The sequence below is a fragment of the Salmo salar genome, chromosome ssa12 (assembly GCF_905237065.1).
Source record: "Salmo salar chromosome ssa12, Ssal_v3.1, whole genome shotgun sequence".
Taxonomy (NCBI): Eukaryota; Metazoa; Chordata; class Actinopteri; order Salmoniformes; family Salmonidae; genus Salmo; species Salmo salar.
In genome coordinates this window covers 3659078-3803256 of record NC_059453.1, presented here as the reverse complement: position 1 = coordinate 3803256, position 144179 = coordinate 3659078, and the positions used below count along the sequence as shown (strand labels likewise).

The following is a 144179-nucleotide window of genomic DNA, read 5'->3' as shown; positions in this document are numbered from 1 at the left end:
TTGGGTTCTTGGTCACCTCCCTGACAAAGGCCCTTCTCCGATTTGTCAGTTTGGCCGGGCGGCCAGCTCTAGGAAGAATCTTGGTGGTTCCAAACTAATTCCATTTATGAATGATGGAGGCCACTGTGGTCTTGGATACCTTCAATGCTGCCGAAATGCTTTGGTACCCTTCCCCAGATCTATGCCTCGACACAATCGTGTCTCAGAGCTCTATGGACAATTCATTCAACCTCATGGCTTGGTTTTTGCACTGTCAACTGTGGGGCCTTGTATAGACAATCAAGTTGTAGAAACATCTCAAGGATGATCAGTGAAAGCAGGATGCATCAAAACTCAATTTTGAGTCTCATAGCAAAGTGTCGGAATACTTACAGTACCAGTCAAAAGTTTGAACACACCTACTCGTTGCAGGGTTTTTCTTTATTTTTACTATTTCCTACATTGTAGAATATTAGTGAAGACATCAAAACTATGAAATAACACATATGGAATCATGTAGTAACCAAAAAACTAAACTAATCAAAATATATTTTCTATTTGAGCTTCTTCAAAGTAGCCACCTTTTGCCATGATAACAGCTTTGCACACTCTTGACATTGTTAGTAGAGAGGTAGTTCTGTAGTTGTATAGAGCCAGACTGGAAGGGTTCATGCAGGTTGTTGGTAGAGAGGTAGTTCTGTAGTATCTAGCCAGATTGGAAGGGTTCATGCAGGTTGTTGGTAGAGAGGTAGTTCTGTAGTATCTAGCCAGATTGGAAGGGTTCGTGCAGGTTGTTGCTAGAGAGGTATTTTTTTCCTTTTTTTCTGACTAGTTCTGTAGTATCTAGTCAGACTGGAAGGGTTCATGCAGATTGTTGGTAGAGAGGCAGTTCTGTAGCTGAGCTGAGACCACGACTTCAAGGACCTTTTGCCAGATCATCATCGTCAATAGTAAAGTCATTGTTGTAAAGTTTATGTAGTCAACATGTAGGCGCAAGTCGGACACTTTCTATCCCCAAAATGCATCACACTTTGAAAGGTGGTGACTTGACAACAGTGATCCATCCGCTCATACGAGCCCATTGCCATAACATGTGCAAATACCTGTCCAGGCATTGTAAGTTCTGTCAGCAGCGTCTGAGCAGAGGAACACGTCTAAAGACTGCAGGTGGGGGCATTTAAAGAGCTAGCCCCACCCCTTTCAGGTGAATGAAGTGTTTATTTTTTTACATTTTATTTCACCTTTATTTAACCAGGTAGGCTAGTTGAGAACAAGTTCTCATTTACAATTGCGACCTGGCCAAGATAAAGCAAAGCAGTTCGACAACATACAACAACACAGAGTTACACATGGAGTAAAACAAATATACAGTCAATAATACAGTAGAAAAATAAGTCTATGTACGATGTGAGCAAATGAGGTGAGATAAGGGAGGTAAAGGCAAAAAAGTCCATGGTGGCAAAGTAAATACAATATAGCAAGTAAAACACTGGAATTGTAGATTTGTAGTAGAGGAAAGTGCAAAGTAGAAATAGAGATAATGGGGTGCAAAGGAGCAAAAGAAAAATAGAAGAAAAAAAAAATACAGTAGGGGAAGAGGTAGTTGTTTGGGCTAAATTATAGATGGGCTATGTACAGGTGCAGTGATCAGTGAGCTGCTCTGACAGCTGGTGCTTAAAGCTAGTGAGGGAGATAAGTGTTTCCAGTTTCAGAGATTTTTGTAGTTCGTTCCAGTCATTGGCAGCAGAGAACTGGAAAGAGAGATGGCCAAAGGAAGAATTGGCTTTGGGGGTGACCAGAGAGATATACCTGCTGGAGCGCATGCTACAGGTGGGTGCTGCTATGGTGACCAGTGAGCGGAGATAAGGGGGGACTTTACCTAGCAGGGTCTTGTAGATGACCTGGAGCCAGTGGGTTTGGCGACGATTATGAAGCGAAGGCCAGCCAACGAGAGCGTACAGGTCGCAGTGGTGGGTAGTATATGGGGCTTTGGTGACAAAACGGATGGCACTGTGATAGACTGCATCCAGTTTGTTGAGTAGGGTATTGGAGGCTATTTTGTAAATGACATCGCCAAAGTCGAGGATCGGTAGGATGGTCAGTTTTACTAGGGTATATTTGGCAGCATGAGTGAAGGATGCTTTGTTGCGAAATAGGAAGCCAATTCTAGATTTAACTTTGGATTGGAGATGTTTGATGTGAGTCTGGAAGAAGAGTACAGTCTAACCAGACACCTAGGTATTTGTAGTTGTCCACATATTCTAAGTCATAACCGTCCAGAGTAGTGATGCAGGACAGGCGGGCAGGTGCAGGCAGCGATCGGTTGAAGAGCATGAATTTAGTTTTACTTGTATTTAGGAGCAGTTGGAGGCCACGGAAGGAGAGTTGTATGGCATTGAAGCTCGTCTGGAGGGTTGTTAACACAGTGTCCAAAGAAGGGCCAGAAGTATACAGAATGGTGTCGTCTGCGTAGAGATGGATCAGAGACTCACCAGCAGCAAGAGCGACATCATTGATGTATACAGAGAAAAGAGTTGGCCCAAGAATTGAACCCTGTGGCACCCCCATAGAGACTGCCAGAGGTCCGGACAACAGGCCATCCGATTTGACACACTGAACTCTATCAGAGAAGTAGTTGGTGAACCAGGTGATGCAATCATTAGAGAAACCAAGGCTATTGAGTCTGCTGATGAGGATGTGGTGATTGACAGAGTCGGAAGCTTTGGCCAGGTCAATGAAAACGGCAGCACAGTATTGTTACTTGTCGATGGCGGTTATGATATCGTTTAGGACCTTGAGCGTGGCTGAGGTTCACCCATGACGCTGTGTTTGTAAATGTAACAGTATAGCTTCCGTCCCTCCCCTCGCCCCAACCTGGGCTTGAACCAGGGACCCTCTGCTCACATCAATAACTGACACTCCATGAAGCATCGTTACCCATCGCGCCACAAAAGCCGCGGCCCTTGCAACAGAAGGGGAACAACCACTTCAGGTCTCAGAGCGACTGACGTCCCTGATTGAAACGCTATTAGCGCGCACCACCGCCATTTCACATCGGTTACATAAATACCAGTTGGATGGCCGTTCAAGTGGATTTTTCCCAGTCGTATGTGGTAAATCCCACGTGGTTATTAATGCAGCGTATTGATAACTAACCCCAGATGTATCACTGGCGTTGTTTTCAATGGAAGCAAAGTTGTATCGTGCCTCACATTCATCACACATGACATAGCTACCATCTTGCTCTTTCAGCACTTCAGCAAATCTTTCCCAAACATTACTTTTGTGACCCTCCCTTCTCTTTATTTTCAACTCTCCATTTCGCAGCTTTTCTTAATAAATTAAACAAACAATTATCTGTTCGTTTCACTGAATGACAAAATAGTAGGATAGTATGTTTTAAATTGTCATGAAGTCTAATCAATCAACACCTGCTTGCTTCTCTTTATTCATGTCAATATAAAATTAGTATTTAATAAAATAGATGGGGAAAAAGTTCTGAAAATGAAATAAACGTACGACACCAGTCAGCAGATGAAGATGTGCTTCTTTGAGGCGACGCTACCAGCGTGACGTGTAATCTAGAAGACGGGACGCTTCTTCAACAACAGCAGCTAGTCAGCCACCTCCGTAGCTTGCAACTGACATTAAATTGTCAAGATTGGAGTTCACTCCTTAACTAGGTCTTAATTTTGTTAAACATTTTATTTATTAATTAAGCAGACGCAGATCCACTTACATTAGTGTGTGCATACATTTTCGTACTGGTCCCCCGCGGGTATCAAACCAACAACCCTCGCGTTGCATGCGCCATGCTTTACCAACTGAGCTACACAGAACTATTCTAACAGTATGTATTCATAATGTTCATATTCACATGTAGCTACAGGTCTGCATTAAACTATTCTAACAGTATGTACTCATAATGTTCATATTCACATGTAGCAACAGGTCTGCATAGACGAAAGTTTTGGCTGTAAGAAGTCAGACAAAACATATTTCCTTTCCTCATCTTTAAATTCTTTAAATTAATAAACAATGTAGTGAATATTTTTCTAAACTGCGTTAACCATTCCAATCAGCTGACGGCGATATGCGTCTTCAGATGGTGACGTCATATCTAGTGGACTAATCGACACCGGATGCTGTTTCAACAACACGGATACTGACTCATTCAACCACCTCCGTAGCCTGATAGCCAACATACAACCGAAAAACAAGTTCTTTGGACCATTTTTGTGTGTATTGATCTCGGTGTTTTTAACACAATCCTCTTTACGTATCTACTATTTAACTTAAAGTAATTTGCTTGTTAAATGTACAAATGTGATTATACTAAGTCTAGCACTAAGCTTATCGCTAATGCTAGCTAGCCCGACCATGAGGTCGCTAAGCTACTCTCCAGATGAAGAAGAGGTCTGCTGCACGGAGAAATAAGCTATGGGGCTGAACATTGTCATGAAAGAATATGAGGAGGATATTACAGTAAAAGGAGAGGAAGAAGCTTTCAGAATGAAAGAGGAGGAAGAAGAGGCTATCAGTATCACATTGAAAGAGGATGTTAAAGTGAAAGAAGAGGAGGGGATAGAGGCTGTCACAGTGGAAGAAGAGGAGGAGGAGGATATTGCATTGAAAGGAGAGGAAGAAGCTTTCAGAATGGAAGAGGAGGATGTTATAGTGAAAGAAGAGGAGGGGATAGAGGCTGTCACAGTGGAAGAAGAGGAGGAGGAGGAGGATATTACAGTGAAAGGAGAGGAAGAAGCTTTCAGAATGAAAAAGGAGGAAGAGGAGGATGTTATAGTGAAAGAAGAGGAAGAACCTTTTAGAGTGAAAGAGGAAGAGAGGATAGAGGCTGTCACAGTGGAAGAAGAGGAGGTAGAATCTTTCAGGATGAAAAAGGAGGAAGAGGAGGCCATCACATTGATAGAAGAAGAGGAGAATGTTTTGGGAGATGAAGGAGAGGAAGAGGAGACTGGAGATCTGATTAACACCAGTGAGTGCTGTCTTAAAAACACAGCCAGAAACTCTGCAGTTGTTGAACTAATGTGTGGTTTGAAAGCCAAAGGGTCATTGCACTGAAATGTGCTCCTCACCAGAACCCCAAATATAAGCTTGTAAAACTCCCGTTGTGTGTAAACAATGCAAATGTAAACAAACACTGTATTTGACTCAAAACGTGGTTAAAACAATCATTTTGATCTCATGGTCGGTCCTTGCATCACAGCTCTGTCTATGATTTAGAGTTGTTCCATTTCTTCACATCCTCAGCTACTCTCCCCTATCTGTTTATTAGGACAGTGGAGATATAAAACGTTTAAGTACCAATAAGGTGTATGATATTTATGGCTCTACCTTTCTCACTCATTATTATTCATGATCCATTCATGATTATCCCCCCCAAAAAAATATTTGTATTTTATTTAACCAGGCAAGTCAGTTAAGAACAGATTGTTATTTACAATGACGGCCTACCGGGGAACAGTGGGTTGTTCAAGGGCAGAAGGGCGGGCAGAACGACAGATTTTTAACTTGTCAACTCGGGGATTCGACCCAGCAACATTTCGGTTACTGGCCCAACGCTCTAACCACTAGGCTACCTACCGAACCCATCATGTTAGCATCCACAAAGTGTTAAGAAACATATTCTATTCTTGTGTGACTCGTATGACACAATACATTATTTTACCGTTGTTAGGTTCTAATTCTCAGAGTGAAAACCCAAAGGAAAAAGCTGAACCAGTTTATTCTTCCCAGAGGGTCAATCCAGTTGGATTAGACAAAAAACCTTAGATTAGACCCCCCCCCCCCTCATCACTAATCCGTGGCTCTCTCCCCTTATCAATGCCTGCCACATGTGATCGCTTCCCTGCACTCAGTCTTTCAATAGGATCCCTGATATAATGTAAACATTATACATTACCCTCTCGCCCTCATGTTCATGAATAAGTATATTTCATATTCTCAGAACCCAACACCATTCATTTCTATCATAACATCATCTGAAACACAACCAAAACAAACTGCAAATGTATCCAACAAGTTTGTAGAGTCACAAGCTTGATGTAGTCATTGCGTTCTAGGAATATGGGACCAAATACTTTAATTCACATAAAAGTGAATTTATCCAAATACTTATGACGCATTCAAATGGGGGGACTAGATACATGAAGTGATTTAATTTCTAAATGGTAAAACAGATGCCCTGAAAATACCCTCAAATAAAAGGTGATGTTCTGTACTGTCTCATATGAAACATTTGATCTAAAATGCTTGAGTACAGAGCCACATTAAACGGTTTATCTTCCCTGTCCAGATAAATACGTAGGGGAGTACAGAGCCACATTAAACGGTTTATCTTCCCTGTCCAGATAAATACGTAGAGGAGTACAGAGCCACATTAAACGGTTTATCTTCCCTGTCCAGATAAATACGTAGGGGAGTACAGAGCCACATTAAACGGTTTATCTTCCCTGTCCAGATAAATACGTAGAGGAGTATAAATAGTTTAAGCAATAAGGCCCGTATAGCACAGGTATGACAACCTGATCTACATGAATGCAGCTTCCACTTCATTAAAGCCGTTAGATGCAGTTTATCATAGCGCTCTTCGTTTCATCACGGGTGACAGGTTTTGCACTCCACTGCTTGCTCTATCAGAAAGTAGGATGACCCTCTTTGACCTCACGTAGGTTGAAACACTGCATTTTATTCATTTATAAAGCCCAACACTTGCAACGAGATTGGTAAAGTATAACTTGTGTGCAGTGTTCAGTGCCTCTTTGTATGTAGTCTGATGATATACCAGGGACTGGGGATGCAGTTAGGTTTGTATGCAGTCTGGTGATATACCAGGGACTGGGGATGTAGTTAGGTTTGTACAGTCTGGTGATATACCAGGGACTGGGGATGTAGTTAGGTTTGTACAGTCTGGTGATATACCAGGGCCTGGGGATGCAGTTAGGTTTGTATACAGTCTGGTGATATACCAGGGACTGGGGATGCAGTTAGGTTTGTACAGTCTGGTGATATACCAGGGCCTGGGGATGCAGTTAGGTTTGTACAGTCTGGTGATATACCAGGGCCTGGGGATGCAGTTAGGTTTGTATACAGTCTGGTGATATACCAGGGCCTGGGGATGCAGTTAGGTTTGTACAGTCTGGTGATATACCAGGGACTGGGGATGTAGTTAGGTTTGTATGCAGTCTGATGATATACCAGGGCCTGGGGATGCAGTTAGGTTTGTACAGTCTGGTGATATACCAGGGCCTGGGGATGTAGTTAGGTTTGTATACAGTGTGATGATATACCTGGGCCTGGGGATGCAGTTAGGTTTGTACAGTCTGGTGATATACCAGGGCCTGGGGATATAGTTAGGTTTGTATACAGTGTGATGATATACCTGGGCCTGGGGATGCAGTTAGGTTTGTACAGTCTGGTGATATACCAGGGACTGGGGATGCAGTTAGGTTTGTATGCAGTCTGGTGATATACCAGGGACTGGGGATGCAGTTAGGTTTGTATGCAGTCTGATGATATACCTGGGCCTGGGGATGCAGTTAGGTTTGTATGCAGTCTGATGATATACCAGGGACTGGGGATGCAGTTAGGTTTGTATGCAGTCTGATGATATACCTGGGCCTGGGGATGTAGTTAGGTTTGTTTTCCTCTAGCTATTCTCCAGTTTGCTCCCAGCAGCGTTCATAGAACATAGATCCCTGTTAAACTAGGCTGCAGAGTTCCTAGTTTGACAGATAATTCAACCAGTGTGTGGCCAGTGGGTTTCTTTAAATGAATGAATATCAAACTGCCTTAAATACAGATGTGAAGGATAGTTTGTTTTAAATTCTCACTTAAAATATGCGCTGCTCTATTTGAACGTCTCAATATAATATTATTATTTCATGAAAGGAATTAAAAAATACATTTATCTGCAAATGAAAAAAAAAATATATCTTAACTGCGTTTCCCTCCAGTCAGCAGACGGCGATGTGCGTCTTTCAGGCGATGCTGCAGCGTGACGTATAATCTAGTGGACGGTTCTTCATAAACAGCTCGTCAACCACCTCGGGAGCTTGCTAGCCAACATAGCCGAAAGATTCAAGCTATTTATACGCCTTCGGTCTATATTAGCTACTGTGTTTTAGACACACTTCTGTCGTATCTACATGTTAACCTATTTAATATAACGTTATTTTTTATTAGTCAGCTATAGTAGCTGGCTGGTTAAGTTAGCATTAGCCTAGTCGCTTATGATAGCTAGCTAGCTAACATCCCCGAACATGAGCTCCCTAAACTACTCCCCTCCTGTTAAAGAAGAGGAGGTCTGCTGGACGGAGAAAGAAGCTCTGGGGCTGAACATTGTCGTGAAAGAGGAGAAGGAAGAGGAGGATGTTACAGTAAAACAAGAAGTAGAGGGTGAGGCTGTTACAGTGAAAGAAGAAGAGAAAGACGTTTCAGTTAAACAAGAGGAAGAAGAGGATGATGCTATTTTTGGAGTGAAGAAGGAAGGAGAGATTATTGTCACATTGAAAGAGGAGGATGTAGTGTTTGGAGTGAAGAAGGAAGGGGAGATTACTGTCACATTGAAAGATGAAGAGGAGGAGATAGGAGATCTGATTAACACGAGTAAGTACCGCCTTCAATTATTTTTGAACTTTGGATATTCGGAGTTGGTTCGTCAATACCTCTTCAACGGAGGGCCCTGGGATGATGACTGGTATGTCTAGAATCAGACGGCGTAGAGAACAAGCTACCCCTTGTTTTCTCCGTTCCGTTTCCAAAAAGTGACTTAACATATATATTTGAGAAGGGTCGATCTGCTGACCGCAGACTGGGGGCCACGGCATGTAGTGATGAATATGCATAGCGATCTGGAGACAACTCCTATAGTGTTTTTATCAAAGTTTTCGGTATGTCAAGTGTCCACATAACAACTTAAGAATTATGAAACTTCTGTTGGATCAAGTAAACCTCACTTAGCAAATAAGCCATTCATTTTGTTGTTGACCAAATTCAACACTTTCCACATTGGGTTGATAATTGTTTCCACTTGGATACAACCTACTGTAACCTACTGGCATGACCTAGAGAGATACAACCTACTGTAGTCTACTGGCATGACCTAGAGAGTTACAACCTACTGTAGCCTACTGGCATGACCTAGAGAGATACAACCTACTGTAACCTACTGGCATGACCTAGAGAGTTACAACCTACTGTAGCCTACTGGCATGACCTAGAGAGATACAACCTACTGTAACCTACTGGCATGACCTAGAGAGATACAACCTACTGTAACCTACTGGCATTACCTAGAGAGTTACAACCTACTGTAACCTACTGGCATGACCTAGAGAGATACAACCTACTGTAACCTACTGGCATGACCTAGAGAGATACAACCTACTGTAACCTACTGGCATGACCTAGAGAGTTACAACCTACTGTAGCCTACTGGCATGACCTAGAGAGATACAACCTACTGTAACCTACTGGCATGACCTACAGAGATACAACCTACTGTAACCTACTGGCATGACCTAGAGAGATACAACCTACTGTAGCCTACTGGCATGACCTAGAGTTACAACCTACTGTATTCTACTGGCATGACCTAGAGATTTACAACCTACTGGTAATTCTAAACTTTCTCTCACTTTTATGGGGTATTGTGAAGTCCTTATGAGGTATTGTCTGAAGATTGATAATTAAAAAAAAAAAGTTTCCATTTTAGAATAAGGTCGTAACGTAATGTAACAAAATGCTTAACCTGTTGGGGGTAGGGGGCAGTATTGACACGGCCGGATAAAAAAACGTACCCGATTTAATCTGGTTACTACTCCTGCCCAGTAACTAGAATATGCATATAATTATTGGCTTTGGATAGAAAACACCCTAAAGTTTCTAAAACTGTTTGAATGGTGTCTGTGAGTATAACAGAACTCATATGGCAGGCAAAAACCTGAGAGGATTCTATATGGGAAGTGGCCTGTCTGACAAGTTGTTGTTCATCTGGGCTCTTTTTATTGAAGACTGAGGATCTTTGCTCTAACGTGACACTTCCTACGGCTCCCATAGGCTCTCAGAGCCCGGGAAAAAGCTGAACGATATTGAGGCAGCCTCTGGCTGAAACACATTATCGCTTTTGGCAAGTGGCCAATCAGAGTACTATGGGCTTAGGCGCGTGCCCGAGTCGACCCCATGCTTTATTTTCTTTCGTCTGTTTACCTAAATGCAGATTCCCGGTCGGAATATTATCGCTTTTTTACGAGAAAAATGGCATAAAAATTGATTTTAAACAGCGGTTGACATGCTTCGAAGTACGGTAATGGAATATTTAGAATTTTTTTGTCACGAAATGCGCCATGCTCGTAACCCTTATTTACCCTTTCGGATAGTGTCTTGAACGCACGAACAAAACACCGCTATTTGGATATAACTATGGATTATTTTGAACCAAACCAACATTTGTTATTGAAGTAGAAGTCCTGGGAGTGCATTCTGATGAAGAACACCAAAGGTAATAACATTTTTCTTATAGTAAATCTGACTTTGGTGAGTGCTAAACTTGCTGGGTGTCTAAATAGCTAGCCTTGTGATGCCGGGCTATCTACTGAGAATATTGCAAAATGTGCTTTCACCGAAAAGCTATTTTAAAATCGGACATATCGAGTGCATAGAGGAGTTCTGTATCTATAATTCTTAAAATAATTGTTATGCTTTTTGTGAACGTTTATCGTGAGTAATTTAGTAAATTCACCGGAAGTATGCTAGTTCTGAACGTCACATGCTAATGTAAAAAGCTGTTTTTTGATATAAATATGAACTTGATTGAACAAAACATGCATGTATTGTATAACATAATGTCCTAGGTGTGTCATCTGATGAAGATCATCAAAGGTTAGTGCTGCATTTAGCTGTCTTCTGGGTTTTTGTGACATTATATGCTAGCTTGAAAAATGGGTGTCTGATTATTTCTGGCTGGGTACTCTGCTGACAATCTAATGTTTTGCTTTCGTTGTAAAGCCTTTTTGAAATCGGACAGTGTGGTTAGATTAACGAGAGTCTTGTCTTTAAAATGGTGTAAAATAGTAATATGTTTGAGAAATTGAAGTAATAGCATTTCTAAGGTATTTGAATAATGCGCCACAGGATTCCACTGGCTGTTACGTAGGTGGGACGATTTCGTCCCGCCGGCCCTAGAGAAGTTAAAAGGGGTCTGAATGAGAGCATGTTGTATGTTCTAGGGCAGATAAAAAAAAATGTGTTTTCTTTCTACCGATTGATTGGTTGAAATGTTATGATGTGTATTTGTTCATATAGACACACCCCATGTGTTTAATAAAATCAACTGTATGTGCAGAACTTGAACTGTACTGATGCTTCAAGTGTTAGTCCGTGTTAGTCCGTTAGGACACAGAGATACTTAGCTCATAATGTGTAGAGAACTGTTCCTTGGTGGATAGGCTATTGGACATTTAGAATGACAACACATTACAGAGTAGCCTAGTGGGATTATTCACAAAATTATCTGGTGATGAAATGTAATGAAGACAAAGACATTTTAGTTTCCATGTTTCACCCTAAATATTAAATGATATATAGTCCATGGTCTGTGTTGTTGTTAGGTGAAGTTATGGGTCCTACAGTAGGTCTATGTTGTTGTTAGGTGAAGTTATGGGTCCTACAGTAGGTCTATGTTATTGTTAGGTGAAGTTATGGGCCAATTGGTTAAACACTTAGTGTACAAACCCTTATTGTCAGGCTGATGGCAAAGCTAGCCAAAGAGCATTTACTGGTTGAAGTATTTTTTAAGTATAAAGCAGTTGATTTGCGACAATAACACAAACATATTAAGCAGGTGATTCAAGCGAGCCTTACAATTATAATCTTAAATTAGTGGGAAATACACTCATAATCAACCTGTAAATGGAGGCTGTTTTTGCTGTCAGCCTATGAGAACTCCCCTGAGTTTTCCCCCACGGTGGTGAATTAGTGAATAGACACAGAGCTTAATGTGAGTTTCCTTGAGTAGCACTCCTGATCTTGTGCTGTAATATTCAGAATACATTGTGAAAATCTAAAATCTTTGCTCACTATTTTTGCTCCAGGCAGATATACTACATCCATAACTAGTGGTTTCCTCATTACCAGATATACTACATCCATAACTAGTGGTTTCCTCATTACCAGATATACTACATCCATAACTAGTGGTTTCCTCATTACCAGATATACTACATCCATAACTAGTGGTTTCCTCATTACCAGATATACTACATCCATAACTAGTGGTTTCCTCATGACCAGATATACTACATCCATAACTAGTGGTTTCCTCATGACCAGATATACTACATCCATAACTAGTGGTTTCCTCATGACCAGTGTTACGCACGCCTCTAGAAAGAGGGAACGCAACACCCTGCTACAACTCAACTCTCCTTGTTGTGAATAAGGTAGGGAAGTGTAGGTGTGAACAAGTATGACGAATAGGCAGAGAATACCGTTAACAGGGAATTTATTCCTTCACGTGGTAAGGTTTGGGAAAAAGGGGCTGGACGGAACCAAAGCAAAGAAAGTAAATATCAAAGCCCCCTCTCCTACCTTACCTGACTACCCACTACTTACCTATCTAGCACCACCTGGTGCACTAACCAAAATACAGGGGATGGTCCGCCCAGGTCTTTCCTAGTGTGCATAGACAGCAAACTACTACGGGTATATGTATGCCCGCGGGCCTCTTGCCTAAACACTCCCTAGGTGCCTTCCCCTTCCCCCCCTGGGAACAAATGAAACAGAATTACACAAATGTAAGTCAATAATCAAAACACTGCATCCTATTGACACACACAACCAATCAGCTCCCTCAGCAACAACGGACACAGTACATACCAAAATTCTTGGAAACAACCAACATGCTATAACCCTCAGCCATTAGCCTTGTCTCTCAGCAATCATCTCCCTTCTGAGCAACAGAACTGGGGCTTATATAGCTTCAGAAGAAGTTAGTAATTGGAGACAGCTGTGTCCTGATGAGGGGGCGGGGTCAGCTCTCCAAACAATCAATGTTGATTGCCCAATCAGCTGCTCGTTGAGAACTTCAGGAATCCATCTCCTGAAATACATACATGATAATACACAAACCACAACAGAAACTGGGGAACGTAACACGCCCAACACAAAAAATGCAAACATACAGTTTGCAATAACAAAAATCAACGCTTCCCCAGTTACTAAACCCGTGATAGAGCGTCGGCAACCACATTTGCCGAGCCCTTCACATAGGCTATCTGTACATTATATCCTTGTACAATCAGAGCCCACCGCATAAGGCGGCGGTTCTGATTGTACATTTGCTTTAAGAACACCAAAGGATTATGGTCCGTGAAGACCATTACAGGCAAGGCACTGGAACCCACATATACCTCAAAGAACTGTAATGCTAGCAATAAAGCCAGCGTTTCCTGTTCAATTGTGGAGTACCTTGACTGACACGAGTTGAACTTACGGGAGAAGAAACTGACGGGTCGATCCACTCCATCTTCATCTTCCTGCAAGAGAACCGCACCCACCCCCACTATACTAGCGTCTACCTCCAACTTAAAAGGTTTGTCAAAGTTGGGGGCGGCAAGCACTGGGGCACTACAAAGTAGCGCTTTAGCGGACTCAAAAGCATAGTTACAGTCCTGGGACCACTTAAATGGTACCTTCGGACTAAGCAGAGATGAAAGGGGAGCTACTACCGTCGAGAAATTCTTACAGAAAGTACGATAGTAACCTACCATCCCCAGGAATCTGCGCAACTGGCGGCGAGTCGTGGGAGCAGGAAAAGCAACAATTGCTTCCACTTTGCCAGTTACTGGGCGCACTTGACCTCGTCCCACTTGTTTCCCTAAGTAAGTCACTGTAGCCTTCCCAAACTCACACTTGGCCAAATTGAGGGTTAAAGAAGCATTCGCCAACCGCTGAAACACACTTTTCAAGGTGGCGAAATGATCAGACCAAGTAGACGAATGTATTACCACATCGTCAAGATAAGCAGTACAATTTGGTATATCGGCAAAAACAATGTTAACTAACCGCTGAAAAGTAGCAGGTGCATTACACATTCCAAAGGGCATCACAGAATATTGTACGGGTTATCTGGCGAACGAAAGCCGAGATGTCAGAAGCTCGAGAGGTCAAAGGCACCTGCCAATAACCTTTTAGCAAATCTAATTTACTAACGTAAGCAGCAGAGCCAATTCTATCAATGCAGTCATCTAAGCGAGGTAGAGGAAAAGAATCAGACTTTGTAACGGCATTTACTCGACGATAGTCCGTACATAAGCGAGACGTACCGTCAGGCTTAGGAACAAGAATACACGGGGAACTCCAGGAGCTGTTACTGGGTTTTGCCATGTCATTCTGTAATAAATAAGCTACCTCACTTTTCATTACCTCCCTTTTCTTTGCATTAACCCGGTACGGATGCTGACTTATAGGAACAGCGTCCCCCACATCCACGTCATGTTCCAAGATGGACGTGCGACTTGGAACATCCTGAAACACAGTGAGAAAACTGTTTATCAATAAGATAAGATCCTTAGTTTGGTCTTTATCCAAATGTTCCATTTGAGACGGTAACTTTTTCAGCATCTCTGAATTACATAAGCGTTCACACTGCTGTAACGTATGGCGTAACTCCAACCCATCCTCCTTATCCTCCTCTAGATACCAGCCAGGCTTCAGCACCACCGCAGCCACACTGGAAACTGCGGGCTGGACAGGCTTTCTTGAGGAGCTGTTGGGAGAATCACGCATATAATATGCTTTCAGCATGTTAACATGACACATTCGGGAAGAACGCCTCCGATCTGGGGTCTTTATCACATAATTGGTGTCACTGAGTTTCTTTTCCACAAGATATAGTCCAGAAAAACGTGCTGACAGAGATGAGCCAGGGATTGGCAACAAAACTAAAACTTGATCACCTGGTGCAAAAGAACGGCCAACAGCCTTTTTGTCAGAATGCAACTTCATGCGTTTTTGAGTAGAGGAGAGAGACTTTTGGGCTAATGCACCTGCAGCGTGCAGTCTCTCCCGCATCTTACTGACATAATCCATCACATTTTTAGGGGCGCTACTGGGTGTAGGAGATAAGATATGCTCCTTCAAAACCTTTAGCGGACCCCGTGGGGTGTGTCCAAACACAAGGTCAGCAGGGCTGAACCCTAAGGACTCTTGTATTGTTTCCCTAATAGCAAATAAGACAAAGGGCACCCCCTCATCCCAATCAGTACTGGTATCCATGCAATACTTGCGTAGCATTGCCTTCAGCGTCTGATGCCAGCGTTCGAGAGCCCCTTGACTCTCTGGATGATACGGACTGGAGACCTGATGGGAAATACACAGCGTCTTTAACACACTAGAGAACAGCTTTGACATAAAGTTGGATCCCTGGTCAGTTTGGATTACTTTAGGGAGTCCAAACGTAGAGAAGAACTTCACTAATGCCTTCACCACAGTCTTAGCCGTTATTGTCCGTAGAGGAATAGCCTCTGGGTATCGAGTAGCACTGCACATTATTGTTAGTAAGAACTGGTTACCTGACCTGGTTTTCGGGCAATGGACCTACACAATCAATTATCACTTTTTCAAACGGTTCCCCCACCACAGGAATCGGGCAGAGCGGCGCACGTGGAACTGTTTGATTCGCTTTCCCAGTGAGTTGACATACGTGGCATGTCTTACAGAATTGGACAACGTCAGACTTCAAACCTGGCCAAAAAAAATGTCGAAGGACTCGGTTATAAGTCTTCGTGATCCCTAAGTGTCCGGACCACGCCTGGTCATGGGCGAGTGACAGCACCTGCTGTCGGAATGGTGTAGGAACAACCACTTGACACACTTCACTCCAGTCACTAACGGTGTCATGAGCTGCCCATTTACGCATCAAAACTCCTGCTTCCATAAAGTAGGCAGTCTCTTTAGTTTTAGCTTCCTCAATGGAAGTTACCGAAGCAAAACACTTGCGAAGACTGATGTCTCCCTTTTGACATTCAATCACCTTCTCGGGGTGACAGTCAAAAGAATGTCATGTAATTGGGGCGCGATTTTACTTCCCCTGGGCTGTTTGTCAGAGGTGATCAGCTTCTTAGAGGTAGTACACAACCCATCCTCTTGATCAACTTCTTTAAACAAAACAGTTTTTGACAAATCTATCACGTCACCCATTTGTCTTGCCTGAGCACGAGTGACAGCACAAGCGGGGAACACATGGGGATAACTCTGTGCCAACTCATTGGAGAGAGAGTGGTCACTTTTATCCAACACTTCCAATACGGGTACTACCTTTCCTCCAGCAATATCGTTACCCATTATAAAGGTCACACCTTTTACTGGCAACTTAGGACGTACCCCTACTCTGAATATTCCACTGATTAACTCAGAGTGTACATTCACAAAGTGCAACGGCACTGGGACAAAACCCATTTCAATACCCTGAACTAACACACTGGAACCACAGTATGTATTGTCGGATAAGGGCAACACATCAACCAATATAAATGACTGCGCCGCCCCTGTATCTCTAAGGATTTTAACAGGACGCTGAGATGCTTCGTCATTCGCTATGGACACAAACCCCTCAAAAATGAACGGTTCGTAACTGCGGTCGGGTACTGAGACTTTCAAACTACATTTACTCTGAGGCACCTGTTTTGTTTCAGACCTCACAACAGTACGAATTAGCCCAACACCTGTTGGCGGCTTGGCACGAAAAGGCATCCCTTGTTTGCGTTTTAGTAGGAAGCAATCATTAATCACATGTCCCACTTTATGACAATAGAAACAGGGACGCTCATTTTTCTGGCGTGCTTGATATACTGTGGGCCGACTGGGACTAAAAGTAAGCAACTCAGTAGCTCTACTCTCAGTATGAGCCGAAAACACACTCTTGTGCGTCAACACAAACTCGTCTGCCAACACAGACGCTTCTGACAGGGAGGATACTTTCTGTTCATTTAGGTATACTACAATGCGTTCGGGTAAGCAATTTTTAAACTCTTCCAACAAAATTAACTCCCGGAGAGAGTTGAAATCAGTTACCTTACTAGCAGCATGCCATTTATCAAACAGATTTCCCTTGTCTCTAGCAAATTCCACATAAGTCTTACTAGGAGACTTTCTATGAGACCTAAATCTCTGTCGGTATGCCTCAGGCACAAGCTCATAAGCACGAAGAACGGTAGCTTTGACCACTTCATAGTTCAAACTATCTTCCAAAGGTAGCGCTGATAAAACCTCTTGGGCTTTTCCAGTTAATTTACACTGAAGTAATAAGCACCATACTTCTTCAGGCCATTTCAAGGCTACGGCTATACGTTCAAACACACAAAAATAGGAGTCAACCTCTGATTCTCTAAACAAAGGTACTAAGGCAATCTGCCTACTAATGTCAAACGTGTTGGAAACTCCAGCTGGTGAGGACGACTCACTAACAGGCACAGTAGGAACAAAGGCTAGCCTCGCTGTCTCTGCCTCCAATTCCATTTGGCGCATTTTGAAATCCATCTGCCGCTGTTCTCTTTCTTTTTCAGCCTCTATTTTACAGATTTCCAACTGCCGCTGTTCTCTTTCTTTTTCAGCTTCTATTTTACAGATTTCTAACTGGAGATTTTCTCGCCTAATTTGGGCTCTCTCTTCCGCTTCCAGTTGAAACTGTATAGAACGGACATCCCTTCTGGCATCACCAGTTGACAGTGGGGAGAGCGGATCAAAACGGGGCAATGTGGCTGGAGCTTTAGCCTCGCCTTCGGTCTCAGAAACCGACGGGCTTACAGGAGCAGCAACATCCCCTACAGGGGTAGTAGGTTCAGGCAGCGGTAACACAAGCACCTCCTCTTCTAACAATACAGTTAACACTAGTTTCTTAACCTCCGCCTTAACTAAATTGTGCGAAATAGACAATGAATAATGGTCAGCCAAGGTCATTAAATCACTTTTACGACACTTATTAAACACCTCCCACGACGGGTTATCCAAAAAGGATTGTACATCAAAAGTAGCCATTGTAAACTACTACACCAAACACAAGAGCCAACAAATAGCTAATGCTATGACGCTCAACACTGAACTAACCACAAACTAAACTAGTCACCCTTTACTCACAAATCACAGAAAGCTCAGTGCAGCAGGGTCCGGGGGGTTTTAATGGGATCCCGGATGAGCCCCCATTATGTTACGCACGCCTCTAGAAAGAGGGAACGCAACACCCTGCTACAACTCAACTCTCCTTGTTGTGAATAAGGTAGGGAAGTGTAGGTGTGAACAAGTATGACGAATAGGCAGAGAATACCGTTAACAGGGAATTTATTCCTTCACGTGGTAAGGTTTGGGAAAAAGGGGCTGGACGGAACCAAAGCAAAGAAAGTAAATATCAAAGCCCCCTCTCCTACCTTACCTGACTACCCACTACTTACCTATCTAGCACCACCTGGTGCACTAACCAAAATACAGGGGATGGTCCGCCCAGGTCTTTCCTAGTGTGCATAGACAGCAAACTACTACGGGTATATGTATGCCCGCGGGCCTCTTGCCTAAACACTCCCTAGGTGCCTTCCCCTTCCCCCCTGGGAACAAATGAAACAGAATTACACAAATGTAAGTCAATAATCAAAACACTGCATCCTATTGACACACACAACCAATCAGCTCCCTCAGCAACAACGGACACAGTACATACCAAAATTCTTGGAAACAACCAACATGCTATAACCCTCAGCCATTAGCCTTGTCTCTCAGCAATCATCTCCCTTCTGAGCAACAGAACTGGGGCTTATATAGCTTCAGAAGAAGTTAGTAATTGGAGACAGCTGCGTCCTGATGAGGGGGCGGGGTCAGCTCTCCAAACAATCAATGTTGATTGCCCAATCAGCTGCTCGTTGAGAACTTCAGGAATCCATCTCCTGAAATACATACATGATAATACACAAACCACAACAGAAACTGGGGAACGTAACACCAGATATACTACATCCATAACTAGTGGTTTCCTCATGACCAGATATACTACATCCATAACTAGTGGTTTCCTCATGACCAGATATACTACATCCATAACTAGTGGTTTCCTCATTACCAGATATAGTACATCCATAACTAGTGGTTTCTGTATTAGCAGATATACTACATCCATAACTAGTGGTTTCCTCATGACCAGATATACTACATCCATAACTAGTGGTTTCCTCATTACCAGATATACTACATCCATAACTAGTGGTTTCCTCATTACCAGATATACTACATCCATAACTAGTGGTTTCCTCATGACCAGATATACTACATCCATAACTAGTGGTTTCCTCATTACCAGATATACTACATCCATAACTAGTGGTTTCCTCATTACCAGATATACTACATCCATAACTATCGGTTTCCTCATTAGCAGGAAAGGAGTTTCTGCAACCATATTGTGTGTGCATTGCCCTCGTGCTGCAATTTTAGCAAACACAGAAAAAGGCCTTTATTGGAGACCAAAAGTCGTCTGGCACACTGCTGAGGATTACTTATTTCTAGCCTACATTCATCGATGTTACTTCTGTGAAAACAAGACTAAATCTGACTATTGTTGCTATTTTGACTGTCTTAATTTTCAAATTTAACAGATGTCAATTGTTGTACAGTTTCATGGGTACGCTCTGGGCATCACCCTTTACCTCAAATAAATAGTGGATTTCTGCTGTTGTGGGCCTTTAACCATCTGTCTGACTTTGTTGTTCACACAGGAGAGAGACGGGACAATCGTGGATCCTCTGGGGAGCCTCAACAACATCATGATGCTGAAGAGGCAGAGAAGAGTCTCTCCAGATCAGAACTACTCAAGAAACACCAACAGGGAAGAAATCTCACTGCTGCTCTGACTGTGGGAAAAGATTCAACTCTTCATCAAACCTTAAAATACATCAAAGAATTCACACAGGAGAGAAATCTTACGGCTGTGATCAATGTGGGAAGAGTTTTACTACCTCTAGCTATCTAACAATACACCAGAGAACACACACAGGAGAGAAATCTTACGGCTGTGATCAATGTGGGAAGAGATTTATTGGCCTACAAACCCTGAAATCATACCAGAGAATACACACTGGAGAGAAACCTTTTAGCTGTGATCAATGTGGGAAGAGTTTTATTGGCCTACAAACCCTGAAATCACACCAGAGAACACACACTGGAGAGAAATCTTATAGCTGTGATCAATGTGGGAAGAGTTTATCTCACCCAAGCAGCCTGATAGTACACCAGCGGACACACACAAGAGAGAAATCTTATAGCTGTGATCAATGTGGGAAGAGTTTTTCTACATCTTGCTATCTAACTATTCACCAGAGAACACACACAGGAGAGAAACCTCATGGCTGTGATCAATGTGGGAAGAGATACTCTTATAAAAGATCTCTGATTAAACATCAGAAAATACATGAAGGAGTTGTTTCATGATATCGATGAAATAATGTCAGAATGTAGAATGTTTTAACATTGTAGTAGGAGTATTTTAATGATGTCACAATGTAGAGTGTTTTAACATTGTAGTAGGAGTATTTTAATGATGTCACAATGTAGAATGTTTAAACATTGTAGTAGGAGTATTTTAATGATGTCACAATGTAGAACCCTAAACGTTTGTCCCCTGTTCTATTGATTTCAGCATGATATGGATATTAGCCTCAGGGGGAAAATCCAGGCTCTGAAATGGAAGAGTTACTATTTATGAGATTTAACAAAGAGTGACAAAAAAAATGTGTTACACTTACCATGTTGGTGACCCACTTGAATCAAAATGCAACACTTCAAAATGTTTAGGTTTTCAATTTATCACAAACTGTTTCTACATATTGGTTATTGATTTGGACACGTTAAAACTGTGTTTTGACATTGCACTATTCTCATTTAGCAAAATGTCATTGAAAAGACGTTGAAAATAAGACTATGCCCGAGGTCCAATATATGTTCGGTTGTTGTTGAAAGTTGAAAAGATGTCTTTTCGGGTCGTTTTTTCAATGACTTGAAAACAGCTTAATTTCAACGTACTTGCAGCCTATACACATGGACGCAGTATAATAAATTGGTCTATAATCTATTTTATTAACAATCCTACATCACTCCAGTATTTCTTTACAACATTCAAGTGCTAATTGTCTTTATTCCACTACTGAAGAAGCATGACTCAAATCACCTCATATTAAAAAATATAAAAAATTATCTATGAAATGTATGTATTCACTAATGTAAGTCGCTCTGGATAAGAGCGTCTGCTAAATGACTAAAATGTAAAAAATTTCAAACATTCAGCCTGACAAAATCCATTTTTTTAATTATTTCATGCCTCACCATTAGGTTCATTATTGTCAATATGTATTAACAAAGGGGTGTACATTTGGTTTTGATATTTCATATTTACAATTCATGTAATACTTATTCATGCAACCAACTGACAATTTTTGGGTACAATTATATTGACATTGTTATCCTGCTTTTAGAATATCAGGAATCCTTCTCAGAAGTGCCAACCCATATGTACTAGAGCATGACATTGGGGACTGGGCCCCGTTCCAACAACATACCTATCTATCACAGTGCCATCCGTTTTGTCACCAAAGCCCAATATACTACCCACCACTGCGACCTGTATGCTCTCGTTGGCTGGCTCTCGCTTCATATTCGTCGGCAAACCCACTGACTCCAGGTCATCTATAAGTCTTTGCTAGGTAAAGCCCCGCCTTATCTCAGCTCACTGGTCACCATAACAGCACCAACCTGTAGCACGAGCTCCAGCAGGTATATCTCACTGGTCATCCCCAAAGCCAACTCCTCCTTTGGCTGCCTTTCCTTCCAGTTCTCTGCTGCCAATGACTGGAACGAATTGCAAAAATCACTGAAGCTGGAGACTTATATCTCCCTCACTAACTTTAACAATCAGCTGTCAGAGCAGCTTACCGATCAATGCACCACTACACAGCCCATCTGTAAATAGCCCACCCAACTACCTCATCCCCATACTGTATTTATTTTTTGCTCCTTTCCTCCCCAGTATCTCTACTTGCACATCTTCTGCACATCTATCACTCCAGTGATAATTGTAAATTGTTATTATTTCGCTATTTATTGCCTTACCTCCCTAATCTTACTACATTTGCACACACTGTATATAGATTTTTCTATTGTGTTTTTGACTGTACGTTTGTTTATCCCATGTGTAACTGTTGTTTGTGTCGCACTGCTTTTCTTTATCTTGGCCAGGTCGCAGTTGTAAATGAGAAGTTGTTCTCAACTGGCCTACCTGGTTAAATAAAGGTGAAAAAAACATTCTGACATCATTTAAAGGTGAAATAAAGATGTGTCACTAGCTTCTAGAACTCTCGTCCCCTTGGAACGAGCCCAAACAAAACTCATCTCCAATACGGAAAAACATGCAATAATGTAGCTGGTCAGCCCTACACTCTGAGGTGGAAGGCCGAGAGCTCGATGACACAAGGAGTTCAGAAGCCTTATATAGTCAAACTATCTTGTGCATATAGAAAACACGTGATCTTGGTATATGTACGTGTGTGGAGAACGAGACACAGACTTAAGTGTGAATTGGTCGTCTCGTTCTGTAGCAACAGCTAGTTATTCTAGTCTTCTAGTGAGGTGTCAAAACAACAGGAAATCACCCTAGACATAGTTCCTCTGAAGTAGATCAACGGTTCCCCCGAATTGGGACAAGCAAGCGAGTGTCTAGAGATAAATCAGACCCAGCCTGAACTGTGTGATGTAGTAGGGAGTTGTAGTTTCTCTAGAGATAAATCAGACCCAGACTGAACTGTGTGATGTAGTAGAGAGTTGTAGTTTCTCTAGAGATAAATCAGACCCATACTGAACTGTGTGATGTAGTTGTAGTTTCTCTAGAGATAAATCAGACCCAGACTGAACTGTGTGATGTAGTAGGGAGTTGTAGTTTCCAACAGGCCAATATTCTACATAGTTTAGCGCATAAAACGTAATTAACTACAGTGACCATAATCCATTGCTTGCCTACTTGTCTTGTCTGTGTTTCTTTTACACCGGCTATGTAAAAGAGACAGAAGAATGCACGATGGTCAATGCAATCAGGGATCCTTGGGACATCCCTACCCTAAACCCTAACCTTAACCCCTACCTTAACCTTTTTAAATGTCAACTTCAATGGGCTAGGGACGTCCCAAGGATGTATCTCTACCTGAAAATACATGATCTAAGTGATTGATAGTTGGTATTCAGCAGTCATAAAGCCTTATTTACTTTAATGAACTACTAAAATAGTGATTTTGTCAGACAGCAGCTCTACACTTTATTGACTGACTGATCCTTCCATCCCTCCTCAGCCTTCCTCTCCTCTGAAGACCCAGTGGGGGTGGAGCTCAGTCAGAGAGCTGTTGAGGGACTGGTTAGGAAGAACACTTCTACAGCCAGAGAGGTGAGAGGTCACACATGGTTTAGATGGTAAATATTTATGTCCCCTTAGCGGTTCATCACGTCAGCAAAAGGTAATATGTTCCATCCTCCATGTTTATTTACATTAGTGCAAATTGTCCACTGATGTTGGTGTAATTTCTCACCCCTTTTGGCTGTATGAAAGTTAATTTCCCCTCAGACACACACATTTGTTCTTTGATATTATGAAGGTCATTTGTTTATAATGTACTTTTCCCCACTCATTCACCCCATCTCTTTACATTGCTGATGCATATTCGGTGGCCTGACTGCATCCAGACTGTCAAAGGCCCATCCTGGTAGATCTGAACCTAATGCAGCTTGGAGTGATCGGATGACAGAAGTCACATTTAGGTGCCAGGTGTAACTGAGGCCATAGATGCTCCATATCCATTACTTTGAGTGTTTTATATAATATGACTAAATGTGTTTCTGTGTTGCAGGGACAGTCAAGAAATGGAACAGCAAGGCCACAGAACATGACATAAGCAGAGCTGTGGGAGACCACCTCAAGCCCCTGGTAGAGCCGGGGGTGGTGTTTACCACTCCACCACGCCTTCAGCAGGCTGGAAAAGTGGGATTGATCTGTTTGATCCATTTGTTTGTTTCAGTTTTCAGTAGTTGAATCCTTTAACATATTGTTGATTTAAACATTTTTCATTTTCAACAAATGGACTGGTTGGTTGAAAAGTGATACTCAATGTACATACCAGCACTATTTTGACATAGTGGAAGATACACTTTTTCATAGTAAGATGGACCAAGATACATGTTGCTTTTGTTCATTGGTTTTGCAAGAGTCTGTTGATTGGTCAGTCATTGGGTTCATTTGTTTTACAATATGTTCAAATCAAGCTTTATTTATACAGCATATTTCAGACATGGATGCAACACAATGGCTTCACAGGAAAAAACTACTAAACAAATATTTAGTACACAACAAACAGAATAATAACAAAGACTAATGAGCATTATGATGAAATGCCATCGATTAAAAAACTAAGAATTGGATGCAATATCCAACCCAAAATATAAGCTTGTTTTAATCCATTGTTTGTTGCTAAGTTCCCCAGCAAATATCTCTAAAATAGAAGAGGGGATCAAATGAAGAGTCACTGACAACAACCACAACTAAACAGGTGGGGTTTTAGGAGGGGTTCTGATAAACAGGTGGGGTTTTAGGAGGTGTAACACATACTGACTAACGAGGTGACACCAATCAGTGCGTCCTACGTGCTAACGAGCTAGACGTGCTAACGAGCTAGACGTGCTAAAGTCCAACCTCAAAACATAAATGGAAAAACCAAAGCCTGTAACACCTTCCCCCAACAAATATATCCTATATTTTTGTTGGACAAGTTTGCTCACCACCAACAGAAAACAACTTCCATTTCTCATTATAATCAACTACAATGCTTCACCTTCTACAATATAAACATGGTGTCTACTGGCTGTAAACTATTAAAAAAATGTTTAATTTTTCAAAAATTCTAAATACATTTTCTACAATGTAATTTTTTGCTTCTAGAACTCCCGTCCCCTTGAAACGAGCCCAAACAAAACTAATCTCCAAAACGGAAAAATGTGCAGTCAAAATAAATTGTGATCCATGGTAACTCACTGGCAAAACACAAAACGTTTTGACTGCCCACCCTTGAGACAATCAGCAACCAAGTTGTCCTTACCTCAGACATGTCTGATTTCAAGAGGAAACTCCTGCAATATCCGTAGTAACTTTCCACCTCACTGCAGAGCTTCTCTCTCTTTTCAGGGTTCACTAGATAGGCTGGTTGTTGGATCGGGGCCCAGTCCCCAATGTCATGCTCTAGTACATTTGGGTTGGCACATCTGAGAATGAATCCTGATATTCTAAAAGCAGGGCAACAATGCCAATATAATTGTACAAAACAATTGTCAGTTGGTTTCATAAATAATTATCATTACTAAATGTTACATGAATATTAAACATGAAATATTTGGTTACATCGTCTTATTTTCAACGGGTCTTCAATGACATTTTGCTAGGTGGGATAGCCCCAATGTCAAAACACAGTTTAAACATGTCTAAATCAATAACCAATATGCAGAAACAGTTTGGGATAAATTGAAAACCTAAACATAAAATGTGCTATATACACAAACATCTGCCACAATAATCATATTACTTGTAATTTTTTTAACAAACAACTTTTAAAATGCACAAGCACCAGAAACGCTGTTGTTTTGACAAGTAGCAATAAATCAATGATATCGATTAGGGGGGGGGTATCAGGTTGTACGTGCTGTTGAAACTAACACAACTAAAAAAAGACATGGAAATGGGAGATATATTTTACCTCACTGGTTAGAGGACAACCTGCAGTAGACAGTCAGCTACATTTTGGAGTGATACATTTAAATGTGGGGGTCGCGAAACAAAGGAACAACACTTATGTCATAACTCATTGATATGCTAAAATCATTTGTGTGACAGAAGGGAGATGAGGTTGCACGTCCTGTTAAAACTAACAGCTCAAAAACCACACGGAATCTGGGAATAATGTGTACATCACTGGTTAGAGGACAATTTGTAGAAAACAGCTAGATACATTTTGAAGTGTTGCATTTTGATTCCAGTGCGTCACCAACATGGTAAGTGTAACAGAAGTCTTTTTTTGTTTGTCACTTTTTGTTAAATCTCATAAATAGTAACTCTTCCATTTCAGAGCCTGGATTTTCCCCCTGAGGCTAATATCCATATCATGCTGAAATCAATAGAACAGGGGACAAACGTTTAGGGTTCTACATACCATTATTTCATTGATATCATGAAACAACTCCTTCATGTATGTATTTTCTGATATTTGATCAGAAGTCTTTTATCAGATTATCTCTGGTCACAGCTATAAGATTTCTCTCCTGTGTGTGTTCTCTTGTGTACTGTCAGACCGCTAGATGAAACAAAACTCTTCCCACATTGACCACGACTATACGGTTTCTCTCCTGTGTGTACTCTCCTGTGTACAGTCAGCTTCCCAGATTGACCAAAACTCTTCCCACAATGATCACAGCTAAAAGACTTCTCTCCTGTGTGTGTTCTCTCGTGTTGAGTCAGAGTGCTAGATGCAGCAAAACTCTTCCCACATTGAGCACAGCTATAAGGTTTCTCTCCTGTATGTATTTTCTCATGTTTTTTAAGGTCTGCTGACTGGGTGCATCTCTTCCCACATTGAGCACAGCTATAAGGTTTCTCTCCTGTGTGTGGTCTCTGGTGTAATGTCAGCTGGCCAGATTGAACAAAAGTCTTCCCGCATTGACCACAGCTATAAGATTTCTCTCCTGTGTGTGTTCTCTGGTGTGAGGTCAACTGGCAAGATTGACCAAAACTCTTCCCACATTGATCACAGCTATAAGATTTCTCTCCTGTGTGTATTCTCTGGTGTTTAGTCAGACTGCTAGATGCAGCAAAACTCTTCCCACATTGATCACAGCTATAAGGTTTCTCTCCCGTGTGTATTCTCTGGTGTGACTTTAAATGTCCTGAAGAAACAAAACTCTTCCCACAGTCAGAGCAGCGGTGAGTTCTCTTCCCAATGGACCTCTGCGGGTGTTTCTTGAGGTGTTCTAATGGGGAGAGACTCTTCTCTGCCTCGTCAGCATCATGAGGTTGTTGAGGCTCCCCAGAGAATCCACGGTAGTCCCGTATCTCTCCTGTGTGAACAACAAAGTCAGACAAATGATTACAGGCCCACAACAGCGGTAATCCACTGTAAAAGTAATGCCAACAGCGTAGCCATGATGTTGTACAACAATTGACATCTGTAATGAATGTTATAATTATTTGACAATTGTCTTAAAATTAGCAAGAATAGTCATATTTTAGTAGTAACATCGATGATTGTAGGCTAGAAGAAAGTTAAAGTTGCTGAAATCCTAAGCAGTGTGCCAGACGACTTTTGGTCTCCAATATAGGCCCTTTTCTGTGTTTAATAAAATTGCGGCACGAGGGCGATGCGCACACAATTTGATTGCAGAAACACCTCCCTGCTAATGAGGAAACCAATAGTTTTTCACAATGTATTCTGAATGTGAATGGGGGAAAACTCAGGGGAGTAACCTCCATTTCCAGGTTGCTTATGAGTGCATTTCACACTACTTTGGATTATAATTGTAAGGCTAGTTTGAATGTCCTGCTTAATATAATGTTTGTGTCATCCTCGCAAATCAACTGCTTTATAATTAAACATTTCAACCAGTAAAATGCTCTTTGGCTAGCTTTTCCATCAGCCTGACAATGAGGGTTTGTAAACTAAGTGTTTGCCAAATTGGCCAATAACTTCACCTAACAATAACATAGACCTACTGTAGGACCCATAACGTCACCTAACAACAAATATACCTATGTCGTGATGTTTGTCATTCAATTGGAATTCAGAAAATGATTTCCTGGATCAGCTGATGATAGTTGAACATGTGACTGTAACTAAACAGCTACAGTATTAAGTATTATGTGTAATTATTTAAGAACCACATTAATGACAGTATCCATTTGGGTGTTGTCAATCAACTTAAATGACTCAGTTAAAACCATTGGATTTTGCATACTCTGAAATGATTTAGGATATCTGTGCCCATGAAAACTGTTTTCCCACCGTAACATAAGGAGACACTAAATGTTACATAGTTAGAGTGCATTGCAGAGATCTGAATACAACAAACTGTCCGACAGCAAGATCCAGTATTTAAGTTGAAGTTCATCATATGACAAGCTTAATGTTATGACTATAACTACTGTTCCCTGAAGGAGGGAAACTAGGTACAACATACTATTAAATCCACGCCTCGATGGAAGCCCCGCCTTCTACAGGTGATGAGTGTGAGGCTTAGATTTATTCCTTAAATTTAATACCGCTCTTCACCGACCCAGGAAGGGGTGGGGCCAAACAGGTGTTGTACCTCGTTTCCCTCCTTCAGAGTAGAACACCTCTTTAGGAGAGGTGCTGGCTAGCAGAGAAGAACACCTGTTTAGGAGAGGTGCTGGCTAGCAGAGTAGAACACCTGTTTAGGAGAGGTTTTCATTTCATAGGTTTCATTTTAGTATACTGTAACAACATACTTAATGAGTATATACGACATACTATTAGTTAATTGTAGTATACTGTAACTTCATACTTAATGAGTATATACTACATACAATTAGTTAATTGTAGTATACTGTAACTACATACTTAATGAGTATATACTACATACTATTAGTTAATTGTAGTAAACTGTAACCGAACCGTTCCCTTTCAGTTGAGCGCTCTTCTCCTGTCTACCGGAAGTTTATGCTGTTGCTATGCAACCTCTTGTTAGCTAGTTAGCATAACACATTACAAGTTAGCCTCTTGGGGCTAGGGGGCAGTATTGAGAATAAAAAAAAAAATATGTGCCCATTTTTAACTGCCTCCTACACCAACTCAGAAGCTAGGATATGCATATTATTAACAGATTTGGATAGAAAACACTCTGAATTTTCTAAAACTGTTTGAATGGTGTCTAAGTATAACAGAACTCATATGGCAGTCAAAACCCTGAGACAAATTCTAACAGGAAGTGGATATCTGATGTGTTGAATTACTTTTAAGCCTATGCCATTGAAACACACAGGGACTTATTAATCATTGAGCACTTCCTACGCCATCCACTAGATGTCAACAGTCTTTACAAAGTGGTTTGAGTCTTCTCCGGTGAAAACTGACCCAAAGAGAGGCTTGGAAAGTTGGTCATAAGCGGATGGCCTATACTACTCCGGCGCTAGCGTCCCACCTAGCCCATAGAAGTTAGACATTTTACGACTTCAGGTGTGTTTTTAAATTAGATCTTGAATACCAGAGTGCTTCATAAATTCAGACCGTTGTCAGGTTGTCTGTTTGTAAATTCAGCCCGTTTCGCTCTCGGAGCCACTGGCTGCTCCGGCCGAGGAGTTGGGTTGATTTGACCGTTCTGACCTTAGCTTGCTAGCTACTTCCAGACACAAATGAGACTCTGACCATTTTACTCGCCCTAGCAGAGCTGGTTAGGCAGTTTTCATGTTATCCAGGGTGACTGTAATTGTGCTGCTGGAAAACATTTAAATTACGTTTTTTTTTGCCAACGTTTACTGACACCTGGACATATTCAACAGGTGTTGAGCGCAAGTAAATTCATTATTCTGCTCTCTGGTACTCAGACGAGAGTGCTCTGAAATCAGAGTAGACAGCCAGAGTGAATTTATGAAAGTACCCGAATGTCCATTGAGAAAACACAACGACTATACCATTTAGCTAAGCTAAGAATGACGGGAATAATCAAGTCAATAAACGTTGGGTAGTTAGTTAGATAGAATATAGTTCATATACTGGCAAGTTTGATGTACGTGAGGAACCTGGTTAACATATGCTAACAAATTGTCAACCAAAATAACGTGTAAAGTAACTTATTTGAAAAGTAATTACTTTATTACATTTTATTAACATTTGTCATAATTAGTTAAAACAATGAATTTGTATCGGCTCTCGATGGACTTCGGCTGCATATTTTCCGCCATTTTCTTCCAATCTGAAAACAATGTGAAGCCACGCCCATTTCCTGAAGAATTGCATTATGGGCCCTAACGTACTGCGTGTTTACGTCATATTTTGGTGAATTTAGTACGACATCCGGGAACTTTTGGCATACTAACTACATCATACTATGACCAATAAGCACACTATATACTCAATTAACATCACAAATAGTACGGTTAGTATGAGTATTCTAACACCGCTAATGACTTATCAACAGCTCTAACAATTTGACCCCCACAGGAAATCTACACTGGCAGTTATAGAAAGACCCATTTACAATATAACCATTGATTCTTGAAGAATATAACTTATAAATGCCTCAAATGTTTCAACTTTATTACCCCACCAGAAACCAAAACATAAGCTTGTATAACGCCACTATTTGTAAACAAGCACTGTATAGCCTTGAAATCTGGTTAAACTATCATTTTGACCTTATGGACAGCCAGTCCGTGTATTTATAGTGTAGTCAATTCAGGGGGTAGTCCTGAGCTGAACTCAAACCTGTGTCCAGCAACTGTCAAGCCAACACCTTATAACTGTTACGCCAAGATGTCTGAACTTCTTAACGAGGTCGCTAGTTGTGTTGGGTTACGGTTTCTACAATAGCTTTCTCTATGAATTTGAGAGTGGTTACATTTCTCCAGCCACATCCCTCAGCTGTTTACCAAACCAAGTCTCAGGGCTGACAATGTTTTGCTATTTAAATCCTAGGTTACCCCTATAAAATAGCCGCACATCTATCAACCAATCTGCAGTTCATACAATAACAAAGCTGTCATTCCACCACTAGTTTGGTTATAAGATGATGATGGGGCTGGAGAAATGTAATTACTCTCAAATTCATAGACAGACCTACGGATGCAAGGACTGACCATCCATGATATCAACATAGTTTTAACCATGTTGAGTGTTTACAGTGTTTGTTTATCATTTAAATTGTTTCTAAACATTGGAGTAAAAAAAGCTTATTTGGGGTTCTGATGGGGTACAACAGTTGAACTAAGCTCATGAGGCATGTGTAATATTTTTCAAGAATCAATGGCTATAAATAAATTATTTTAAAAGTCTATATATGGATGTAGCTATTGCATATTTCCCCTTTAACACCAAACATCAGATCAACAACTGCAGAGTTTGTGCCTCTGTATTTAAGACAGTACTTACTAGTGTTAATCAGGGCCTGTTCACCGTTAGAACCATTGGATGCCTTAACATGCGTTTGGGAAACCGAGGCCAGATATCCAGTTTCCTCCTCTTCATCCTCGTCTTCTTCCAATGTGACAGTCATCTCCCCCTCCTCCTCTTCTTTTACTTTACTCTTTCACTGTGAACGCGTCTTCCTCTTCTACTTGTTTTTGTATTGTGACATCCTCTTCCTCCTCTTTCAGGACAACGTTCAGCCACAGACCATCTTTCTCCGTCCAGCAGACCTCCTCTTCTTTAACAGGAGGAGAGTAGCTTAGTGAACTCATGGTCGGGGATGTTAGCTAGCTAGGCTAATGCTAACTTAACCAGCCCGCTAGCTGACTAATAACAACAACACCGTAAATATGGAATAAAATCTGATAACTAACTAACTAGACGACAGAAGTGGGTTTAAAACAAAGTGGCTAATATACACTAAAGCATCTAAAGAGCTTTATTGGTTCGGCTATTTTGTCTAGCAAGCTACCGAGGTGGCTGAATAACTGTTGTTGCTGTTGAAAGAAGCGTTCCGTCCACTACATTATACGTCACACCAACAGCATCGCCTTAAAGCCCCACATGATGTATTGTTACACCATATAGGAGCAGTATAGACCTAGTCTGTTCATTATATACATCTACATGATGTATTGTTACACCATGTAGTAGCAGTATAGACCTAGTCTGTTCATTATATACATCTACATGATGTATTGTTACACCATGTAGGAGCAGTATAGACCTAGTCTGTTCATTATATACATCTACATGATGTATTGTTACACCATGTAGTAGCAGTATAGACCTAGTCTGTTCATTATATACATCTACATGATGTATTGTTACACCATGTAGGAGCAGTATAGACCTTGTCTGTTCATTATATACATCTACATGATGTATTGTTACACCATGTAGGAGCAGTGTAGACCTAGTCTGTTCATTATATACATCTACATGATGTATTGTTACACCGTGTAGGAGCAGTGTAGACCTAGTCTGTTCATTATATACATCAACCTGATGTATTGTTACACCATGAAAGGAGCAGTATAGAACTAGTCTGTTCATTATATACATCTACATGATGTAGTGTTACACACAAAAAAGGGAAATGATATCATTTTATACTAATACAATTGCTCAGAGAAAGAGATTTAGTTTAACATGTAATTCTCAAATGGTAGGTGTCTGAATTATTGCCACCCATGTTTTCAGTACTCCAGCACTCTCCCCTTGGGAGGATAACGACACTGAAATGTTTTATGAGATTAGAGAACACATTGGGTGGGACCTTAGACCCTTCCTCCATACAGAATTTCTCCATGTCCTTGATTGATTTAGTCTGTCTTACGGACTGCCCTGTTCAATTCAAACCACAGGTTTTCAATGGAGTTCAAGTTCCGAAGACTGAGATGGCCATAGAAAATGTTGATTTTGTGCCCAATTGACCATTTCTTTGTGGATGTTGATGTGTCTTGCTGGAAGATCCACTTATGGCCAAGTTTCAGCCTCCTAGCAGAGAGGTAACCAGGTTTTGGGCTAAAATATCCCGGTAGTGGGTAAAGTTTATTTATTTATTTCATACAGTAATTTTTTGCTCATCTTTATCAATGGTATCAATAACTAGGTGCTTATTCGGATATCTAGTTATTTGACTGAATCAGAAATACAGATGTGGAGTAGATGTAGAGTTTGTTTTAAATTCTCATAAAAATCTGAACTAATCAAACAACACTTGTTGCTCTTTATACGTGTTGATATAATATTAATATTTAATGGAGAGAAAAAACGTTTCCATAAACTGCTTTATAATATTATAATTCAATGAACAATAAAAAAAGTTTTCCTCCTCAACTGCATTTCCTCCCCCCAGACAGCAGATGGCGATATGTGTCTTTCAGTCGATGTTTCTAGTGTGACGTATAATCTAGTGGACGGAACGCTTCTTCAACAACTGCAGCCACCTCGGTAGCTCGCTAGCCAACAAAGTCGGAACATTCAAGCTGTTTGGACAATTTCGTGGTTTAATTGCCACTGTGATTTAAACATAGTACTACATTTTATGTAATATTTACGTTGTAAGTCAGCTAGCTGGCTGGTTAAGTTACCACTAGTCTAGTCGCTAATGCTAACTAGCTATTATCCCCGACCATGAGTTCACTAAGCTATTCTCCTCCTGCTAAAGAAGCGGAGGTCTGCTGGACGGAGAAAGAAGGACTGTGGCTGAACGTTGTCGTGAAAGAGGAAGAAGAGGATGTCACACTACAAAGACAAGTAGAGGGTGAAGCTGTTACCGTGAAAGAAGAAGAGAAAGACGTTACAGTTAAAGAAGAGAAAGACGCCTTCAGAGAGGAGGATGTTACTGTGAAAGAAGAGGAGGAAGATGCCGTTTTTGGAATGAAGGATGAAGAGGGGGAGATTACTGTCACATTAGAGGAGGACGAAGAAGAGAAGACTGGAGATCTGATTAACACCAGTAAATACAGTGAGTACTATCTAATAAAACAGGGACATTGATCTGATTAACACCAGTAAATACAGTGAGTACTATCTAATAAAACAGGGTCATTGATCTGATTAACACCAGTAAATACAGTGAGTACTATCTAATAAAACAAGGACATTGATCTTTTATTTAATTTTTTATTTATTTCACCTTTGTTTAACCAGGTAGGCAAGTTGAGAACAAGTTGTCATTTACAATTGCGACCTGGCCAAGATAAAGCAAAGCAGTTCGACAACATACAACAACACAGAGTTACACATGGAGTAAAACAAACATACAGTCAATAATACAGTAGAAAAATAAGTCTATATACAATGTGAGCAAATGAGGTGAGATAAGGGAGGTAAAGACAAAAAGGCTGTGGTGGCAAATTAAATACAATATAGCAAGTGGAACACTGGAATGGTAGATTTGAAGTAGACGAAAGTGCAAAGTAGAAATATAAATAATGGGGTGCAAAGGAGCAAAATAAATAAATACAGTAGGGGAAGAGGTAGTTGTTTGGGCTAAATTATAGATGGGCTATGTACAGGTGCAGTGATCTGTGAGCTGCTCTGACAGCTGGTGCTTAAAGCTAGTGAGGGAGATAAGTGTTTCCAGTTTCAGAGATTTTTGTAGTTCGTTCCAGTCATTGGCAGCAGAGAACTGGAAGGAGAGGCGGCCGAAGGCGGAATTGGCTTTGGGGGTGACCAGAGATATACCTGCTGGAGCGCGTGCTACAGATGGGTGCTGCTATGGTGACCAGCGAGCTGAGATAAGGGGGAACTTTACCTAGCAGGGTCTTGTAGATGACCTGGAGCCAGTGGGTTTGGCGACGAGTATGAAGCGAGGGCCAGCCAACGAGAGCGTACAGGTCGCAGTGGTGGGTAGTATATGGGGCTTTGGTGACAAAACGGATGGCACTGTGATAGACTGCATCCAATTTATTGAGTAGGGTATTGGAGGCTATTTTGTAAATGACATCGCCGAAGTCGAGGATCGGTAGGATGGTCAGTTTTATGAGGGTATGTTTGGCAGCATGAGTGAAAAATGCTTTGTTGCGAAATAGGAAGCCAATTATAGATTTAACTTTGGATTGGAGATGTTTGACAGTCTAACCAGACACCTAGGTATTTGTAGTTGTCCACATATTCTAAGTCAGAACCGTCCAGAGTAGTGATGCTGGACGGGCGGGCAGGTGCAGGCAGCGATCGGTGAAGAGCATGCATTTAGTTTTACTTGTATTTAAGAGCAGTTGGAGGCCACGGAAGGAGAGTTGTATGGCATTGAAGCTCGTCTGGAGGGTTGTTAACCTCTCTGGGCTAGGTGGGACGTTTGCATCCCACCCTAGTCAACAGCCAGTGTAATCGCGTGGCGCGAAATACAAATACCTCAAAAATGCTATAACTTCAATTTCTCAAACATATGACTATTTTACACCATTTTAAAGACAAGACTCTCGTTAATCTAACCACACTGTCCGATTTCAAAAAGGCTTTACAACGAAAGCAAAACATTAGATTATGTCAGCAGAGTACCCAGCCAGAAATAATCAGACATCTATTTTTCAAGCTAGCATATAATGTCACATAAACCCAAACCACAGCTAAATGCAGCACTAACCTTTGATGATCTTCATCAGATGACAACCCTAGGACATTATGTTATACAATACATGCATGTTTTGTTCAATCAAGTTCATATTTATATCAAAAAACAGCTTTTTACATTAGCATGTGACGTTCAGAACTAGCATACCCCCCGCAAACTTCCGGGGAATTTACTAACAATTTACTAAATTACTCACGATAAACGTTCACAAAAAGCATAACAATTATTTTAAGAATTATTGATACAGAACTCCTCTATGCACTCGATATGTCCGATTTTAAAATAGCTTTTTGGTGAAAGCACATTTTGCAATATTCTAAGTTCATAGCCCAGGCATCACGGGCTAGCTATTTAGACACCCGGCAAGTTTAGCCTTCACCAAAATCAGATTTACTATAACAAAAATGTTATTACCTTTGTTGTCTTCGTCAGAATGCACTCCCAGGACTTCTACTTCAATAACAAATTTTGGTTTGGTCCCAAATAATCCACGGTTATATCCAAATAGCGGCGTTTTGTTCGTGCGTTCCAGACACTATCCGAAAGGGTAAATCAGGGTTACGAGCATGGCGCAATTCGTGACAAAAAAATTCTAAATATTCCATTACCGTACTTCGAAGCATGTCAACCGCTGTTTAAAATCAATTTTTATGCAATTTATCTCGTAAAAAAGCGATAATATTCCGACCGGGAATCTCCTTTTCGGTAAACAGAGGAAAAAACAGAAAGACGGGGGCGGCCAGTGCACGCGCCTAAGCCCACTGTCCCTTGATCGGCCACTTGAGAAAGGCGATAATGTGTTTCAGCCTGGGGCTGGAATGACGACATTCAGGTTTTTCCCGGGCTCTAGGAGCCTATTGGAGCCGTGGGAAGTGTCACGTTACCGCAGAGATCCTAAGTTTTGGAAAGAGATGTCAAAGAAAGACAATAAATGGTCAGACAGGCCACTTCCTGTAAAGGAATCTCTCAGGTTTTGACCTGCCATTTGAGTTCTGTTATACTCACAGACACCATTCAAACAGTTTTAGAAACTTTGGAGTGTTTTCTATCCAAAGCCAATAATTATATGCATATTCTAGTTACTGGGCAGGAGTAGTAACCAGATTAAATCGGGTACGTTTTTTATCCAGCCGTGTCAATACTGCCCCCTAGCCCTAACAGGTTAACAAACCTCCAAACGAGCTTCAATGCCATGAAACAAATAAATTACTAATCACACATGCAATACACCAAATTAAAGCTACACTTGTTGTGAATCCAACCAACGTGTCAGATTTTAAAAAGGCTTTATGGTGAAAGCAAACGATGCTATTATCTGAGGATAGCACCCCAGCAAACAATCAGACAATCATATTTCAACCCTCCAGGCGCGACACAAAACACAGAAATAAAGATATAATTCATGCCTTACCTTTGACGAGCTTCTTCTGTTGGCACTCCAATATGTCCCATAAACATCATAAATGGTCCTTTTGTTCGATTAATTCCGTCGTTATATCTCCAAAATGTCCATTTATTTGGCGCGTTTGATCCAGAAAAACACTGGTTCCAAGTCGCGCAACATGACTACAAAATATCTAATAAGTTACCTGTAATCTTTGTCCAAACATTTCAAACTTATTTCCTAATACAACTTTAGGTATTTAACGTAAATAATCGTAAAAATTTAAGATGAGATTATCTGTGTTCAATTCCTGAGGAAAACAAAGTGGAGCGTGCTTTTCAGGTCACGCGCCTCTATCAAAGAGTACACTTCTCTCTACCCTCATTCTGAACAGTGCTACTTCTTCATTTCTCAAAGGAAAAACCTCAACCAATTTCTAAATAGTGTTGACATCCAGTGGAAGCGATAGGAACTGGAAGAAAGCCCCTTCGAAATCTGGATTTCCAATGAAAACCATTGAAAAGAGAGTGACCTCAACAACAAAAAAATTGAATGGTTTGTCCTCGGGGTTTCGCCTGCCAAATAAGTTCTGTTATACTCAGACATGATTCAAATGGTTTTAGAAACTTCAGAGTGTTTTCTATCCAAATCTACTAATAATATGCATATCTTAGCTTCTGGGCCTGAGTAGCAGGCAGGTTACTTTGGACACGCTTTCATCCGGACGTGAAAATACTGCCACCTATCCCAGAGAGGTTAAACGCTAGTAAAAGTAAATGCATGCTCTTCAACCGTTCGCTGCCCGCACCTGACCGCCCGACTAGAATTACTACTCTGGACGGTTCTGACTTAGAATATGTGGACAACTACAAAATACCTAGGTATCTGGTTAGACTGTAAACTCTCCTTCCAGACTCATATTAAGCATCTTCAATCCAAAATTAAATCTAGAATCGGCTTCCTATTTCACAACAAAGCCTCCTTCACTCACGCTGCCAAACATACCCTCGTAAAACTGACTATCCTACCAGTCCTCGACTTCGGCGATATCATTTACAAAATAGCCTCCAACACTCTACTCAGCAAACTGGATGCAATCTATCACAGTGCCATCCATCTTGTCACCAAAGCCCCATATACCACCCACCACTGCGACCTGTATGCTCTCGTCGGCTGGCCCTCGCTACATATTCGTTGCCAAACCCACTGGCTCCAGGTCATCTATAAGTCTTTGCTAGGTAAAGCTCCTCCTTCACTCAGCTCACTGGTCACTATAGCAACACCCACACATAGCACGCGCTCCAGGAGGTATATCTCACTGGTCATCCCCAAAGCCAACACCTCTTTGGCCGCCTTTCCTTCCTGTTCTCTGCTGCCAATCACTGGAACAAATTGCAAAAATTGCTGACTTTGGAGACTTATATCTCCCTCACTAACTTCAAGCATCAGCTATCTGAGCAGCTTACCGATCGCTGCAGCTGTACACAGCCCATCTGTAAATAGCCCATCCAACTACCTACCTCATCCCCATGTTTTTATTAACTTAACTTAACTCTTTTGCACACCAGTATTTCTACTTGCACATCATCATCTGCACATCTATCACTCCAGTGTTAATTTGCTAAATTGTAATTACTTCGCTACTATGGCCTATTTATTGCCTTACCTCCGTACTCCATTTGCACACACTGTATATAGATTTATCTATTGTGTTATTGACTGTACGTTTGTTTATCCCAAAAATCTCAAATGTGTAACTCTGTTGTTTTTTTGTCGCACTGCTTTTTTTTATCTTGGCCAGGTCACAGTTGTAAATGAGAACTTGTTCTCAACTGGCCTACCTGGTTAAATAAAGGTTATTTTTTAATTTTTTAAAATAATTTAAAAAAATAAATTTAAAATAAATTTAAAAAATTTTAACTTTATTGACAACACCCAAATGGATACTGTTATTAACACGGTTCTTAATACTGTAGCAAACATATTAAGCAGGACATTCAAACAAGCCTTACAATTACAATCCAAAGTAGTGTGCAATGCACTCATAAGCAACCTGGAAATGGAGGTTACTCCCCTGAGTTTTCCCCCATTCACATTCAGAATACATTGTGAAAACTAAAATCTTTGCTCACCATTTTTGCTCCAGGCAGATATACTACATCCATAACTATCGGTTTCCTCATTAGTGGGGAGGAGTTTCTGCAACCAAATTGCCCTCGTGCCGCAATTTTAGCAAACACAGAAAGGGGCCTATATTGGAGACCAAAAGTCCTCTGGCACACTGCTTAGGATTTCAACAACATGAATAACTAGCCTACAATCATCGATGTTACTACTAATGTGAAAACAAGACAAAATATGACTATTCTTGCTCATTTTAAGACAATTGTCAAATAATTTTAACATTCATTACAGACGTCAATTGTTGTCCAACATCATGGCTCCGCTGTTGGCATCACCTTTTACAGTGGATTACCGCTGTTGTGGGCCTTTAATCATCTGTCTGACTTTGTTGTTCACACAGGAGAGAGACGGGACTATCGTGGATCCTCTGGGGAGCCTCGACAACCTCATGATGCTGAAGAGGCAGAGAAGAGTCTCTCCACATTAGAACACCTCAAGAAACAGAGATCCACAGGGAAGAGAACTCACTGCTGCTCTGACTGTGGGAAGAGATTCACCTCATCAGGCATTAAAATTCATCAGAGAACACACACAGGAGAGAAACCTTATAGCTGTGATCAATGTGGGAAGCGTTTTACAGACTCTAGCGGTCTGACTAAACACCAGAGAATACACACAGGAGAGAAACCTTATAGCTGTGATCAATGTGGGAAGAGTTTTCGTGGATCTGGCCACCTGGTATCACACCAGAGAACACACACAGGAGAGAAACCTTATCGCTGTGGTCAATGTGGGAAGAGTTTTGGTCAATCTGGAGAGCTGACAGTGCACCGGAGAACACACACAGGAGAGAAACCTTACAGCTGTGATCAATGTGGGAAGAGTTTTGGTCAATCTGGAGACCTGACAGTGCACCAGAGAATACACACAGGAGAGAAACCTTATAGCTGTGATCAATGTGGGAAGAGTTTTGATCGGTCTGGAGCGCTAACAGTGCACCAGCGAACACACACAGGAGAGAAACCTTACAGCTGTGATCAATGTGGGAAGAGTTTTCCTACATCTGGCTCTCTGACTCTACACCAGAGAACACACACAGGAGAGAAACCTTATAGTTGTGATCAATGTGGGAAGAGTTTTGGTCAATCTGGCCATCTGGTATCACACCAGAGAACACACACAGGAGAGAAATCTTATAGCTGTGGTCAATGTGGGAAGAGTTTTGCTGCATCTAGAACTCTGACTCAACACCAGAGAACACACACAGGAGAGAAACCTTATAGTTGTGATCAATGTGGGAAGAGTTTTGGTCAATCTGGCCATCTGGTATCACACCAGAGAACACACACAGGAGAGAAATCTTATAGCTGTGATCAGTGTGACAAGAGATACTTTGATAAAAGATCTCTGACCAAACATCAAGAAATACATACATGAAGGAGTTGTTTCATGGCATCAATGAAAAAATGTCACAATGTTTTTAACATTGTAGTTGGAGTATTTGAAAGTATTTCACAATGTAGAACCCTAAACGTTTGCCTCATTCAATTGATTTCAGCATGATATGGATATTAGCCTCAGGGGGAAAAATCCAGGCTCTGAAATGAAAGAGTACTATTTATGTGATTTAACAAAAAGTGACTAACAAAAAAAAAGAGCTGTGTTACACTTACCATGTTGGTGACGCACTTGAATCAAAATGCAACACCTCAAAATGTTGCTAGCTGTTTTCTACAAATTCTCCTCTAACCAGTGATGTACACATTATTCCCAGATTCCGTGTGTTTTTTTGAGCTGTTAGTTTAACAGGACGTGCAACCTCATCTCCCTTCTGTCACACAAATTATTTTAGCATGATATCGATGAGTGATGACAAATAAGTGTTCCTTTGTTTAGCCACCCCTAAATTTAAATGTGACACTCCAAAATGTAGCTGACTGTCTACTGCAGGTTGTCCTCTAACCAGTGAGGTAAAATATATCTCCCATTTCCATGTGTTTTTTTAGTTGTGTTAGTTTCAACAGCATGTACAACCTGATACCCCCCCCCCCCCCTAATCGATATCATTGATTTATTGCTACTTGTCAAAACAACAGCGTTTCTGGTGCTTGTGCATTTTAAAAGTTGTTTGTTTAAAAAATTACAAGTAATATGATTATTGTGGCAGATGTTTGTGTATATAGCACATTTTATGTTTAGGTTTTTAATTTATCCCAAACTGTTTCTGCATATTGGTTATTGATTTAGACATGTTTAAACTGTGTTTTGACATTGGGGCTATCCCACCTGGGCAAAATGTCATTGAAGACCCGTTGAAAATAAGACGATGCAACCAAATATTTCATTTTTACTGTTCATGTAACATTTAGTAATGATAATTATTTATGCAACCAACTGACAATTGTTTTGTACAATTATATTGACATTGTTGCCCTGCTTTTAGAATATCAGGATTCATTCACAGATGTGCCAACCCAAATGTACTAGAGCATGACATTGGGGACTGGGCCCCGATCCAACAACCAGCCTATCTAGTGAACCCTGAAAAGAGAGAGAAGCTCTGCAGTGAGGTGGAAAGTTACTACGGATATTGCAGGAGTTTCCTCTTGAAATCAGACATGTCTGAGGTAAGGACAACTTGGTTGCTGATTGTCTCAAGGGTGGGCAGTCAAAACGTTTTGTATTTTGCCAGTGAGTTACCATGGATCACAATTTATTTTGACTGCACATTTTTCCGTTTTGGAGATTAGTTTTGTTTGGGCTCGTTTCAAGGGGACGGGAGTTCTAGAAGCAAAAAATTACATTGTAGAAAAATGTATTTAGAATTTTTTTTTAATTAAATGATTTTTGTTCATAGTTTACAGCCAATACACACCATGTTTATATTGTAGAAGGTGAAGCATTGTAGTTGATTATAATGAGAAATGGAAGTTGTTTTCTGTTGGTGGTGAGCAAACTTGTCCAACAGAAATATAGGATATATTTGTTGTCTTAAAGGGGAAGGTGTTACAGGCTTTGGTTTTTTCATTTATGTTTTGAGGTTGGACTTTAGCGCGTATGACTCGTTAGCACGTATAGCACGTATAGCTCGTTAGCACCTAGGACGCACTGATTGGTGTCAACTCGTTAGTCAGTATGTGTTACACCTGTGCTGGCTTCTCCATCTCGTTAGTGGGAAGGTGTTTCATCTGAGCTGGTCCAGGTTCTATTTAAGAGTGTCTGGCCCAGTGCTCCAGTTGTCTTGATAGATGTGGAGAGTCAACACCTTTAGTTGCTCCGCCTTTTTGGTTTGCTTCCTGTCTTTAAGTTTGGTGTGGGATTTTCTTTTATTTTCCTCTTCTTGGCCAGATTTAGTGGGTCTCATGGTGGGTGTCTTTTAGGTCCCAGTTGTTGTTACTAGTCAACTTTCAGTGGACACCCCCATAGTGTCTATCAGAACCCCTCCTGTTTAGTTGTGGTTGTTGTCAGTGACTCTTCATTTGTTCCCCTCTTCTATTTTAGGGATATTTGCTGGGGATCTTAGCAACAAACAATGGATTAAAACAAGCTTATGTTTTGGGTTGGATGTTGCATCCAATTCTTAGTTTTTTAATCGATGGCATTTCATCAGAATGCTCATTAGTCTTTGTTATTATTCTGTTTGTTGTGTACTAAATATTTGTTTAGTAGTTTTTTCCTGTGAAGCCATTGTGTTGCATCCATGTCTGAAATGTGCTGTTTAAATAAAGCTTGATTTGATTTGAACATATTGTAAAACAAATGCACCCAATGACCAATCAATCAACAGATATGTATGAAAAACAGTATAAATTCAGTATATCTTCCACTGTCAAAATGTATGATATGTACATTTAGTATCCTTTTTAAAAAAATCAACAATACGTCAAAGGATTCAACTATTAAAAAAACTAACAAAATTATCAAACAGCTCTGCTTATGTCATGTTATGTGGCCTTGCTGTTCCATTTGTTGACTGTCCCTGCAACACAGAAATAAACACATTTAGTCATATTATGTAAAACACTCAAAGTAATGGATATGGAGCATCTATGGCCTAAGTTACACCTGGCACCTAAATGTGACTTCTGTCATTCCGATCACTCCAAGCTGCATTAGATTCAGATCTACCAGGATGGGCCTTTGACATCGTCTGGATGCAGCCAGGCAACCAAATATGCATCAGCAATGTAAAGAGATGGGGTGAATGAGTGGGGAAAAGTACATTTTAAACAAATGACCTTCATAATAACAAAGAACAAATGTGTGTGTCTGAGGGGAAATTAACTTTCATACAGCCAAAAGGGGTGAGAAATTACACCAATATCAGTGGACAATTTGCACTAATGTAAATGAACATATTCCCTTTTGCTGACGTGATGAACCGCTAAGGGGACATAAATATTTACCATCTAAACCATGTGTGACCTCTCACCTCTCTGGCTGTGGAAGTGTTCTTCCTAACCAGTCCCTCACTGGGTCTTCAGAGGAGAGGAAGGCTGAGGAGGGATGGAAGGATGAATTGATCAGTCAATAAAGTGTAGAGCGCTGTCTGACAAAATCACAATTTTAGTAGTTCATTAAAGTAAATAATGCTTTATGACTGCTGAATACCAACTATCAATCACTTAGATCATGTATTTTCAGGTAGAGATACATCCTTGGGACGTCCCTAGCCCGTTGAAGTTGACATTTAAAAAGGTTAAGGTAGGGGTTAAGGTTAGGGTTTAGGGTAGGGATGTCCCAAGGATCCCAGATAGCATTGACCATCGTACATTCTTCTGTCTCATTTACATAGCAAGTGTAAAATAAACAGACAAGACAAGTAGGCACGCAATGGATTGTGGTCATTGTAGTTAATTAGGACACGGTTGATTGGCTATCAGACAAGGTTTATTACACTGCTAGCTGGTAGGACTGCTTTGCTGGATTATACTATAGCTGAGATCCCAATACCCATGTAAACATAGCTTACTGACAGATCAATGAAGTCAGATCCCAATACCCATGTAAACATAGCTTACTGACAGATCAATGAGGTCAGATCCCAATACACATGTAAACATAGCTTAGTGATAGATCAATGAGGTCGAATCCCAATACCCATGTAAACATAGCTTACTGACAGATCAATGAGGTCAGATCCCAATACCCATGTAAACATAGCTTACTGACAGATCAATGAGGTCAGATCCCAATACCCATGTAAACATAGCTTACTGACAGATCAATGAGGTCAGATCCCAATATCCATGTAGACATAGCTTACTGACAGATCAGTGAAGTCAGATCCCAATACCCATGTAGACATAGCTTACTGACAGATCAATGAGGTCAGATCCCAATACCCATGTATTGCGAACAGGTCGATTGTAGCGGTAGTTGTTTCGATAGCGAAGTACTTTACAGTTATTTTGACCGCAGTGGTTATTGGAGTCGTGGTTTCCTGGAAGAAACCGTTGTTGTGCATCATCTTTCAACGCTCCAATACCTGATAATGACCAAACCTGTAGAGGCTATTTGGGAATTCAACTTTAATTAACCTGAAAGCGTTGCTTCATAGTAGAAACATCTGTTGTGTTGGTAGAATGTGGAAAGACCCACCTCATTGGTTAGTATTCCCAGTTGTAGAAACATTTGTTGGGTTGGTAGAATGTGTAAAGACCCACCTCATTGGTTAATATTCACTGTAGCAGAAACATCTGTTGGGTTGGTAGAATGTGGAAAGACCCACCTCATTGGTTAATATTCACTGTAGTAGAAACATCAGTTGGGTTGGTAGAATGTGTAAAGACCCACCTCATTGGTTAATATTCACTGTAGTAGAAACATCTGTTGTGTTGGTAGAATGTGTAAAGACCCACCTCATTGGTTAATATTCACTGTAGTATTAACATCTGTTGGGTTGGTAGAATGTGGAAAGACCCACCTCATTGGTTAATATTCACTGTAGTATTAACATCTGTTGGGTTGGTAGAATGGTGCACCAGTAGAAACATCTTTAAAAGACCCACCTCATTGGTTAATATTCACTGTAGTGGAAACATCTGTTGTGTTGGTAGAATGTGTAAAGACCCACCTCATTGGTTAATATTCACTGTAGTATTAACATCTGTTGGGTTGGTAGAATGTGGAAAGACCCACCTCATTGGTTAATATTCACTGTAGTGGAAACATCTGTTGTGTTGGTAGAATGTGTAAAGACCCACCTCATTGGTTAATATTCACTGTAGTATTACCATCTGTTCGGTTGGTAGAATGTGGAAGTAGGTTATTATTACTTATTACAAATCTGCAGATGTCTGACTATTATATTATTATTTAATGAAATAAATGTAAAAATGCACTTTTTGTCTGGAAATAAAATAAACATTTATCTGCGTTTCCCTCCAGTCAACAGATGGCGATGTGCGTCTTTCAGGCGATGCTTTCAGCGTGACGTATAATCTAGTGGACGGAACACTTCTTCAAGAAAAGGGGCTTTTTCTTCATAAATTTTGATTTGTGTATAAAACATTTTCCTAATAAAATAAAGAGATTTATGACATACTCACGTTCAATTGTGGAATCAGTGTAGTAAAAAAATATGTCAAACTTAGAAATTTCAATGGTTGTATGCAATTTGAGGCCAAGATATAGTTTTACATCAGTCCAGAACACTTCACTATATAGACAATTACAGAATAAGTGTTCAATAGATTCAGTTTCTAGTTCACAAAAACTGCATTCACTGGTAACATCAAGTATGTATTTAGAAATCAAACTATTACACGGATAGAATCTATGGATTATCTTAAAGGAGATCTCCTTCACTTTATTGGTCACCATAAATTTGTGTGGAGTGAGCCAAGCACGGCGCCAGTTTACATCAAACGATGAAGCCCAACAAAATATCGCAGAGGGAATAGACTTCCTGTAGAAAATATCCCTTAATAAACGATTGTTGAATTTCGTATCTAGTAGACCAATGCCATTCACCGGAACATTGCTTACAATCGGAGATATTCCAAAATATGTATTATTCTGAAGTAAAGTTTTTATCCCACTAGGTATAGCTTTAATAACAGTGTCATATTCCTTGCTTGAAAGCTCAAAGTTGTATCTTTCCATAAATTCTCTCCGTGTAAATAGATTCCCACTATTATCAACTAATTGGCTGACAAGAACAATGTTTTTCGAGAACCATTTATGGTTAAATAACATCTTGTTTCTATGTAATATCGACCCATTGTTCCATATAAAACATTTATGAGGTGAAAATTTGTGTTTATACAACAAAGCCCACCACATTAAAGCCTGCTTGTGAAAATCCGCCAGTTTCACAGGAAGTTTACCCACAATATATGGACATTGTAGTAAAAAATTAAGCCCTCCGAACTTCTGAAAAACAAAATGAGGTATAATATTCCAGAAACTATGAGGATTTTTTATGTACCTTTTAATCCAGTTAACCTTTGATATCTGATTAAAGAGAGTGAAATCTAAGACATTTAGACCGCCATCACAAACCCTGTTGGTGATAACATCTCTTTTTATCTTATGTGGCTTGTTTTTCCATATGAAGTTGTACAAAAGCCTATCTAAGGTACAGCAAGTGGATTTGGAAATGTCAATAGATGAAAAAAGATAGGATGCACGAGATAGCCCCTCAGCTTTGGATAAAAGCACCCTTCCTTGAAGACTTAAATCCCTCCCTAACCATGAGGATAATTGTTTTTTGACAGATTCAGTTACAGGGTTCAAATTAAGATCTTTCATAGCCTTAAGATTTTTGGTGATCTTTACACCAAGGTAGGTTACAGTATCTTTTTCAGAGATGTTACAATCTGCTGGATTGACAGCTCCTTTCAAAACAAACATCTCACATTTGGAAAGATTTAAAACCAAACCTGAGATTTTGGAGAACTGCTTCACGATATCCAATGCTAATCTAGCTTGAGACACATTTTTCAAAAAAAGTGAGGTGTCATCCGCCAGTTGGGATATCTTGATCTCTCTGGCCTGGAATGTAATGCCTTCAAATTGACTTTCATGAACTAATGAGCATAGCATTTGAGATACTAACAAAAATAAAAAAGGTGAAATTGGACAACCTTGTCGTATTCCTTTGTAAATGTTAAACCTCGAGGATGTTCCATGACAGAGTTTGATACAGCTATTGCCACCATTATACAGAGTTCTAATAGCATCAACAAAAAAACGACCAAATTTCAAATGCTTAAGACAATCAAAGATAAAATTGTGACTTACTGTATCAAATGCTTTCTGAAAATCCCAAAATAGGATAACAGGGAAGTCATCTAATAGATCACAATACTCAACCAAGTCTAACACCAGCCTGAGATTATTAGATATAAGGCGCCCTTTCATAAACCCTGATTGACATTCATCAATCAGATCATTTAAGCAAGACTTTAACCTTTTTGCAAAGATTAAGGCTATAATTTTGTAGTCGTTATTTAGGAGTGTGATTGGACGCCAATTATCAATACTTAGGAGATCCTTGTGTGGTTTAGGTATAAGAGTAATAACCCCTTGCTTCAGAGAGGCAGGTAGTTCTCCCTTCTTTATAGCCTCCTTAAAGGTTTCAAGTAAAAAAGGTGCTATTTCTTCAAAGAAGGTTTTGTAAAATTCAGAGGTTAATCCATCACAACCTGGAGATTTGTTCTTTTTTAACTGAGCAACCCCGTACTGGATGTCCATAATGGATAAATCTTGGCAACAAGACTGATTGAGTTCTTCACTAATCAAATTAACATTCTCTATAGAATCAAGGAGATCCTTAGAGTCACTCAAATTGTTATCTAAGGAGTAAAGATTCTCATAAAATGTAGTGGTAAATTCTGATAACAACTCTCTATCCTCAGTGGTAACCCCATTAATCTTAAGTTTCCGAAGTGTGTTGAGTTCCCCTCTCCTCTTCTCCAAATTAAAAAAGTATCTACTGTTCTTTTCACCTTTTTCAAGCCATTGTTTTCTAGATCTTATGAAAGCTCCTCTAGCCTTTTCCTCATACAATGTATCGAGTTGATTCTGTAAATCATTCAATTTAGCTTTCTCATTAAGATCAACATGCTCAATCTCTGTGATATCGGCAATTGTTTTAGAGAGTTCAGCTACCTCACATCTCCTTCTTAAAGCAAGCCGTTTTCCATAAGTAATACAGGCTGAGCGGATTTTAAATTTCAGCAGTTCCCAATATTTCCCATATTCTGCATTAGATGTAGCTAAACTCCAGTAAACAGAAATTAGATTCTTAATCACATTTTTTTAAATCAACATGCAATAACAGAGTTATTTAATTTCCAGTAACCACCAGAGTATTTCTTACCATCATTACTGCATATTCTTACAGTCAACCATATGACTTTATGATCCATCAGGACTGCAGACAGTATTTTTACCTCTACAGTGTTGTTGGCTCTGAGCGCCCATGGAAGACGTAGGAAGTGTCACGTTAGAGCAGAGATCCTTTGTAAAAGATAGAGATGGCAAAGAAGTTCAAGAAATGGTCAGACAGGCCACTTCCTGTAAAGGAATCTCTCAGGTTTTGACCTGCCATTTGAGTTCTGTTATACTCACAGCTACCATTCAAACAGTTTTAGAAACTTTGGAGTGTTTTCTATCCAAAGCCAATAATTATATGCATATTCTAGTTACTGGGCAGGAGTAGTAACCAGATTAAATCGGGTACGTTTTTTATCCAGCCGTGAAAATACTGCCCCCTAGCCATAACAGGTTAAACATAATTCTGTCTTATAACTATTTTCTCCATTTAATGTCATATTTCCGTTTAGTCAGGTAACGGTAGCTGGCTTGATAAATTAGCCTATCACTAGGCTAGTCGCTAACTAGCTAGGTTAGCTGGCCAACATCCCCGACCATGAGCTCACTAAGCTACTCTCCTGTTAAAGAAGCGGAGGTCTGCTGGACGGAGAAAGAGGGTCTGTGGCTGAACGTGGTCGTGAAAGAGGAAGAGGAGGATGTCACAGTTCAAAAAGAAGTTGAGGCTGAGGCTGTTACATTGAAAGAAGAAAAGAAAGATGATGCTTTTTTTGGAGTGAAGGAAGGAGAGATAACTGTCATATTGAAGGAGGAAGAAGAGGAGGAGGAGACAGAAGATCTGAACACGAGTAAGTCCTGTCTTGAAAATAGTTGTTGAACTGATGCGTGGTTTTAAAACGGCATTCTACTGAAGTTCTGAGCTTAAATGCCGTTTTTTAATGTAGGAATTGATAAAGCTACACTGTAAGATGTGAATACCATCAACAAGCTGGCCAACAACAAAACTTTAACAATGGATTTGCAGCAAAATCACAACTTAGATGTCTCACAGAATGGACTAGCCCTCATTCAATACTGCAATTACATTGTATTAAACTGGAGGGCAATTCCTAGGCCAATATTAACTGCGGTCAAGTGAGCAGACAGTCGCAAACCGCGGTCAGTCCATTTGCTCTTCAGTTTCTTCCTGAAATCGCGTGCGCAAATTGACTTTACGGAATCACGTATTTTTTCTGGTAGGGAAACTGAGTTGGATGGACTCTCATGCACAGATAGTCGAGACATGGCTACAAATCATTCCAAGAAAACCGTTTGACGCACACTTTTCATTTTCGCGTTCTCAAAAAGGACTTTGATATCGTTGCTAGAGTGAGGCTGCAGTAGTCTAACATGGTGCTGTTTAGCAAATGTTGAATTGTTAAAGCAAGTTGTTTACAGTCATGACATACACTATCTATACAAAAGTATGTGGACACCCCTTCAAATTAGGGGATTCGGCTATTTCAGCCACACCTGTTGCCGACAGGTGTATAAAATCGAGCACACAGCCATGTAATCTCCATAGACAAACATTGGCAGTTGAATAGCCTTACTGAAGCGCTCAGTGACTTTCAACGTGGCACCGTCATAGGATGCCATCATTCCAATAAGTCAGTTTGTTGAATTTCTGCCTTGCTAGAGCTTCCCCAACCAACTGTAAGTGCTGTTATTGTGAAGTGGTAACATCTAGGAGCAACAACCGCTCAGTGGTGGGCCACACAAGCTCATAGAACGGGACCGCCATGTGCTGAAGCGCGTAACGAGTACAAATCGTCTGTCCTCGGTTTCAACACTCACTACGAGTTCCAAACTGCCTCTGGAAGCAACGTCATCACAATAACTTTTTGTCAGGATCTAAATGAAATGGGTTACCATGGCAGCCACATACAAGCCTAAGATCACCATGCGCAATGCCAAGCGTCAGCTGGAGTGGTGTAAACGCTACAGCATACAATGACATTCTAGACGATTCTGTGCTTCCAACTTTGTGGCAACAATTTGGGGAAGACCCTTTCCTGTTTCAGCATGACAATGCCCCTGTGCACAAAGCGAGGTCTATAAAAAAAATGGTTTGTCGAGATCGGTGTAGAAGAACTTGACTGGCCTGCACAGAGCCCCGACCTCAACCCCATCGAACACCTTTGGGATGGATTGGTACGCCAACTGCGAGCCAGGCCTAATCGCCCAACATCAGTACCCGACCTCACTAATGCTCTTGTGGCTGAATGGAAGCACAGCAATGTTCCAACATTTAGTGGAAAGCCTTCCCAGAAGAGTGGAGGCTATTATACCAGCAAAGGGGGGACCAACTCCATTTTAATGACCATGATTTTGGAATAAGTTGTTCGACAAGCAGGTGTCCACATATTTTTGGTCATGTAGTGTATCTACTTTAGTCCAAAGTTGCTCTATAGCTCTGTCACCGAAATAAATGTATTTCCTGTTGCCAAGTAATTTCCGGTTTCTATGCCTTTAGTTTTCCTTGTGGACCAATTTATGGGTGAATCCTGAAAGCTATAGATGGATTGTTCCAGAAGGTTGTGTTTTTAGGAATTCATATTGATTCTTGTAGAAACGTTCAATTTTATTCCACATTGTTCTAGTGTTCTTAAGTATGAAGCTGTTAATGTTCTATATTTTATCCTTTGAAAATAGATACGTACAATTATTCTGTGGATGAGTGAGTGCATCTTCAATCTGTACCCATTGTTCCTCTTTAGTGCATTTAACTATACAGTACCAGTCAAAAGTTTGGACACAACTACTCATTCAAGGGTTTTTCTTTATTTTTACTATTTTCTAAATTGTAGAATAATAGTGAAGACATCAAAACTATGAAATAACACATATGGAATCATGTAGTAACCAAAAAAGTGTTAAACAAATCAAATATATTTTAGGTTCTTCAAAGTAGCCATCCTTTGCCTTGATGACAGCTTTGCACACTCTTGGCATTCTCTCAACCAGCTTCAGCTGGAATGATTTTCCAACAGTCTTGAAGAAGTTCCCACATATGCTGAGCACTTGTTAGCTGCTTTTCCTTCACTCTGTGGTCCAACTCATCACAAACCATCTCAATTGGGTTGAGGTCGGGTGGTTGTGGAGGCCAGGTCAACTGATGCAGCACTCCATCACTCTCCATGGTCAAATAGCCGTTACACAGCCTGGAGGTGTGTTTTGGGTCATTGTCCTGTTGAAAAACAAATGATAGTCCCACTAAGCACAAACCAGGTGGGATGGCGTATCGCTGCAGAATGTTGTGGTAGCCATGCTGGTTAAGTGTGCCTCGAAATCTAAATAAATCACAGACAGTGTCACCAACAAAGCACCCCCACACCATCACATCTCCTCCATGCTTCACGGTGGGAACCACACACGCGGAGATCATCCGTTCACATACTCTGCGTCTCACAAAGACACGGCAGTTAGATTTGGACTCATCAGACCAAAGGACAAATTTCCCTGGTCTAATGTCCATTTCTTGTGTTTCTTGGCCCAAGAAAGTCTCTTATTATTATTGGTGTCCTTTAGTAGTGGTTTCTTTGCAGCAATTCGACCATGAAGGCCTGATTCACACAGTCTCCTCTGAACAGTTGATGTTGAGATGTGTCTGATACTTGAACTCTGTGAAGGATATATTTTGGATGCAATCTGAGGTGCAGTTAACTCTAATGAACTTATCCTCTGCCGCAGAGGTAACTCTGGGTCTTCCTTTCCTGTGGCAGTCCTCATGAGGGCCAGTTTCATAGTGCTTGATGGTTTTTGCGACTGCACATTTCCCGGATTGACTGACCTTCATGTCTTAATGTAATGATGGACTGTCATTTCTCTTTGCTTATTTGAGCTGTTTGTGCCGTAATATGGACTTGGTCTTTCAGCAAATAGGGCTATCTTCTGTATACCAACCCTACTTTGTCACAACACAACTGATTGGCTCAAACGCATTAAGAAATATTCTAGTGTTATAGTGTTCTAAAACTTTTCTAGTGTTCTAAAACTTTTGACCGGTAGTGTATATTAAAGGAGATCTAGACTGTAGATCATCAGTTATTAGGTCTGCTATCATGTTATATATATTTATATATTAAAGGAGATCTAGACTGTAGATTATCAGTTATTAGGTCTGCTACCATGTTATATATATTTATATATTAAAGGAGATCTAGACTGTTGATCATCAGTTATTAGGTCTGCTATCATGTTATATATATTTATATATTAAAGGAGATCTAGGCTGTAGATCATCAGTTATTAGGTCTGCTACCATGTTATATATATGTATATATTAAAGGAGATCTAGACTGTAGATCATCAGTTATTAGGTCTGCTATCATGTTATATATATTTATATATTAAAGGAGATCTAGACTGTAGATCATCAGTTATTAGGTCTGCTACCATGTTATATATTAAAGGAGATCTAGACTGTAGATCATCAGTTATTAGGTCTGCTATCATGTTATATATATTTATATATTAAAGGAGATCTAGACTGTAGATCATCAGTTATTAGGTCTGCTACCATGTTATATATATTTATATATTAAAGGAGATCTAGACTGTAGATCATCAGTTATTAGGTCTGCTATCATGTTATATATATTTATATATTAAAGGAGATCTAGACTGTAGATCATCAGTTATTAGGTCTGCTACCATGTTATATATATTTATATATTAAAGGAGATCTAGACTGTAGATCATCAGTTATTAGGTCTGCTATCATGTTATATATATTTATATATTAAAGGAGATCTAGACTGTAGATCATCAGTTATTAGGTCTGCTATCATGTTATATATATATGTATATATTAAAGGAGATCTAGGCTGTAGATCATCAGTTATTCTTTATTTTTCCTATTGTCATTATTTAGTTTTTTCCATGTTAATTTTATGTCCTGAGATTTTAGAGGATTCTGAAAATATTTTTAGCAGGGGGGCATTGAGTTTTCAATATTGGTCATGTACTGTATATCAGTAAATTTAGTTTATATTCATGTTTAAAAATACTGACACCTGTTATGTGCAAACAGGAAGGGGGAGAGGGGACATCCCTGTCTTGTTCCCAAAATATTTTTAGCAGGGGGGCATTGAGTTTTCAATATTGGTCATGTACTGTATATCAGTAAATTTAGTTTATATTCATGTTTAAAAATACTGACACCTGTTATGTGCAAACAGGAAGGGGGAGAGAGGACATCCCTGTCTTGTTCCCATTTCTAAAGCAATTTAATCAGATAATGATTGTAAGTTGCTTTGGATATAAGTGTCTGTTAAATGGCATATATTATGATAAGTAAAGAAAATAAACCTGGCAAATGTCTCGCAGCTCTCAGAAAAGGAATACATGCTAAACCGGTTATGATTTTAAAAGATAGAAAAGCAGTAATTAGAAACAACAATGTGATTTAATTACAATTTTAAAAGCTTCTATGAACTTTTATATAAATAAGAATAAAACAACAGTTGAACGGATCCCGCCCCCCCGCTCTCAGAATGTTGACTTTGTTCTGATAATTCCACATCTGAAGGGTATTTAGCGTTTTTCTGCTTAACGCCGGTTCAGTGGCATTGGGCATCTTTGACTATTGTTATCTACATTGCTCCAGATCCTCCGGTGATACAGCCACGTCAAGCTCCTCCAATATCAGCTTGATAATGGAACTGGAAAGGTCTCTTTTTTTACCTAATTTTCCGGTAGGGACAATATTCTCATGTTTTGTCTCAATCTGTTTTCTAGCTGATCCAGCTCATCTTCTAAAGTTTGCACCTTTGTTTCCAGATGGGGTATTGTGATGTGATTATGGGGTATTGTGATGTCATTATGGGGTATTGTGATGCCAATTTTGTTGTCTTATTTGTCCACGCACCCGCCGTGCACATCTGACAGATTCCACTTTCCTTTCTAACAAATCCACCCTTTTAACAACAGATTGCTACAGTTTGTTTCTTTTGGTGTTGTAGCATTGAGAGTATTTTAGCTATGCTTTCCTGGATATCCTTTAGCTGTTTGTTGCTCTCATTTGCATCTCCAAGTTGTTCTTTGTCTTTTCCTCTGAGGGAATCCATGGCTTGTTGGGTTCGAGTCTCAGCGTTGCTTTACTCACAGATTGGTTCACTGTTGTATGTAATTGACCTCTCACTCTCCCCCGGTTGCTTGGAGAAAGATTCATCTATCAGTTTTAAAGGCTTCGTTTAAACTATGTTGTCTGGCTTCTACATGTAATCACAGTTTTGATGTTCATGCGCCTCTTTACTGAACCAAGTTTATTTTTAAGGATGAAAGATTTTAGGATCAAAATTTGTCTCAGGTTGAGGATCTGATTGTGATTTAAAACCTAACAGGAAGACAGTGTTATCAGTTTTGATCTCTCTGTTAAACTAAATACCCTCTTTGTCTTTGGCAGGAGAGAGACCAAACTCAGAGGAACCAGAGGCAGAGGCGTCCAAAACAGCAAGACGACACCACTGCTCCCAGTGTGGAAAAGTTTTTTCCCGTTTAGCATCCCTGAAAAAACATAAAAGAATACATACAGGAGAGAAGCCTTACGACTGCTCCTAATGTGGAAAGAGTTTTACCCAGTTAGGAACCCTGAACATACATAAGAGAATACACTCTGGAGCGAAGCCTCACCAATGCACCAAGTGTGGAGAGGGTTTTGCCCATTTAAGGTTCCTGAAAATACACGAAAGAATACATACAGGAGAGAAGCCTTTCCACTGCTCCCACTGTGTAAAGTGTTATATCAAGTTAGGGAACCTAAAAGAGCATGAGAGGAAATACACAGGAGAAAAGCCTTTCCAATATTCCCAGTGTGGAAAGAGTTTTACCTATTCACGGAACCTAAAAGGGCATGAGAGAATACACACAGGAGAGGAGAGAACTTACTACTACTGCTCTCAGTGTGGAAAGCGTTTTAGTTGGTTAAAGGACCTAAAACGGCATGAGAGAACACACACTGGAGAGACCCCTTACCAATGCTCTCAGTGTGGAAAGGCTTTCTCTCGTTTAGCGTCCCTGAAGATACACAAAAGAATACATACAGGAGAGAAGCCTTACCACTGCTCCCAATGTGGAAGGAGTTTTACCCAGTTAGGAAACCTGAGCATACATAAGAGAATACACTCTGGAGCGAAGCCTTACCATTGCGCTGAGTGTGGAACCGTTTTTTCCTCATTTAGGTTCCTTGAAATTACATGAAAGAATGCATACGGGAGAGAAGCCTTACCACTGCTCCCACTGTGGAAAGCGTTTTACCAGGTTAGGGCACCTAAAAGAACATGAGAGGACGCACACAGGAGAAAAACCTTTCCAATGTTCCCAGTGTGGAAAGCGTTTTACCCATTCACAGACCCTCAAAGGGCATGAGAGAATACACACAAGACAGGAGAGGACTTACAATTACTGCTCCCAGTGTGGAAAGAGTTTTAGTTGTTTAAAGTACCTGAAAAGGCACGAGAGAACACACACTGGAGAGACCCCTTACCACTGCTCCCAGTGTGGAAAGAGTTTTACCCAGTTTGGGAGCCTGAACAAACATCAAGAGAATACACTCTGGAGAGAAGCCCTAGCGGTATACAATAAAGACTGTATACCGGGGTATTTGGAAATAGCCACCACGGGATGGTTTTTCAATACATTATAATATTTGTAGCCACTTCAGTAAATACCTGTAGTCAACTTGTGCAATACATTAGGAGATAAAGCAGATGGCGATCTTCAGTTCACCTGTCACATTATTTTACATTATGAAGCTAACCGTAGTTCCCCAGAACAGTTGAACCAGTCATGTGTTTGTTTGTAAATAACAACAGAAAGCGAGAGCAGCTGAGTTCAGATGTGTATTGACGGGGGTCACGTAATATAATGAAAGTCATCAGTGTTTTTTTGGTTCAATAGCCTGATCACTTAAGTGTCACTAAAGCTTTACCTTCACAGAAAATACATTAGTGCAACACATTTGTCCAGAAAATAGCTTAATTTTCATCAGATGACAAACAGAAATTCAACGCTATTTGGCTGGCAGCCACACAAGTAAATTAGTTTGCAATGAAAATCAAGGTCTTTTTTTTTTAAACGATGCATGGCCATCATCATATTTCTAAACTTTTTATAATAGAAAGAATGTAGCCAGCTACCGTTCCTAATGTTTTGTTTTAAAGTGAATCTGTCATTTTAGCTGATAAAAGTAGTCTACAGGAGAACAGCACCAAGTAGCTCCACAAAGTCTGATGCAGAAATCACAATAACAAGCATCTTAGCTCTACAGGTACAAAACGCAGACAGATTTTTTCTGACGAGTTTTACATATTTATCCTGCATGAAAAACTCATAATTCTGCATAAACGCCAAGTTTAACTTGCTAGTTATCTCAGTAGGTGGCTGAATTAGTAAGGAGACGGGGCATCATATAGTGTTAACTTTCTGCCCTGTTTGAAAAGGTCAAAGCACTTTGAATTAGTTATTTGTACAGCTGCCACTGCTATCTTGATCTTCTTGTGTTTTTTTTAAATGTCTGTACTCGGCCTGTCTGCTCTTCCCTCCTCATCTCCAAGCGGAGCAGGCAGGCCTGTTGCCCTTGCGACTCCAGAATCCAAACAGACACAGCTTGTACACATGCTGCTCCAGAGCCAGTACTGTTCTTCCTTCCTACGTGTGTGTATGTATATGTGTGTGTATGTATGTATGTATGTATGTATGTATGTATGTATGTATGTATGTATGTATGTATGTATGTATGTATGTATGTATACACAGTGCATTCAGAAATTATTCAAATTCCTTTTTCCACATGTTGTTACGTTACAGCCTTATTCTAAAATGGATTAAGTCGTTTTTTTAACTCCTCAATCTACACACAATACCCCATAATGACGTCACAATACCCCATAATGACATCACAATACCCCATAAAGACATCACAATACCCCATAATGACAAGGCAATAACATGTTTTTAGATACTTTTGCAAATACTAAAAACAGAAACCTTATTTACATAAGTATTCAGACCCTTTACTATGAGACTTGAAATTGAGCTCAGTTGAATCCTGTTTCCATTGATCGTCCTTGAGATGTTTCTGCAACTTGATTTGGAGTCCACTTGTTTTAAATTCAATTGATTGGACATGATTTGGAAAGGCACACACCTGTCTATGTAAGGTCCCACAGTTGACAGTGCATGTCCGAGCAAAAACCAAGCCATGAGGTCGAAGGAATTATCCGTAGGTTTCCAAGACAGGATATGGGGAAGGGTACCAAAACATTTCTGCAGCATTGATGGTCCCCAAGAACACGGTGGCCTCCATCATTCTTAAATGGAAGAACTTTGGATCCACCAAGACTCTTCCTAGAGCTGGTCGTCTGGCCAAACTGAGCAATCGGGGGAGAAGGGCCTTGGTCAGGGAGGTGACCAAGAAGTCACCTCCCTGAGTTCCTCTGTGTAGATTGGTTTGCCCTTCTGGAAGGTTCTCCTATCAGGCCTTTATGGTAGAGTGGCCAGACGGAAGCCACTCCTTAGTAAAAGGCACATGACAGCCCGCTTGGAGTTTGCCAAAAGGCACCTAAAGGACTCTGACCATGAGAAACAAGATTCCCTGGTCTGATGGAACCAAGGTTGAACTCTTTGGCCTGAATGCCAAGCGTAACGTCTAGAGGAAACCAGGCACCATCCCTACGGTGAAGCATGGTGGTGGCAGCATCATGCTGTGGGGATGTTTTTCAGAGGCAGGGACTGGGAGACTTGTCAAGATCGAGGGAAAGATGAACGGAGCAAAGTACAGAGAGATCATTGATGAAAACCTGCTCCAGAGTGCTCAGGACCTCAGACTGGGGCGAAGGTTCCCCTTCAACAGGACAATGATCCTAAACGCAGAGCCAAGACAACGCAGGAGTGGCTTCGGGACAAGTCTCAATGTCCTTGAGTGGCCTAGCCACAGCCTGGACTGAAACCTGATCGAACATCTCTGGAGAGACCTTAAAATAGCTGTGCAGCAAAGCTCCCCATCCAACCTGACAGAGCTTGAGAGGATCTGCAGAGAAGAATGGGAGAAACTCCCCAAATTCAGGTGTGCCAAGCTTGTTGTGTCATACCCAAGAAGACTGGAGGGTGTAATTGCTGCCAAATGTGCTTAAACAAAGTAATGAGTAAAGGGTCTGAATACTTATGTAAATGTCGTATTTCCATGTTTTTTTTTATTTTTATACATTTGCAAAGATTTCTAAAAGCCAGTTTTTGCTTTTTCATTATGGGGTATTGTGTGTAGATTGAAGAGGAAAAAAACAATTTTAATCAATTTTAGAATAACGTAACAAAATCTGTAAAAAGTCAAGGGGTCTGAATACTTTCCGAAGGCATTGTATGGTATGAGCATTTCTTGAGTCTAAACTTGAAACCTCTTGAATTTAGTCATTTTGTTTCATTTAGATAATTAGTATTCATCAAGCTAAATTAATATGAAAATGTGATTACTTTGTTGACATGAAACATTCACTACATCCTGACTGTTCCCATATTAAAACATTCACTACATCATGACTGTTCCCATATTAAAACATTCACTACATCATGACTGTTCCCATATTAAAACATTCACTACATCATGACTGTTCCCATCAGTATTATTAAAACATTCACTACATCATGGCTGTTCCCATCAGTATTATTAAAACATTCACTACATCATGGCTGTTCCCATATTAAAACATTCACTACATCATGGCTGTTCCCATCAGTATTATTAAAACATTCACTACATCCTGACTGTTCCCATCAGTATTATTAAAACATTCACTACATCTAGGCTGTTCCCATGTTATTAAAACACTCACTACATCATGACTGTTCCCATCAGTATATTAAAACATTCACTACATCATGGCTGTTCCCATATTAAAACACTCACTACATCATGACTGTTCCCATCAGTATTATTAAAACATTCACTACATTCTGGCTGTTCCCATATTAAAACACTCACTACATCATGACTGTTCCCATCAGTATTATTAAAACATTCACTACATCCTGACTGTTCCCATGTTAAAACATTCACTACATCATGACTGTTCCCATCAGTATTATTAAAACATTCACTACATCCTGGCTGTTCCCATCAGTATAATTAAAACATTGACTACATCATGGCTGTTCCCATCAGTATTATTAAAACACGCACTACATCATGACTGTTCCCATATTAAAACATTCACTATATCTAGACTGTTCCCATCAGTATTATTAAAACACTCACTACATCCTGACTGTTCCCATATTAAAACATTCACTACATCATGGCTGTTCCCATATTAAAACACTCACTACGTCATGACTGTTCCCATCAGTATTATTAAAACATTCACTACATCATGACTGTTCCCATATTAAAACATTCACTACATCATGACTGTTCCATCAGTATTATTAAAACATTCACTACATCATGGCTGTTCCCATCATAATTAAAACATTCACTACATCATGGCTGTTCCCATATATATTAAAACATTCACTACATCATGACTGTTCCCATCAGTATTATTAAAACATTCACTACATCATGACTGTTCCCATATTAAAACATTCACTACATCATGGCTGTTCCCATATATTAAAACATTCACTACATCATGACTGTTCCTATCAGTATTATTAAAACATTCACTACATCATGACTGTTCCCATCAGTATTATTAAAACATTCACTACATCATGACTGTTCCCATCAGTATTATTAAAACACCCACTACATCCTGACTGTTCCCATATTAAAACATTCACTACATTATGACTGTTCCCATATTAAAACATTCACTACATCATGACTGTTCCCATCAGTATTATTAAAACATTCACTACATCATGACTGTTCCCATCAGTATTATTAAAACATTCACTACATCCTGGCTGTTCCCATCAGTATAATTAAAACATTCACTACATCATGACTGTTCCCATATTAAAACATTCACTACATCATGACTGTTCCCATCAGTATTATTAAAACACTCACTACATCATGACTGTTCCCATATTAAAACATTCACTACATCATGGCTGTTCCCATATTAAAACATTCACTACATCATGACTGTTCCCATATTAAAACATTCACTACATCCTGACTGTTCCCATATTAAAACATTCACTACATCCTGGCTGTTCCCATCAGTATTATTAAAACACTCACTACATCATGACTGTTCCCATATTAAAACATTCACTACATCATGGCTGTTCCCATATTAAAACATTCACTACATCATGACTGTTCCCATATTAAAACATTCACTACATCCTGACTGTTCCCATATTAAAACATTCACTACATCATGGCTGTTCCCATATTAAAACACTCACTACATCATGACTGTTCCCATCAGTATTATTAAAACATTCACTACATCATGACTGTTCCCATCAGTATTATTAAAACATTCACTACATCATGACTGTTCCCATCAGTATTATTAAAACACCCACTACATCCTGACTGTTCCCATCAGTATTATTAAAACATTCACTACATCATGACTGTTCCCATCAGTATTATTAAAACATTCACTACATCATGACTGTTCCCATCAGTATTATTAAAACACCCACTACATCCTGACTGTTCCCATATTAAAACATTCACTACATCATGACTGTTCCCATATTAAAACATTCACTACATCATGACTGTTCCCATCAGTATTAAAACATTCACTACATCATGGCTGTTCCCATATTATTAAAACACTCACTACATCATGACTGTTCCCATATTAAAACATTCACTACATCATGGCTGTTCCCATATTAAAACATTCACTACATCATGACTGTTTCCATATTAAAACATTCACTACATCCTGACTGTTCCCATATTAAAACATTCACTACATCCTGGCTGTTCCCATCAGTATTATTAAAACATTCACTACATCCTGACTGTTTCCATATTAAAACATTCACTACATTATGACTGTTCCCATATTAAAACATTCACTACATCATGACTGTTCCCATCAGTATTATTAAAACATTCACTACATCATGACTGTTCCAGTATTAAAACACTCACTACATCATGGCTGTTCCCATCAGTATTATTAAAACATTCACTACATCATGACTGTTCCAGTATTAAAACACTCACTACATCATGACTGTTCCCATCAGTATTATTAAAACATTCACTACATCATGACTGTTCCAGTATTAAAACACTCACTACATCATGACTGTTCCCATCAGTATTATTAAAACATTCACTACATCATGACTGTTCCAGTATTAAAACACTCACTACATCATGACTGTTCCCATCAGTATTATTAAAACATTCACTACATCATGACTGTTCCCATATTAAAACATTCACTACATCATGACTGTTCCCAATATTAAAACATTCACTACATCATGACTGTTCCCATATTAAAACATTCACTGCATCATGACTGTTCCCATCAGTATTATTAAAACATTCACTACATCATGACTGTTCCCATATTAAAACATTCACTACATCATGGCTGTTCCCATCAGTATTATTAAAACATTCACTACATCATGGCTGTTCCCATCAGTATTATCAAAACATTCACTACATCATGGCTGTTCCCATATTAAAACACTCACTACATCATGGCTGTTCCCATCAGTATTATTAAAACATTCACTACATCATGACTGTTCCCATATTAAAACACTCACTACATAATGACTGTTCCCATATTAAAACATTCACTACATCATGACTGTTCCCATCAGTATTATTAAAACATTCACTACATCCTGACTGTTCCCATATTAAAACATTCACTGCATCATGACTGACTAAAGTGAAGACTAGTCTGTTCATTATATACATCTACATGATGTATTGTTACACCGTGTAGGAGCAGTATAGACCTCGTCTGTTCATTATATACATCTACATGATGTATTGTTACACCATGTAGGAGCAGTATAGACCTAGTCTGTTCATTATATACATCTACATGATGTATTGTTACACCATGTAGGAGCAGTATAGACCTAGTCTGTTCATTATATACATCTACATGATGTATTGTTACACCATGTAGCAGCAGTATGGAGGTACAGTGGGGGACAAAATTGTTGACACCCTTGATAAAGATAAGCAAAAACGACTCTATAAAATCAAGAATTAAAATACTGAGCTATATTGTATGTAACAAAAAAATAAAGGGAAATTATATTATTTTATACTAATACAATTGCTCAGAGAAAGAGATTTAGTGTAACATGTAATTCTCAAAAGGTAGGGGTCTGAATTATTGCCACCCATGTTTTCAGTACTCCAGCACTCTCCCCTTGGGAGGATAACGACACTGAAATGTTTTATGAGATTAGAGAACACATTGGGTGGGACCTTAGACCCTTCCTCCATACAGAATTTCTCCATGTCCTTGATTGATTTAGTCTGTCTTACGGACTGCCCTGTTCAATTCAAACCACAGGTTTTCAATGGAGTTCAAGTTCCGAAGACTGAGATGGCCATAGAAAATGTTGACTTTGTGCCCAATTGACCATTTCTTTGTGGATGTTGATGTGTCTTGCTGGAAGATCCACTTATGGCCAAGTTTCAGCCTCCTAGCAGAGAGGTAACCAGGTTGTGGGCTAAAATATCCTGGTAGTGGGTCAAGTTTATTTATTTATTTTATACAGTAATTTTAGCTCATCTTTATCAAGGGTATCTAACTAGCTGCTTATTTTGATATCTAGTTATTTGACTGAATCAGAAATACAGATGTGGAGTAGATGTAGAGTTTGTTTTAAATTCTCATAAAAATCTGAACTAATCAAACAACACTTGTTGCTCTTTATACGTGTTGATATAATATTAATATTTAATGGAGAGAAAAAAACGTTTCCCTAAACTGCTTTATAATATTATAATTCAATGAAGAATAAAAATAGTTTTCCCTCCTCAAATGCGTTTCCTCCCCCAGACAGCAGATGGCGATATGTGTCTTTCAGGCGATGTTTCTAGTGTGACGTATAATCTAGTGGACGGAACGCTTCTTCAACAACTGCAGCCACCTCGGTAGCTCGCTAGCCAACAAAGTCGGAACATTCAAGTTCTTTAGACAATTTCGTGTTGTATTTGCCACTATACTTTAAACGTAGTTATGTGGAAACAACTAGCTACCCCATTTATTTTCATATTTACATTGTAAGTCAACTAGCTGGCTGGTTAAGTTAGCACTAGTCTAGTCGCTAATGCTAAAAAGCTATTATCCCCGACCATGAGTTCACTAAGCTACTCCTCCTGTTAAAGAAGAGGAGGTCTGCTGGACGGAGAAAGAGGGAGTGTGGCTGAACGTTGTCGTGAAAGAGGAGAAGGAAGAGGAGGATGTCACAGTAAAACAAGAAGTAGAGGGTGAGGCTGTTACAGTGAAAGAAGAAGAGAAAGACGTTACAGAGAAAGACACTTTCAGAGTGAAAGAGGAGGATGTTACTGTGAAAGAAAAGGAGGAAGATGCCGTTTTTGGAGTGGAGTCTGTCACATTCATACTCGGCCTTGTCTTAGGACGGTAAGTTGGTGGTTGGAGACATCCCTCTAGTGGTGTGGGGGCTGTGCTTTGGCAAAGTGGGTGGGGTTATATCCTGCCTGTTTGGCCCTGTCCGGGGGTATCATCGGATGGGGCCACAGTGTCTTCTGATCCCTCCTGTCTCAGCCTCCAGTATTTATGCTGCAGTAGTTTATGTGTCGGGGGGCTAGGGTCAGTCTGTTACATCTGGAGTATTTCTCTTGTCTTATCCGGTGTCCTGTGTGTCCTGTGTGAATTTAAATATGCTCTCTCTAATTCTCTCTCTTTCTCTCTTTCTTTCTTTCTTTCTCTCAGAGGACCTGAGCCCTAGGACCATGCCTCAGGACTACCTGGCATGATGACTCCTTGCTGTCCCCAGTCCACCTGGCCATGCTGCTGCTCCAGTTTCAACTGTTCTGCCTGCGGCTATGGAACCCTGACCTGTTCACCGGACATGCTTGTTGCACCCTCGACAACTACTATGATTACTATTATTTGACCATGCTGGTCATTTATGAACATTTTAACATCTTGACCATGTTCTGTTATAATATCCACCCGGCACAGCCAGAAGAGGACTGGCCACCCCTTCATAGCCTGGTTCCTCTCTAGGTTTCTTCCTAGGTTTTGGCCTTTCTAGGGAGTTTTTCCTAGCCACTGTGCTTCTTTCACATGCATTGCTTGTTGTTTGGGGTTTTAGGCTGGGTTTCTGTACAGCACTTTGAGATATCAGCTGATGTACGAAGGGCTATATAAATACATTTGATTTGATTTGATTTGATTAGAGGAGGACGAAGAAGAGAAGACTGGAGAATTGATTAACACCAGTAAATACAGTGAGTACTATCTAATAAAACAGGGACATTGATCTGATTAACACCAGTAAATACAGTGAGTACTATCTTATAAAACAGGGACACAAACCATTTTCAAGTCTTGCCATAGACTTTCAAGACGATTTAAGTCCAAACTGTAACTAGGCCACTCAGGAACATTCAATGTCATCTTGGTAAGCTCCTCCAGTGTAGATTTGGCCTTGTGGTTTAGGTTATTGTCATGTTAGGACGGTTTTCTGTATTCAGATCTTTGAAATGCACTCTACCTACGTAACATTTAGTGTCTCCTTATGTTACGCTGGAAAAACAGTTTTCATGGGAACAGAAATCCTAAATCATTTCAGAGTTTGCTAAATCCAATGGTTCTAACCGAGAGTCACCTTAACTTTATTGACAACACCCAAATGGATACTGTCATTAACGCGGTTCTTCAATAATTACACAATTCTTAATACTTTAGCTGTTTAGTTACAGTCACATGTTCAACTATCATCAGCTGATCCAGGAAATCATTTTCTGAATGACAGTCACATGGCAAACATCATGACATGCAACAACAACCAAAGTGCTTCTTCATTCATTACTCTGGTAAAGACAGTTATGCCGTGCTCCACATTGGATCCAACATCCCTAACAAATTGGTGTTTATAATGTGTTATTGTCTGCTTGATTTACAGTAGGGTCTCGTTAGTCTGTTTGGACACAGAGATACGCTCCACGTTGGATCCAACATCCCTACTTAGCTCATAATGTGTAGAGAACTGTTCCTTGATGGATAGGCTATTGTTCATCACACAGAGCTATTTCCTTTATTCAGGACATTTAGAACGACAACCCATTACAGAGTAGCCTAGTGGGATTATTCACAAAATGATCTGGTGATCAGGTTATGAAATGTCATGACAAAGACATTTTAATTTCCATGTTCCACCTGAAATATTAAATTATTTATAGTCCTAGGTCTATGTTATTGTTAGGTGAAGTTATGGGTCCTACAGTAGGTCTTTGTTGTTAGGGGAAGTTATGGGTCCTACAGTAGGTCTATGTTGTTGTTAGGTGAAGTTATGGGTCCTACAGTAGGTCTACGTTATTGTTAGGTGAAGTTATGGGCCAATTTGAGTACATTTATTTTACAAACGCTCATTGACAGACTGGTAGCAAAGCTAGTCAAAGAGCATTTTACTGGTTGAAGTGTTTTTAAAAAAAAGTATAAAGCAGTTGATTTGCGACAACACATATTATATTAAGCAGGACATTCAAATGAGCCTAACAATTATAATCCAAAGTAGTGTGAAATGTACTCATAAGCAACCTGGAAATGGAGGCTGTTTTTGCTGGCAGCCTGTAAGTTTCCCCACTGTGGTGAATTAGTGAATAGACAACAGAGCTTAATGTTTCCTTGAGTAGCACTCCTGATCTTTCTTTGTAATATTCAGAATACATTGTGAAAAACCAAAATCTTTTCTCACCATTTTTGCTCCATGCAGATATACTACATCCATAACTAGTGGTTTCCTCATTACCAGATATACTGCATCCATAACTAGTGGTTTCCTCATTAGCAGATATACTACATCCATAACTAGTGGTTTCCTCATTACAGGATATACTACATCCATAACTAGTGGTTTCCTCATTACCAGATATACTACATCCATAACTAGTGGTTTCCTCATTAGCAGATATACTACACCCATAACTAGTGGTTTCCTCATTACCAGATATACTACATCCATAACTAGTGGTTTCCTCATTAGCAGATATACTACACCCATAACTAGTGGTTTCCTCATTACCAGATATACTACATCCATAACTAGTGGTTTCCTCATTACCAGATATACTACATCCATAACTAGCGGTTTCCTCATTACCAGATATACTACATCCATAACTAGTGGTTTCCTCATTACCAGATATACTACATCCATAACTAGTGGTTTCCTCATGACCAGATATACTACATCCATAACTAGTGGTTTCCTAATTACCAGATATACTACATCCATAACTAGTGGTTTCCTCATTACAGGATATACTACATCCATAACTAGTGGTTTCCTCATGACCAGATATACTACATCCATAACTAGTGGTTTCCTCATTAGCAGATATACTACATCCATAACTAGTGGTTTCCTCATTAGCAGATATACTACATCCATAACTAGTGGCTTCCTCATTAGCAGATATACTATATCCATAACTAGTGGTTTCCTCATGAGCAGATATACTACATCCATAACTAGTGGTTTCCTCATTACCAGATATACTACATCCATAACTAGTGGTTTCCTCATGACAGGATATACTACATCCATAACTAGTGGTTTCCTCATGACCAGATATACTACATCCATAACTAGTGGTTTCCTCATTAGCAGATATACTACATCCATAACTAGTGGTTTCCTCATTACAAGATATACTACATCCATAACTAGTGGCTTCCTCATGAGCAGATATACTACATCCATAACTAGTGGTTTCCTCATTAGCAGATATACTACATCCATAACTAGTGGTTTCCTCATTACCAGATATACTACATCCATAACTAGTGGCTTCCTCATTAGCAGATATACTATATCCATAACTAGTGGTTTCCTCATTACCAGATATACTACATCCATAACTAGTGGTTTCCTCATTACCAGATATACTACATCCATAACTAGTGGTTTCCTCATTACCAGATATACTACATCCATAACTAGTGGTTTCCTCATTACCAGATATACTACATCCATAACTAGTGGTTTCCTCATTACCAGATATAGTACATCCATAACTAGTGGTTTCCTCATGACCAGATATACTTCATCCATAACTAGTGGTTTCCTCATTACCAGATATACTACACCCATAACTAGTGGTTTCCTCATTACCAGATATACTACATCCATAACTAGTGGTTTCCTCATTACCAGATATACTACATCCATAACTAGTGGTTTCCTCATTACCAGATATACTACATCCATAACTAGCGGTTTCCTCATTACCAGATATACTACATCCATAACCAGTGGTTTCCTCATTACCAGATATACTACATCCATAACTAGTGGTTTCCTCATGACCAGATATACTACATCCATAACTAGTGGTTTCCTCATGACCAGATATACTACATCCATAACTAGTGGTTTCCTCATGACAGGATATACTACATCCATAACTAGTGGTTTCCTCATGACCAGATATACTACATCCATAACTAGTGGTTTCCTCATTAGCAGGATATACTACATCCATAACTAGTGGTTTCCTCATTACCAGATATACTACATCCATAACTAGTGGTTTCCTCATTAGCAGATATAGTATATCCATAACTAGTGGTTTCCTCATGAGCAGATATACTACATCCATAACTAGTGGTTTCCTCATTACAGGATATACTACATCCATAACTAGTGGTTTCCTCATGACCAGATATACTACATCCATAACTAGTGGTTTCCTCATTAGCAGATATACTACATCCATAACTAGTGGTTTCCTCATTACCAGATATACTACATCCATAACTAGTGGCTTCCTCATTAGCAGATATACTAGATCCATAACTAGTGGTTTCCTCATGAGCAGATATACTACATCCATAACTAGTGGTTTCCTCATTAGCAGATATACTACATCCATAACTAGTGGTTTCCTCATTACCAGATATACTACATCCATAACTAGTGGTTTCCTCATGACCAGATATACTACATCCATAACTAGTGGTTTCCTCATTACCAGATATACTACATCCATAACTAGTGGTTTCCTCATTACAGGATATACTACATCCATAACTAGTGGTTTCCTCATTACCAGATATACTACATCCATAACTAGTGGTTTCCTCATTACCAGATATAGTACATCCATAACTAGTGGTTTCCTCATGACCAGATATACTTCATCCATAACTAGTGGTTTCCTCATTACCAGATATACTACATCCATAACTAGCGGTTTCCTCATTAGCAGGGAGGAGTTTCTGTAACCAAATTGTGTGTGCTATAATTTGCAAATAAATTCATAAAAAATCCTACAATGTGATTTTCAGGGATTTTTTTCTTCTCATTTTGTCTGTCATAGTTGAAGTGTACCTATGATGAAAATTACAGGCCTCTCTCATCTTTTTAAGTGGGAGAACTTGCACAATTGGTGGCTGACTAAATACTTTTTTGCCCCACTGTATATATATCCATACACGCATGCATACATATACACATATTTACATACACATACCTATATAGACATAGATACTTTATTAAAGAATATACCTTTATTATTATTCCCTGCAAACCCTACCATCGATCGCCCAATTGGAGTAAACTAAGAAACACTTCGGCTTTTACCTTCAATTTATTCATCTTATACACATTTTACAGACACAGTCTAATTTACAATAGTTCTTTTTTGTTTGTTTTTAGTCCTTCCTCTATTTCTGATGTCCATCCAGTTTGATTTCTATTTGTAACTGTGCTATATCACAAAAGTTCTGAACCTATATAGATTTTACAGACCCCGTATGTTTTACATTGTTTATCTTGTTATTAGTCCCACCCTTCAGCTCCATTCAACCCCTCCCATCTATCCATCAACATCATCCATTTCAGATTTCTATTTGCCATATATTTTTCAACTGTGCTATGATGCTTCACAAAACAATTGAACCTTTCTATTCACATAGCTTCTACAGATTGTAAATTTAAAAAAAAATGTTTTGCTAAAATAATTATTATATTATTGATTGATTGACTATGGCTTTTCAAATCACCCAGTACTGCTATCTGCAGCGTTAGTTCTAGGCAAATGTTGCAATTTTTCAGCCATTCCTGGACCTGTGATCAAAAATGAGCTACATATGGACAATACTAAAATAAATGATCTAATGACTCTGCCTCCTCACAGCAGAATCTGCAGAGCTGGGAAGATTGTATCCCCCATATATATAACATTCTATTAGTTGCAAGAATTTTGTATAGTAATTTAAATTGAAAAATTCTAAGTTTTGAATCCGGCGTTGTTTTGCGTATCAATTCATAAACCATGTGCCATAGAATGGGCATATCGAAAATCTCTTCCCAACTATTTAGCAATTTATATGGCACAGCTATCAGTTTTTTGGTCCTTAACCTCTCTTGGGTAGGGGGCAGTATTTTCACCCAAATTAAACGGCCTACTACTCGGGCCCAGGAACTGGAATATGCATATTATTAGTAGATTTGGATAGAAAACACTCTGAAGTTTCTAAAACTGTTTGAATGATGTCTGTGAGTGTAACAGAACTCATATGGCAGGCAAAAACCTGAGAAGAATCTAACCAGGAAGTGAGAATTCTGGTGCTTGTAGTCCTTTCAAGTCATTGCCAATCAAACACACGGTGAGTTAGAGTTCATTTTGCACTTCCTAAGGCTTCCACTAGATGTCAACAGTCTTTAGAAAGTTGTTTGAAGCGTCTACGATGAACAGAGACCGAATGAGAAGCCTGGGAAGTTTGTCACCCAGAGAACGACATCACTTCATTGGGGCGCGTTCACGAGAGAGGATGTTCCGTTCCAAAACCTTTTTCAAGACACAGGAACCGTCCGGTTGAAATATTACTGAATCTTCACGTTCTAAAGGCCCTAAAGATTGATGTTTTACAACGTTTGACATGTTTGAACGAACGTAAAGACATTTTTTTTTTACTTTCATCGTCACATTTTCGGCGCGCTTCCGACATTTTGAGTAGCTGAACTGAACGTGCGAACAACAAGGAGCTATTTGCACATAAATTATGGATTTTATCGAACAAAACAACATTTGTTGAGTACCTGGGATTCCTGGAAGTGCCTTCTGATGAAGATCATCAAAGGTAAGTGAATATTTTCTAATACTATTTATTAATTTAGTTGACTTCAACATGGCGGCTATCTGTATCGCCTAGTGTATTTTTCTGAGCACAGTACTCAGATTATTGCAAAGTGTTATTTCCCAGTAAAGTTATTTTGAAATCTGGCAATGCGGTTGCATTCAGGAGATGTTAATCTATAATTCTTTGAATGGCAGTTTAATATTTTATGAAGGTTTTTGAATAGTATTTTTGTCAATTGTAGCACTGATTCACCGGCAGTTTTGGAGGCTAAATATTTTCTGAACTACACGCGCCACTGTAAAATGCTGTTTTTGGATATAAATATGAACTTGATAGAACAAAAAATGCATGTTTTGTGTAACATGATGTCCTAGGAGTGTCATCTGATGAAGATTGTCAAAGGTTAGTGCTTCATTTTAGCTGGTTTTCTGCTTATGGACGGCTACCGTTGCTTTGAAAACACTAAGAAAATGGCTGTTTTGTTACTCTGTTGCTGTGGTGGTATCCTAACATAATGTAATGTTTTGCATTCTCTGTAAAGCCTTTTTGAAATCGGACAACGTGGTTCGATTCAGGAGATGTTTATCTATAATTCTTTGAATAACAGTTTAATATTTTATCAAGGTTTTTGAATAGTATATCTGTAAATCGTAGTGCTGATTCACCGGCAGTTTTGGAGGCAAAATATTTTCTGAACGTCACGCGCCAATGTAAAATGCTGTTTTTATATATAAATATGAACTTTATCCAACAACAAAATGCTTGCATTGTATAACATAATGTCCTAGGAGTGTCATCTGATGAAGATCGTCAAAGGTTAGTGCTTCATTTAGCTATGTTTTGGGTATTTGTGATGCATGCTAGTTGCTTAGAAAATGGCTGTGTGGTTACTGTGTCGATGTACTCTCCTAACATAATCTAATGTTTTGCTTTCGCTGTAAAGCCTTTTGGAAATCAGACAACGTGGTTCGATTTCATCCCACATACCCGAGAGAGGTTAAATGAAATTGGTATATGTTTTTATTTATCACACTTTTCTTTAACCATTTATGTTCTTTAATACAGGGCCGACATACAAGTTCCTTACTTTTTTCCCCTTCTACTTGCCTCTTCCATTTTTGTGGTTATGCTGCAATTAATTCATTGTAATTTTGGGTAGAGCAGACATTTCCATATGTCTGTGTTAGCTGCATGTGTGACATCACTCCACCAGTCCTATTTATAATATCATTCACTAAAATTATACATTTTTTTTTAAATGTCTTCGAAAAATACAGTTTTTTTAATCAATTATTGTATTTGAATTTAACCACAATATTTGTTGTATTATTTGTTGTATTATTTGTTTCAGGTGGATTAAACTGAAATTGCAACCCACTTTCTAAGGCTTGTTTAAAAAAATAAAGATTTTTTGGAGATTATTTCCTTTTCAAACAACCGAAAGTGGGCAGGTGTAATCTGAATAAAGGGAAAAAGGCCCTTCTTGAACATAGGATGAGACATTTGTACCAATTTACTAGAAAACCAGTTTGGATTTAAATATAACTTTGGTATGACTGATGCCTTTAGTGAGGTCTAATGCTTTAATATTTAATAATTTCTGCCCTCCGAATTCATATTCGTTATATAAATAGGCCCTTTTAATTTTATCTGGCTTGCCATTCCAAATAAAATTGAATCTTTTTGTTCATATAATTTAAAAAGCAGGTCACTAGGTGTAGGCAAAACCATAAGCAAATAGGTAAACTGTGATATGATTAAAGAGTTAATCAGGGTGATTTTTCCACAAATAGACAGGTATTTTCCTTTCCATGGTAGCAAGATCTTATCTGTTTTTGCTAACTTTCTATAAAAAATGTATTGGAGTGACTACATGGTAATGTAAAATTTGCATTTTTTTGTGATCCAATATGTAGTATCATATCACTTATCATAATTTGGTTTTAATCCAGAGAGGATAGCAAAAGTATCTAGATCCTCTATGAAGCTGTAGAGAGACTCTAATTGTGGTTTTAAAAGAAAACATGAATCATTGGCGTACAATGACACCTTGGTTTTTAAGCCACGGATTTCTAATCCCTTAATATTATTGTTTGATCTAATCTTAACAGCTAACATTTCAATGGCAATAATAAATAAATATGCCGATAGTGGACAACCTTGTTTTACTCCTCTAGATAGTTGAAAACTTTCTGAGATGTAGCCATTATTTACTCCTTTACACCTAGGGTTACTATACATAACTTTAACCCATTTTATAAGAGATTCCCCAAAATTGAAATATTCTAGGCATTTATATATAAACTCCAGTCGTACTTTATCCATAGCCTTTTCAAAAACAGCTATGAAAACCAGGCCTGGTGTCCCTGATATTTCTTGACTGTCTTAATTTTAAAATTTAAGACGTCAATTGTTGTACAACTTCATGGGTATGATCTGGACATCACCTTTTACCTCAAATAAACAGTGGATTTCTGCTGTTGTGGGCCTTTAACCATCTGTCTGACTTTGTCGTTCACACAGGAGAGAGACGTGACTATTGTGGATCCTCTGTGGAGCCTCAACAACATGATGCTGACGAGGCAGAGAGGAGTCTCTCCAGATCAGAACTCCTCAAGAAACACCAGCAGAGACCCACAGGGAAGAAATCTCACTGCTGCTCTGACTGTGGGAAAAGATTCAACTCTTCATCAAACCTTAAAATACATCAAAGATTTCACACAGGAGAGAAATCATACGGCTGTGATCAATGTGGGAAGAGTTTTACTCTGCTACAAACCCTGAAATCACACCAGAGAACACACACAGGAGAGAAACCTTATAGCTAGCTAGCCTACTTTACCAGCCAGCAGTACTGTATCATTTTAGTCATTTTAGTCAATAAGTTGTCTTTGTCATAGTTTGTCATAGTTTGATAATTGTGTAGTTTAGAGTAATTATCGAGGTTAGCTGGCTAGCTATTTTCACACATAAGTGCCTGTTTTTCCGTTGGGTTTTTGTGGGTAATTGGTTCTGTTTAGTGTTTTGCACCTGACAGGACTGTTTGGCTGTCGGTTTTCTTGTGTTGTTTCGTATAGTGTTCTTTCTGTTATTAAATTCAATGATGAACACTAACTCCGCTGCACCTTGGTCTACTCTCTCTCCCGACGGCCGTTAGAATGAGTGACTAAACCAAGGCTGGTTTAAAATGTAGTTTGTGGTGATTAAAATAATCTCACTCATGAATATCCAAATGCCAAAACATGTATTGTTTTACATATCATATTGTTCACCATGGCTGGTCATCACTATTGTCTCATTACTGTCTCTTTTTAGGATCATACCTCTCTCTTCCAACTTCATATCCAATTCAACCTGGGCAATTCTCATTTCATGTTCTTCCTTCAGATATTTCATTTTATGCTCATGAAATTCTCTGGTTAACGTTTCATGCATGGTCATCTTTGTTCTCTGCTGAAAGGTGGTGGCAGCATCTTCTCTCAGGGATGTTATAGCAGATGTGGAGGGAACCCACTCACTGTGTACTGGCTCTTCCAACCTGTTCACATTCCACCCTCACTGTGTACTGGCTCTTCCAACCTGTTCACATTCCACCCTCACTGTGTACTGGCTCTTCCAACCTGTTCACATTCCACCCTCACTGTGTACTGGCTCTTACAACCTGTTCACATTGCTTTCCTCTGGAAAAAGAACACGGTTAGAAGCACAAATAAACTCATATGGTCCTTAAAATGAAGAAGAATAAAGATTGACTCAGACAGTGGAATATATTTACCAAAGGAAGTTACCAATTTACTGTCTTTGGTTTATGTACCATTAGCGCTCAGTTCTTCATCTAAACTGGCCAAATGGTCATCGTCCGGTATACCATCCAGAGGTCGGTCATCGTCCGGTATACCATCCAGAGGTTGGTCATCATCTGGTATACCATCCAGAGGTTGCTGCTGCTCTATTTTTCCAGACAGTGTTGTCTTGTTTTGGTGGTCCACCACCAGTAGTAAATCTCTCTCTTCTGATCTCTGCTTTCTCTCTTTTTAAAGCCAGTTTAACCTCTCTAGGGTATGTGGGACGAAATTGTCCCACCTACTCAACAGCCAGTGGAATCCCGTGGCGCGATTTTCAAATACCTTAGAAATGCTATTACTTCAATTTCTCAAACATATGACTATTTTACACCATTTTAAAGACAAGACTCTCGTTAATCTAACCACACTGTCCGATTTCAAAAAGGCTTTACAACGAAAGCAAAACATTAGATTATGTCAGCAGAGTACCCAGCCAGAAATAATCAGACACCCATTTTTCAAGCTAGCATATAATGTCACAAAAACCAAAACCACAGCTAAATGCAGCACCAACCTTTGATGATCTTCATCAGATGACACTCCTAGGACATTATGTTATACAATACATGCATGTTTTGTTCAATCAAGTTCATATTTATATCAAAAAACAGCTTTTTACATTAGCATGTGATGTTCAGAACTAGCATAACTTCCGGTGAATTTACTAAATTACTCACGATAAACGTTCACAAAAAACATAACAATTATTTTAAGAATTATAGATACAGAACTCCTTTATGCAATCGCGGTGTCCGATTTTAAAATAGCTTTTCGGCAAAAGCACATTTTGCAATATTCTGACTAGATAGCTCGCCATCACGGGCTAGCTATTTTGACACCCACCAAGTTTGGCACTCACCAAACTCAGATTTATTATAAGAAAAATTGGATTACCTTTGCTGTTCTTCATCAGAATGCACTCCCAGGACTTCTACTTCATCCACAAATGTTGTTTTGGTTCAAAATAATCCATAGTTATGTTCAAATATCCTCTGTTTTGTTCTTGCGTTCAAGACACTATCCGAACGGTGACGCGCGGACACGTATCGTGACAAAAAAATTCTAAATATTCCATTACCGTACTTCAAAGCATGTCAAACGCTGTTTAAAATCAATTTTTATGCGATTTTTCTCGTAAAAAAGCGATAATATTCCGACCGGGAAACCCTGTTTTCGTTCAAAGACTCAAAATCTAAAATGGACTCCACGCGCACGCGCGCCCCCCGTCTCATTGTTCTCAGATCGACCACTTACCAAATGCGCTACTGTTTTTCAGCCATGGGCTGCAAAGTCATCATTCAACGTTCTGGCGCCTTCAGAGAGCCTATGGGAGCCTTAGAAAATGTCACGTTACAGCAGAGATCCTCAGTTTTCAATAAAGAGAGTGTAGAAGGCCAAGAAATGGTCAGAGAGGGCACTTCCTGTACAGAATCTTCTCAGGTTTTTGCCTGCCAAATGAGTTCTGTTATACTCACAGACACCATTCAAACAGTTTTAGAAACATTAGGGTGTTTTCTATCCAAATCAAACAATTATATGCATATTCTAGTTTCTGGGCAGTAGTAATAACCAGATTAAATCGGGTACGTTTTTTATCCGGATGTGAAAATACTGCCCCCTATCCTAGGTTCTTCCACAGAGTCTATAAAAGCCAGATATCATTTAATAATAAAAGTGATGTCACAAAAATATGAATATGAGAAATGTGAAATCATGATAATAATGCAGATATCTCACCTCTAGTTGTTGTTTCTTCTTGTAATCCTGATAATAATGCAGATATCTCACCTGAAGTTGTTGTTTCTTCTTGTATCCTGATAATAATGCAGATATCTCACCTCTAGTTGTTGTTTCTTCTTGTAATCCTGATAATAATGCAGATATCTCACCTGAAGTTGTTGTTTCTTCTTGTAATCCTGATAATAATGCAGATATCTCACCTCTAGTTGTTGTTTCTTCTTGTAATCCTGATAATAATGCAGATATCTCACCTCTAGTTGTTGTTTCTTCTTGTAATCCTGATAATAATGCAGATATCTCACCTCTCGTTGTTGTTTCTTCTTGTAATCCTGATAATAATGCAGTATCTCACCTGAAGTTGTTTCTTCTTGTAATCCTGATAATAATGCAGTATCTCACCTGAATTTGTTGTTTCTTCTTGTAATCCTGATAATAATGCAGATATCTCACCTCTAGTTGTTGTTTCTTCTTGTAATCCTGATAATAATGTAGATATCGCACCTCTAGTTGTTGTTTCTTCTTGTAATCCTGATAATAATGCAGATATCTCACCTCTAGTTGTTGTTTCTTCTTGTAATCCTGATAATAATGTAGATATCTCACCTGAAGTTGTTGTTTCTTCTTGTATCCTGATAATAATGCAGATATCTCACCTCTAGTTGTTGTTTCTTCTTGTAATCCTGATAATAATGCAGATATCTCACCTGAAGTTGTTGTTTCTTCTTGTAATCCTGATAATAATGCAGATATCTCACCTCTAGTTGTTGTTTCTTCTTGTAATCCTGATAATAATGCAGATATCTCACCTCTAGTTGTTGTTTCTTCTTCTTGTAATCCTGATAATAATGCAGATATCTCACCTCTAGTTGTTGTTTCTTCTTCTTGTAATCCTGATAATAATGCAGATATCTCACCTCTAGTTGTTGTTTCTTCTTGTAATCCTGATAATAATGCAGATATCTCACCTCTAGTTGTTGTTTCTTCTTGTAATCCTGATAATAATGCAGATATCTCACCTCTCGTTGTTGTTTCTTCTTGTAATCCTGATAATAATGCAGTATCTCACCTGAAGTTGTTTCTTCTTGTAATCCTGATAATAATGCAGATATCTCACCTGTAGTTGTTGTTTCTTCTTGTAATCCTGATAATAATGCAGATATCTCACCTGTAGTTGTTGTTTCTTCTTGTAATCCTGATAATAATGCAGATATCTCACCTGAAGTTGTTGTTTCTTCTTGTAATCCTGATAATAATGTAGATATCGCACCTCTAGTTGTTGTACTCTTCTTGTGGTTACATTTCCATTGAATTCACTGCAAATTGCAGCCCAACCCTCTTGTTCTACTGCTCAGTAGCAGCAGTGAGGCTCAGTTGGTAGAGCATGGTGTTTGCAATGCCAGGGTTGTGGGTTCGATTCCCACGGGGGGCCAGTACAAAAAATGCATGAAAATGAAATTAAATGTATGCATTCACTACTGTAAGTTGCTCTGGATAAGAGCGTCTGCTAAATGACTGAAATGTAAATGTACCTTCAATAACTGGATGGTTTGACAACATTTGTTTTGGTAACGCTTTTTCATACACACTAAAAAAAATTTTAACAAATGATTTTTGCCTCTGCCATTGTTTCGTCTCAAGATTCACACCAGTATTGGTGTTTTCTATTCCGGGTTTTAATGAGCACCACTAGACCAACAGCATGTGTTCATACTGAACCTAATCAGGATTAACCCAGGTGTTCATACTGAACCTAATCAGGATTAACCCAGGTGTTCATACTGAACCTAATCAGGATTAACCCAGGTGTTCATACTGAACCTAATCAGGATTAACCCAGGTGTTCATACTGAACCTAATCAGGATTAACCCAGGTGTTCATACTGAACCTAATCAGGATTAACCCAGGTGTTCATACTGAACCTAATCAGGATTAACCCAGGTGTTCATACTGAACCTAATCAGGATTAACCCAGGTGTTCATACTGAACCTAATCAGGATTAACCCAGGTGTTCATACTGAACCTAATCAGGCTTAACCCAGGTGTTCATACTGAACCTAATCAGGCTTAACCCAGGTGTTCATACTGAACCTAATCAGGATTAACCCAGGTGTTCATACTGAACCTAATCAGGCTTAACCCAGGTGTTCATACTGAACCTAATCAGGATTAACCCAGGTGCTCAGACTGAACCTAATCAGGATTAACCCAGGTGTTCATACTGAACCTAATCAGGCTTAACCCAGGTGTTCTCATTTAGGCTTACTTACCTTACTCCAGTCTCCGACTAACTAAGCCAAATTTATGCCACGTTCAGGAAAGCTACTTAAATGTCCTAGTTTTTCTAGTCCTGGCTTAATCTAGGGTCTGAATGAAACCCAATGTCCAGTGGGATTGATCTGTTTGTTTCAGTTTACAGTTGTTGAATCCTTTGACATGTTGATTTCAAAACTTTTCAGTTTCAACAAATGCATTGGGTTGGTTGAAAAGTGATACTGAATTTATACTGTTTTTCATACTAAGATGGACTAAAATATGTGTTCATTGGTTATGCAAGAGGGCAGCAGGTAGCCTAGTGGTTAGAGTTGACAAGGTAAAAATCTGTTGTTCTGTCCCTGAACAAGGCAGTTAACCCACTGTTCCCTGGTAGGCAATCATTATAAATAAGAATTTGTTCTTAACTGACTTGTCTAATTAAATAAAGGTTAAATAAAATAAAAAAATAATGAAGTCTGTTGATTGGTCAGTCATTGGGTTCCTTTGTTTTGCAATATGTTCAAATTAAAATCAAGATTTATTTATAAAGCACATTTCAGACATGGATGCAACGCAATGGCTTCACAGGAATAAAAAAAAAAACAGAAATATTTACTACACAACAAACATGAGGATAAAAAAAACAAAAGATTAACGACTGAAAGACTAATGAACATTCTAAGGAAAATCCATTGATTAAAATATTAACAATTGGATGCAATATCCAACCCTAACGAGATGGACAAGCCAGCACAGGTGTAACACGTACTGACTAACGAGGTGACACCAATCAGTGCGCCCTACGTGCTAACGAGCTAGACGTATTTTTCCCCCACTAGCTTCTAGAACTCTCGTCTACCTAAAACTCACTAGCTTCTAGAACTCTCGTCTACCTAAAACTCGCTAGCTTCTAGAACTCTCGTCTTCCTAAAACTCACTAGCTTCTAGAACTCTCGTCTACCTAAAACTTGCTAGCTTCTAGAACTCTCGTCTTCCTAAAACTCACTAGCTTCTAGAACTCTCGTCTTCCTAAAACTCACTAGCTTCTGGATCGAGCCCAAACAAAACTCATCTCCAATACAGGAAAAAGGTGCAGTCAAAAATAAATTGTGATCCATGGCAACGCACTGGCTAAACACAAAACTTTTTGACTGCCCACCCTTGAGACAAATCAGAAACCAACTTGATAGGCATGTTGTTGGATCGGGGCCCAGTCCCCAATGTCATGCTCTAGTCATGCTCTATTTGGGTTGGCACTTCTGGGAATGAATCCTGATATTCCAAAAGCAGGGCAACAATGTCAATATAATTGTAAAAAATAAATTGTCAGTTGGTTGCATAAATAAATATCATTACTAAATGTTACATGAAATGTAAATATGAAATAGCCCCAGTGTCAAAACACAGATTTAACGTGTCCAAATCAATAACCAATATGCAGAAACAGTTTGGGATGAATTAAAAACCTAAACATAAAATGTGCTATATACACAAACATCTGCCACAATAATCATATTACTTGTAATTTTTAAACAAGCACCTTATAAATTGCACAAGCACCAAAAACGCTGTTGTTTTGACAAGTAGCAATAAATCACTGATATCGATTAGAGGGGAAATCAGGTTGTACGTGCTGTTGAAACTAACACAACAAAAAACACATGGAAATGGGAGACATGTTTTACCTCACTGGTTAGAGGACAACCCGCAGAAGACACCCAGCTACATTTTGGAGTAGACAACTCTTTTTTTGTTAGTCACTTTTTGTTAAATCTCATAAATAGTGACTCTTCCAATTCAGAGCCTGGATTTTCCCCCTGAGGCTATTATCCATATCATGCTGAAATCAATAGAACAGGGGACAAACTTTTAGGGTTCTACATTGTGACATCATTAAAATACTCCTACTACAATGTTAAAACATTCTACATTGTGACATTAATTCATTGATATCATGAAACAACTCCTTCATGTATGTATTTTCTGATGTTTGATCAGATAACTTTTATCAGAGTATCTCTTCCCACATTGAACACAGCTATAAGGTTTCTCTCCTGTGTGTCTCCGCTGGTGTATAGTCAGATAGCTAGATGTAGTAAAACTCTTCCCACATTGATCACAGCTATAAGGTTTCTCTCCTGTGTGTGTTCTCTGGTGTACTGTCAGACTGCCAGACATAATAAATCTCTTCCCACACTGATCACAGCTAAAAGGTTTCTCTCCTGTGTGGAGTTTATGGTGGGATTTCAGGGAGCTTGATTGAGTAAAACTCTTCCCACATTGATCACAGCTATAAGATTTCTCTCCTGTGTGTGATTTCTGGTGCATCTTCAAAGTATGTGATGTTGAAAAGCTTTTTCCACAATCTGAACAGTGGTGAAGTTTCTCTCCTGTGTGTCTCCGCTGGTGTATAGTCAGATAGCTAGATGTAATAAAACTTTTCCCACATTGATTACAACTAAAAGGTTTCTCTCCTGTGTGTTTTCTCTTGTGTACTGTCAGATTGCTAGAATTAATAAATCTCTTCCCACATTGATCACAGATAAAAGGTTTCTCGCCTGTGTGTAGTTTACAGTGGGATATCAGGGAGCTTGACTGAGTAAAACTCTTCCCACATTGATCACAGCTATACGATTTCTCTCCTGTGTGTGTTTTCTGGTGCATCTTCAAAATCTGTGAAGTTGAGAATCTTTTTCCACAATCTGAACAGTGGAATGGTTTCTCTCCTGTGTGAACTCGCTGGTGTCTAGTCAGATGGCTAGATGTAATAAAACTCTTCCCACATTGATCACAGCTATAAGGTTTCTCTCCTGTGTGTGTTCTCTTGTGTACAGTCAGATCTCTAGACGTAATAAAACCTTTCACACATTGATTACAACTAAAAGGTTTATCTCCTTTGTGTGTTCTCTGGTGTACTGTCAGATTGCTAGACTTAACAAATCTCTTCCCACATTGATCACAGCTAAACGGTTTCTCTCCTGTGTGTAGTTTATGGTGTGATTTCAGGGCGCTTGACTGAGTAAAACTCTTCCCACATTGATCACAGCTATAAGGTTTCTCTCCTGTGTGTGTTCTCTGGTGTGATATCAGGTTGGTTGAATGAGTAAAACTCTTCCCACATTGATTACAGCTATAAGGCTTCTCTCCTGTGTGTACTCGCTGGTGTATTTTAAGGTCTGATGAATATTTGCAACGTTTCCCACAGTCAGAGCAGCAATGAGATTTCTTCCCTGTGGGTCTCTGCTGGTGTTTCTTGAGGTGTTCTGAACTGGAGAGACTCTTCTCTGCCTTGTCAGCATCATGATGTTGTTGAGGCTCCCCAGAGGATCCACAACTGTCCCGTCTCTCTCCTGTGTGAACAACAATGTCAGATGGTTAAAGTGCGCACACAATTTTGGTTGCAGAATCACCTCCCTGCTAGTATATCTGCTATTGAGGAAACCAGTAGTTATGGATGTAGTATATCTGGTAATGAGGAAACCACTAGTTATAGATGTAGTCTATCTGGTAATTAGGAAACCACTAGTTATGGATGTAGTATATCTGGTAATGAGGAAACCACTAGTTATGGATGTAGTATATCTGGTAATGAGGAAACCACTAGTTATGGATGTAGTATATCTACCTGGAGCAAAAATGGTGAGCGAAGATTTTAGTTTTTCACAATGTATTCTGAATATTACAGCGCAAGATCAGGAATGCTACTCAAGGAAACTCACATTAAGTTCTGTGTCTATTCACTAATTCACCACCATGGTGGAAAACTCAGGGGAGTTCTCATAGGCTGACAACAAAAATAGCCTCCATTTACCGGTTGCTTATGAGTGCATTTCACATTTTACTTTTGGATTATAATTGTAAGGCTCGCTTGAATCTCTTGGGGCTAGGGGGCAGTATTTTCACAGCTGGATGAAAAACGTACCCAATTTAAACTGGTTACTACTCTTGCCCAGGAAATAGAATATGCATATTATTAGTAGATTTAGATAGAAAACACTGAAGTTTCTAAAACTGTTTGAATGGTGTCTGTGAGTATAACAGAACTCATATGGCAAGTAAAAACCTGAGAAAATTTCAACCAGGAAGTGTAAGGTCTGAGAACTGTAGTTCTACTTTTGAATCCCTCGAGAAACTACAAATACTTAGGGGTCACGTTGCACTTCCTAAGGCTTCCATTGGCTGTCAAAAGCCCTCTGAAAGTTGTTTCATCCGTATCCAGTAACCGGGCAGAATATAGGAGCTCAGTTACTGAGTGGACTGCTGGAGGACAAAGGGTTTGGAAATGGGCAGTCACGTGAGCGCACCTTTCCTTATTTTTCCTTCTGAAATGAATACGCTATTGTCCGGTTGGAATATTATCGCTTTTCTATGAGAAAAATACCATAAAGATTGATTTTAAACAGCGTTTGACATGCTTCTAAGTACGGTAATGGAACATTTGGACTTTTTGTCACTGGTTCCACGCTCGCGCGCTATTCCTTTGGATAGTGCTCTTAACGCACGAACAAAACGGAGGTATTTGGACATAAATATGGATTATTTGGAACAAAAACAACATTTCTTGTGGAAGTAGCAGTCCTGGAAGTGCATTCTGACGAAGATCAGCAAAGGTAATACAATATTTCTAATACTAATTCTGAGCTTAGTTTGCCTTGAACTTGGCGGGTGTCTGAATAGCTAGCCGTGATGGCTGAGCTATGTACTCAGAATATTGAAAACTGTGCTTTCGCCGAAAAGCTATTTTAAAATCTGACACAGCGTTTGCATCCAGGAGTAGTCTATCTATAATTCTTAAAATAATTGTTATGTATTTTGTCAACGTTTATGATGAGTAGCTCTGTAATATGTGTGCTCATTGTGCTCATTCACCGGTAGTTCTGGAGGCAAAACATTTTCTGAACGTCACACGCCAATGTAAAATGCTGTTTTTGGATATAAATATGAACTTTATCGAACAAAACATACATGTATTGTGTAACATAATGTCCTAGGAGTGTCATCTGATGAAGATCATCAAAGGTTAGTGCTTCATTTAGCTGTGTTTTGGGTTTTATTGACATATATGCTTGCTTGGAAAATGGCTGTGTGATTATTTTTGTCTATGTACTCTTCTAACATAATCTAATGTTTTGCTTTCGCTGTAAAGCCTTTTTGAAATCGGACAATGTGGTTACATCAAGGAGAAGTGTATCTTTAAAATGGTGTAAAATAGTCGTATGTTTGAGAAATTGAAATTATTAGATTTTTGCTGTTTTGAATTTCGCGCCATGTTAACTTGTCAAGCAATCCCGTTAACGGGATCCTAATACGAAAGGGTCCCCAACAGGTTAATATGTTTGTGTTTTTGTCTCAAATCAACTGCTTTATACTTTAAAAAACACTTCAACCAGTAAAATGCTCTTTGGCTAGCTTTGCCAACAGCCTGACAATGAGGGTTTGTACACTAAGTGTTTAACAAATTGGCCCATAACTTCACCAAACAATAACATAGACCTACTGTAGCACCCATAACTTCACCTAACAAAAACAAACCTACTGTAGGACTCATAACTTCACCTAAGAACAACATAGACCTAGGACTATAAATCATTTAATATTTCAGGTGAAACATGGAAACTAAAATGTCTTTTTCATGACATTTCATAACCTGATCACCAGATAATTTTGTGAATAATCCCACTAGGCTACTCTGTAATGTGTTGTCATTCTAAATGTCCTGAATAAAGGAAAATAGCTCTGTGTGTTGTACAATAGCCTATCCATCAAGGAACAGATCTCTTCACATTATGAGAAAAGTATCTCTGTGTGCAAACAGACTAACGAGACCCTACTGTAAATCATGCAGACAAACACATTATAAACACCAATTTGTTAGGGATGTTGGATCCAACGTGGAGCACGGCATAACTGTCTTTACCAGAGTAATGAATGAAGAAGCACTTTGGTTGTTGTTGCATGTCGTGATGTTTGTCATGTGACTGTCATTCAGGAAATGATTTCCTGGATCAGCTGATGATAGTTGAACATGTGACTGTAACTAAACAGCTACAGTATTAAGTATTATGTGTAATTATTGAAGAACTGCATTAATGACAGTATCCATTTGGGTGTTGTCAATAAAGTTAAGGTGACTCTCGGTTAGAACCATTGGATTTAGCAAACTCTGAAATGATTTAGGATTTCTGTGCCCATGAAAACTGTTTTTCCAGCGTAATATAAGGAGACACTAAATGTTAAGTAGTTAGAGAGCATTTCAGAGATCTAAATACAAAAAAACTGTCCGACAGCAAGATCCAGTATTTAAGTTGAAGTTCATCATATGACAAGCTTAATGTTATGACTATAACTACTGATCCCTGAAGGAGGGAAACTAGGTACAACATACTATTAAATCCACGCCTCGCTGGAAGCCCCACCTTCCACAGGTGATGAGTGTGAGGCTCGGGTTTATTCCTTCAATGTAATACCGCTCTTCACCGAACCAGGAAGGGGTGGGGCCAAACAGGTGTTGTACCTCGGTAGAAATGGTAAGATAAATTGGCACTCCAAATGGAAAAAGTTTGCCGATTTTACCGGAAACTACAGCAGCATAACGTCAGAATTGACGAAGGCCAGCAGCAGGTGGGGAATTGGTTATTTTCTTCTGGTTATATTGATCTCTGGCTTCCTCAAGTCATTTGTGTGTGTTAATTATTTAATCAAACACATGAAGCATCAGTTCAGTTCTGCACATACAGTTGATTACATTAAACACATGGGGTGTGTCTATACGAAAAAATACACATAAAATGTATACCAATCAATTGGTAGAAAGAAAATTATATATTTTTTTATCTGGGACATACAACATACATGCATTCAGACCCCTTCCCTTTTTAAGCATTTTGTTACATTACGACCTTATTCTAAAATGGAAACATTTTTTTTTTTAATTATCAAATGATCAATCGTCAGACAATACCTCATAATGACATCACAATACCCCATAAGTGAGAAAAAAGTTTAGAAATGCTTGTATATATCTTGAATACCAGTGGTTGTATCGCTGTAGGTCATGCAAGTAGGTTACAGTAGGATGTAACTCTGTAGGTCATGCCAGTAGGCTACAGTAGGTTGTAACTCTAGGTCATGCCAGTAGGTTACAGTAGGTTGTAACTCTCTTGGTCATGGCAGTAGGCTACAGTAGGTTGTAACTCTCTAGGTCATGCCAGTAGGTTACAGTAGGTTGTAACTCTCTAGGTCATGCCAGTAGGCTACAGTAGGTTGTAACTCTCTAGGTCATGCCAGTAGGTTACAATAGGTTGTAACTCCCTAGGTCATGCCAGTAGGCTACAGTAGGTTGTACCTCTCTAGGTCATGCCAGTAGGCTACAGTAGGTTGTATCTCTCTAGGTCATGCCAGTAGGCTGCAGTAGGTTGTAACTCTCTAGGTCATGCCAGTAGGCTCGGGTAGGTTGTATCTCTCTAGGTCATGCCAGTAGGTTACAGTAGGTTGTAACTCTCTAGGTCATGCCAGTAGCATACAGTAGGTTGTAACTCTCTAGGTCATGCCAGTAGCATACAGTAGGTTGTATCTCTCTAGGTCATGCCAGTAGGTTATAGTAGGTTGTAACTCTAGGTCATGCCAGTAAGCTACAGTAGGTTGTATCTCTCTAGGTCATGCCAGTAGGTTACAGTAGATTGTAACTCCCAAGGTCATGCCAGTAGGCTACAGTAGGTTGTACCTCTCTAGGTCATGCCAGTAGGTTACAGTAGGTTGTATCTCTCTAGGTCATGCCAGTAGGCTACAGTAGGTTGTAACTCTCTATGTAATGCCAGTAGGTTAAAGTAGGTTGTAACTCTCTAGGTCATGCCAGTAGGTTACAGTAGGTTGTATCTCTCTAGGTCATGTCAGTAGACTACAGTAAGTTGTATCTCTCTAGGTCATGCCAGTAGGTTACTGTAGGATGTATCTCTCTATGTCATGCCAGTAGGTTACTGTAGGTTGTATCTCCCTAGGTCATGCCAGTAGGCTACAGTAGGTTGTAACTCTAGGTCATGCCAGTAGGCTACAGTAGGTTGTAACTCTAGGTCATGCCAGTAGGTTACAGTAGGGTGTAACTCTCTAGGTCATGCCAGTAGGTTACAGTAGGTTGTATCTCTCTAGGTCATGCCAGTAGGTTACTGTAGGATGTATCTCTCTAGGTCATGCCAGTAGGTTACTGTAGGTTGTACCTCTCTAGGTAATGCCATTTGGTTACTGTAGGTTGTATCTCCCTAGGTCATGCCAGTAGGCTACAGTAGGTTGTAACTCTAGGTCATGCCAGTAGGCTACAGTAGGTTGTAACTCTCTAGGTCATGCCAGTAGGTTACAGTAGGTTGTAACTCTAGGTCATGCCAGTATATTACAGTAGGTTGTAACTCCCAAGGTCATGCAAGTAGGTTATAGTAGGTTGTAACTCTAGGTCATGCCAGTAGGCTACAGTAGGTTGTAACTCTAGGTCATGCCAGTAGGCTACAGCAGGTTGTAACTCTCTAGGTCATGCCAGTAGACTACAGTAGGTTGTAACTCTCTAGGTCATGCCAGTAGGTTATGGTAGGTTGTAACTCTCTAGGTCATGCCAGTAGGTTGTAACTCTCTAGGTCATGGCAGTAAGCTACAGTAGGTTGTATCTCTCTAGGTCATGCCAGTAAGCTACAGTAGGTTGCATCTCTCTAGGTCATACCAGTAGGTTACAGTAGATTGTAACTCCCAAGGTCATGCCAGTAGGCTACAGTAGGTTGTAACTCTCTAGGTCATGCCAGTTGGCTACAGTAGGTTGTATCTCTCGAGGTCATGCCAGTAGGTTACAGTAGGTTGTAACTCCCAAAATCATGCAAGTAGGTTATAGTAGGTTGTAACTCTCTAGGTGTAACTCCCAAGGTCATGCCAGTAGGCTACAGTAGGTTGTAACTCTCTAGGTCATGCCAGTTGGCTACAGTAGGTTGTATCTCTCGAGGTCATGCCAGTAGGTTACAGTAGGTTGTAACTCCCAAAATCATGCAAGTAGGTTATAGTAGGTTGTAACTCTCTAGGTCATGCCAGTAGGCTACAGTAGGTTGTAACTCTCTAGGTCATGCCAGTAGGCTACAGTAGGTTGTAACTCCAGGTCATGCTAGTAGGTTACAGTCGGTTGTAACTCTATAGGTCATGCCAGTAGGTTATAGTAGGTTGTAACTCTGTAGGTCATGCCAGTAGGCTACAGTAGGTTCTAACTCTCTAGGTCATGCCAGTAGGCTACAGTAGGTTGTAACTCTCTAGGTCATGCCAGTAGGCTACAGTAGGTTGTATCTCTCTAGGTCATGCCAGTAGGCTAAAGTAGGTTCTAACTCTCTAGGTCATGCCAGTAGACTACAGTAGGTTGTAACGCTCTAGGTCATGCCAGTAGGTTGTAACTCTCTAGGTCATGCCAGTAAGCTACAGTAGGTTGTATCTCTCTAGGTCATGCCAGTAAGCTACAGTAGGTTGCATCTCTCTACGTCATGCCAGTAGGTTACAGTAGGTTGTATCTCTCTAGGTCATGCCATTAGGTTACTGTAGGATGTATCTCTCTAGGTCATGCCAGTAGGTTACAGTAGGTTGTACCTCTCTAGGTCATGCCATTTGGTTACTGTAGGTTGTATCTCCCTAGGTCATGCCAGTAGGCTACAGTAGGTTGTAACTCTAGGTCATGCCAGTAGGCTACAGTAGGTTGTAACTCTAGGTCATGCCAGTAGGTTACAGTAGGGTGTAACTCTCTAGGTCATGCCAGTAGGCTACAATAGGTTGTAACTCTCTAGGTAATGCCAGGAGGTTACAGTAGGGTGTAACTCTAGGTCATGCCAGTATATTACAGTAGGTTGTATCTCTCTAGGTCATGCCAGTAGGCTACAGTAGGTTGTATCTCTCTAGGTCATGCCAGTAGGCTACAGTAGGTTGTAACTCTCTAGGTCATGCCAGTAGGTTACAGTAGGTTGTAACTCTCTAGGTCATGCCAGTAGGCTACAGTAGGTTGTAACTCTCTAGGTCATGCCAGTAGGCTACAGTAGGTTGTACCTCTCTAGGTCATGCCAGTAGGCTACAGTAGGTTGTATCTCTCTAGGTCATGCCAGTAGGCTGCAGTAGGTTGTAACTCTCTAGGTCATGCCAGTAGGCTCGGGTAGGTTGTATCTCTCTAGGTCATGCCAGTAGGTTACAGTAGGTTGTAACTCTCTAGGTCATGCCAGTAGCATACAGTAGGTTGTAACTCTCTAGGTCATGCCAGTAGGCTCGGGTAGGTTGTAACTCTCTAGGTCATGCCAGTAGGTTACAGTAGGATGTATCTCTCTAGGTCATGCCAGTAGGTTACAGTAGGTTGTAACTCTCTAGGTAATGCCAGTAGGTTATAGTAGGTTGTATCTCTCTAGGTCATGCCAGTAGGTTACAGTAGGTTGTAACTCTCTAGGTCATGCCAGTAGGCTACAGTAGGTTGTAACTCTCTAGGTCATGCCAGTAGGTTACAGTAGGTTGTAACTCTCTAGGTCATGCCAGTAGGTTACAGTAGGTTGTAACTCTCAAGGTCATGCCAGTAGGTTACAGTAGGTTGTAACTCTCTAGGTCATGCCAGTAGGCTACAGTAGGTTGTAACTCTAGGTCATGCCAGTAGGTTACAGTAGGTTGTAACTCTCTAGGTCATGCCAGTAGGCTACAGTAGGTTGTAACTCTAGGTCATGCCAGTAGGCTACAGTAGGTTGTAACTCTAGGTCATGCCAGTAGGTTACAGTAGGGTGTAACTCTCTAGGTCATGCCAGTAGGCTACAGTAGGTTGTAACTCTCTAGGTAATGCCAGGAGGTTACAGTAGGGTGTAACTCTAGGTCATGCCAGTATATTACAGTAGGTTGTATCTCTCTAGGTCATGCCAGTAGGCTACAGTAGGTTGTATCTCTCTAGGTCATGCCAGTAGGCTACAGTAGGTTGTAACTCTCTAGGTCATGCCAGTAGGTTACAGTAGGTTGTAACTCTCTAGGTCATGCCAGTAGGCTACAGTAGGTTGTAACTCTCTAGGTCATGCCAGTAGGTTACAATAGGTTGTAACTCCCTAGGTCATGCCAGTAGGCTACAGTAGGTTGTACCTCTCTAGGTCATGCCAGTAGGCTACAGTAGGTTGTATCTCTCTAGGTCATGCCAGTAGGCTGCAGTAGGTTGTAACTCTCTAGGTCATGCCAGTAGGCTCGGGTAGGTTGTATCTCTCTAGGTCATGCCAGTAGGTTACAGTAGGTTGTAACTCTCTAGGTCATGCCAGTAGCATACAGTAGGTTGTAACTCTCTAGGTCATGCCAGTAGGCTACAGTAGGTTGTAACTCTCTAGGTCATGCCAGTAGGCTACAGTAGATTGTATCTCTCTAGGTCATGCCAGTAGGTTACAGTAGGTTGTAACTCTCTAGGTCATGCCAGTAGGCTACAGTAGGTTGTAACTCTCTAGGTCATGCCAGTAGGCTACAGTAGGTTGTATCTCTCTAGGTCATGCCAGTAGGTTATAGTAGGTTGTAACTCTAGGTCATGCCAGTAAGCTACAGTAGGTTGTATCTCTCTAGGTCATGCCAGTAGGTTACAGTAGATTGTAACTCCCAAGGTCATGCCAGTAGGCTACAGTAGGTTGTACCTCTCTAGGTCATGCCAGTAGGTTACAGTAGGTTGTATCTCTCTAGGTCATGCCAGTAGGCTACAGTAGGTTGTAACTCTCTATGTCATGCCAGTAGGTTACAGTAGGTTGTAACTCTCTAGGTCATGCCAGTAGGTTACAGTAGGTTGTATCTCTCTAGGTCATGTCAGTAGACTACAGTAAGTTGTATCTCTCTAGGTCATGCCAGTAGGTTACTGTAGGATGTATCTCTCTATGTCATGCCAGTAGGTTACTGTAGGTTTTATCTCCCTAGGTCATGCCAGTAGGCTACAGTAGGTTGTAACTCTAGGTCATGCCAGTAGGCTACAGTAGGTTGTAACTCTAGGTCATGCCAGTAGGTTACAGTAGGGTGTAACTCTCTAGGTCATGCCAGTAGGTTACAGTAGGTTGTATCTCTCTAGGTCATGCCAGTAGGTTACTGTAGGATGTATCTCTCTAGGTCATGCCAGTAGGTTACTGTAGGTTGTACCTCTCTAGGTAATGCCATTTGGTTATTGTAGGTTGTATCTCCCTAGGTCATGCCAGTAGGCTACAGTAGGTTGTAACTCTAGGTCATGCCAGTAGGCTACAGTAGGTTGTAACTCTCTAGGTCATGCCAGTAGGTTACAGTAGGTTGTAACTCTAGGTCATGCCAGTATATTACAGTAGGTTGTAACTCCCAAGGTCATGCAAGTAGGTTATAGTAGGTTGTAACTCTAGGTCATGCCAGTAGGCTACAGTAGGTTGTAACTCTAGGTCATGCCAGTAGGCTACAGTAGGTTGTAACTCTCTAGGTCATGCCAGTAGACTACAGTAGGTTGTAACTCTCTAGGTCATGCCAGTAGGTTATGGTAGGTTGTAACTCTCTAGGTCATGCCAGTAGGTTGTAACTCTCTAGGTCATGGCAGTAAGCTACAGTAGGTTGTATCTCTCTTGGTCATGCCAGTAAGCTACAGTAGGTTGCATCTCTCTAGGTCATACCAGTAGGTTACAGTAGATTGTAACTCCCAAGGTCATGCCAGTAGGCTACAGTAGGTTGTAACTCTCTAGGTCATGCCAGTTGGCTACAGTAGGTTGTATCTCTCGAGGTCATGCCAGTAGGTTACAGTAGGTTGTAACTCCCAAAATCATGCAAGTAGGTTATAGTAGGTTGTAACTCTCTAGGTGTAACTCCCAAGGTCATGCCAGTAGGCTACAGTAGGTTGTAACTCTCTAGGTCATGCCAGTTGGCTACAGTAGGTTGTATCTCTCGAGGTCATGCCAGTAGGTTACAGTAGGTTGTAACTCCCAAAATCATGCAAGTAGGTTATAGTAGGTTGTAACTCTCTAGGTCATGCCAGTAGGCTACAGTAGGTTGTAACTCTCTAGGTCATGCCAGTAGGCTACAGTAGGTTGTAACTCCAGGTCATGCTAGTAGGTTACAGTCGGTTGTAACTCTATAGGTCATGCCAGTAGGTTATAGTAGGTTGTAACTCTGTAGGTCATGCCAGTAGGCTACAGTAGGTTGTAACTCTCTAGGTCATGCCAGTAGGCTACAGTAGGTTGTAACTCTCTAGGTCATGCCAGTAGGCTACAGTAGGTTGTAACTCTCTAGGTCATGCCAGTAGGCTACAGTAGGTTGTATCTCTCTAGGTCATGCCAGTAGGCTAAAGTAGGTTCTAACTCTCTAGGTAATGCCAGTAGACTACAGTAGGTTGTAACGCTCTAGGTCATGCCAGTAGGTTGTAACTCTCTAGGTCATGCCAGTAAGCTACAGTAGGTTGTATCTCTCTAGGTCATGCCAGTAAGCTACAGTAGGTTGCATCTCTCTACGTCATGCCAGTAGGTTACAGTAGGTTGTATCTCTCTAGGTCATGCCATTAGGTTACTGTAGGATGTATCTCTCTAGGTCATGCCAGTAGGTTACAGTAGGTTGTACCTCTCTAGGTCATGCCATTTGGTTACTGTAGGTTGTATCTCCCTAGGTCATGCCAGTAGGCTACAGTAGGTTGTAACTCTAGGTCATGCCAGTAGGCTACAGTAGGTTGTAACTCTAGGTCATGCCAGTAGGTTACTGTAGGATGTAACTCTCTAGGTCATGCCAGTAGGTTACTGTAGGTTGTACCTCTCTAGGTCATGCCATTTGGTTACAGTAGGGTGTAACTCTCTAGGTCATGCCAGTAGGTTACAGTAGGGTGTAACTCTCTAGGTCATGCCAGTAGGCTACAGTAGGTTGTAACTCTCTAGGTCATGCCAGTAGGTTACAGTAGGGTGTAACTCTCTAGGTCATGCCAGTAGGCTACAATAGGTTGTAACTCTCTAGGTAATGCCAGGAGGTTACAGTAGGGTGTAACTCTAGGTCATGCCAGTATATTACAGTAGGTTGTATCTCTCTAGGTCATGCCAGTAGGCTACAGTAGGTTGTAACTCTCTAGGTCATGCCAGTAGGCTACAGTAGGTTGTAACTCTCTAGGTCATGCCAGTAGGCTATAGTAGGTTGTATCTCTCTAGGTCATGCCAGTAGGTTATAGTAGGTTGTAACTCTAGGTCATGCCAGTAAGCTACAGTCGGTTGTAACTCTCTAGGTCATGCCAGTAGGTTATAGTAGGTTGTAACTCTGTAGGTCATGCCAGTAGGCTACAGTAGGTTGTATCTCTCTAGGTCATGCCAGTAGGCTAAAGTAGGTTCTAACTCTCTAGGTCATGCCAGTAGGCTACAGTAGGTTGTAACTCTCTAGGTCATGCCAGTAGGCTACAGTAGGTTGTATCTCTCTAGGTCATGCCAGTAGGCTAAAGTAGGTTCTAACTCTCTAGGTCATGCCAGTAGGCTACAGTAGGTTGTAACGCTCTAGGTCATGCCAGTAGGTTGTAACTCTCTAGGTCATGCCAGTAAGCTACAGTAGGTTGTATCTCTCTAGGTCATGCCAGTAAGCTACAGTAGGTTGTATCTCTCTACGTCATGCCAGTAGGTTACAGTAGGTTGTATCTCTCTAGGTCATGCCAGTAGGTTACTGTAGGATGTATCTCTCTAGGTCATGCCAGTAGGTTACAGTAGGTTGTACCTCTCTAGGTCATGCCAGTAGGTTACAGTAGGTTGTATCTCTCTAGGTCATGCCAGTAGGCTACAGTAGGTTGTAACTCTAGGTCATGCCAGTAGGCTACAGTAGGTTGTAACTCTAGGTCATGCCAGTAGGTTACTGTAGGATGTAACTCTCTAGGTCATGCCAGTAGGTTACTGTAGGTTGTACCTCTCTAGGTCATGCCATTTGGTTACTGTAGGTTGTATCTCCCTAGGTCATGCCAGTAGGCTACAGTAGGTTGTAACTCTAGGTCATGCCAGTAGGCTACAGTAGGTTGTAACTCTAGGTCATGCCAGTAGGTTACAGTAGGGTGTAACTCTCTAGGTCATGCCAGTAGGCTACAATAGGTTGTAACTCTCTAGGTAATGCCAGGAGGTTACAGTAGGGTGTAACTCTAGGTCATGCCAGTATATTACAGTAGGTTGTATCTCTCTAGGTCATGCCAGTAGGCTACAGTAGGTTGTAACTCTCTAGGTCATGCCAGTAGGCTACAGTAGGTTGTATCTCTCTAGGTCATGCCAGTAAGCTACAGTAGGTTGTATCTCTCTACGTCATGCCAGTAGGCTACAGTAGGTTGTAACTCTCTAGGTCATGCCAGTAGGTTACAGTAGGTTGTAACTCTCTAGGTCATGCCAGTAGGCTACAGTAGGTTGTAACTCTCTAGGTCATGCCAGTAGGCTACAGTAGGATGTAACTCTCTAGGTCATGCCAGTAGGTTACAGTAGGTTGTAACTCTCTAGGTCATGCCAGTTGGTTACTGTAGGTTGTATCTCTCTAGGTCATGCCAGTAGGCTACAGTAGGTTGTAACTCTCTAGGTCATGCCAGTAGGCTACAGTAGGTTGTAACTCTCTAGGTCATGCCAGTAGGCTACAGTAGGTTGTAACTCTCTAGGTCATGCCAGTAGGCTACAGTAGGTTGTATCTCTCTAGGTCATGCCAGTAGGCTACAGTAGGATGTAACTCTCTAGGTCATGCCAGTAGGTTACAGTAGGTTGTAACTCTCTAGGTCATGCCAGTAGGTTACAGTAGGTTGTATCTCTCTAGGTCATGCCAGTAGGCTACAGTAGGTTGTAACTCTCAGGTCATGCCAGTAGGCTACAGTAGGTTGTAACTCTCTAGGTCATGCCAGTAGGTTACTGTAGGTTGTAACTCTCTAGGTCATGCCAGTAGGTTACAGTAGGTTGTACCTCTCTAGGTCATGCCAGTTGGTTACTGTAGGTTGTATCTCCCTAGGTCATGCCAGTAGGCTACAGTAGGTTGTAACTCTAGGTCATGCCAGTAGGCTACAGTAGGTTGTAACTCTCTAGGTCATGCCAGTAGGTTACAGTAGGTTGTAACTCTCTAGGTCATGCCAGTAGGTTATAGTAGGTTGTAACTCTCTAGGTCATGCCAGTAGGCTACAGTAGGTTGTATCTCTCTAGGTCATGCCAGTAGGCTAAAGTAGGTTGTAACTCTCTAGGTCATGCCAGTAGGCTACAGTAGGTTGTAACCTCTAGGTCATGCCAGTAGGTTACAGTAGGTTGTAACTCTCTAGGTCATGCCAGTAGGCTACAGTAGGTTGTAACTCTCTAGGTCATGCCAGTAGGCTACAGTAGGTTGTAACTCTCTAGGTCATGCCAGTAGACTAGAGTAGGTTGTAACTCTCTAGGTCATGCCAGTAGGTTATAGTAGGTTGTAACTCTCTAGGTCATGCCAGTAGGTTGTAACTCTCTAGGTCATGGCAGTAGGCTACAGTAGGTTGTATCTCTCTAGGTCATGGCAGTAAGCTACAGTAGGTTGTATCTCTCTAGGTCATGCCAGTAGGTTACAGTAGATTGTAACTCCCAAGGTCATGCCAGTAGGCTACAGTAGGTTGTAACTCTCTAGGTCATGCCAGTTGGCTACAGTAGGTTGTATCTCTCGAGGTCATGCCAGTAGGTTACAGTAGGTTGTAACTCCCAAAGTCATGCCAGTAGGTTATAGTAGGTTGTAACTCTCTAGGTCATGCCAGTAGGCTACAGTAGGTTGTAACTCTCTAGGTCATGCCAGTAGGCTACAGTAGGTTGTATCTCTCTAGGTCATGCCAGTAGGCTAAAGTAGGTTCTAACTCTCTAGGTCATGCCAGTAGGCTACAGTAGGTTGTAACTCTCTAGGTCATGCCAGTAGGCTACAGTAGGTTGTATCTCTCTAGGTCATGCCAGTAGGCTAAAGTAGGTTCTAACTCTCTAGGTCATGCCAGTAGGCTACAGTAGGTTGTAACTCTCTAGGTCATGCCAGTAGGCTACAGTAGGTTGTATCTCTCTAGGTCATGCCAGTAGGCTAAAGTAGGTTCTAACTCTCTAGGTCATGCCAGTAGACTACAGTAGGTTGTAACGCTCTAGGTCATGCCAGTAGGTTGTAACTCTCTAGGTCATGCCAGTAGGTTACTGTAGGATTTATCTCTCTAGGTCATGCCAGTAGGTTACTGTAGGTTGTACCTCTCTAGGTCATGCCATTTGGTTACTGTAGGTTGTATCTCCCTAGGTCATGCCAGTAGGCTACAGTAGGTTGTAACTCTAGGTCATGCCAGTAGGTTACAGTAGGGTGTAACTCTCTAGGTCATGCCAGTAGGCTACAGTAGGTTGTAACTCTCTAGGTCATGCCAGTAGGTTACAGTAGGTTGTAACTCTAGGTCATGCCAGTAGGTTGTAACTCTCTAGGTCATGCCAGTAAGCTACAGTAGGTTGTATCTCTCTAGGTCATGCCAGTAAGCTACAGTAGGTTACATCTCCCAAGGTCATGCAAGTAGGTTATAGTAGGTTGTAACTCTCTAGGTCATGCCAGTAGGCTACAGTAGGTTGTAACTCTCTAGGTCATGCCAGTAGGCTACAGTAGGTTTTAACTCTCTAGGTCATGCCAGTAGGCTGCAGTAGGTTGTAACTCCAGGTCATGCCAGTAGGTTACAGTAGGTTGTAACTCTCTAGGTCATGCCAGTAAGCTACAGTAGGTTGTATCTCTCTAGGTCATGCCAGTAAGCTACAGTAGGTTGCATCTCTCTACGTCATGCCAGTAGGTTACAGTAGGTTGCATCTCTCTACGTCATGCCAGTAGGTTACAGTAGGTTGTATCTCTCTAGGTCATGTCAGTAGACTACAGTAAGTTGTATCTCTCTAGGTCATGCCAGTAGGTTACTGTAGGATGTATCTCTCTATGTCATGCCAGTAGGTTACAGTAGGTTGTACCTCTCTAGGTCATGCCATTTGGTTACTGTAGGTTGTATCTCCCTAGGTCATGCCAGTAGGCTACAGTAGGTTGTAACTCTAGGTCATGCCAGTAGGCTACAGTAGGTTGTAACTCTAGGTCATGCCAGTAGGTTACAGTAGGGTGTAACTCTCTAGGTCATGCCAGTAGGTTACAGTAGGTTGTATCTCTCTAGGTCATGCCAGTAGGTTACTGTAGGATGTATCTCTCTAGGTCATGCCAGTAGGTTACTGTAGGTTGTACCTCTCTAGGTCATGCCATTTGGTTACTGTAGGTTGTATCTCCCTAGGTCATGCCAGTAGGCTACAGTAGGTTGTAACTCTAGGTCATGCCAGTAGGCTACAGTAGGTTGTAACTCTAGGTCATGCCAGTAGGTTACTGTAGGATGTAACTCTCTAGGTCATGCCAGTAGGTTACTGTAGGTTGTACCTCTCTAGGTCATGCCATTTGGTTACTGTCGGTTGTATCTCCCTAGGTCATGCCAGTAGGCTACAGTAGGTTGTAACTCTAGGTCATGCCAGTAGGCTACAGTAGGTTGTAACTCTCTAGGTCATGCCAGTAGGTTACAGTAGGTTGTAACTCTCTAGGTCATGCCAGTAGGTTACAGTAGGTTGTAACTCTAGGTCATGCCGGTAGGTTACAGTAGGTTGTATCTCTCTAGGTCATGCCAGTAGGCTACAGTAGGTTGTATCTCTCCAGGTCATGCCAGTAGGTTACAGTCGGTTGTAACTCTCTAGGTCATGCCAGTAGGTTATAGTAGGTTGTAACTCTCTAGGTCATGCCAGTAGGCTACAGTAGGTTGTATCTCTCTAGGTCATGCCAGTAGGCTAAAGTAGGTTCTAACTCTCTAGGTCATGCCAGTAGGCTACAGTAGGTTGTAACTCTCTAGGTCATGCCAGTAGGTTACAGTAGGTTGTATCTCTCTAGGTCATGCCAGTAGGCTACAGTAGGTTGTAACTCTCTAGGTCATGCCAGTAGACTACAGTAGGTTGTAACTCTCTAGGTCATGCCAGTAGACTAGAGTAGGTTGTAACTCTCTAGGTCATGCCAGTAGGTTATAGTAGGTTGTAACTCTCTAGGTCATGCCAGTAGGTTGTAACTCTCTAGGTCATGGCAGTAAGCTACAGTAGGTTGTATCTCTCTAGGTCATGCCAGTAAGCTACAGTAGGTTGCATCTCTCTAGGTCATACCAGTAGGTTACAGTAGATTGTAACTCCCAAGGTCATGCCAGTAGGCTACAGTAGGTTGTAACTCTCTAGGTCATGCCAGTTGGCTACAGTAGGTTGTATCTCTCGAGGTCATGCCAGTAGGTTACAGTAGGTTGTAAGTCCCAAAATCATGCAAGTAGGTTATAGTAGGTTGTAACTCTCTAGGTCATGCCAGTAGGCTACAGTAGGTTGTAACTCTCTAGGTCATGCCAGTAGGCTACAGTAGGTTGTATCTCTCTAGGTCATGCCAGTAGGTTAAAGTAGGTTGTAACTCTCTAGGTCATGCCAGTAGGCTACAGTAGGTTGTAACTCTCTAGGTCATGCCAGTAGGCTACAGTAGGTTGTATCTCTCTAGGTCATGCCAGTAGGCTAAAGTAGGTTCTAACTCTCTAGGTCATGCCAGTAGGCTACAGTAGGTTGTAACTCTCTAGGTCATGCCAGTAGGCTACAGTAGGTTGTATCTCTCTAGGTCATGCCAGTAGGCTAAAGTAGGTTCTAACTCTCTAGGTCATGCCAGTAGACTACAGTAGGTTGTAACGCTCTAGGTCATGCCAGTAGGTTGTAACTCTCTAGGTCATGCCAGTAAGCTACAGTAGGTTGTATCTCTCTACGTCATGCCAGTAGGTTACAGTAGGTTGTATCTCTCTAGGTCATGCCAGTAGGTTACTGTAGGATGTATCTCTCTAGGTCATGCCAGTAGGTTACTGTAGGTTGTACCTCTCTAGGTCATGCCATTTGGTTACTGTAGGTTGTATCTCCCTAGGTCATGCCAGTAGGCTACAGTAGGTTGTAACTCTAGGTCATGCCAGTAGTTTACAGTAGGGTGTAACTCTCTAGGTCATGCCAGTAGGCTACAATAGGTTGTAACTCTCTAGGTCATGCCAGTAGGTTACAGTAGGTTGTAACTCTAGGTCATGCCAGTAGGTTGTAACTCTCTATGTCATGCCAGTTGGCTACAGTAGGTTGTATCTCTCTAGGTCATGCCAGTAGGTCACAGTAGGTTGTAACTCCCAAGGTCATGCAAGTAGGTTATAGTAGGTTGTAACTCTCTAGGTCATGCCAGTAGGCTACAGTAGGTTGTAACTCTCTAGGTCATGCCAGTAGGCTACAGTAGGTTTTAACTCTCTAGGTCATGCCAGTAGGCTGCAGTAGGTTGTAACTCCAGGTCATGCCAGTAGGTTACAGTAGGTTGTAACTCTCTAGGTCATGCCAGTAGGTTATAGTAGGTTGTAACTCTCTAGGTCATGCCAGCAGGCTAAAGTAGGTTCTAACTCTCTAGGTCATGCCAGTAGGTTACAGTAGGTTGTATCCAAGTGGAAACAATTATCAACCCAATGTGGAAAGTGTCGAATTTGGTAAACAACATAATGAATGGCTTATTTCCTTCATGATGTTTACTTGATCTAACAGAAGTTTCATAATGATTAAGTTATGTGGATAAGTTACAACGATAACTTTGATAAAAACACTATAGGAGTTATCTCCAGATCGCTATGCATATTCATGCTAGTAGCTTAGCATCTCTCTCCATTGAATACAGGTGGTTGACGACAACAACCCTCATAGAATATAAACAATAGATTACAATAATAAGATGTATCCACCAATCCAAAGACAGGATAGGCGGGAGCGAGACAACCCACAGTGCAGCTTTGTGGACAACGACTCCCCTTGTTAGGACAGAGAGACATCTTGTCAGTATATCCATAATCTTTGGTGTAGCCAACCCAACTCTCACATGGCTCTATTGGGGGGCACGGTGTGTAGTAAAACATCACATTAAAATCACTACATGCCGTGGCCCCCAGTCTGCGGTCAGCAGATAGACCCTTCTCAAATACATATGTTAAGTCACTTTTTGGAAACGGCACGGAGAAAACAAGGGGTAGCTTGCTCTCTCCGTCGTCTGATTCTAGACATATCAGTCATCATCCCAGGGCCCTCCGATGAAGAGCTATTGACGAGCCAACTCCGAATATCCAAAGTTAAAAACTAATTGAAGGCGGTACTTACTGGTGTTAATCAGATCCCCTATCTCCTCTTCATCTTTCAATGTGACAGTAATCTCCCCTTCCTTCTTCACTCCAAAAACTGCATCCTCCTCCTCTTTCACAGTAACAGCCTCCTCTTTCCCTTCCTCCTCTTCTTTCACTCTGAACGCGTCTTCCTCTTGTTTAACTGAAACGTCTTTCTCTTCTTCTTTCACTGTAACAGCCTCACCCTCTACTTCTTGTTTTACTGTAACATCCTCCTCTTCCTTCTCCACTTTCACGACAATGTTCAGCCCCAGAGCTTCTTTCTCCGTCCAGCAGACCTCCTCTTCTTTAACAGGAGGGGAGTAGTTTAGGGAGCTCATGTTCGGGGATGTTAGCTAGCTAGCTATCATTAGCGACTAGGCTAATGCTAACTTAACCAGCCAGCTACTATAGCTGACTAATAAAAAATAACGTAACATTACATTAAATAGGTTAACAAGTAGATACGACAGAAGTGTGTCTGAAACACAGTAGCTAATATAGACCGACAGCGTATAAATAGCTTGAATCTTTCGGCTATGTTGGCTAGCAAGCTACCGAGGTGGTTGACGAGCTGTTTATGAAGAACCGTCCAATAGATTAGACGTCACGCTGGCAGCATCGCCTGAAAGACGCACATCGCCGTCTGCTGACTGGAGGGAAACGCAGTTGAGGATTAGATTTTATTTTCAGACAAATATGATTTTAAATGGATTTAATTAAATAATACTATTATATTGAGACATACAAAGACCTGAAGGTGTTGGTTGATTAGTGCGAATAAAACATGTTTACTACAGCACATTTAAGACAGTTTCATTCAGTCAAACTAAATCTAAATAAGTAGATAGCTACTGTAAGTCTATACTGCTCCTACATGGTGTAACAATACATCATATAGATGTATATAATGAACAGACTAGGTCTATACTGCTCCTACATGGTGTAACAATACATCATGTAGATGTATATAATGAACAGACAAGGTCTATACTGCTCCTACATGGTGTAACAATACATCATATAGATGTATATAATGAACAGACTAGGTCTATACTGCTGCTACATGGTGTAACAATACATCATGTAGATGTATATAATGAACAGACTAGGTCTATACTGCTCCTACATGGTGTAACAATACATCATGTAGATGTATATAATGAACAGACTAGGTCTATACTGCTGCTACATGGTGTAACAATACAGTGCATTCGGAAAGTATTCAGACCCCTTCACTTTTTCCACATTTTGTTACATTACAGCCTTATTCTAAAATGATTAACGTTCAAAAGTTTGGGGTCACTTAGAAATGTTCTTGTTTTTGAAAGAAAAACACTTTTTTTGTCCATTAAAATAACATCAAATTGATCCGAAATACAGTGTAGACATTGTTAATGTTGTAATGACTTTTGTAGCTGGAAACGGCAGATTTTTTATGGAATATCTCCATAGGCGTACAGAGGCCCATTATCAGCAACCATCACTCCTGTGTTCCAATGCCACGTTGTGTTAGCTAATCCAAGTTTATCATTTTAAAAGGCTAATTGATCATTAGAAAACCCTTTTGCAATTATATTAGCACAGCTGAAAACTGTTGTGCTGATTTAACAAAGCGTTTGTAAACAGTGTTGTTGCATAACAATCAGGCAGTAGAACAACAATAATAATCATCCTCTTGACCAATCTTCCCTCCCCTTAACATTGGGTTGATTCAGACCCTGCCAGTGTACCAGGTGTACATTGGGTTTGATTCAGACCCTGCCAGTGTACCAGGTGTACATTGGGTTTGATTCAGACCCTACCAGTGTACCAGGTGGACATTGGGTTTGATTCAGACCCTGCCAGTGTACCAGGTGGACATTGGGTTTGATTCAGACCCTGTCAGTGTACCAGGTGGACATTGGGTTGATTCAGACCCTGTCAGTGTACCAGGTGGACATTGGGTTTGATTCAGACCCTGTCAGTGTACCAGGTGGACATTGGGTTGATTCAGACCCTGCCAGTGTACCAGGTGTACATTGGGTTTGATTCAGACCCTGCCAGTGTACCAGGTGTACATTGGGTTTGATTCAGACCCTGCCAGTGTACCAGGTGGACATTGGGTTTGATTCAGACCCTGTCAGTGTACCAGGTGGACATTGGGTTTGATTCAGACCCTGTCAGTGTACCAGGTGGACATTGGGTTTGATTCAGACCCTGTCAGTGTACCAGGTGGACATTGGGTTTGATTCAGACCCTGCCAGTGTACCAGGTGGACATTGGGTTTGATTCAGACCCTGCCAGTGTACCAGGTGGACATTGGGTTTGATTCAGACCCTGTCAGTGTACCAGGTGGACATTGGGTTTGATTCAGACCCTGCCAGTGTACCAGGTGGACATTGGGTTTGATTCAGACCCTGCCAGTGTACCAGGTGGACATTGGGTTGATTCAGACCGTGCCAGTGTACCAGGTGGACATTGGGTTTGATTCAGACCCTGTCAGTGTACCAGGTGGACATTGGGTTTGATTCAGACCCTGCCAGTGTACCAGGTGGACATTGGGTTTGATTCAGACCCTGCCAGTGTACCAGGTGGACATTGGGTTTGATTCAGACCCTGCCAGCATGGCCAGAAATGTATTCCAAGGTCAGTAACTTATAACCACAGAACCACCACAAACCTTTCATACATGACTAAAAACACCTAAGTATTAGATTTACTGCCATGGTCTAGTATGTCACCGCCTCAGACACCATTCACAATGCTGGCTGAGGTACGAGTAAAACATGACATATTATTTCCTAACCATTCACAATGCTGGCTGAGGTACTAGTAAAACATGACATATTATTTCCTAACCATTCACAATGCCGGCTGAGGTACGAGTAAAACATTACATATTATTTCCTAACCATTCACAATGCTGGCTGAGGTACGAGTAAAACATGAAATATTATTTCCTAATTGTAAAAAAAATCCCACTCCTTAATCAACTAGTCTCTCACTGTTTAACCAGAATAACATTTGTGTCCTTGTGTGCTTTAGACTGTTAGTCATATTAAGCTACTTAGATATCATCTATTGTCATGTTATGTTCTCTACAATGACACATCACCACTGTAGATGTTATGTATTGTCATGTCATGTTCTCTACAACGAAACATCACCACTGTAGATGTCATGTATTGTCATGTTATGTTCTCTATAATGAATCATCACCACTGTAGATGTCATGTATTGTCATGTTATGTTCTCTATAATGAAACATCACCACTGTAGAAGTCATGTATTGTTATGTTCTCTATAATGAAACATCACCACTGTAGCTGTCATGTATTGTTATGTTCTCTATAATGAAACATCACCACTGTAGAAGTCATGTATTGTTATGTTCTCTATAATGAAACATCACCACTGTAGAAGTCATGTATTGTTATGTTCTCTATAATGAAACATCACCACTGTAGATGTCATGTATTGTCATGTTATGTTCTCTATAATGAAACATCACCACTGTAGAAGTCATGTATGATGTTATGTTCTCTATAATGAAACATCACCACTGTAGATGTCATGTATTGTGTTATGTTCTCTATAATGAAACATCACCACTGTAGAAGTCATGTATTGTATGTTATGTTCTCTACAATGAAACATCACCACTGTAGATGTCATGTATTGTCATGTTATGTTCTCTATAATGAAACATCACCACTGTAGATGTCTTGTATTGTCATGTTATGTTCTCTACAATGAAACATCACCACTGTAGATGTCATGTATTGTTATGTTCTCTATAATGAAACATCACCACTGTAGATGTCATGTATTGTCATGTTATGTTCTCTATAATGAAACATCACCACTGTAGAAGTCATGTATTGTCATGTTCTCTATAATGAAACATCACCACTGTAGATGTCATGTATTGTCAATGTTCTCTACAATGAAACATCACCACTGTTGATGTCATGTATTGTCTGTTATGTTCTCTATAATGAAACATCACCACTGTAGAAGTCATGTATTGTCATGTTCTCTTATGAAACATCACCACTGTAGATGTCATGTATTGTCATGATGTTCTCAACAATGAAACATCACCACTGTAGAAGTCATGTATGTGTTATGTTCTCTATAATGAAACATCACCACTGTAGATGTCATGTATTGTCATGTTATGTTCTCTATAATGAAACATCACCACTGTAGATGTCATGTATTGATGTTATGTTCTCTATAATGAAACATCACCACTGTAGAAGTCATGTATTGTCATGTTCTCTATAATGAAACATCACCACTGTAGATGTCATGTATTGTCATGTTATGTTCTCTACAATGAAACATCACCACTGTAGAAGTCATGTATTGTCATGTCATGTTCTCTATAATGAAACATCACCACTGTAGATGTCATGTATCATGTTATGTTCTCTATAATGAAACATCACCACTGTAGATGTCATGTATTGTCATGTTATGTTCTCTACAATGAAACATCACCACTGTAGAAGTCATGTATTGTTATGTTCTCTATAATGAAACATCACCACTGTAGATGTCATGTATTGTTATGTTCTCTATAATGAAACATCACCACTGTAGATGTCATGTATTGTCATGTTCTCAACAATGAAACATCACCACTGTAGATGTCATGTATTGTCATGTTATGTTCTCTATAATGAAACATCACCACTGTAGATGTCATGTATTGTCATGTTATGTTCTCTACAATGAAACATCACCACTGTAGAAGTCATGTATTGTCATGTTCTCTATAATGAAACATCACCACTGTAGATGTCATGTATTGTCATGTTATGTTCTCTATAATGACACATCACCACTGTAGATGTCATGTATTGTCATGTCATGTTCTCTATAACGAAACATCACCACTGTAGATGTCATGTATTGTCATGTTATGTTCTCTATAATGAATCATCACCACTGTAGATGTCATGTATTGTCATGTTCTCTATAATGAAACATCACCACTGTAGAAGTCATGTATTGTCATGTTCTCTATGAAACATCACCACTGTAGATGTCATGTATTGTCATGTCATGTTCTCTATAATGAAACATCACCAAGTGAAATAAAGAGAGAGAGACAGAGATAACCATATACATTGCACATGGACCGTAAGAAATCCTGAAGGTATTGAAATGCCTGGGCTCGCAGGGGATGTGTTAATTCATAACCCATCATTTATACCTGTTAATTCATAACCCATCATTTATACCTGTTAGTTCATAACCCATCATTTATACCTGTTAATTCATAACCCATCATTTATACCTGTTAATTCATAACCCATCATTTATATCTGTTAGTTCATAACCCATCATTTATACCCTTTAATTCATAACCCATCATTTATACCTGTTAATTCATAACCCATCATTTATACCTGTTAGTTCATAACCCATCATTTATACCTGTTAATTCATAACCCATCATTTATACCTTTTGCTCGAAAGGGGCGGTTCAGGCAGGCTGGCACACTCCCTGACCTAACTTGGCAGGAACTAATGGGGATCCATAATAAACCCCAGGAAGAGTAGCTGCTGCCTTGGCAGGAACTAATGGAGATCCATAATAAACCCCAGGAAGAGTAGCTGATGCCTTGGCAGGAACTAATGGGGATCCATAATAAACCCCAGGAAGAGTAGCTGCTGCCTTGGCAGGAACTAATGGGGATCCATAATAAACCTCAGGAAGAGTAGCTGGTGCATTGGCAGGAACTAATGGGGATCCATAATAAACCCCAGGAAGAGTAGCTGCTGCCTTGGAAGGAACACAGTCATGTGATACCTGGTATAGAAAAGTCCAATCTTAGGAGAGTACATGGGAGGTATATAAATAAATCAATAAAATGTGATTTTGATTTGGAATAAACTTCCTATTTATTTATCAAAGGTGATTTTGGCTGGAGTCAAAATGACTCCAAAGGATTTGAATTTGTTAAAAGTCCATATTGATACAGAAACACTAAACCGTGATTTAGATTTATTAAGAACAAGTTGATTGACAAAGTCATGAAAAATTGGAAGAATTGAATAAACCACATTTTGTCTATGATAAAAAATATGCCTCTGGGATCAAAATGATCCATGTCAGAAGTATGGTTCAATGCAAATATGTAGTGGGTGTAAAGTTTGTTTTAAATTCTCACTCATTAAAAACGAATCAATCAACACATGCTTCTCTTTGAACGACTTAATATAATATTAAACATTTATGAAATAAATGAAAAATAAACGTTTGGTTCCTCAACTGCGTTGCCCCCTCCAGTCAGCAGATGGCGATGTGCGTCTTTTAGGTTCAGGCGATGCTGCCAGTGTGACGTATAATCTAGTGGACGGGACGCTCCTTCAACAACAACAGCTAGTCAGACACCTCGGTAGCTTTCTAGCAAACATAGCTACAACATTCACGCTCTTTACACTGTTTTGGTGTATATTAGTCGCTGTGTATTAAACACACTTCTGTCGTATGTCCTTGTTGGCCCATTTAATTATATATTTACGTTGTTTGTCAGCTAGCTGGTTTGCTAAGTTAGCTTAGAACTAGGCTAGTCGCTAATGCTAGCTAGCTAACATCCCCGACCATGAGTTCACTAAGCTACTCCCCTCCTGTTAAAGAAGAGGAGGTCTGCTGGACGGAGAAAGAGGGACTGTGGCTGAACGTTGTCGTGAAAGAGGAGAAGGAAGAGGAGGATGTTACAATACAAAAACAAGTAGAGGGTGAGGCTGTTACAGTGAAAGAAGGTTGGTGGTTGGTAGCGGAGTCGAGGGAACCAATTTGTAAGTCGCTCTGGATAAGAGCGTCTGCTAAATGACTTAAATGTAAATGTAAGAGGAAGACGCGTTCAGAGTGAAAGAGGAAGAGGATGTTACAGTAAAAGAAGAGGAGGAAGAGAAAGAGGAGGATTCAGTTTATGGAGTGAAAGAGGAGGAGGGGGAGATGACTGTCACATTGGAGGAAGAAGAGGAGGTTGGAGATCTGTTTAACACCATTAAGTACCGTCTCTGCAGTCGTTGAACCAATATGCAGTAAAGGGGTTCTACACTTTAATGTTGTTCTGTAGGAATGGCTGAAGCTACACTGTAACGTGTTGAACATCAAGAGTGGACCATCAACAAAACGTTAACAATTGATCAAATGCATCCAATGACAATGCCTGAAATACTGTAGTCCTCAATATCTCCTATTAGATTAGCCCAATATGTTCTCTTAAAGGGGCAATCAGCAGTTGTTACATCCATTTAGGGACTTATACATTAATGATATGTACCCATCTGTTTCTTGAAGAAATCACTTAGAAATGCCTCATGAGCTTAGTTCAACTGTCGTACCCCATCAGAACCCAAAATATAAGCTTTTTTTACTCCAATGTTTGTCAGTAAATATAAACAAACACTGTATATCCTCAAAACATGGTTAAAACTAGAATGTTGATATCATGGATGGTTGCATTTCTCCAGCCCCATCCCTCAGCTTTTTACCGAAACGGGCAGGGAGTACGCTTTGTTATTGTTTCTACTGCTGATTGCTGCCCCCGTTACTCCTCAAGGTCCAAGGACTGTATGTTATTTTCAGAGGTACACTGGCTCTGGCAGCTAAAATAGTCAAATATTCCATCTGAATGTGAATTGATTCTCAATTGCGATACATTTCTAGAAACATAAATTGCTGTACTTTCATATCACATCTAAATAATTTCATACAATGTTTTCATGTCACATCAAAATAGGTAACCGGTCGCGACGCCCCAAACAGTAACCAAATGAGTTTCTCCTCATTTCTCCTTCCTTCAGGATTCTTTTTCTTCTTTGGACTTTATATGGCGGTTGGCAACCAACTTTAAGGTGCATTACCACCATCAACTGGACTGGAGTGTGGTCCTCAGTTCATCTTTTAATCACCCACATGGGTATATACCAAGACAGTCATGAAGAGGGCACAACAAAACCTTTTCCCCCTCAGGAGACTGAAAAGGTTTGGAATGGGTCCCCAGATCCTCAAAAGGTAATACAGCTGCACCATCGAGAGCATCCTGACCGGTTGCATCACAGCCTGGTATGGCAACTGCTTGGCACCTGACTGTAAGGCGCTTCAGAGGGTAGTGGGCTATACTCGGCCTTGTCTTAGGACGGTAAGTTGGTGGTTGGAGACATCCCTCTAGTGGTGTGGGGGCTGTGCATTGGCAAAGTGGGTGGGGTTATATCCTGCCTGTTTTGCCCTGTCCGGGGGTATCATCGGATGGGGCCACAGTGTCTTCTGATCCCTCCTGTCTCAGCCTCCAGTATTTATGCTGCAGTAGTTTATGTGTCGGGGGGCTAGGGTCAGTCTGTTACATCTGGAGTATTTCTCTTGTCTTATCCAGTGTCCTGTGTGAATTTAAATATGCTCTCTCTAATTCTTTCTTTCTCTCGGAGGACCTGAGCCCTAGGACCATGCCTCAGGACTACCTGGCATGATGAATCCTTGCTGTCCCCAGTCCACCTGGCCGTGCTGCTGCTCCAGTTTCAACTGTTCTGCCTGCGGCTATGGAACCCTGACCTGTTCACCGGACGTGCTTGTTGCACCCTCGACAACTACTATGATTATTATTATTTGACCATGCTGGTCATTTATGAACATTTTAACATCTTGACCATGTTCTGTTATAATATCCACCCGGCACAGCCAGAAGAGGACTGGCCACCCCTCATAGCCTGGTTCCTCTCTAGGTTTCTTCCTAGGTTTTTGGCCTTTCTAGGATGTTTTTCCTAGGGAGTTTTTCCTAGCCACCATGCTTCTTTCACATGCATTGCTTGCTGTTTGGAGTTTTAGGCTGGGTTTCTGTACAGCACTTTGAGATATCAGCTGATGTACGAAGGGCTATATAAATAAATTTGATTTGATTTAGTGTGAACGGCCCAGTACATCACTGTGGCCAAGCTTCCTGCCATCCAGGACCTATATAATAGGGGGTTTCAGAGGAAAGCCCACAAAATTGTCAGAGACTCCAGTCACCCTAGTCATAGACTGTTTTCTCTGCTATCGCACGGCAAGTGGTACCGGAGCGCCAAGTCTAGGACCAAAAGCCTCCTCAACAGCTTCTACCCCCAAGCCATAAGACTGCTGAACAATTCATAAAATCACCACCGGAAAATTTACATTGACCCCACCCCCCTCCCTTTTGTGCACTGCTGCTACTCGCTGGTTGTTTGTTACCTATGCATAGTCACTACGCCCCCACCTTCATGTACAGATTACCTCAACTAGCCTGTTGCCCTGCACACTGACTCGGTACCGGTGCCCCCTGTATATAGCCTCATTATTGTTATTCTCATTGTGTTACTGTAACGCCCTGGCCATAGAGAGGGGTTTTTGTTCTTTATTTTGGTTAGGCCAGGGTGTTACATTGGGTAGGCGTTCTATGTTCTTTTCTATGTTTTTTGTATTTCTTTGTTTTGGGCCGTGTGTGGCTCCCAATCAGGCACAGCTGAAGTTCGTTGTTGTTGATCGTTGTTGTTGATTGGGAGTCACACATAAGTGCATGTTTTTCTGTTGGGTTTTGTGGGTAATTCTTTCTGTCATTGTGTTTCACCTGACAGGACTGTTTGGCTGTCAGTTTCTTGTTTTGTAATTGTATAGTGTTCCGTTTGAATTAAATATGATGAACACTAACTCCGCTGCGTTTTGGTCCACTCTCATGGCAGTCGTTACAGTTACTTTTTATTATAACTTTTTATTTTAGCCTACTTGGTAAATGATTTCTTCTTCTTGAACTGCACTGTAGGTTAAGGGCTTGTAAGTAAAGCATTTCACAGTAAAGTCTAAGTTGGTGTCTTGACGGATTTGTAAAAAAAACGGTTTGTCATAAAACACTGTATATATTTTTTGTTAAATGTTGCTGACACCCCTCCCCAGAGGTGTCTCATTATTGGGATTCATTGCTGATTCCTACCTGTAGCTCACTATGAGGTGTCTTGTGATACAGGTTAAGGTCCCTGTTGGAGATTGGTGGTTGGTAGCGGAGTCGAGGGAACAAGCAGGGTTGGACACGGCCATGTTATTATCCCACACAGTCTCTGTGGTTCATATGAACCCCATTCCTGGGAATTAGATTTGATTACAAATCTCCCCTGTCTGTTACCACAGAAGGGTTCCGTCTGTCCCATTCCCAGCTAGGTTACGAGGCGCTTTGTCACCAGTACCTATGACTGGTTGATAGGGGAAACCTCCATGCTCATTATAGAAAAAGTAATTAGGGGAAAACTATTTAGTAAACTGAAATAAAATAACAAACCTGTTTGAAAAATGAAAACTATTCCGAAACTATCTTTGACTCCAAAACTAAAATAGCCTAAAATAATAACCAGCATGAATTATGTTCAGTTTGAATAATTTATATCTTAACTTTGGGCAAAAATAGAATTGGGTTTTAAATATTTTTTTATGTGGTTGTAAATCTTGGTGGCTGGTAAATGCTGCCATGGGATGGCAATGTTTAAAATAGACCTAGCTTGTGTGTCACTATCACTAGCTATAACCAGAAATACTTTAAGAAATGAGGATATTGGAAACTCCTTTCGATTCGTATTAACAGCTTAAAGAAAATAACATTGGCATGAATTACACTATGTGAACTAGAAGCACAACATTACAAATATTTTCAGAGATGTGAGATAATTAACTTGTTCTCTGTAATATCGTATAGCTTTGCAATCGTAACAGTACGTACTTTCGAGGAAAATAGGCATGTTTCTCGATTCATACCCTGACTTTAAAAAGGGATTTGGTGAGAATTAGCTTAGGAACTGGGTGTCACAGCATGACAATGTGAACGCGATTGGATGACAGTCTCTTGGACGGGCGTTATATACGCGTTGACATTTTCTGGAATAGTTTTTATTTTAAAACGTTTTTGTTTACTTGCCTGCCTATTGAATTTGGAATGCACTGTACTGTTCATCTCTGAAACTCACTGAGATAATTCCTTTGATACAGCAGTAGCAATACAGGGATATAACATCTACAGAAAAGACAGGAATGCTTATGGGGGAGGTGTTGCTGTATACAGTGCATTCGGAAAGTATTCAGACCCCTTGACTTTTTACACATTTTGTTACGTTAAAGCCTTATTCTTAAATTGATTAAAATCTTTTTCCCCCCTTTCATTTAGCAAATTTATTTGGCACGCCTGCATTTGGGGAGTTCCTCCCATCCTTCTCTGCAGATCCTTCTAGCTCTGTCAGGTTGGATGGGGAACATCACTGCACAGCTATTTTCAGGTCTCTCCAGAGATGTTAGATCGGTCCCAAGTCCGGGCTCTGGCTATGTCACTCAAGGACATTCAGAGACTCCACTCCTGTGTTGTCTTCGTTGTGTGCTTAAGGTCGTTGTCCTGTTGGACGGTGAACCTTTGCCCCAGTCTGAGGTCCTGAGCACTCTGGAGCAGGTCTTTCATCAAGGATCTCTCTGCACTTTGCTCCGTTAATATTTCCCTGGATCCTGACTAGTCTCCCAGTCCCTGCTGCTGAAAAACATCCCCACAGCATGATGCTGCCACCACCATGCTTCACCGTAGGGATGGTGCCAGGTTTCCTCCAGACGTGACTCTTGGCATTCAGGCCAAAGAGTTAAATCTTGGTTTCATCAAGCCAGAGAATCTTGTTCTCATGGTCTTAGAGTCCTTAAGGTGCCTTTTGTCAAACTCCAAGCAGGCTGTCATGTGCCTTTTACTGAGGAGTGGTTTCCATCTGGCCACTCTGCCATAAAGGTCTGATTGGTGGAGTGCTGCAGAGATGGTTGTCCTTCTGGAAGGTTCACCCATCTCCACAGAGTAACTCTGGAGCTCTGGTTTTTGGTCACCTCCCTGGCCAAGGCCCTTCTCCCCCAAACGCTAAGTTTTGCCGGGTGACCAGCTTTAGGAAGAGTATTCCATTTAAGAATGATGGAGGCCACTGTGTTCTTAGGGACCTTCAATGCTGCAGAATCTTTTTTGGTACCCGTCCCCAGATCTTTGCCTCGACACAATCTTGTCTTGGAGCTCTACGGACAGTTCCTTCGACCTCATGGCTTGGTTTTTGCTTTGACATGCACTGTCAACTGTGGGATGTTATATAGACAGGTGTGTGCCTTTCCAAATCATATCCAATCAATTGAATTTACCACAGGTGGACTCCAAACAAGTTGTAGATACATCTCAAGGATGATTAATGGAAACAAGATGCACCTGAAAGCAATTTCGAGTCTCATAGCAAATGGTCTGAATACTTATGTAAATAAGGTATTTCTGTTTTTTTTTAACCTGTTTTCCCTTTGTCATTATGGGCTATTGATGACACCCCTCTGAAACAATATAGCCTAACCATCAGAAAAAAACTCTTCCTTGGTCTACTCCTCCCGCTGCTGCTGGCCTTCGTAAATTCTGATGTTATGCTCCTATAGTTTCTGGTAATAGGCTACACCAGCAGTCGTTATGCTCCTATAGTTTCTGGTAATAGACTACACCAGCAGTCGTTATGCTCCTATAGTTTCTGGTAATAGACTACACCAGCAGTCGTTATGCTCCTATAGTTTCTGGTAATAGGCTACACCAGCAGTCCTTATGCTGCGATAGTTTCTGGTAATAGACTACACCAGCAGTCAGCAACCTTTTCCATTTGGTGCCAATTTATCTGACCATTTCTACTGATCTGGTGCCAGTTATGATTGTCATATTTTCATTTTCGTGGAACAGTTTCATTTTAATTCCTAATAGTATCTCAAAATCATTGTCTGTGATTAATCTACATTCTATCTAAATCTAAATGAAAATTATACAAATCTAATAGAGTATTGCCATTGCCAACTATGTAAAAATAGCCGACATAAAGCCAACAAATAAAAACATTGCAGACTGCAGTTAGAAAATATCCTGATAAAAATAAATACCTTTTAAATCATATTGGCTGCACATGGCCTGTCTACAATGATTTTGAAACATTGTATCTACTATCAACTGGGTCGCCTGAAACTGAAGAAGGCAAGCTTGCAACATTGTATAAAATATTCAGGGCCCACAGAGTTTCCTGCACCAGTGAGTTTGGGACAGACACAGCTGTAGGCTATTAGACTAATCCTACTTCTATGTGCGTAATCAGGTGTGTGTCCTTACTCAACATTGACAGGAGTGTTTCAAACAAAAGACAGTAAATAAATTGACACAACTGACGCCACTTGCGGGGTCAGGTCTGGGTGGTCTGCCAGGGGCCGTTTCATTTAGTGTCCGTTTGGGTCGGCATGGAGAATGATTGTATTTCCCCATAGAATGTTGTACCGAAGTTGACCGACTGAAAGGGAGTGTAACTTTATGACTTTAATTACTGTTCCCTGAAGGAGGGAAACGAGGTACAACACCTGTTTGGCCTCGCCTGTTCCTGGGTCAGTGAAGAGCGATATTAAATTGAATATGACCTAAGGCTCGTATTTCTGTGTTTATTATATTATAATTAAGTCTATGATTTTATATTTGATAGAGCAGTCTGACTGAGCTGTGACTGAGTGGTGGTAGGCAGCAGCAGGCTTGTAAGCATTCATTCAAACATTCATTCAAACAGCACTTTCCTGCGTTTGCCAGCAGCTCTTTGCAATGCTTGAAGCGCAGCTCTGTTTATGATTTCAAGCCTGTCAACTCCCAAGATTAGGCTGGGAATACTATAATACCTATAAGAACATCCAATAGTCAAAGGTATATAAAATACAAATGGTATAGACAGAAATAGTAATATAATTCCTATAATAACTACAACCTAAAACTTCTTAACTGGGAATATTGAAGACTCATATTAAAAGGAACCACCAGCTTTCATATGTTCTCATGTTCTGAGCAAGGAACTTAAACGTTAGCTTTTGTACATGGCACATATTGCACTTTTACTTCCTTCTCCAACACTGTGTTTTTGTATTATTTAAACCAAATGGAACATGTTTCATTATTTATTTGAGACTAAGTTGATTTTATTGATGTATTATATTAAGTTAAAATAAATGTGTTCATTCAGTATTGTTGTAATTGTCATTATTACAAATATATATAGTTAAAATCGGCAGATTTAATCGGTATCGGCTTTTGCAGGTCCTCCAATAATCGGTATCGGCGTTGAAAAATCATAATCGGTCGACCTCTACTATGTTATTGTTTGTTAAACACTTGGTGTACAAACCCTCATTGTCAGGCTGATGGCAAAGCTAGCCAAATAACATTTTACTGGTTAAAGTGTTTTTTTAAGTATAAAGCAGTTGATTTGCGACAATAACACACAGAAATTAAGCAGGAGATTCAAACGAGCCTTACAATTATAATCCAAAAGTAAGGTGAAATGCACTCATAAGCAACCTGTAAATGGAGGCTATTTTTGCTGTCAACCTATGAGAACTCCCCTGAGTTTTCCCCCACGGTGGTGAAATAGTGAATAGACACAGAGCTTAATGTGAGTTTCCTTGAGTAGCACTCCTGATCTTGCGCTGTAATATTCAGAATACATTGTAAAAAATTCAAATCTTCGCTCACCATTTTTTACTCCAGGCAGATATACTACATCCATAACTAGTGGTTTCCTCATTAGCAGATATACTACATCCATAACTAGTGGTTTCCTCATTACCAGATATACTACATCCATAACTAGCGGTTTCCTCATTACCAGATATAATACATCCATAACTAGTGGTTTCCTCATTACCCGATATACTGCATCCATAACTAGTGGTTTCCCCATTACCAGATATACTAAATCCATAACTAGTGGTTTCCTCATTACCAGATATACTACATCCATAACTAGTGGTTTTCTCATTACCAGATATACTACATCCATAACAAGTGGTTTCTTCATTACCAGATATACTACATCCATAACTAGTGGTTTCCTCATTACCAGATATACTACATCCATAACTAGTGGTTTCCTCATTACCAGATATACTACATCCATAACTAGTGGTTTCCTCATTAGCAAATATACTACATCCATAACTAGTGGTTTCCTCATTACCAGATATACTACATCCATAACTAGTGGTTTCCTCATTAGCAGGGAGGAGTTTCTGCAATCAAATTGTGTGCTTTGACCTCGTGCCGCAATTTTATTAAACATAGAAAGGGGCCTGTATTGGAGACCAATAGTCGTCTGGCACCCTGCTTAGGATTTCAACAACTTTAATAACTTATTTCTACTTCCCACTAATGTGAAAACAAGATGGAATATGACTATTGTTGCTAACTTGACTGTCTTAATTGTCATATTTAACAGATGTCAATTGTTGTAGAACTTCATGGGTATGCTCTGGGAATCACCTTTTACCTCAAATAAACAGTGGATTTCTGCTGTTGTGGACCTTTAATCATCTGTCTGACTTTGTCATTCACACAGGAGAGAGACGTGACTATCGTGGATCCTCTGGGGAGCCTCAACAACATCATGATGCTGACGAGGCAGAGAAGAGTCTCTCCAGATCAGAACTCCTCAAGAAACACCAGCAGAGGCTCACAGGGAAGAAATCTTACTGCAAATCTACATCAGAACTTAAAATACACCAGCGAGTACTCACAGGAGAGAAAGCTCACCACTGTTTTGATTGTGGGAAGAGTTACTCAAGAGCAGATGCACTGAAAGTACACTTGAGAATTCACACAGGAGAGAAACCTTTTGGCTGTGATCAATGTGGGAAGAGTTTTACTGAGTCATGCAGCCTGAAATCACACCAGAGAACACACACAGGAGAGACATCTTATGTCTGTGATCAATGTGGAAAGAGTTTTACTCAACCAGACAGCCTGATAGTGCACCAGAGAATACACACAGGAGAGAAATCTTATAGCTGTAGTCAATGTGGGAAGAGTTTTACTCAACCAGACAGCCTGATAGTGCGTCAGAGAATACACACAGGAGAGAAATCTTCCAGCTGTTATCAATGTGGGAAGAGTTGTACTACATCTAGCCATCTAATTGTACACCAGAGAACACACACAGGAGAGAAATCTTATAGCTGTTATCAATGTGGGAAGAGTTTTACTACATCTAGCCATCTAATTGTACACCAGAGAACACACACAGGAGAGAAAGCTAATGGCTGTGATGAATGTGGGAAGAAATTTACTGCGTCAAACTCCTTGATAGTGCACCAGAGAATACACACAGGAGAGAAATCTTATAGCTGAAGTCAATGTGGGAAGAGTTTTACTCAACCAGACAGCCTGATAGTGCACCAGAGAATACACACAGGAGAGAAATCTTACAGCTGTTATCAATGTGGGAAGAGTTTTGGTACATCTAGCCATCTAATTGTATTTTGGTCAATCTGGCCATCTGACAGTGCACCAAAGAAGACACACAGGAGAGAAATCTTTTTGCTGTGGTCATTGTGGGAAGAGTTTTGGTCAATCTGGCCATCTGACAGTGCACCAACGAAGACACACAGGAGAGAAACCTTATAGCTGTGGTCAATGTGGGAAGAGTTTTGGTCAATCTTGCCATCTGACAGTGCACCAGAGAACACACACAGGAGAGAAAACTTATAGCTGTGGTCAATGTGGGAAGAGTTTTAGTACATCTTGCTATCTGACTGTACACCAGAGAACACACACAGATGGACAAACTTTGTAGCTGTGATCAATGTGACAAGAGATTCTCTGATAAAAGATCTCTGATTAAACATCAGAAAATACATACATGAAGGAATTGTTTCATGATATCAATGAAATATCCCACTTAGCGAAATGTAATTGAAAAGATGTTGAAAATAAGACTAAATAAGACCAATATACATTCGGTTGAAAGTGAAAATTGAGATGTTTTTCTGGTCGCTTTTTAAATGACTTGAAAACAACTTAATTTCAACGTACTTGCAGGCTATACACATGGACACAGTATAAGAAATTGGTCTATAATCAATTTTATTAACAATCCTACATCACTCCAGCATTTCTTTACAACATCCAAGTGTCTTTATTCCACTACTGAAGAAGCAGGTCTCAAATCACCTCATATTTCAAACATCCAGCCTGACAAAAAAGACATGTTTTATTATTCCATGCCTCACCATTAAGTGAATTATTGCCAATACATATTAACAAAGGGGTGTACATTTGGTTTTGATATTTCATGTTTAATATTCATGTAAGATTTAGTAATCATAATTATTTATGCAACAGACTGACAATATTTGGGTACAATTATATTGACATTGTCGCCCTGCTTTTAGAATATAAGGTTCATTCTCAGATGTACTAGAGCATGACATTGGGGACCTGGCCCCGATCCAACAACATGCCTCTCGAGTGAACCCTGAAAAGAGAGAGAAGTGAAGTGGAAAGTTACTATGGATATTGCAGGAGTTTCCTCTTGAAATCAGACATGTCCGTGGTAAGGACAACTTGGTTGCTGATTGTCTCAGAGGTGGGAAGTCAAAAATATTTGTGTTTTGCGTTTAGCCAGTGTGTTGCCATGGATCACAATTTATTTTGACTGCATGTTTTTCCGTATTGGAGTTGAGTTTTGTTTGGACTCGTTCCAAGGGGACGAGAGTTCTAGAAGCTAGTGAGTTTTAGGAAGACGAGAGTTCTAGAAGCTAGTGGGGGAAAAATATAAAAAAATATTGTTTTTAATTGTTGACATCCAGTAGACACCATGAAGACACCATTGGTGAAGGTGAAGCATTGTAGTTGATTATAATGTGAAATGGAAGTTGTTTTCTGTTGGTGGTGAGAAAACTTGTCCAACAAAAATATAGGATTTATTTGTTGTCTTAAGGGAGAAGGTGTTACAGGGTTTGGTTTTTCTATATGTGTTTTGAGGTTGGACTTTAGCAAGTATAGCTTGTTAGCACGTCTAGCTCGTTAGCACCTCTAGCTCGTTAGCACGTCTAGGTCGTTAGCACGTAGGACGCACTGATTGGTGTCACCTCGTTAGTCAGTATGTGTTACACCTGTGCTGGCTTGTCCATCTCGTTAGTGGGAAGGTGTTTCACCTGAGCTGGTCCAGGTTCTATTTAAGAGTGTCTGGCCCAGTGCTCCAGTTGTCTTGATACATGTGGAGAGTCAACACCTTTAGTTGCTCCACCTTTTTGGTTTGCTTCCTGTCTTTAAGTTTGGTGTGGGTTTTTCCTTTGTTTTCCTCTTCTTGGGCAGATTTAGTGGGTCTCATGGTGGGTGTCTTTTATGTCCCAGTTGTTGTTACTAGTCAACTTTCAGTGGACACCCCCATAGTGTCTTTCAGAACCCCTCCTAAAACCCCACCTGTTTATTTGTGGTTGTTGTCAGTGACTCTTTGTTAGTTCCACCTTCTATTTTAGTGACATTTCTGGTTTTCTTGCTGGGGAACATAACAATAAACAATGTAGTAAAACAAGCTGATATTTTGGGTTGATGTTGCATCCAATTCTTAGTATTTTAATAAATGGATTTTCCTTAGAATGCTCATTGGTCTTTCAGTTGTTATTATTCTGTTTTTTATCCTCTTATGTTTGTGTACTAAATATTTCTGTTTATTTTCATAGTTTTTTCCTGTGTAGCCATTGTGTTGCGTCCATGTCTGACATGTGCTGTATAAATAAAGCTTGATTTGATTTGATCATACTGTAAAACAAATGCACCCAATGACCAATCAATCAGCAGACTCTTCAGTGAACAAATATGTGCAAAAGCAACATGTATCTTAGTATGAAAAACAGTATAAATTCAGTATATCTTCCACTATGTCAAAATAGTGCATGGTATGTAAGTTTAGTATCACATTTCAACCAACCCAGTTCATTTGTTGAAAATGAAATATGTTGAAGTCAACAATAGGTAAAAGGATTCAACTACTGAAAACTGATACAAACAAATGGATCAACCAGATCACTTTTCCAGCCTGCTGAAGGCGTGGTGGAGTGGTAAACACCACCCCCGGCTCTACCAGGGGCTTGAGGTGGTCTCCCACAACTCTGCTTATGTCATGTTCTGTGGCCTTGCTGTTCCATTTCTTGACTGCCCCTGCAACACAGAAACACATTTAGTCATATTATATAAAACACTCAGGGCCGGTTTCACAGACAAGGCTTAAGCTTAGTCCCAGACTAAAATGCTTGTTTGAGCTGTCTTAACTCAAAGCGACTTGCACAGACTTATCTTAAAATAGTGGTAGATTTAGCCTGTTCTGGACTAATCAAAGCCGATTGCAAGAGGGAGGATTAGAGCTACTCCAGGACTAAATGGAAGATTAAATTAATCTTTCAAATAGGCAGGTTTAACTTCTGCTTAGTGCTGTTTGTGAGGGAGCCTGGACTATGTGGAATGTCTAAATGAAGACCAACATGCACTACAGAGGCCAGCCAGACCAGTACTTGTGGATAGGAGGAATACATTACATTACTTTGAGACCGCTTTAGTATATACAAAGAAAATGCATTGGAGATTATATCTCTACTTGAGCCTAGACTTTCCTCTCTGTCTCAAAGAGGAAGGCCTTCACCCAATTCTCTCCAAGATCTGATCACTGAGGTTTTTGGCATCTGGAATCTTTCATTGTGAAACTGGTGATTTGTGTGGTGCCAGTGAAGCAACTGTGTGTTTAATAGTTCACAAAGTCTGCAGGAGGAGTCTTTACATCTAGTTTCCTGATGCTGCTGGCCAAGCCAACTATAAAGTCTGCAGGAGGAATCTTTACATCTAGTTTCCTGATGCTGCTGGTCAAGCCAACAATAAAGTCTGCAGGAGGAGTCTTTACATCTAGTTTCCTGATGCTGCTGGCCAAGCCAACTATAAAGTCTGCAGGAGGAGTCTTTACATCTAGTTTCCTGATGCTGCTGGCCAAGCCAACTATAAAGTCTGCAGGAGGAGTCTTTACATCTAGTTTCCTGATGCTGCTGGTCAAGCCAACTATAAAGTCTGCAGGAGGAGTCTTTACATCTAGTTTCCTGATGCTGCTGGTCAAGCAAACTATAAAGTGCAATTCTCTGAATATGGGCATTTCCCAGGAGTGATTGGCTGGTTAGATGGATGTCATGTTCCCATCGTGTGTCCATCAACTCCTGATGCTGAGGAGTACCGTAACCATAACAACTGGTTTACCATCAACTCCTGATGCTGAGGAGTACCGTAACCATAACAACTGGTTTACCATCAACTCCTGATGCTGAGGAGTACCGTAACCATAACAACTGGTTTACCATCAACTCCTGATGCTGAGGAGTACCGTAACCATAACAACTGGTTTTCCATCAACTTCTGATGCTGAGGAGTACCGTAACCATAACAACTGGTTTACCATCAACTCCTGATGCTGAGGAGTACCGTAACCATAACAACTGGTTTACCATCAACTCCTGATGCTGAGGAGTACCGTAACCATAACAACTGGTTTTACATCAACTCCTGATGCTGAGGAGTACCGTAACCATAACAACTGGTTCTCCATCAATGTTCAGGGTGGATGCTAATCCTCATTTAGAGTTTTCAAACATTGTTGGCCGTTGGAAAGGTGCAACTCAGGATGGAAGGATTTCCCTCAACTCTTCATTGGTCTCAGTTTCAGAGAGGACAACATAGTGGACAACTACCTGGTGACAGTGGATATTAGGGTGAGAAACATGGTCTACTAATAGTTACTACATAGTAATATGGTCTACTAATAGTTACTACATAGTAACATGGTCTACTAATAGTTACTACATAGTAATATGGTCTACTAATAGTTACTACATAGTAACATGGTCTACTAATAGTTACTACATAATAATATGGTCTACTAATAGTTACTACATAGTAACATGGTCTACTAATAGTTACTACATAGTAACATGGTCTACTAATAGTTACTACATAGTAACATGGTCTACTAATAGTTACTACATAGTAACATGGTCTACTAATAGTTACTACATAGTAACATGGTCTACTAATAGTTACTACATAGTAATATGGTCTACTAATAGTTACTACATAGTAACATGGTCTACTAATAGTTACTACATAGTAATATGGTCTACTAATAGTTACTACATAGTAACATGGTCTACTAATAGTTACTACATAGTAACATGGTCTACTAATAGTTACTACATAGTAACATGGTCTACTAATAGTTACTACATAGTAACATGGTCTACTAATAGTTACTACATAGTAATATGGTCTACTAATAGTTACTACATAGTAACATGGTCTACTAATAGTTACTACATAGTAACACGGTCTACTAATAGTTACTACATAGTAACATGGTCTACTAATAGTTACTATATAGTAACATGGTCTACTAATAGTTACTACATAGTAATATGGTCTACTAATAGTTACTACATAATAATATGGTCTACTAATAGTTACTACATAGTAACATGGTCTACTAATAGTTACTATATAGTAACATGGTCTACTAATAGTTACTACATAGTAACATGGTCTACTAATAGTTACTACATAGTAATATGGTCTACTAATAGTTACTACATAGTAACATGGTCTACTAATAGTTACTACATAGTAACACGGTCTACTAATAGTTACTACATAGTAACATGGTCTACTAATAGTTACTATATAGTAACATGGTCTACTAATAGTTACTACATAGTAATATGGTCTACTAATAGTTACTACATAGTAATCTGGTCAGAGTAACTTTTTATTCACTCCAGACATAAATTCCATAACAGCTGAGCAGCAAAGATACAACAGAGCTCATATCCACACGAGAGGTATGGTCCAAGCAAATGTTTGGAGTATGGAAAAATAGACCCGTGTTTTCGCAATACACTTGGTTTCAAGCCAAGAAGTTGCTGCAAGGTGATCATTGCTACAGCTGTGCTGCACAACTATCTGAAGCAGCATGGCTGATCTGATCCTCCCATGATCAGCATCAAGCAGATGTACCCATGACTGAGGCAGATGTACCCATGACTGAGGCAGATGTGATTGAGGCAGATGTGTCCATGACTGAGGCAGGCAATGACCAACGAGTACTTGCACAGTTGCACAGAGTTGCACAGAGTTGCTTCACATTGCAGCACTTCAACTAGATGAGATGCATTTAAATATGGAATGTATTCATTATGGCTTATTTTTGGTTTGATAATGTTTGTTCTGTACAAAATTCAAATAGTGTGCAGCAAAATGAAATGAGTGACTAAACCAAGGCTGGTTTAAAATGTAGTTTGTGGTGATTAAAATAGTCTCTCTCATGAATATCCAAATGCCAAAACATGTATTGTTTTACATATCATATTGTTCACCATGGCTGGTCATCACTATTGTCTCATTACTGTCTCTTTTTAGGATCATACCTCTCTCTTCCAACTTCATATCCAATTCAACCTGGGCAATTCTCATTTCATGTTCTTCCTTCAGATATTTCATTTTATGCTCATGAAATTCTCTGGTTAACGTTTCATGCATGGTCATCTTCTTTGTTCTCTGCTGAAAGGTGGTGGCAGCATCTTCTCTCAGGGATGTTATAGCAGATGTGGAGGGTTCACACTCACTGTGTACTGGCTCTTCCAACCTGTTCACATTCTACCCTCACTGTGTACTGGCTCTTCCAACCTGTTCACATTACACCCTCACTGTGTACTGGCTCTTCCAACCTGTTCACATTCCACCCTCACTGTGTACTGGCTCTTCCAACCTGTTCACATTCCACCCTCACTGTGTACTGGCTCTTCCAACCTGTTCACATTCCACCCTCACTGTGTACTGGCTCTTCCAACCTGTTCACATTACACCCTCACTGTGTACTGGCTCTTCCAACCTGTTCACATTCCACCCTCACTGTGTACTGGCTCTTCCAACCTGTTCACATTACACCCTCACTGTGTACTGGCTCTTCCAACCTGTTCACATTCCACCCTCACTGTGTACTGGCTCTTCCAACCTGTTCACATTCCACCCTCACTGTGTACTGGCTCTTCCAACCTGTTCACAGTCCACCCTCACTGTGTACTGGCTCTTCCAACCTGTTCACATTCCACCCTCACTGTGTACTAGCTCTTCCAACCTGTTCACATTACACCCTCACTGTGTACTGGCTCTTCCAACCTGTTAACATTACACCCTCACTGTGTACTGGCTCGTCCAACCTGTTCACATTCCACCCTCACTGTGTACTGGCTCTTCCAACCTGTTCACATTACACCCTCACTGTGTACTGGCTCTTCCAACCTGTTCACATTCCACCCTCACTGTGTACTGGCTCTTCCAACCTGTTCACATTCCACCCTCACTGTGTACTGGCTCTTCCAACCTGTTCACATTCCACCCTCACTGTGTACTGGCTCTTCCAACCTGTTCACATTCCACCCTCACTGTGTACTGGCTCTTCCAACCTGTTCACATTACACCCTCACTGTGTACTGGCTCTTCCAACCTGTTCACATTCCACCCTCACTGTGTACTGGCTCTTCCAACCTGTTCACATTCCACCCTCACTGTGTACTGGCTCTTCCAACCTGTTCACATTACACCCTCACTGTGTACTGGCTCTTCCAACCTGTTCACATTCCACCCTCACTGTGTACTGGCTCTTCCAACCTGTTCACATTCCACCCTCACTGTGTACTGGCTCTTCCAACCTGTTCACATTACACCCTCACTGTGTACTGGCTCTTCCAACCTGTTCACATTACACCCTCACTGTGTACTGGCTCTTCCAACCTGTTCACATTACACCCTCACTGTGTACTGGCTCTTCCAACCTGTTCACATTACACCCTCACTGTGTACTGGCTCTTCCAACCTGTTAACATTACACCCTCACTGTGTACTGGCTCTTCCAACCTGTTAACATTCCACCCTCACTGTGTACTGGCTCGTCCAACCTGTTCACATTCCTTTCCTCTGGAAAAAAAAACACGGTTAGAAGCACAAATAAACTCATATGGTTCTTAGAATGAAGAAGAATAAAGATTGACTCAGACAGTGGAATATTTTTACCAAAGGAAGTAACCAATTTACTGTCTTTGGTTTATGTACCATTTGTGCTCAGTTCTTCATCTGAACTGTCCAAATGCTCATCGTCTGGTAAACCATCCAGAGTTCGGTCATCGTCCGGTATACCATCCAGAGGTTGGTCATCGTCTGGTATACCATCCAGAGGTTGGTCATCATCCGGTATACCATCCAGAGTTCGGTCATCGTCCGGTATACCATCCAGAGGTCGGTCATCATCTGGTATACCATCCAGAGGTTGGTCATCGTCTGGTATTCCATCCAGAGGTTGGTCATCGTCTGGTATTCCATCCAGAGGTTGGTCATCGTCTGGTATACCATCCAGAGGTCGGTCATCATCTGGTATACCATCCAGAGGTTGGTCATCGTCTGGTATTCCATCCAGAGGATGGTCATCGTCTGGTATACCATTCCAGAGGTTGCTGCTGCTCTATTATTCCTGACAGGAAGTCACTCAATTCATCAGTGTTGTTTTGGTGGTCCACCACCAGTAGTAAATCTCTCTCTTCTGATCTCTGCTTTCTCTCTTTTTAAAGCCAGTTTAAGGTTCTTCCACAGAGTCTATTAAAGGCAGATATCATTTAATAACAAAAGTGATGTCACAAAAATATGAATATGAGAAATCCTGATAATAATGCAGTATCTCACCTCTAGTTGTTGTTTCTTCTTGTAATCCTGATAATAATGCAGATATCTCACCTCTAGTTGTTGTTTCTTCTTGTAATCCTGATAATAATGCAGATATCTCACCTCTAGTTGTTGTTTCTTCTTGTAATCCTGATAATAATGCAGATATCTCACCTCTAGTTGTTGTTTCTTCTTGTAATCCTGATAATAATGCAGATATCTCACCTGAAGTTGTTGTTTCTTCTTGTAATCCTGATAATAATGCAGATATCTCACCTCTAGTTGTTGTTTCTTCTTGTAATCCTGATAATAATGCAGATATCTCACCTCTAGTTGTTGTTTCTTCTTGTAATCCTGATAATAATGCAGATATCTCACCTCTAGTTGTTGTTTCTTCTTGTAATCCTGATAATAATGCAGATATCTCACCTCTAGTTGTTGTTTCTTCTTGTAATCCTGATAATAATGCAGATATCTCACCTCTAGTTGTTGTTTCTTCTTGTAATCCTGATAATAATGCAGATATCTCACCTCTAGTTGTTGTTTCTTCTTGTAATCCTGATAATAATGCAGATATCTCACCTCTAGTTGTTGTTTCTTCTTGTAATCCTGATAATAATGCAGATATCTCACCTCTAGTTGTTGTTTCTTCTTGTAATCCTGATAATAATGCAGATATCTCACCTCTAGTTGTTGTTTCTTCTTGGTAATCCTGATAATAATGCAGATATCTCACCTGAAGTTGTTGTTTCTTCTTGTAATCCTGATAATAATGCAGATATCTCACCTCTAGTTGTTGTTTCTTCTTGTAATCCTGATAATAATGCAGATATCTCACCTCTAGTTGTTGTTTCTTCTTGTAATCCTGATAATAATGCAGATATCTCACCTCTAGTTGTTGTTTCTTCTTGTAATCCTGATAATAATGCAGATATCTCACCTCTAGTTGTTGTTTCTTCTTGTAATCCTGATAATAATGCAGATATCTCACCTCTAGTTGTTGTTTCTTCTTGTAATCCTGATAATAATGCAGATATCTCACCTCTAGTTGTTGTTTCTTCTTGTAATCCTGATAATAATGCAGATATCTCACCTGAAGTTGTTGTTTCTTCTTGTAATCCTGATAATAATGCAGATATCTCACCTCTAGTTGTTGTTTCTTCTTGTAATCCTGATAATAATGCAGATATCTCACCTCTAGTTGTTGTTTCTTCTTGTAATCCTGATAATAATGCAGATATCTCACCTCTAGTTGTTGTTTCTTCTTGTAATCCTGATAATAATGCAGATATCTCACCTGAAGTTGTTGTTTCTTCTTGTAATCCTGATAATAATGTAGATATCTCACCTCTAGTTGTTGTTTCTTCCTGTAATCCTGATAATAATGCAGATATCTCACCTGAAGTTGTTGTTTCTTCTTGTAATCCTGATAATAATGCAGATATCTCACCTCTAGTTGTTGTTTCTTCTTGTAATCCTGATAATAATGCAGATATCTCACCTCTAGTTGTTGTTTCTTCTTGTAATCCTGATAATAATGTAGATATCTCACCTCTAGTTGTTGTTTCTTCTTGTAATCCTGATAATAATGCAGATATCTCACCTCTAGTTGTTGTACTCTTCTTGTGGTTACATTTCCATTGAATTCACTGCAAATTGCAGCCCAACCCGCTTGTTCTACTGCTCAGTAGCAGCAGTGTGGTTTTTACCTTCAATAACTGGATGGTTTGACAACATTTGTTTTGGAGCGTTTTTTCATACACACTAAAGTTTTTTGGAACAAATTATTTTTGCCTCTGACATTGTTTCGTCTCCAGATTCACACCAGTATTGGTGTTTTCTATTCCGGGTTTTAATGAGCACCACTAGACCAACAGCATGTGTTCATACTGAACCTAATCAGGATTAACCCAGGTGTTCATACTGAACCTAATCAGGATTAACCCAGGTGTTCATACTGAACCTAATCAGGATTAACCCAGGTGTTCATACTGAACCTAATCAGGCTTAACCCAGGTGTTCATACTGAACCTAATCAGGCTTAACCCAGGTGTTCATGCTGAACCTAATCAGAATTAACCCAGGTGTTCATACTGAACCTAATCAGGATTAACCCAGGTGCTCAGACTGAACCTAATCAGGATTAACCCAGGTGTTCATACTGAACCTAATCAGGCTTAACCCAGGTGTTCTCATTTAGGCTTACTTACCTGACTCCAGTCTACGACTAACTAAGCCAAATTTAAAGACACGATCACGAAAGCTACTTAAATATCCTAGTTTAACTAGTTCTGGCTTAATCTAAACCCTGCAGGGTCTGAATGAAACCTAATGTCCAGTGGGATTGATCTGTTTGATCCAATTGTTTGTTTCAGTTTTCAGTTGTTGAATCCTTTGACGTATGTTGACTTCAAAACTTTTCAGTTTCAACAAATGCACTGGGTTGGTTGAAAAGTGATACTACATACCATGCACTATTTTGAAGTGGAGGATATACTGTTTTTCATACTAAGATGGACCAAGATATGTGCTCATTGGTTTTGCAAGAGGGCAGCAGGTAGCCTAGTGGTTAGAGTTGACAAGGTAAAAATACGTTATTCTGTCCCTGAACAAGGCAGTTAACCCACTGTTCCCTGGTAGGCAATCATTGTAAATAAGAATTTGTTCTTAACCGACTTGCCTAATTAAATAAAGGTTAAATAAAATTAAAATTAAGTCTGTTGATTGTCAGTCATGGGGTTCATTTGTTTTGCAATATGTTCAAATTCAAATCAAGCTTTATTTATACAGCACATTTCAGACATGGATGCAAAGCAATGGCTTCACAGGAAAAAAACAATGAAAATAAACCGAAATATTTACTACACAACAAACATAAGAGGATAAAAAACAGAAGATTAACAACTGAAAGACTAATGAGCACCCAAAGGAAAATCCATTGATTAAAATATTAACAATTGAATGCAATCTTCAACCATAACGAGATGGACAAGCCAGCACAGGTGTAACACATTGACTAACGAGGTGACACCAATCAGTGCGTCCTACGTGCTAACGAGCTAGACGTGCTAACGTCCAACCTCAAAACATAAATGGAAAAACCAAAGCCTGTAACACCTTCCCCCTTATGACAAATATATCCTATATTTTTGTTGGACAAGTTTTCTCACCATCAACAGAAAACAATTTCCATTTCACATTATAATCAACTACAATGCTTCACCTTCACTAATATGAACATGGTGTCTACTGGCTGTCAACAATTAAAAACAAGAAAAAAAACACGTATTTCTAAATAATAATATTCAATCGTATCTTTTCTCCTTTTTCTTTCTATAGAATCCTAAAACTCACTAGCTTCTAGAACTCTCGTCTCCCTAAAACTCACTAGCTTCTAGAACTCTCGTCTTCCTAAAACTCACTAGCTTCTAGAACTCTCGTCTCCCTAAAACTCACTAGCTTCTAGAACTCTCGTCTTCCTAAAACTCACTAGCTTCTAGAACTCTCGTCTTCCTCAAACTCACCAGCTTCTAGAACTCTCGTCTTCCTAAAACTCACTAGCTTCTAGAACTCTCGTCTTCCTAAAACTCACTAGCTTCTAGAACTCTCGTCTTCCTAAAACTCACTAGCTTCTAGAACTCTCGTCTTCCTAAAACTCACTAGCTTCTAGAACTCTCGTCTTCCTCAAACTCACTAGCTTCTAGAACTCTCTCTTCCTAAAACTCACCAGCTTCTATTCCACTTGGAACAAGTCCAAACAAAACTCAACTCCAATACGGAAAAACGTGCAGTCAAAATAAATGTTGATCAAATGTACACCCCTTTGTTAATATGTATTGGCAATAATTCACTTAAAGGTCAGGCATGGAATAATAATAACTGAATCTTTTGTCAGGCTGAATGTTTGAAATATGAGGTGATTTGAAACATGCTTCTTCAGTAGTGGAATAAAGACAATTAGCACTTGAATCTTGTCAATAAATACTGGAGTGATGTAAGATTGTTAATAAAATTGATTATAGACCAATTTATTATACTGTGTCCATGTGTTTAGGCTGCAAGTACATTGAAAAAAACGACATTTTCTCAACTTTCACTTTCAACAAAAACCGAACATATATTGGACGTCGGGCATAGTCTTCTTTTCAACGTATTTTCAATGGCATTTTGTGGGATAGCCCGATGTCAAAACACATAAATGTAGGGGTCGCTAAATAAAGGAACACTTATTTGTCATCACTCATCGATATCATGCTAAAATCAATTGTGCGAGAGGAGGGAGATGAGGTTGCACGTCCTGTTAAAACTAACAGCTCAAAAACCACACGGAATCTGGGAATAATGTGTACATCACTGGTTAGAGGACAATTTATAGAAAACAGCTAGCTACATTTTGAAGTGTTACATTGTGATTCCAGTGGGTCACCAACGTGGTAAACAGCTCGCTACATTGTGAAGTGTTACATTTTGATTCCAGTGGGTCACCAACGTGGTAAACAGCTCGCTACATTTTGAAGTGTTGCATTGTGATTCAAGTGGGTCACCAACACAACTCCTTTTTGGTTAGTCACTTTTTGTTATATCACATAAATAGAGCATTTCAGAGCCTGGATTTTTCCCCTGAGCCTAATATCCATATCATGTTGAAATCAATAGAACAGGGGACAAACGTTTAGGGTTCTACATTTTGACATCATTAATATACTCCTACTACAATGTTAAAACATTGTGACATCATTAATATACTCCTACTACAACGTTAAAACATTCTACATTGTGATATATTTAATTGATATCATGAAACAACTCCATGTATTTTCTGATGTTTAATCAGAGATTTTTTATACGAGTATCTCTTCCCACATTGATTACAGCTATTAGACTTCTCTCCTGTGTGTGTTCTCTGGTGTATCGTTAGATTGCCAGATGTAGTAAAACTCTTCCCACATTGAGTACAGCTATAAGGTTTCACTCCTGTGTGTTTTCTCTGGTGTATCTTCAGATAGCTAGATGTAGAGAAACTCTTCCCACATTGAGTACAGCGATAAGATTTCTCTCCTGTGTGTGTTCTCTGGTGTTTCGTCAGACATCCAGATGCACCAAAACTCTTCCCACATTGATCACAGCTATAAGGTTTCTCTCCTGTGTGTGTTCTCTGGTGAACTATCAGGCTGCTTAGATGAGTAAAACTCTTCCAACATTGATCACAGCTATAAGATTTCTCTCCTGTGTGTGTCCGCTGGTGAACTATCAGGCTGCTTAGCTGAGTAAAACTCTTCCCACATTGATCACAGATATAAGATTTCTCTCCTGTGTGTGTCCGCTGGTGAACTGTCAGGCTGTTGAGCTGAGTAAAACTCTTCCCACATTGATTACAGCTAAAAGGTTTCTCTCCTGTGTGTATTCTCTGGTGTATAGTTAGATTGCCAGATGTAGTAAAACTCTTCCCACAGTGATCACAGTCTAAAGATTTCTTTCCAGTGTGAATTCTTTGATGTATTTGAAGGTCTGATGAAGAGTTGAATATCTTCCCACAGTCAGAGCAGCAGTGAGATTTCCCTCCAGTGTGAATTCTCAGGTGTTCTTTTAGTGAATTTGATATTGAGAAATATATCCCACAGTCAGAGCAGCAGTTAGATATCTTAGTGGGTCTCTGCTGGTGTTTCTTGAGAAGTTCTGATCTGGAGAGACTCTTCTCTGCCTCGTCAGCATCATGATGATGTTGAGGCTCCCCAGAGGATCCACGACTGTCCCGCCTCTCTCCTGTGTGAACGACAAAGTCAGACAGATGGTTAAAGGTCCACAACAGCAGAAATCCACTGTTTATTTGAGGTAAAAGGTGATGCCCAGATCATACCCATGAAGTTGTTCAACAATTGACATCTGTTAAATGATTTGACAAGACTGTCAAGATAGCAACAATAGTTATATTTAGTCTTGTTTTCACATTAGCAGAAACCAGAAATAAGTTATAAAGTTGTTGAAATCCTAAGCAATGTGCCAGACGACTATTGGTCTCCAATACAGGCCCCTTTCTGTGTTTGCTTAAATTGCGGCAGGAGGGCGATGCACACACAATTTGATTGCAGAAACTCCTCCCTGCTAATGAGGAAACCACTAGTTATGGATGTAGTATATCTGGTAATGAGGAAACCACTAGTTATGGATGTAGTATATCTGGTAATGAGGAAACCACTAGTTATGGATGTAGTATATCTGGTAATGAGGAAACCACTAGTTATGGATGTAGTATATCTGGTAATGAGGAAACCCCTAGTTATGGATGTAGTATATCTGGTAATGAGGAAACCACTAGTTATGGATGTAGTATATCTGGTAATGAGGAAACCACTAGTTATGGATGTAGTATATCTGGTAATGAGGAAACCACTAGTTATGGATGTAGTATATCTGGTAATGAGGAAACCACTAGTTATGGGTGTAGTATATCTGGTAATGAGGAAACCACTAGTTATAGATGTAGTATATCTGGTAATGAGGAAACCACTAGTTATGGATGTAGTATATCTGGTAATGAGAAAACCACTAGTTATGGATGTAGTATATCTGGTAATGAGGAAACCACTAGTTATGGATGTAGTATATCTGGTAATGAGGAAACCACTAGTTATGGATGTAGTATATCTGGTAATGAGGAAACCACTAGTTATGGATGTAGTATATTTGCCTGGAGCAAAAAATAGTGAGCAAAGATTTTAGTTTTTCACAATGTATTCTGAATATTACAGCGCAAGATCAGGAGTGCTACTCAAGGAAACTCACATTAAGCTCTGTGTCTATTCACTAATTCACCACCGTGGGGGAAAACTCAGGGGAGTTCTCATAGGCTGACAGCAAAAATAGCCTCAATTTACATGTTGCTTAAAAGTGCATTTCACATTAAATATGGATTATAATTGTAGGGCTCGCTTGAATCACCTGCTTAATATGTTTGTGTTATTGTCGCAAATCAACTGATTTATAGTTAAACACTTCAACCAGTAAAATGCTCTTTGGCTAGCTTTACCATCAGCCTGACAATGAGGGTTTGTACACTAAGTGTTTAACAAATTGGTCCATAACTTCACCTAACAATAACAGAGACCTACTGTAGGACCCATAACTTCACCTAACAATAACATAGACCTACTGTAGGACCCATACCTTAACCTAACAACATATACCTATTGTAGGACTGATAAGAGAATGATCTAATAAAGGTAAATGAATCAATAAACCATGATGAATTATTAGTCATACAGCATGGTTAATGAATAATCAATGTAATGATCAATGTAGTGATCGATTGGTCTGATTAGTTCCGGAAAGTCCAGGAACCACTGGAGAGGGAAAGAAATGTGTGTATGCAATTAGTATAGAGAGCTACAGAAGCAGATGGTCAAGGGAGTAAAACTTCAGAGAGTTCCTAACCTTGAAGGAAAGGAACAGGCTGAGCCAGAATGTGATAAACAGCGTGAGAAGTCAATGGGAGTTGCAGGTCACCAACAGATTGTGTGTAAATGCATGTGCCTAAGTAAGCAAGAACTATATAATGACTGTTTTGTTATCCTGACGGCAGAACGTTCTCATGAATAAAGCTACAGAAACCTTTTGCAGAAAGCTGAGTCCTTGCCTAATTAATTTAACACATTGTCTTACAAACCTTGGGCATTAGTCAAGGCGAATTGATTATTGATTATCATCATCAAGATATAAAATTCCTTTAACAAGGACCCATAACTTCACCTAACAACAACATAGACCTACTGTAGGACCCATACATTTTTTTAATTTTCTTTTTTAATTTCACTTTTATTTAACCAGGTAGGCTAGTTGAGAACAAGTTCTCATTTGCAACTGCGACCTGGCCAAAATAAAGCATAGCAATTTGACACATACAACAACACAGAGTTACACATGGAATAAACAAAACATACAGTCAATAATACAGTAGAACAAAAGATAACAAAAAGTCTATATACAGTGAGTGCAAATGAGGTAAGTTAAGGAAATAAATAGGCCATAAATAAATACACACAGTTTGGGGATGAGGTAGGTAGATAGATGGGCTGTTTACAGATGGACTATGTACAGGTGCAGTGATCTGTAAGCTGCTCTGACAGCTGGTGCTTAAAACTAGTGAGGGAGATATGAGTCTCCAGCTTCAGAGATTTTTTCAGTTTGTTCCAGTCATTGGCAGCAGAGAACTGGAAGGAAAGGCGGCCAAAGGATGAATTGGCTTTGGGGGTGACCAGTAAGATATACCTGCTGGAGCGCGTGCTACGAGTGGGTGCTGCTATGGTGACCAGTGAGCTGAGATAAGGCGGGGCTCCTTGCTGTCCCCAGTCCACCTGGCCGTGCTGCTGCTCCAGTTTCAACTGTTCTGCCTGCAGCTTTGGAACCCTGACCTGTTCACCGAACGTGCTGCCTGTCCCAGACCTGTTGTTTTCAACTCTCTAGAGACAGCAGGAGCGGTAGAGATACTCTCAATGATTGGCTATGAAAAGCCAACTGACATTTACTCTTGAGGTGCTGACATGTTGCACCCTCGACAACTACTGTGATTATTATTATTTGACAATGCTGGTCATTTATGAACATTTAAACATCTTGGCCATGTTCTGTTATAATCTCCACCCGGCACAGCCAGAAGAGGACTGGCCACCCCTCATAGCCTGGTTCCTCTCTAGGTTTCGTCCTAGGTTTTGGCCTTTCTAGGGGTTTTTTCCTAGCCACCGTGCTTCTACACCTGCATTGCTTGCTGTTTGGGGTTTTAGGCTGGGTTTCTGTAACAGCACTTTGAGATATCAGCTGATGTAAGAAGGGCTATATAAATAAATTTGATTTGATGATGGAATATTTGACTATTTTAGCTGCCAGAGCCAGTCTACCTCTGAAAATAACATACAGTCCTTGGACCTTGAGGAGTAACGGGGGCAGCAATCAGCAGTAGAAACAATAACAAAGCGTACTCCCTGCCCGTTTCGGTAAAAAGCTGAGGGATGGGGCTGGAGAAATGCAACCATCCATGATATCAACATTCTAGTTTTAACCATGTTTTGAGGATATACAGTGTTTGTTTATATTTACTGACAAACATTGGAGTAAAAAAAGCTTATATTTTGGGTTCTGATGGGGTACGACAGTTGAACTAAGCTCATGAGGCATTTCTAAGTGATTTCTTCAAGAAACAGATGGGTACATATCATTAATGTATATGTCCCTAAATGGATGTAACAACTGCTGATTACCCCTTTAAGAGAACATATTGGGCTAATCTAATAGGAGATATTGAGGACTACAGTATTTCAGGCATTGTCATTGGATGCATTTGATCAATTGTTAACGTTTTGTTGATGGTCCACTCTTGATGTTCTACACGTTACAGTGCAGCTTCAGCCATTCCTACAGAACAACATTAAAGTGTAGAACCCCTTTACTGCATATTGGTTCAACGACTGCAGAGACGGTACTTACTGGTGTTAAACAGATCTCCAACTTCCTCTTCTTCCTCCAATGTGACAGTCATCTCCCCCTCTTTCACTCCAAAAACTGCATCCTCCTCTTCCTCCTCTTCTTTTACTGTAATATCCTCCTCCTCTTTCACTCTGGACGCGTCTTCCTCTTCTTTCACTGTAACGTCTTTCTCTTCTTCTTTCACGGTAACAGCTTCACACTCTACTTGTTTTTGTATTGTAACATCTTTCTCTTCCTCCTCCTCTTTCACTAGAGCTTCTTTCTCCGTCCAGCAGACATCCTCTTCTTTATCAGGAGGAGAGTAACTTAGTGAATTCATGGTCGGAGATGTTAGCTAGCTAGCATTAGCGACTAGCCTAGTTCTAAGCTAACTTAGCAAACCAGCTAGCTGACAAACAACGTAAATATATAATTAAATGGGCCAACAAGGACATACGACAGAAGTGTGTTTAATACACAGCGACTAATATACACCAAAACAGTGTAAAGAGCGTGAATGTTGTAGCTATGTTTGCTAGAAAGCTACGGAGGTGTCTGACTAGCTGTTGTTGTTGAAGGAGCGTCCCGTCCACTAGATTATACGTCACACTGGCAGCATCGCCTGAACCTAAAAGACGCACATCGCCATCTGCTGACTGGAGGGGGCAACGCAGTTGAGGAACCAAACGTTTATTTTTCATTTATTTCATAAAAGTTTAATATTATATTAAGTCGTTCAAAGAGAAGCATGTGTTGATTGATTCGTTTTTAATGAGTGAGAAATTAAAACAAACTTTACACCCACTACATATTTGCATTGAACCATACTTCTGACATGGATCATTTGGACCCCAGAGGCATATCTTTTATCATGGCCAAAATGTGGTTTATTCAATTCTTCATGCCTTTGTCAATCAACTTGTCCTTAATAAATCTAAATCATGGTTTAGTGTTTCTATATCAATATGGACTTTTAACAAATCCTTTGGAGTCATTTTGACTCCAGCCAAAAGCACCTTTGATAAATAGGACGTTTATTTCAAATAAAAATCTCATTTTAATGGTCACATACACGTGTTTAGCAGATGTTATTGTGGGTGTAGTGAAATGCTTGTGTTTCTAGCTCTGACAGTGCAGTAATATCTAACAAGTAATATCTAACAATTTCACAACATATACCCAATACACACACATCTAAGTATTTGGATCTAGGTTTCTCTGTAGACATGATCCATCCCACCAGAGGGTGGAGGGGCACCTGTACCAGTGGTTTTGACCAGATAGAAACCTGCAGACACACAGTATAGTGCCTCCCATGTACTCTCCTAAGAGTACATGGGAGGCATTCGTTAAGTATTCAGACCCCTTCACCTTTTCCACATTTTGTTACGTTACAGCCTTATTCTAAAAAAAAAAATTTTCTGCCCCCCTCATCAATCTATACACAATAACCCATAATGACAAACCAAAAACTGTTTTTTGACATTTTTGCAAATGTATTTACTTAAGTATTCAGACCCTTTGCAATGAGACTCGAAATTGAGCTCAGATGCATCCTGATTCCATTGATCATCCTTGAGATGTTTCTACAACTTGATTGGAGTCCACTTGTGGTAAATTCAATTGATTAAACATGATTTGGTAAGGCACACACCTGTCTATATAAGGTCCCACAGTTTACAGTGCATGTCAGAGCAAAAACCAAGCCATGAGGTCAAAGGAATTATCGCTAGAGCTCTGAGACAGGATTGTGTCGAGAAACAGATCTGGGGAAAGCTACCAAAAAATGTCTGCAGCATTGAAGGTCCCCAAGAACACAGTGGCCTCCATCATTCTTAAGTGGAAGAAGTTTGGAACCATCAAGACTCTTCCTAGAGCTGGCTGCCTGGACAAACTGAGAAATGGGGGGAGAAGGGCCTTGGTCAGGGAGGTGAACAAGAACCCGATGTTCACTCTGACAGAGCTCCAGAGTTCCTCTGTGGAGATGGGAGAACCTTCCAGAAGGACAACCATCTCTGCAGCACTCCACCAATCAGGCCTTAATGTAGCAATGATTAAATTGTCAAAATGTATTTCAATGGACAATTCAGTGAACTGTTCTGTGAAAGGTGTTGGCTAGAGATGACATGCAAGAGGTTGCAGGGATTTGTAGTCTTGCATGTCGTCTACTTTGATGTTAATTAGCATTTTAGAATCCAAGAGTAAAGAGACACAAATATATTGATAAAGTATTTGTATTTACTATGGATCCCCATTAGTTCCTGTCAAGGAAACAGCTACTCTTCTTGGGGTTTATTATGGATCCGCATTAGATCCTATCAAGGCAGCAGCTACTCTTCCTGGGGTTTATTATGGATCCCCATTAGTTCCTGCCATGGCAGCAGCTACTCTTCCTGGGGTCTATTATGGATCCCCATTAGTTTCTGTCAAGGCAGCAGCTACTCTTCCTGGGGTTTATTATGGGTCCCTATGAGTTCCTGCCAAGTAAGGTCAGGGAGCGTGCCAGCCTGAATGAACCGCCCCTGAATTAACAGGTATATATGATGGGTTATGAACTAACAGGTATAAATGATGGGTTATGAATTAACAGGTATAAATGATGGGTTATGAATTAACAGGTATAAATGATGGGTTATGAATTAACAGGTATAACGGTTATTATCCCCTTATATCTATATCCCCTCCATCCCTCACCCCTATACCCCAAACTGACTCCCCTTGTCCCACTCCCTCCTAAATCTATTAACATCTCCTCCATCCCTCCACCCCCTATACCCCAAAATGACTCCCCTTGTCCCACTCCCTCCTAAATCTATTAACATCCCTCCCCCTATACCCCAAACTGACTCCCCCCTGTCCCACTCCCTCCTAAATCTATTAACATCTCCTCCATCCCTCCCCCTATACCCAAAACCGACTCCCCTTGTCCCACTCCTCCTAAATCTATTAACATCTCCTCCATCCCTCCCCCTATACCCCAAACTGAATCCCTTGTCCAACTCCCTCCTAAATCTATTAACATCTCCTCCATCCCTCCCCCCTATACCCCAAACCGACTCCCCTTGTCCAACTCCCTCCTAAATCTATTAACATCCCCTCCATCCCTCCCCCTATACCCCAAACCGACTCCCTTGTCCCACTCCCTCCTAAATCTATTAACATCCCTCCCCTATACCCCAAACTGACTCCCCTTGTCCAACTCCTCCTAAATCTATTAACATCCCCTCCATCCCTCCCCCCTATACCCCAAACCGACTCCCCTTGTCCCACTCCCTCCTAAATCTATTAACATCTCCTCCATCCCTCCCCCCTATACCCCAAACTGACTCCCCTTGACCCAATCCCTCCTAAATCTATTAACATCCCTCCATCCCTTCCCCCTTTACCCCAAACCGACTCCCCTTGTCCCACTCCCTCCTAAATCTATTAACATCTCCCCGTCCCTCCCCCATACCCCAAACCGACTCCCCTTGTCCAACTCCCTCCTAAATCTATTAACATCCCTCCCCCCTATACCCCAAACTGACTCCCCAAGTCCCGCTCCATCCTAAATCTATTAACATCTTCTCCATCCCTCCCCCTATACCCCAAACTGACTCCCCTTGTCCAACTCCCTCCTAAATCTAGTAACATCCCCTCCATCCCTCCCCCTATACCCCAAACCGACTCCCCTTGTCCCACTCCCTCCTAAATCTATTAACATCTTCTCCATCCCTCCCCCTATACCCCAAACTGACACCCCTTGGCCCGCTCCCTCCTAAATCTATTAACATCTCCTCCATCCCTCCCCCTATACCCCAAACTGACTCCCCCAAGTCCCACTCCCTCCTAAATCTATTAACATCTCCTCCATCCCTCCCCTTATACCCCAAACTGACTCCCTATGTCCCACTCCTCCTAAATCTATTAACATCCCCTCCATCCCTCCCCCCTTTACCCCAAACCGACTCCCCTTGTCCCACTCCCTCCTAAATCTATTAACATCTCCTCCATCCCTCCCCCCTATACCCCAAACCGACTCCCCTTTTCCAACTCCCTCCTAAATCTATTAACATCCCTCCCCCTATACCCCAAACTGACTCCCCAAGTCCCACTCCCTCCTAAATCTATTAGCATCTCCTCCATCCCTCCCCCCTATACCCCAAACTGACTCCCCTTGTCCCACTCCCTACTAAATCTATTAACATCTCCTCCATCCCTCCCCCTATACCCCAAACTGACTCCCCTTGACCCACTCCCTCCTAAATCTATTAACATCCCCTCCATCCCTCCCCCTATACCCCAAACTGACTCCCCTTGTCCCACTCCCTCCTAAATCTATTAACATCTCCTCCATCCCTCCCCCTATACCCCAAAATGACTCCCCTTGTCCCACTCCCTCCTAAATCTATTAACACCCCTCCATCCCTCCCCCCTATACCCCAAACTGACTGCCCTTGTCCCACTCCCTCCTAAATCTATTAACATCTCCCTCCATCCCTCCCCCTATACCCCAAACTGACTCCCCTTGTCCCACTCCCTCCTAAATCTATTAACATCTCCTCCATCCCTCCCCCCTATACCCCAAACTGACTCCCCTTGTCCCACTCCCTCCTAAATCTATTAACATCTCCTCCATCCCTTCCCCTATACCCCAAACTGACTCCCTTCCAACCGCTCCCTCCTAAATCTATTAACATCTCCTCCATCCCTCCCCCCCTATACCCCAAACTGACTCCCCTTGTCCCACTCCCTCCTAAATCTATTAACATCTCCTCCATCCCTCCCCCTTATACCCCAAACTGACTCCCTATGTCCCACTCCCTCCTAAATCTATTAACATCCCTCCCACCCCATACCCCAAACTGACTCCCCTTGTCCCACTCCCTCCTAAATCTATTAACATCTCCTCCATCCCTCCCCCCTATACCCCAAACCGACTCCCCTTTTCCCACTCCCTCCTAAATCTATTAACATCCCTCCCCCTATACCCCAAACTGACTCCCCAAGTCCCACTCCCTCCTAAATCTATTAACATCTCCTCCGTCCCTCCCCCTATACCCCAAACTGACTCCCCTTGACCCACTCCCTCCTAAATCTATTAACATCCCCTCCATCCCTCCCCCTATACCCAAAACCGACTCTCCTTGTCCCACTCCCTCCTAAATCTATTAACATCTCCTCCATCCCTCCCCCTATACCCCAAACTGATTCCCCTTGTCCCACTCCCTCCTAAATCTATTAACATCTCCTCCATCCCTTCCCCCTATACCCCAAACTGACTCCCCTTGACCCGCTCCCTCCTAAATCTATTAACATCCCTCCCCCCTATACCCCAAACTGACTCCCCTTCTCCCACTCCCTCCTAAATCTATTAACATCTCCTCCATCCCTCCCCCTATACCCCAAACTGACTCCCCTTGTCCCACTCCCTCCTAAATCTATTAACATCTCCTCCATCCCTCCCCCTATACCCCAAACTGACTCCCCTTTTGTCCCACTCCCTCCTAAATCTATTAACATCTCCTCCATCACTCCCACCTATACCCCAAACTGACTCCCCTTGTCCCACTCCCTCCTAAATCTATGAACATCCCCTCCATCCGTCCCCCCTATACCCCAAACTGACTCCCCAAGTCCCACTCCCTCCTAAATCTATTAACATCTCCTCCATCCCTCCCCCCTATACCACAAACTGACTCCCCAAGTCCCACTCCCTCCTAAATCTATTAACATCTCCTCCATCCCTCCCCCCTATACCCCAAACTGACTCCCCTTGTCCCACTCCCTCCTACATCTATTAACATCTCCTCCATCCCTCCCCCTATACCCCAAACTGACTCCCCTTGTCCCACTCCCTCCTAAATCTATTAACATCTCCTCCATCCCTCCCCCCTATACCCCAAACTGACTCCCCTTGTCCCACTCCCTCCTAAATCTATTTACATCTCCTCCATCCCTTCACCCTATACCCCAAACTGACTCCCCAAGTCCCACTCTCTCCTAAATCTATTAACATCTCCTCCATCCCTCCCCCATATACCCCAAACCTACTCCCCTTGTCCCACTCCCTCCTAAATCTATTAACATCTCCTCCATCCCTCCCCCCTATACCCCAAACTGACTCCCCTTGTCCAACTCCCTCCTAAATCTATTAACATCCCTCCCCCTATACCCCAAACTGACTCCCCAAGTCCCACTCCCTCCTAAATCTATTAACATCTCCCTCCATCCCTCCCCTTTTACCCCAAACCGACTCCCCTTGTCCCACTCCCTCCTAAATCTATTAACATCCCCTCCATACCTCCCCCCTATACCCCAAACCTACTCCCCTTGTCCCACTCCCTCCTAAATCTATTAACATCTCCTCCATCCCTCCCCCCTATACCCAAACCGACTCTCCTTGTCCCACTCCCTCCTAAATCTATTAACATCTCCTCCATCCCTCCCCCCTATACCCCAAACTGACTCCCCTTGTCCCACTCCCTCCTACATCTATTAACATCTCCTCCATCCCTCCCCCCTATACCCCAAAACCGACTCCCCTTGTCCCACTCCTTCCTAAATCTATTAACATCTCCTCCATCCCTCCCCCTATACCCCAAACTGATTCCCCTTGTCCCACTCCCTCCTAAATCTATTAACATCTCCTCCATCCCTTCCCCCTATACCCCAAACTGACTCCCCTTGACCCGCTCCCTCCTAAATCTATTAACATCCCCTCCATCCCTCCCCCTATACCGCAAACCTACTCCCCTTGTCCCACTCCTTCCTAAATCTATTAACATCTCCTCCATCCCTCCCCCCTATACCCCAAACTGACTCCCCTTCTCCCACTCCCTCCTAAATCTATTAACATCTCCTCCATCCCTCGCCCCTATACCCCAAACTGACTCCCCTTGTCCCACTCCCCTCCTAAATCTATTAACATCTCCTCCATCCCTCCCCCCTATACCCCAAACTGACTCCCCTTGTCCCACTCCCTCCTAAATCTATTAACATCTCCTCCATCCCTCCCCCCATACCCCAAACTGACTCCCCTTGTCCCACTCCCTCCTAAATCTATTAACATCTCCTCCATCCCTCCCCCCTATACCCCAAACTGACTCCCCTTGTCCCACTCCCTCCTACATCTATTAACATCCCTCCCCTATACCCCCAAACTGACTCCCCCAAGTCCCACTCCCTCCTAAATCTATTAACATCTCCTCCATCATTCCCCCTATACCCCAAACCTACTCCCTTGTCCCACTCCCTCCTAAATCTATTAACATCTCCTCCATCCCTCCCCCCTATACCCCAAACCGACTCCCTTTTCCCACTCCTCATAAATCTATTAACATCTCCTCCATCCCTCCCCCATAACCCAAACGGACTCCCCTTGTCCAACTCCCTCCTAAATCTATTAACATCTCCTCCATCCCTCCCCCCTATACCCCAAACTGACTCCCCAAGTCCCACTCCCTCCTAAATCTATTAACATCTCCTCCATCCCTCCCCCTATACCTCAAACCGACTCCCCTTGTCCCACTCCCTCATAAATCTATTAACATCCCCTCCATCCCTCCCCCCTATACCGCAAACCTACTCCCCTTGTCCCACTCCCTCCTAAATCTATTAACATCTCCTCCAACCCTCCCCTATACCCCAAACTGATTCCCTTGTCCCACTCCCTCCTAAATCTATTAACATCAACCTCCATCCCTTCCCCCCTATACCCCAAACCGACTCCCCTTGACCCGCTCCCTCCTAAATCTATTAACATCCCTCCCTCCTATACCCCAAACTGACTCCCCTTCTCCCACTCCCTCCTAAATCTATTAACATCTCCTCCATCCCTCCCCCCCATAACCCAAACGGACTCCCCTTGTCCAACTCCCTCCTAAATCTATTAACATCCCTCCCCCCTATACCCCAAACTGACTCCCCAAGTCCCACTCTCTCCTAAATCTATTAACATCTCCTCCATCCCTCCCCCCTATACCCCAAACCTACTCCCCTTGTCCCACTCCCTCCTAAATCTATTAACATCTCCTCCATCCCTCCCCCTATACCCCAAACTGACTCCCCTTGTCCCACTCCCTCCTAAATCTATTAACATCTCCTCCATCCCTCCCCCCTATACCCCAAACTGACTCCCCTTGTCCCACTCCCTCCTAAATCTATTAACATCCCCTCCATCCCTCCCCTATACCCCAAACTGACTCCCCTTGACCCACTCCCTCCTAAATCTATTAACATCCCTCCATCCCTCCCCCTATACCCAAAACCGACTCTCCTTGTCCCACTCCCTCCTAAATCTATTAACATCTCCTCCATCCCTCCACCCCCTATACCCCAAACTGACTCTCCTTGTCCCACTCCCTCCTACATCTATTAACATCTCCTCCATCACTCCCCCCTATACCCCAAACTGACTCCCCTTGTCCCACTCCCTCCTAAATCTATTAACATCCCTCCCCCCTATACCCAAAACTGACTCCCCTTGTCCCACTCCCTCCTAAATCTATTAACATCCCCTCCATACCTCCCCCTATACCCCAAACTGACTCTCCTTGTCCCACTCCTCCTACATCTATTAACATCTCCTCCATCCCTCCCCCTATACCCAAACTGACTCCCCTTGTCCCACTCCCTCCTAAATCAATTAACATCTCCACCATCCCTCCCCCTATACCCCAAACCGACTCCCCTTGTCCCACTCCTTCCTAAATCTATTAACATCTCCTCCATCCCTCCCCCCTATACCCCAAACTGATTCCCCTTGTCCCACTCCCTCCTAAATCTATTAACATCTCCTCCATCCCTTCCCCTATACCCCAAACTGACTCCCCTTGACCCGCTCCTCCTAAATCTATTAACATCCCCTCCATCCCTCCCCCCTATACCGCAAACCTACTCCCCTTGTCCCACTCCTTCCTAAATCTATTAACATCTCCTCCATCCCTCCCCCCTATACCCCAAACTGACTCCCCTTCTCCCACTCCCTCCTAAATCTATTAACATCTCCTCCATCCCTCCCCCCTATACCCCAAACTGACTCCCTTGTCCCACTCCCTCCTAAATCTATTAACATCTCCTCCATCCCTCCCCCTATACCCCAAACGGACTCCCCTTGTCCCACTCCCTCCTAAATCTATTAACATCTCCTCCATCCCTTCACCCTATACCCCAAACTGATTCCCCTTGTCCCACTCCCTCCTAAATCTATTAACATCAACCTCCATCCCTTCCCCCTATACCCCAAACCGACTCCCCTTGACCCGCTCCCTCCTAAATCTATTAACATCCCTCCCTCCTATACCCCAAACTGACTCCCCTTGTCCCACTCCCTCCTAAATCTATTAACATCTCCTCCATCCCTCCCCCATACCCCAAACTGACTCCCCTTGTCCCACTCCCTCCTAAATCTATTAACATCCCTCCCCCCCATACCCCAAACTGACTCCCCTTGTCCCACTCCCTCCTAAATCTATTAACATCTCCTCCATCCCTCCCCCTATACCCCAAACCGACTCCCCTTTTCCACTCCCTCCTAAATCTATTAACATCCCTCCCCCCTATACCCCAAACTGACTCCCCAAGTCCCACTCCCTCCTAAATCTATTAACATCTCCTCCGTCCCTCCCCCTATACCCCAAACTGACTCCCCTTGACCCACTCCCTCCTAAATCTATTAACATCCCCTCCATCCCTCCCCCTATACCCAAAACCGACTCTCCTTGTACCACTCCCTCCTAAATCTATTAACATCTCCTCCATCCCTCCCCCTATACCCCAAACTGATTCCCCTTGTCCCACTCCTCCTAAATCTATTAACATCTCCTCCATCCCTTCCCCTATACCCCAAACTGACTCCCCTTGACCCGCTCCCTCCTAAATCTATTAACATCCCTCCCCTATACCCCAAACTGACTCCCCTTCTCCCACTCCCTCCTAAATCTATTAACATCTCCTCCATCCCTCCCCCTATACCCCAAACTGACTCCCCTTGTCCCACTCCCTCCTAAATCTATTAACATCTCCTCCATCCCTTCCCCTATACCCCAAACTGACTCCCCTTTTGTCCCACTCCCTCCTAAATCTATTAACATCTCCTCCATCACTCCCACCTATACCCCCAAACTGACTCCTTGTCCCACTCCCTCCTAAATCTATGAACATCCCTCCATCCGTCCCCCCTATACCCCAAACTGACTCCCCAAGTCCCACTCCCTCCTAAATCTATTAACATCTCCTCCATCCCTCCCCTATACCACAAACTGACTCCCCAAGTCCCACTCCCTCCTAAATCTATTAACATCTCCTCCATCCCTCCCCCTATACCCCAAACTGACTCCCCTTGTCCCACTCCCTCCTACATCTATTAACATCTCCTCCATCCCTCCCCTATACCCCAAACTGACTCCCCTTGTCCCACTCCTCCTAAATCTATTAACATCTCCTCCATCCCTCCCCCTATACCCCAAACTGACTCCCCTTGTCCCACTCCCTCCTAAATCTATTAACATCTCCTCCATCCCTTCACCCTATACCCCAAACTGACTCCCCCAAGTCCCACTCTCTCCTAAATCTATTAACATCTCCTCCATCCCTCCCCCTATACCCCAAACCTGACTCCCCTTGTCCCACTCCCTCCTAAATCTATTAACATCTCCTCCATCCCTCCCCTATACCCCCAAACTGACTCCCCTTGTCCAACTCCCTCCTAAATCTATTAACATCCCTCCCCCTATACCCCAAACTGACTTCTCAAGTCCCACTCCCTCCTAAATCTATT

The 144179-nt window shown here is 40.8% G+C and overlaps 3 protein-coding genes and 1 pseudogene across 3 annotated transcripts; 3 read left to right on the top strand and 1 right to left on the bottom strand.

Annotated features, from left to right (window-relative positions):
* Window positions 1–39382: 39382 nt before the first annotated feature.
* On the top strand, window positions 39383–40461 carry LOC123725375 (zinc finger protein 180-like; the record flags this gene model as incomplete). The annotated part of the gene is made up of 1 exon (XM_045690500.1): window positions 39383–40461. A coding segment is annotated over one exon (894 nt), but the record flags the coding sequence as incomplete, so codon positions are not given.
* A 10817-nt stretch (window positions 40462–51278) lies between these two features.
* LOC106571834 (zinc finger protein 664-like) lies at window positions 51279–56380 on the top strand (annotated as a pseudogene).
* Window positions 56381–80212: 23832 nt separating this feature from the next.
* LOC106594387 (zinc finger protein OZF-like) lies at window positions 80213–109437 on the bottom strand. The gene is made up of 3 exons (XM_045692038.1): window positions 109334–109437; window positions 99382–99488; window positions 80213–81594 (listed from the first exon to the last, which is right to left on the bottom strand). The coding sequence occupies exons 1-3, from the start codon at window positions 109435–109437 to the stop codon at window positions 80213–80215; spliced, it is 1593 nt and encodes a 530-aa protein (XP_045547994.1).
* A 5215-nt stretch (window positions 109438–114652) lies between these two features.
* On the top strand, window positions 114653–115729 carry LOC123725374 (zinc finger protein 239-like; the record flags this gene model as incomplete). The annotated part of the gene is made up of 1 exon (XM_045690499.1): window positions 114653–115729. A coding segment is annotated over one exon (921 nt), but the record flags the coding sequence as incomplete, so codon positions are not given.
* Window positions 115730–144179: the final 28450 nt, after the last annotated feature.

What these genes read in the sequence shown, in the direction of transcription:
- LOC106594387 (XM_045692038.1), bottom strand. Translation starts at nt 109,437, where the DNA reads ATGGCCGTGTCCAACCCTGCTTGTTCCCTCGACTCCGCTACCAACCAC. An exon ending in CACCTCATAGTGAGCTACAG is followed by an intron (nt 99,489 to 109,333) that starts GTAGGAATCAGC and finishes GAAAGAGGAGGC; the next exon opens with TGTTACTGTGAAAGAGGAGG. An exon ending in AGGGGATCTGATTAACACCA is followed by an intron (nt 81,595 to 99,381) that starts GTAAGTACCGCC and finishes TTGTTCACACAG; the next exon opens with GAGAGAGACGGGACAGTTGT.